Here is a 144,179-nt window from a genome sequence, read left to right on the forward strand (position 1 = left end):
TGCCAGCAACCAGCAAGAGACTGAAATCTCAAGTTCCACTATTAGCTCCAAGGATGGAAATCTGCCAACAACCTGAGTAAGCTTAGAGCAGATCTTTCCTGAAATCAAGCCTTAGACAAGGTAACAGCAACAACTGCCACCATGATCATAGCCTTGTGAGACACTAAGCCAAGGACCCAGGGTCTAGGCCCTGCCCAGACTCCTGACTCACAGAAATGGTGAGATAATACAGGAGTGCTGTTTTAAGATGCTGTTTGTGGAATACTGTTAAGTAGCAATAGATAACAAGGACAGCCACATAACCCACCAGTGTCCACAAATATCTTCTTTCTGTTTGTTCTGTTATTGTTCATTGGTTTTATAGGCATTCATAGAAGGAAACATCACTGGGACATGGTAACTAACCCCAAAGATTTAAATGAAAGAACATTCCATTCATTTTTACAGTTGGAAGCAACTGTAAAGATGCGGGTAATAGTACAGTAGTGGGCAAAGTAATCTACCCAGCATGCGATTCTTTTCCCAAATCGCTTCTTCATTTCCTCTTCAGGAATTTCATTTTCCACACTGGATACAGCAAAGTAGACTGTAACTGAGGGCCCAACCAGTGCCTTGCAAGAATGATCTTTGTGTTCCGCTCAAACCAATCTCCCTGGAATTGGATGCTCCATTTCATGGTGGTCTTGCATTCTATTTCTGTAGCTGGGATTCCTACTTTACAGCTTTCACAAAGGCATCTGCCCATATTCACACCTGAGTTTTTGCTATTTTCTAATTCTCTGAACCTTTGCTATCCTTCCAGTAAATATCTTTTGCTTAAAGCAGCCAGTCATTTCTGTGACCAATAATTAAAAGACTTAACCAGATCACAGAGGAAAATCCAGGACCGGGCTGGGGATTTGGCTCAAGTGGTAGCACGCTCGCCTGGCATGCGTGTGGCCCCGGGTTCGATCCTCAGCACCACATACAAACAAAGATGTTGTGTCCGCCAAGAACTGAAAAATAAATATTGAAAAATTCTCTCTCTCTCTCTCTCTCTCTAAAAAAAAAAAAAAGAAAAGAAAAGAAAATCCAGGACCTACACTTCCCAGTTTTCAAATCAGTTAGCTCCCTGCACCCTGGGCCCAATAAAGGAGTAAACAGAGGAGGACTTCAGAAATTCTTATCTCTCCAGAAAATGCAAGTAACTCACCTATGTTCCAGTGATGTAAAACACCATTTCCAATACCTGAAGGGGAAATAGTTGAAATAAGAGAAGAAACTCAGGAAATGAGAGCAACAGAATTGATGCAAAAAAAAAAAAAATTCTAAACCTACTTTAAAGCAAATTCCTTCATCCTTGTCCTTTTCAAGTGATTAGTGATCCTGCAGATAAAGGATAAAGAGATTTTCAGAACTTAAAGCAGATAAGCTGTCTGAGCGATCCTATTAATTATATAAGAGCATGTGGGTTGACTGCTGATTCTTTACAGTATTTATCAATGACAGGTAGTTTTCAAATCTTACATATAAGAGGAAAGGAGGGGTAAGAGAAGAATAATACAAGTGGAAGAAATGATTTACAGTAGAGGGGGTAGAGAGAGGGGAGGGGAGGGGAGGGGAGGGGGGATAGTAGAGAATAGGATAGACAGCAGAATACATCAGACACTAAAATGGCAATATGTAAATCAATGGAAGTGTAACTGATGTGATACAGTAATCTGTATACGGGGTAAAATTGGGAGTTCATAACCCACTTGAATCAAACTGTGAAATATGATATATTAAGAACTATGTAATGTTTTGAATGACCAACAATAAAAAAAATCAAATCTTGAGGGTCTAAAATAAAAGACAAGCTCAAAGAAAACCATGTCATTACTTTGGGTTGAAAAAAAACATCAATCAATCTCATAATTGACTTTTAAAGGAGTGGTTTTACATCTCAATATCCCACTTGAGTGAACTCAGTCAATGATTTTCTCAATTCCATCAGTAGCTAAATGAGGACTTGTCATGATTGTCAACATTTTGTAGAAAAATATAGGTAGGGAATATATTATCAGTTTCCTCCAGTAGATCAACAACATTTTTGAAAGACACTTTATACAGATAATCCTCAATTTACAATGCTATGGCTTAATGACTTTTTCACTTTCTTACGGTATGAAAGCATTACACATTCAGTAGAAACCATACTTGAGTCTTGATTTTTTTTCCTGGGTTAGTGACAAGCTGTATGATACTTTCTTGAGATGGTGTGCAATGCAGCAAGCCACAGTTCCACTCAGTGATGAGATTCCAAGGGTAAACAACTGGCGCCCTTCACTGTACTGTGTTGCTAAGCTATAGTATTTGGCAGGGATTAGGAAAATTAAGTGCATTTTCAATTTACAGTATTTTCAATTTATGATAGATTTATAGGGATATAATCCCCTAATAAGCAGAAGAGAACCTGTATATTGAATTCTATTTATAAAGTATTTATTTTGTTTTTACACCCAAGGAACATTGTGTTGTACAAAACAATGTCTATCATCCTACTTTGTTTAAAAAAATCCTCCATAAGTGACTCTCCTAAAAGCTTATCCTGAATGAAAAACATTCATTTCAGTTACTATGGGTTACAATCTTTCTAAAATTATACATTTCCCCAATTCCTGAACAAAATACATTGAATATAACCTTTTTGTTCAAGTTTCAGAAATTCATGAACATAATTGTTTTGTTCAAATTCAACCAACACTTAAACCATCCAGCCTCCAGGGGCTACTAAATGTATAAGTCTATATTCTCCTACAATTAATGGCTCAGAATGTTATTCTTTTTAATGTCATTTGTTATGGCTCTTGGTTTCCAACTTTGATAACAGCTTCTAGTTGCCTTGTTTCTCTACCCTCGTGATAAATATCTATCTTCTGACATTGGAAAACTGAAGGGTTCCAGAGGAACTCAGGTCACCAAACTCACTTTTATAAACCATTCCAAACCAGTTGGTATTTCAAGGAGAGCTCCCTTCCTCTCCCATGGGGGAAAGGGCCATAAATTCATGTCAGGTGTTTCCCTTGGCAATCAGTGGCTCTATCTCTGTACACACAAAACAAAGCTTCTTAATGCAGGGTATCTGTGACCATGATGGAATATCAGGAATGTGAATATAAATTATATACCTTAGTTTTTTAATCAAAATTCAACACTTGGACAATAAGAGCATTTCTGCACAAAGGTATTTGAAAAACAGGATGTGTTCTAGGGGAAGAGAAGGACTTGGGAGACATAAGGAATCATTTTTATTGAGAATCTACTATTATACCAACTGCAAAACAAAATTATGAGGTATTTATCATCAGCCCCACTTTGAGGACACTAATTTCAGAAAGTGAGAGGATTATATCTCAATCCCACAGGAAAGCACAGGGCCAGCATGGGAGTGCAAACATGCCTGGTGACAAAGTCTATGCTGATTCCACCACTTCACACTCCAGAGCCGGGTCATCTGGGAGCTACTACTCATTTAGAGACTGAAGAAACAGGCTGATTCCAGGTTGTGCATGACAAATGGGAACGGCACTTAGTAGCACTAATCCCAAGGCGTGACAGCTATTGCTATTTCGGGCTCTCTACCTGTGTTGATTTATTCTGGATCAAGTTGCTTAAGTTTGAACAACATTTTAAAAAACTCTTTATGCTATGCTTGTGATTCTAAATTGGTCCAAAGAGGAATTGCAGTAGGTGTCGAAAGAAAAGTGAAGCAACTACTATTACTCTCTGGGGTTATTACAATTTGATGCAGTGACATACACATACCCATGGGCTCCAGCTTGACATTGCTGTCTTCCTCTTCTTGTCCACCTCCTCTTCCTGAACACGGGCTCTGCTGCTCTATCACCAGAAAATTTGTTATTTCTCTACTACCAGCCCCTCTTGGATGGCTGGGCATACTTCTCAGATTGGCTGGTTCATGACTCCTCTGGTCCTTCAACTTGCCTTTCAAACCTTCCCTTCTCTAGCCCCTCCCACAATTGTGTAAAGTCTAATTCCTATTTAAAAAAAAAAAAGCCTTCTCTTACTTCATAACTCATGGTGGTTCTGCTTTCCTAATTAAAACCTGACTATACAATTTCATGTGGTACTTTTGAGAGGAAATGGAGGACGGGGATTCCAGAGATACCCAGAAACCACCCACTTTCCAGAGCCCAGAGAAAAGGATGAGCCAGCAAGTTGGCACTTTGCAAGCCGTGGGTCATTTTAGTTGCCTGTACTTTCAAAGCTGCAAATCCAGGGGCTGAATCATCTTAGGTCAAAGTGCCCTTTACAAATGCACATATGGAGCTCAGCCACTACACACTGCACCTCTCTGCCCCAGCCCATTTACAATGCCAGGATATTCTGCATCCAAGATCTCACTTGACTTAGCTCAGTGCATGGTCTATGAGCTGAAATCTGGCTTCTAATCCCAGCTCTCCCTAAATAAGGCACTTAACCTCTCAGAACTAGATTCCTCCTCTATTGTTACAAGGTGATCTCAAGGAGATGATTTCTGAGGTGTCTCAGAAATAATGTTTCATGAAAAGTAAGTTCAAATGCACTAGTGATTCAGAGCACATAAGCAGAAATTGCACTTAACAAAAAGAATTTTATCAAATACATGGGAAAAGGCTGATCCCAGGGGAAAAGGAGACTCTAATGATTAAATCACTAATCCTCAGACTTCAATGCACAATATTCCTCTCAGCTAATATAACATAAAACAGATTTAGATTTTATTGCTGCTATTGTTGCAAGAAGTTGTTACTTCTATGAAATTTAATCTCACAGATCAGGAGTCTGTCCACCCTCCTGTTGGTTTTAATATCTTGACTTTGCTTACCAGCTATATTTTTTTGTCCTCTAGAACATTTTTTTTTTTCGAGATGACCTATATGATCTTGAGCTTCAGCTGTAAATCTGAGGAAAGTGAATAGACTGGCACCTTCTTGACAAGAAGCTTTGTGAATGAGATATTCTGAATGACGTAGAGCCTTGGGGGATCACCTCATCTAGGGGCTCCTAAATTTCCAAATTCAATCCTAACTTAGGGCTCCTGAGCCAGTGCCATGTTAATAGTATCAGAAACACCAAGAAAGCATCTTCTACAGATTCGTGGGCTCCCATTCTCAGAAATGAGTCTAGGACAGAGTTCTTGAATCTCTATTTTTAAAAGATTCCTAGGCAATTCTGATATGTTGCTAGGTTTGAAGAACAATGATCTAAGAGAATCTTCATCCAGCATTTAAATTATTAAAGAACTTCTGGTGCTAGTTAAGACAGAGTAAGTCCATTGTAAGCTATCTGTTCACTGATGACAATAATACCTCTTGACGGAACACAAATGCTACAACCAAAAGAACAATTGGTAGGACAGTGAACTTACAGGGGTTTTCTTTCCTTTTTTAACTCTTGGCTTTGATGTTGGAACCACCAGCCTTCAGATGGTAAAGATACAACTCCCGGTATGAACCTAATCAGGCTGATTGCCTGTTAAAATAACAAATCCTCAGACTACAACTCACTAACCCAACATAAATTAACATTATTCAGAGGATTTTAATGGAACCTAGAATTCTCATAGCATATTATTCAAAATTCTAGGAAGTTACTTGACTTGTAAGAAAAAAAAAGAAGAAAAAGAATAAGAAAGAAAGAAAATATGCCCAATTCTCAAAGGAAAGGACAATTAACAGATACCAAAGTAAAACAAATTGAAGATGATTCAGGTGTAAGGGTGAACACTATCGAAATGATTGGAAATAGAGAAGTTCTCATCAGAATAACAGAAACTATAAAAAAGAACCCCATGGGAAAGAAAAACTCATTGAACAGGCTCAATAGCACACAAAAAAATTTAGCATTCTCCAGAAGTTTTTAGTAGGACCAAGAGTCAACAGAATGGAACAGAGAGTCCAGAAATAGACTTATGCAAATATGGTCAATTGATTTTTGTACAACAGTACAAAGGCAACTCAGTGGAGAAAAGCTAGTCAAGTAGTGCTAGAATAGTTGAGTATCCATGCACACAACAAACATGAACCTCAACCTACACCTCACATCACACACAAAAATGAAATCAATAGCAATAATATCCCTAAATATAAAATGTAAACCTATCAAACATTTAGAAAAAGACAAGAGAAAATTTTGCTACTTTGAGTTATGCAAAAAAGTTCTACATACTACACCCAAGGCATGATCCATGAAATAAAACACTGTTAAACCAGAATTCATCCTAATGAAAAAATTGTCCTCATAAGAGGCACTCTAAAAAATGAAAACACCAGTCACAGATTGGGAAAAAAAATACACACAAATCACAATCTGATGTAGAACTTATAATTCAACTACTTAGAAACTCTCAAAAACTCAACAACATCCCAATTTTCTAAATGGGCAAAATATCTGATTGTTTTACTCAAGAAGATATACATGATGTTAAATTAATACATAAAGATGTTCAACATCATAATTCACTAGAGAAATACAAATTAAAATCACACTAAAAACACCATTACACATCTATTAGGATGGATAAAATTGAAAACAAAAACAAAAACAAAATTGACCATACCAAGTGCTAGTGAGGATGCAAAGCAACTGGAACTCACGCATAACTTGTGGGAATGCAGACACTAGAAAATGAATTGGTAGTTTCTTATAAAGCTGAAAATGAACTTATCATATTATATAGGCATTTAACTCAGGCATTTACTTTTGAAAAATGAAAGTCATGTTTAAAAAAATTCTATGTACAAACATTTGTGCCATATTTATTCATAATTGCCCTCAAGTCAGAAACAAACCAAGTAACAATCCATTTATCCTGCTTGATGTTCTCTGAGTTCTTGTATCTATGCTTTTGTGTCTAATTTTGGGAAATTTTGTCATTAGTACTTCAAATATTTCTTATTTCCTTTCTCTCTCTTTGTCCTGGCATTCTCATTTTGTGTAATTGAATAATTTTGTCATTGTCACATAGTTCTAGCATATTCTGTTCCATTTACTTCCAGTCATTTTTCTCTCTGCTTTTCAGTTTGGGAAGTTTCTATTGACAGGTCCTCAAGTTCATTGACTGCTTCCCCAGCTGTATATAGTCTACTAAGGGACCTATCAAAGATATTCTTCATTTCTATTACAATGGGTTATTTTTTTTTCAATTTTTAACATTTCTTTTTGATTCTTTCCTAGAATTTCCATCTTTCTGCTTACATTATTGCCAGGTTGCTCGAGACTAAAATACTCAGGGATCACTCCAAGGGAACTGGGCTAATTGGGTTGTGCGAAATAACCACACAAGAGACAGAAATACCTTTTTCTTTGGGGGGTGCTGTGATGGCTCCTCTGACCTTAAGGGTCTGCAGAAGAGAGAGAGAGAGAGAGAGAGAGAGAGAGAGAGAGAGAGAGAGAGAACACATACACACACGATGACCCCTTTTATTGAGGAGAAGCTATTCAAATGAGGCAAAGGATCAGGTTTCAGGGGGCTGAGTCTAGCTTCATGATGTCTGCTGTCAGCAGGTTGACTGACATCTAAGTAGGCCACACCCAAGGGCAGTGTAAGAGAAGGGGACACACAAAGGGTATTTCCATGGAACATTCTATCCCAAACAGGGCAAGGGGTAATTTTACAAAGGAACAGGTGAGCACAGTTCCACCCATGGGGATGTAGGAAGGCACACCTATGCATGAAGACACAGTCGCTTGTATTCTAAAAATTGGGGTTATCATCTGGATTGACCTACAATGCTGCACCAATCAGAAGAGAAGACAGACATAGTCACATGCTAGTCAGCCTCCTATACATTACCAATCTGTTCTTACATATTGACATATTGTCTACCTTTTCCACTAGTGCCCTTGGCATATGAATCATAGTTATTTTAAATCTCTAGTCTGATAAGTCCAACATCTCTGCTGTAACTGATCCTGGTTCTGATGTTTATTCAGTTTCCTCAAACTCTGTTTTTTATGCCTATTAGTATGCCTTATAATTTGTTGTTGAAAGTCGAATAGGATGTACTCTAGTTAAATTAACTCATTACTGGTTCCCAGAGTTTACTCTCATTAGTTTCTGCTCCAGTAAAGCGTGTTTTTTTTAATCCACCTTCCTGTCTTTACAATTGGAGTGCAGCAGCTTTTCCTGTGATATCATTCTCAGATGGAACAAGAAGGAGTTATTGATTTTAGTTTGTTCAGCTTTTTACTTATTGTTGGATGAAATGATAACTTCCAAACTCTTTAAATCCCTCGCTAGAAGCCACGAGTCCCCTAAATATTCTGCAAACTGGTGAATGAATGGATACTGTGGTAGATGCATAAATCAAATACTGCTCAGCAACAAAAGTAAATACACAATGGATGAGTCAACAACATGGATAAATCTGGAATATTCTATGTTAAGTGAAAGAAAACTGATTCAAAAAGCTGAATACTATGTTTCTATTGATATGAGATTCTGGAAAAGGCAAAGCAGTTGGGATGGAGGACAGATCAATGGTTGCTCGAGGTTACAAATGGGAGTGGATGTGACTTCAACAGACAGCACAACAGAATTTTGAGTTGTGGTGGAGCTTGCTCTGTACCTTGAATGTGCTGGTAGTTATGCAAGTCCATGCATTTGTTAAGTTGCATTAACTGTACAATGAGAGAGAGAGAGAGAGAGAGAGAGAGAAAATATATGTGTGTATATATATATGCATATATATATATATATATATAATTATATGTATATATTAAAGAGTTTTTTTTCCATTACAATGCCTCACCAGGTTATCTACAGATTATATTTAAAAGTTTCCTGTGGTGGGGGCTTTACTTTTTTTTGGAGATCACTGACCCCAATCACTGTACTGGGAATGGGATATAGGTTGCCAAGATATTAATCATCTCAGCCTTCAGGCAGGTGGGAGCCATTAGATTTCCTTTATCTATAGCAGACTGTAAAAATTATTTCATTTTCTATCATCTCCATAAAATGAAAAATGATATACCTTATTAATACAGCTCAAAGATTTTCTTTTACATCGATACAATATCAGCCTGTCTGCCATTCTACCCTCATTAATCTTAGTTCCTCTTTATCTTGGAACAAATTTACTCCCTCTTTATGTAAGACAGTTCATCAGATATTTTGAGATTTTCTATAATTTTTCACTTTTCAACCATCATTAATTCTTCTCTGAGTTCCTATGTTTGGTTCCTTGAGCTGTGTCTCACATAGCATATATTTAAGATTATCTCTCTGTAGAATATGATGTTCATTTTCAATATTTCTTCTCAATTACCACAATAGAGCATGACATTTAATTTTAGCTTAGAATCTACAAGGAAAGTTCTTTAAAAGAAACTCGAACTCACGCTTATTCCTGTCTTTACACACTCAGCAAAATATATACATAATGTAGACTTTCTCTGCAAACTAAAAATATTACAAGGTCTCATGGCCACAAAATTTTGTGGTCTACCTCTACTGGTTCCATAATGTCTGAGAGTTCTTTGACTATTGTTCAAATTCTAGCACTGGGGGGATTATTCACTAGAAGGAATTAATAGACTTGAAACTTCACCAAATAAGTCAACAATAACCATACCACAACTCTTAGCATCCTATCTCAGCATCTATAAAAGGATCTACATCTATAAAAAGATCCACAGCTGTCACACACACTTGGCCCCTTTACAGCACTATGTTATCCTGTGACCAGAGCTCCTTATTACCCTGACCACTTTCCTCTCAAACAGTCATGAGGTAAAGTCTTCCCATATTTAGGAAACAGGAGATCTTTCTTATGTTCCAGTTAATCATCATAAAAAACTGTTCCTCACTGACACAGTGTCTCATCATCTATGTAGTCCACATTCCATTTGATAGACACTGCCAGTGGATATACTCAGTAAACAATGAATTTTGTCTTCTGAGGGTTTATGGGACATTAGTTGAAATCTTTTAGTCTATGACAATACAAAAGTAGGATTCAGAAATAGGGCTGAAATTTGCTAACCCCAACATACTCCCTCAATGAATACTTGAAACATGTTCCAAATTATAACAAATTTGATTTCTTAAATTCTATTCCTACTAATTCCTATGGGAATGAAATATCTATAAATCAAAGCCTATTACTGGATGGAAAGAAATTTCTGGATAAGTGAGATTTCCACAAAAGCAACAGAAAAGTAGAATTTTATTTGAGCAGGTCAAATAAAAGTTGGAAGAACTACTATATAGTGTTCTGAAAAAGAAACTGTAAAATTTCTTCAAAAGAAACTGTCAAAAATAGATATCAGAGTCAATATATAGATGAATCTAACTACAATAATAGTCAAATAAAGGAGAATCACATCTGAAGTAAGCATTGAAAATATGCCAAAATTACAGGAAACAAAAATCATATCTATAACAACATGAAATGTAAATGGTTCAAACTCTTTAATCAAAAAAACAAAAAAGATTGGAAAATGGACTAAAAAACAGGGCCCAACCTGATATGCTGATTACGAGACTCTCCTTACAGGTATAGACATCCCCAGACTGAAGGTGAAAAAATTAAAAAAAAAATAACATGCAAATGGAGGCTGAAAACAAGTAAGAGTAGCCATTCTAATATCTGACAAAGTAGAGTAAAACCAAAATTAATCAGAAGAGACAATACTGGTTAAAGGAATTATCCAACAAGATATAATAATTGTAGATAGTAAATATTTATGACCCTAATCTTGGTGTGTCTAGGTACATAAAACAAACTCTGCTAAATATAAAGAATCAAATAGACACCAATACAGTAACACAGGGTGATTTTAACACATCTCTCTCACCAATAGATAGGTCATCCAGACATAAACTAAGTAAAAAACTAAAAAGATACTCTTAATCATATGGACCTAACAAATACCTATAGGATATCTCATTCATTAACAACAGAATTCACTCTCAGCTGCACATGGAACCTTCTCTAAAATAGACCATATTTTAGGACACAAAAAAAGTCTTAGCAAATTAAAAACATAGAGATAATTCCTTGTATTCTCTTAGATCATAATAGAATGAAATTAGAAATCAATAATAAGATAAAAACAGAAATAATATTAAACCTGGAGATTAAAATACATTTTTTAATGAGGAATGGGTTAGAGATAAAATTGGAGAAAAATAAAATTCTTAGAAACAAATGAGAACAGAGATACAACATACCAAAATCTCTAGGACAGTATAAAGGCAGTTGTAGGAGGAAAGTTTATAGCATTGAATAACATTTAAAAAAATAGAAAGGCCAGCAACCAGCAGAGTCACAGAACAGCTACAGGCGCCTGCAGGGAACGCAGGCAGGACCCACCAGTAGGACAGGGCTGGCGGCCCGCTGAGGGAAAGGCCCGTCCCCTCCCCCAGTGTCTGCAAGGTAGGAGGGACTGCGACCACCGGCAGATCGGGCCGAGTGGCCTGCTGAGGGGCAGAACCGGCCCCTCCCCCAGTGCCTGCAAGCTAGGCGAAACTGCAACCCACGGGCGGGTCAGGTCCAGCAACCAGTGGAGTCACAGAACAGCTACAGGCGCCTGCAGGGAACGCGGGCAGGATCCACCAGTAGGACAGGGCTGGCGGCCCGCTGAGGGGCAGGCCCGTCCCCTCCCCCAGTATATGCAAGGCAGGAGGAATGTGACCACCGGCAGATCAGGCCGAGTGGCCTGCTGAGGGGCGGAACCGGCCCCTCCCCCAGTGCCTGCAAGCTAGGCGAACCTGCCACCCATTGGGAGGTTAGGCCCAGCAACCTGCGGAGTGACAGAGGTGCCCCTCGCGCCTGCTGGGTAGGTGGACCTTTGACCGACCAGCAGAGCAGACCTAGGGCCTGCCAGCGTGGTAGACGGATCACACCAATTGGAGGAGGATCACAGCCACTTCCTGCCCTGCAAGGGTGATTTTTCAACTATATAAGAGCAATATAAATAAATAGAGGGAAAATTTCAAAAACACAACAGTTTCACCAAGCAGAAAGAAACGCCAGCAGTATGAAAAGCCAAGGAAAGAAAGGACCACAGGCAATGCAGGTCAACTCAACTTTAGAAGAGGTAATAGGTGCAACAGATGGAATGTCAGATAGAGAGGTTAGGATATACATGCTTCAGATGATCTTGAGTCTCAAGGAAGACATGAGACAGCAAAATCAGACAATGAAAGATCACATTGACAAACAAATTCAGGAAGTAAAAAATCAATTTCACAGGGAGATAGAGGTAATAAAAAACAAACAAATAGAAATCCTAGAAATGCAGGAAACAATAAACCAACTTAAAAACTCAATTGAGAATACTACCAGCAGAGTAGATCACCTAGAAGAGAGAACATCAGACAATGAAGACAAAGTATTTCAACTGGAAAAGAACATAGACAGCTCAGCAAGTCTGCTAAGAAACCATGAGCAGAACATCCAAGAATTATGGGACAACATCAAAAGACCAAATTTAAGAGTCATTGGGATACAGGAAGGCACAGAGCTCCATACCAAAGGAATAAACAGTCTATTCAGTGAAATAATACGAGAAAACTTCCCAGAATTGAAGAATGAGACAGAATCCCAAATCCTAGAAGCCTACAGGACGCCGAATGTGCAAAATCATAAGAGATCCACACCTAGACACATTATAATGAAGATGTCCAACATACAGAATAAGGAGAGAATTTTAAAAGCTGCAAGAGAAAGAAAGCAGATACATTTAGGGGTAAACCAATCAGGATAACACCTGATCTCTCAACACAGACTCTGAAAGCTAGAAGATCCTGGAATAACATATTTCAAACACTGAAAGAAAATGGGTTCCAACCAAGAATCGTGTATCCGGCGAAATTAAGCTTCAGGATAGAAGATGAAATTAAAACCTTCCACGATAAACAAAAGTTAAAAGAATTCGCAGCTAGAAAACCATCTCTTCAAAAAATCCTTGGCAAAACATTACAGGAAGAGGAAATGGAAAATAACATTGAAAACCAACAATGGGAGGTAGGACAGTAAAGGGGGGAAAGTAGTCAAAGAGGATAACAAATCAGGGTTAGTAACATCAATAAACAAATATGGCTTGAAGAACAAACCATATCTCAATAATAACCCTAAATGTTAATGGCTTAAACTCACCAATTAAGAGACACAGGCTAGTAGAATGGATCACAAAACAAGACCCAACAATATGCTGCCTACAGGAGACACATCTGATAGGAAAAGATATTCATAGACTGAAGGTGAAAGGTTGGGAAAAATCATACCACACATATGGACTGCGGAAACAAGCAGGAGTGTCCATACTCATATCTAATAAAATAGATTTCAAGCCAAAGTTAATCAAAAGGGATAAAGAAGGACACTTCATACTGCTCAAGGGAACCATACACCAACAAGACATAACAATCATAAATATATATGCCCCAAATAATGGTGCAGCTGTGTTCATCAAGCAAACTCTTCTCAAGTTCAAGAGTCTAATAGACCACCATACAATAATCATGGGAGACTTCAACACACCTCTCTCACCACTGGACAGATCTACCAAACAAAAGTTAAATAAGGAAACTATAGAACTCAATAACACAATTAACAACCTAGACTTAATTGACATATATAGACTATACCACCCAACATCAAGTAGTTACACTTTTTTCTCAGCAGCACATGGAACCTTCTCAAAAATAGACCATATATTATGTCACAGGGCAACTCTTAAACAATATAAAGGGGTAGAGATAATACCATGCATCTTATCTGATCATAATGGAATGAAACTGAAAATCAATGATAAAAGAAGGAAGGAAAAATCAAGCATCACTTGGAGAATGAACAATAGGTTGCTGAATGATCAATGGGTTTTAGAAGACATCAAGGAGGAAATTAAAAACTTCCTAGAGTTAAATGAAAACACAGACACAACATATCGGAATCTATGGGACACATTGAAAGCAGTTCTAAGAGGAAAACTCATTGCTTGGAGTTCATTCCTCAAAAAAAGAAAAAACCAACAAATAAATGATCTCATACTTCATCTCAAATTCCTAGAAAAAGAAGAGCAAAACAACAGCAAAAGAAGTAGAAGGCAAGAAATAATTAAAATCAGAGCTGAAATTAATGAAATCGAAACAAAAGAAACAATTGAAAAAATTGACAAAACTAAAAGTTGGTTCTTTGAAAAAATAAATAAAATTGACAGACCCTTAGCCATGCTAACGAAGAGAAGAAGAGAGAGAACCCAAATTACTAGCATACGAGATGAAAAAGGCAATATCACAACAGACACTTCAGAAATACAGAAGATAATCAGAAATTATTTTGAATCCTTATACTCCAATAAAATAGAAGATAGTGAAGGCATAGATAAATTCCTTAAGTCTTATGATCTGCCCAGATTGAGTCAGGAGGATATAGACCACCTAAACAGACCAATAACAATAGAGGAAATAGAAGAAACCATCAAAAGATTACCAACTAAGAAAAGCCCAGGACCGGATGGGTATACAGCAGAGTTTTACAAAACCTTTAAAGAGGAACTAACACCAATACTTTTCAAGCTATTTCAGGAAATAGAAAAAGAGGGAGAACTTCCAAATTCATTCTACGAGGCCAACATCACCCTGATACCGAAACCAGACAAAGACACTTCAAAGAAAGAAAACTACAGACCAATATCTCTAATGAACCTTGACGCAAAAATCCTCAATAAAATTCTGGCGAATCGGATTCAAATACATATCAAAAAAATTATACACCATGATCAAGTAGGATTCATCCCTGGGATGCAAGGCTGGTTCAATATCCGGAAATCAATAAATGTTATTCACCACATCAATAGACTTAAAAATAAGAACCATATGATCATCTCGATAGATGCAGAAAAAGCATTCGACAAAGTACAGCATCCCTTTATGTTCAAAACTCTAGAAAAATTAGGGATAACTGGATCATACCTCAACATTGTAAAAGCAATCTATGATAAGCCACAGGCCAGCATCATTCTGAATGGAGAAAAATTGAAGGCATTCCCTCTAAGATCTGGTACAAGACAGGGATGCCCTCTCTCACCACTTCTGTTCAACATAGTCCTCGAAACACTGGCCAGAGCAATTAGACAGACGAAAGAAATTAAAGGCATAAAAATAGGAAAAGAAGAACTTAAATTATCACTATTTGCAGATGATATGATTCTATACCTAGCAGTCCCAAAAGGGTCTACAAAGAAGCTATTAGAGCTAATAAATGAATTCAGCAAAGTGGCAGGATATAAGATCAACACGCATAAATCAAAGGCATTCCTGTATATCAGCGACAAACCCTCTGAAATGGAAATGAGGACAACTACTCCATTCACAATATCCCCCCAAAAAATAAAATACTTGGGAATCAACCTAACAAAAGAGGTGAAAGATTTATACAATGAAAATTACAGAACCCTAAAGAAAGATATAGAAGAAGACCTTAGAAGATGGAAAAATATACCCTGCTCATGGATAGGCAGAACTAACATCATCAAAATGGCGATATTACCAAAAGTTCTCTATAAGTTCAATGCAATGCCAATCAAAATCCCAACAGCATTTCTTGTAGAAATAGATAAAAGAATCATGAAATTCATATGGAATAATAAAAGACCCAGAATAGCAAAAACAATACTAAGCAGGAAGTGTGAATCAGGCGGTATAGCGATACCAGACTTCAAACTATACTACAGAGCAATAGTAACTAAAACAGCATGGTACTGGTACCAAAACAGGCGGGTGGACCAATGGTACAGAATAGAGGACACAGTAACCAATCCACAAAACTACAACTATCTTATATTTGATAAAGGGGCTAAAAGCATGCAATGGAGGAAGGATAGCATCTTTAACAAATGGTGCTGGGAAAACTGGAAATCCATTTGCATCAAAATGAATCTGAATCCCTATCTCTCGCCATGCAAAAGTTAACTCAAAATGGATCAAGGAGCTTGATATTAAATCAGAGACACGGCATCTGATAGAAGAAAAAGTTGGTTATGATCTACATACTGTGGGATCAGGCTCCAAATTCCTCAATAGGACACCCATAGCGCAAGAGTTAACAACTAGAATCAACAAATGGGACTTACTCAAACTAAAAAGTTTTTTCTCAGCAAAAGAAACAATAAGAGAGATAAACAGGGAGCCTACATCCTGGGAACAAATCTTTACTCCACACACTTCAGATAGAGCCCTAATAACCAGAATATATAAAGAACTCAAAAAATTAGACAATAAGATAACAAATAACCCAATCAATAAATGGGCCAAGGACCTGAACAGACACTTCTCAGAGGAGGACATACAATCAATCAATAAGTACATGAAAAAATGCTCACCATCGCTAGCAGTCAGAGAAATGCAAATCAAAACTACCCTAAGATACCATCTCACTCCAGTAAGATTGGCAGCCATTAGGAAGTCAAACAACAATAAGTGCTGGAGAGGATGCGGGGAAAAGGGCACTCTTGTTCATTGCTGGTGGGACTGCAAACTGGTGCAGCCAATTTGGAAAGCAGTATGGAGATTTCTTGGAAAGCTGGGAATGGAACCACCATTTGACCCAGCTATCCCCCTTCTCGGTCTATTCCCTAAAGACCTAAGAAGAGCATGCTACAGGGACACTGCTACATCGATGTTCATAGCAGCACAATTCACAATAGCAAGATTGTGGAATCAGCCTAGATGCCCTTCAATAAATGAATGGATAAAAAAAAATGTGGCATTTATACACAATGGAGTATTACTCTGCACTAAAAAATGACAAAATCATAGAATTTGGAGGGAAATGGATGGCATTAGAGCAGATTATGCTAAGTGAAGCTAGTCAATCTTTAAAAAACAAATACCAAATGACTCCTTTGATATAAGGGGAGGAAACAAGGACAGGGTAGGGACAAAGAGCTTGAGAAGAAGATTTACATTAACAGGGTTGAGAGGTGGGAGGGAAAGGAAGTGAGAAGGGAAATCACATGGAAATGGAAGGCGATCCTCAGGGTTATACAAAATGACATATAAGAGGAAAGGAGGGGTAAGACAAGACAATACAAATGGAAGAAATGATTTACGGTAGAAGGGGTAGAGATAGAAAAGAGGAGGGGAGGGGAGGGGAGGGGGATAGTAGAGAATAAGACAGACAGCAGAATACATCAGACACTAGAAAGGCATTATGTCAATAAATGGAAGGGTAACTGATGTGATACAGCAATCTGTATACGGGGTAAAATTGGGAGTTCATAACACACTTGAATCAAACTGTGAAATACGATGTATTAAGAACTATGTAATGTTTTGAACGAACAACAATAAAAAAAATGGAAAGATCCTAAATAAATAATATAATTACATTTCAAGGTCCTAGAAAAGAACAACCCAATTCCAAAATTAGTAGAAGACAGGAAATAATTATGATCAAAGCTAAAATTAATGAAATTTAGAAGAAAAAAAATACAAAGGATCGATATAACAAAGATTTGGTTCTTTGGAAAGATAAAAACAAGATTGATAACCACATAGTCAAACTAACCAAAAGAGAGAAAAGACCCAAATTAACAAAATTAGACATGAAAAGGAATATATCACCACCAATACTTCTGAAATCCAAGGTGGAAACTGAAAGAACTAACAAGGCTTGTCTTTGTTGGAGAAAATGGCCATTTATTGAGGAACAGCTCTGTATATTTATAGAGCCAGGGGTGGTTTGACAGTTATGACAGTTTAATGGTTGAAGGGTTTGACAGTTGGCATGGGGTGCTTTCTGATTGGTGGGTAAGGATCATATGAGTCAGCAGAACTAGTCTGATTGGTGGGTAAGGACCATATGAACCAGCAAGGATAGTCTGATTGGTGGGTAAGGATCATGTGAGCCAGCAGGGCTAGTCTGATTGGTGGGTAAGGATCATGTGAGCCAGCAGGGCTCACCATTAGACAGCTCTTCTGGGGAGGATGGGGAAGGTAGTCTTTGGAACCGGGGTGACTCCCAACATTCCCCGCTCTTTGTTATTAAATGAGAGTGGTGACTCATTCTGGTTGCTTCCTGTTGAGATGGGTCATCGTGGGAGAATAGGAGGGAAGTAGGGACCCCCTCCACAGGAGGGCAGAGAGGACTAGTGTAACTTCAGGAACCAGATCAAGGAAGGTTCTTTGCCAACACACATCCATGATGATGTCAGTCCATTCAGCATAGGTCTCAACAGAGGTATCATCAGTAGCCAATAGTTGGTAATTTCTGAGGAGAAGCTGGTTAAAAGCTTTATTAGAAATTTTTTACCCACCTGAGTCTGAATGAACTTTATGATAAAGGGAAGTAACAGGCACAGGAAGTTTTTATAGTCCAAATCTAATGGGGTCTCTGGGTCTGCAAGCTGCCTTGTTGGCACAAGGGGGGTTAAGTGTTCAGCCTTGAGTGGGGGCTTGGGCATTTGGGCTTGAAGCAAACAAGAACCAGACAGAGGGTTTGAGAAGCCAGGTCATCCAGCAGCTAACTTTGTTTGGCATGCTCTGCAGACCAGCCTGTCTCGCACCTAACATCCTCAATTCCACTCTTTATTCCTAGTCCAATCTAGCTCCCTCCCCTCTCTATTAAGGCTGCTCTTCAAACTCTCTTCTACCTGGGTGTCTCAGAAACCAGCTTGCATCTCTCTTTACCTTTCTCGAAATATCCCAGCTTTCCAAACCAGCTTGCTTCTCTCACTTATCACTGTTCCCAGCTTTCCCTAGTCACACTAAGAAAGCACAGGCTTTGTAATAAAGAAGGCAGCTTCTCCCACGGAAGATGGCCAAGGGAGGACGGTGGCTCATTGTTACCAGATTTCCCTTTGAAAGCAGTCAGATCTCTCCAGGTTTTATGTGAAACACCTCAACCTTAAATACTGATACTTGAAATTCTTACAAAACTGGGAGGGCCAACAAAACACACATGTTCCTCCTTAGGCCCAGAAGACAACTGGTAAAGTGCTCTCTTATGATAGAGGTAGTTCACACTTATTCAGGGGTCACCATGCTCCAGACACCTAAGTGGTTTGTCAGAAGGACAACACACAACGGTTCCACTACCAGCCAGATCCAAGCAAGTAGGGGGTCTGTAAGGAGGAGAAGGGGGTCTGGCTGGAGGGGGCCCTTAGGGTCACTTTCTTTGAATCTCCAGGTATAAGGCAAAGAGAGGACCCTAGAGGGGCCAGAAATGAGGGGGAGCATTAGGAGAACCCATTTATGGAACAGCCTCAGGTATTGGGCTAAGAACGGAGACATGAGAGAGGTGGAGCTTGAGGGGATCTTGTAGGGAGGGATGACAAGAGTACTTAATGACAGTACTCTGATCATTGGCTCTTCTGATGAAGATGTAGGAGCGCCAGGCTTAAGCCTGGAAATATGCATCCATGGGTTAAGTTGGTTATTAGGTAGTTTGAGTTTGGCCGCTGAGGGTGTGCACATAATTACTTGAACAGGGCCCTTCCATTTTGGTTTTAAAGAGGCCTTTTCCCCTGGTGGGTAATAGTAAACAAGTTGACCAGATGTTAAGGAGGTAGGGTTTTGAAAGGGACTGTGGTCAGGAAGGAGCCAGTCTTGATAGCGCCAGAGTTCAGAGCATAGATGGAAGAGGAGGGGCAGGGCATAGGTTTCAGAGATGGATAGAGGTTCTGTAGGCAATCCAGGAGGAACAAGAGGATGGCCATAAATGACTTCGAAAGGTGAGAGATTAGAAGGCTTCTTTGGTAAGGCCCTAATGCGCAATAAAACCAAGGGGAGCACCTTTACCCAGTCCAGGCTTAATTCCATGGTGAGCTTGGTGAGGGTCTCTTTAAGGGACTGATTGGTCCTTTCAACCTTTCCAGAAGCCTGGGGGCAGGCGGTAAGGGCAATGGAAATGCCAAGGGAGTGAGCACGTGTGAGCCAGTCCCTGAGTTATCTGTGAGGTGAATTCTGGGCCATTGTAAGCAACAAATCAATTACCCTAGAGGCCCGCTTGTTAGAAGTGGGAAAGGCATTTTATGTTTTTTACTTGGGGCATGTTAGTGAAATCAATCTGCCAGTCTGCAGCTGGGTATGACCTTGGGCCTGATGAGAAGGGAAAGGTTTAGGTTTTAATGGAGTATTGGTATTGGTTCTCTGGCAGATCTGACAAGCGGAAGTGATCTGTTGTAGGAGGGTCTTATTGCATGGGGAAAGGGTGAAAAAGGAGTGAAGGCAAGCAGTGAAGAAACTTGAAGAGTTTTGGGGAATCTTTGGGTCGATCCGCAGTGGTAATGAAGAGTAGCAGAGAGGAGGTAAAGCTCTGTAGAGTATTTGATTGAGCCACTTGATTGGCCTTGGAATTCCCCATAGTAGTAAGGGAGGAGTCAGTTTGGTGGGCCTTGCAATGGATTATTTCCAGTTGGGAAGGCAGCCTGGAGGCTCATAGTAGGCCAGAAATAAGTAATGACTGCCGTCCCTCTAGTGGTCAATAGCCCCCTTTGTTTCCAAATGGCTGCATGGATCAGGATATGGAAGATGTATTATATAGGGAGAGGGATTTTTCCTCCACTAGTTCACATGCCCTTGTGGCAGCTATGAGTTCAGCTTGTTGGTTGGTGGTATTGGGTGGGAGAGGTTTTGCCTCTATGATGGATGAGAGGGAAACGACAGCATACCCCGCCACTTTAACCCCTTCAAGTATAAGAGGGCAAGAGTCCCTCAGAAATGGTGGTAGGGCAGGGTAAAATCATCTCTAATACCTCCAGGCATTTGTGAATGGGATCTTGTGAGGGAGAAGATGGGAGGAGAGAGGCAGGGTTTAATGGAGAGCAGGGCTGAAAAGATATGGAGGGATTTTCAAGGAGAGACAAGGAGGGATAGAACCCTGGAAGGAGGAAGTGACTGTAGCCCCTTATAAGTAAGGAAATCCTTTAGATGGTGAGGAGATGAGATGGTTAGCGGGGAGCCAAAGGTAAGCTTGCATGCTTCTTTCTGGAGGTCATGGGATGCTGCTAGGGCTCTGAGGCATGGGGGCCAGCCCCTGAAGGTGGGGTTGGATAGGTAGGCCACTGGTGCAAATGTGGGACCATCCTGACCCAGAACATCCAGACTTTGTCCCTGTTTTTACATAGAAGGTGAAGGGTCAGGAGAGGTCAGGGAGATGCAGGGTGGGTACCCGGAGGAGGGCCTTTTTAAGATTTGTAAAGAGCTTCCCTGCTGCTGAGAGTAGGGGTTCATCTTGGGGGCCCTTGGCCAGATTATATAGTGGCCTGGCGAGGAGGGAGAAATTCCAGGCCCTGAAGTACCAAACCCAAGAAGGATAAGCTGTTTTCTGTCTACTGTAATGGCCTTTTTCCCTTGAGAGATAGAGAACCCTAGATATGTGACCTCTTTACATGCTATTTGGGCCTTTTGTGGAGAAGCCCAATATCCCTTTAAGGCCAAGGAATTAAGTAGGAGAACTGTGCCATCTGTTGAGCACCCTTTGACGGGCTAGAAGAATTTGTAGAGGTTTGCAAGAGGTGCAGAGAGCAGGATTGGATCGGAGCAAGAAGAAAGCCTGGAAGAGATCCCTTAGCAGGAGGGATCCAGGGACCTGCTTTGGTTATCTAAGGGATAAGTGGGCCAGGCCTGGATGCTATATTTGATCCAAGAGACATTATAGGGAGAGTCGACCAGCAGAGAGGACACATTACCCATGTAAGGAGGAGGGAAGAGGACTCAAATGTGGTAAGAGAGAAGGAGGAAAATGATTTATTGGCAAAAGGGGTGTCCCCGCTAGAACCAAAAAATCAGGAGTGCCTAAGTGGCAGGTTCGAGCTGCAGAGATTGGTCATCACCGAATCCTGAATCCTGACAGTCGAAGCTCTCGTCCTGGACGGAGCCTGAGCCATGGGAGACCTTGGCCAAGGTTTTTCGGGATCCCTCCTGGAGAGGCTGGATACTCCCAGGGCCGGAAAGAGGGGAGGGGCAGGGCAAGAGAGAGGAAGGGGAGGGTAAGCGTCTCTCTCTAGCGGCTGAGTCTTAAAGGTGAGAGGACTAGGACTTTCGAATCTGACCAAGGAAGGAGTCCCTGAGGGCCACCGTAGCCTTAAAGGCTGTGGTGGGGTGTTTTCCTCCCTGCAGGTGGGCAAAGATATTTGCCAGACGATAATCAACATATTGCAAGAGGGTGGATTCGGGGCAGTGGGGGTGAAAAGATTGGAGATTGAAGGCCAAGGTTTGTCCAAAGAGGTGTGGACTATCTCAAGATCCCTGAGGAAGGACAGTCCAGGTTAAAGGCAAAAAGATATCCTTTAAATCTATGACCGAGAAGTGGGTGGCAGTGTGGGGGATCTGAGACAGCAGGGTGTATGGGTTGGGAACCAAAGGATGTATGGGCCTAATGGAGGTGTTGATGGGTTGTAGGTCCTGAACTAGGTGATAGGACTCATTGGGCTTTTTTACCGCTAGTATGGGAGTAAGGGGAATGAGCAGAAAGGAGATACCCCTTGCTAAGAAGGTCCTGAATAATAGGTTGTAGGCTCAGAAGAGCTTTTGTGGACAAGGAGTATTGAGCCTGATTGGGGAAGGTGTTAGGATCTTTGAGATGAATGTTAACTGGTGGGCAGGAAACAGTGGAGGGGGTGTGGGTATCCCATACAATTGGGTCAACCAGGTTCGTAGGTAAGGGGTCCTTTTTAGTATGGTGTTTCATGTCAGCCTCACAAGTAGAGCAGAATGGCCAGTCTTCTGCCAAAAGGGCCAGAAAAGATGAACAGGCCGATTCTGGGGCCTGACTGATGCCAGGAGCCCAGATGTTGATTGTCATATTGAATTTAGAAAGAATATCTCGGGGGAGCAAAGGAACTGGACATTGGGGCATAACTAGGAATGTCTGAAAGAATGGGAAGTTGTCTATGGAACAGAGTAATAGGGAAGTCTTTCTTGGATAGATGGTCTTTTCTCCTACCCCAACAATAGGAGAGGTGGATGGCACTGTTTGCCTTCAGAATTCTGTCAGGACTGAGAAGGTAGCCCCAGTGTCAAGGAGAAAATCAACCTTGCGCCTATCCACCTGAATCTGCACCCTGGGTTCCTGTCTCATTATGGCCAGGGACAAAGACCCAAGGCTCCATCAATTGATTACCATGCCCAGAAGGTCAGAAAGTCATAGGCCTCCTACAGGATCTAGGACAGTCAGAGCCCCAATGACCTTGTTGTTGACATTTAGGCATAGGGTACGCAGAGTGCGTGGTGCAGGGAATGCCCTGGCCCAATGTCCCTCCTTGCCACACTTGAAGCAGGCACCCAGGGGGGTTTTGACCTGCGGTCATGGGTGGCAACCCAAGGAAGCATCCTGCAGAGCCTGGGCGAGCATAAAAACCTTAATGGCTACTGCCAAGATCTCAGTCTGGGGGGGTGGCAGGGCCTTGTTTGAGCTTTTTTAGTTTGGCCCAGATGTCAGGGTAGCTCTGCGAGAGGAAATATGTCATAAGGACATGATGGCCATCCGGGGTTTCGGGATCTAGATTACTGCTGAAGGGCTTTCATAAGCCGATCCAGAAATTCTGATGGGATCTCTTGTAATTTTTGGAAATTGATGGCCTTATGTGCTGCTTTTTTGAGCCCAGCAATAATACATGTGGAGAATTGGTCCCTACTCTGTATGCCAGCTTGTGTATAATCCCAGTTGGGAGTTTGGTCTGGGACAGCATGTGGCCCCAGAGGGTGATTGGGATTACCTCAGTGAGTTTTATCTGCATGGGCTCTGGCAAGTTCCCAGACTCTGGTACATTCCTCAAGAAGGAGAGTGTTTGGGGCTGGGGATGTGGCTCAAGCGGTAGCGCACTTGCCTGGCATGCGTGCGGCCCAGGTTCAATCCTCAGCACCACATACAAACAAAGATGTTGTGTCCACCGATAACTAAAAAAAATAAGGTAGCAGAATACAACAGTTACTAATAGGGCATTATGTAAAATTGTGGATGTGTAACCTATGTGATTCTGCAATCTGTATTTGGGGTAAAAATGGGAGTTCATAACCCACTTGAATCTAATGTATGAAATATGATATGTCAAAAGCTTTGTAATGTTTTGAACAACCAATAAAAAGAAGGAAAAAAAAAACAAAAAATAAAATAAATAAATAAATATTAAAAAATTCTCTCTCTCTCTTTCTCTCTCTCTCAAAAAAAAAAAAAGGGAGAGTGTTAGCCAATAACATATAAGTGAGGCTATAAGCCTGGAGGACCCATTTAAACTCTCAGGACCTAGTTTGGGGGGGACCAAAGGTGTTGGCTGAGTCAGAGGGAGCACCTGAGGGGCTAGACGGAGCTGATGGGGGAGGTGGGTAGAGAGGGGATTCATCTTCCGGATAGGTCGGGGTGAGAACAAAGAAGAGAAAAAGCCTCAACATAGGGGATCTCCTTCCACTTTTTTGAGCACTCGCAGAAGTTAAACAGATCTCTGAGAATTGCAGGATCTAAGAGACCCAAATAGCTAAAGCAATCCTTAGCAAGAAGAGTGAAGCAGGTGACATCACTGTACCTGAAAGAACTAACAAGGATCCTCGTCATCAGAGAAAATGCCCGTTTATTGAGGAACAGCTCTGCATATTTATAGAGCCAGGGGTGATTTGACAGTTATGACAGTTTAATAGTTGAAGGGTTTGACAGTTGGCACGGGGTTCTTTCTGATTGGTGGGTAAGGATCATGTGAGTCAGCAGGGCTAGTCTGATTGGTAGGTAAGGATCATGGAGCCAGAAGAGCTCACCATTAGATGGCTCTTCTGGGGGGGATGGGGAACTTAGTCTTTGGAGCCGGGGCAACTCCCAATAGAAACTGTTTTTAAATTTATACTTCAAAAAGCAGAAACATCTAGAATATACTGATAGACAGTATATTCTTATAGAATATAAGACAAACACAGGACCTACCCTAATTGAACTATGAGTATACAGAAAATCTAAAAAGACCAGTTTCAAGCAATGAAGGATTGAAACAGCAATTAAAAGCCTTCCAACAAAGAAAAGTCCAGGATCAGAAGGATTCTCAGCTGAGTTCTACCAAACTTTTAAAAAATAATTAATGCCAATCTTTCTTAAATTATTTAATAAAATAGAGAAGGAGCATTCCCAAATTCATTTTATGAAGCTAGTATCACTCTGATACATGAACCAGACAAAGACACATCAAGGAAAAAGACCAATATCCCTGATGAATGTAGGTGCAAAAATCCTTAATAAAATATTATCAAACTACACTCAAAACACATTAAAAAGATGGTATACCATGATCAAGTGGTTTTCATCCCATGGATGAAAGGTTGATTCAACATATGCAAATCAATAAATGTAATTTAAAAAATAAATAAATAAATGTAATTTACCACATAGATAGAAATAAGGATAAGAATCTTTTGATGGCCCCTTAGTAGACTGGATACATCTGAGAAAACAATCAGTGAACTTGAGGACCTATCAGCAGACACTTTCCAAATTATCAGAAAAATCCTTTGAAAAACTTCAGCACCTATGCATGATAAAAATGCTGGAGAAGGGCCGGGGATATAGCTCAGTTGATAAAGTGCTTCCCTTGCATGCACAAGGCCCTGTGTTTAATTCCCAGCTATCTATATCTATATCTATATCTATCTATCTATCTATCTATCTATATATATATATATATATATATATATATATTTATGATGGAGAAACTAGGTATAGCAGAAACTTAAGTCAACATTACAAAGCTGTATACCAAAAAACCCTAGAGCCAACTTCATACTGAATTAGGGAGAAAACCTGAAAGCATTTCCTTTTTCAAAATCAGGAACTAGACAAAGATGTCTACTCTTACCACTCGTGAAACTAGCCAGAGTTAATTAGACAAGAGAAGAAAATTAAAAGAACATAAACAGGAAAAGAGTTAAACTAGTCTGTTTGTTAATGACATGATCCTATATCTAGATCCAAAACCACCACAAGAAGACTTTAAGCACTGATAAAAGATTTCAGTAAAGTAACAGAATATAGGATCAACATACAATGATCAATAGCTTTTCTATATACCAATAATGAACCTGCTGACAAAGAAATCAGGAAAACTTCATTGTAATCTCAAAGAAAAAAATATTTGGGAGTCACTAACTAAAGGAGTAAATGAAAACTATAGAACACTTCAAGGAAGAAAATGAAGAGGACTTTAAAAGATAAAAAGACCTCCCATGTTCTTGAATAGGCAGAATCAATACTGTCAAAATGATCATTTTATCAAAAGTATTGCACATATTCAATTAAAATACCAATGACATTCTATACAAAACTAAAACAGTCCTAAAATTTATTTAGAACAACAAAAAAAAATCAGAATAGCCAAAGCAATATTGAGCAAGAAGATCAATGCTGAAAGCATCACAATATAGGACCCCAAATTGTACTACAGAGCTATAGTAGAGAAACCAGCATGATCCTGGCATATAAACAAACAAACAAACAAAAAATAAATAAATAACATATAAACCAATGGAATAGAAGATAGAGAGAAAAACACACATAGTTAACAGTAATCTGATACTCAACAAAAATGTCAAAAATATGTTGAAGAAAAGATAGCCTTTTAAATAAATGAAGCAGGAAAACTGGATGTCCATATGCAGAAGAATGAAAAGAGAGCCTTATCTTTCATCTTGTGCAAAAGTCAACTTCAAATCCATCAAAGACCTAGGAATTAGACAAGAAACTTTGTAACTTCTAGAAAAAAACACAGAGCTGATACTCCAACATATTGGCTTTCTTAACAAGGCTCCTTAATAGGCACATTAATGTTTATAGAAATGCAATTCACAAGAATCAAGTTATGAAACAAGTCCAGGGTCCCATCAACAAATGAATGGAAAAAGAAAATATGATATATATATATACACAATGGAATTTTTTTCTCAGCCATAAAGAAGAATGAAATTATGGTTGCTGGTAAATAGAAGGAACTGGAGAACTTCATGCTAAGTAAAATAAGCCAGACTCAGAAAGTCAAGGATTGAATGTTTTCTCTCATATGCAGAAGCTAGAACAAAATAAGAGAACAAAAGGTGGTGTGGGGGTAACCCCATGAAAATAGAAGGGATATCAGTGGTGTAGAGGAAGGGAATTGAGGGAAAAGGAGGAGGGATGAAAAAAGGGAGGAATTGAGGAATGAAACTGACCAAATTATGCTATGTACACATATGAATATACCATGGTGAATTCTGCCTCTATGTATCTTTATAAAGCACCACTTTAAAAAGAATAAATATCCCACGATTTGGGAGGCTGATGCAGAAAGTTCACAAGTTTGAGGCCACCCTTGGCGACTTAATGAAGCCCTAAACAACTTAGCAAGATCCTGTTGAGGATGTAGCTCAATGGTAAAGTGCTTCTGGGTTCAATCTTCAGTACAAAATAAAAAAAGGCAAGGAATACATAGAAAGAAGAATAGCAGATTAGAGGTAGGGGTTCAGGAGCTGGGAGAAGGGGAGGAAAAGAGGAAGTACTAGGGACTCAAGTGGAACAAATTATATTCCATGCATGTATGATTATGTCAAAATGAATCCCACAATTATATATAACTATAATTTACTAATAAATACATAATAAAGAGAAAAACAACGGTCAAGAGAATGCTAAGTCAACCCAGAAATTGGATAAAATGTTTGTAGAACACCTATCTGGTAAACATCTGTGATTCAAAATACACAACCCTTCAAACTTAACAATCATAAAACAAAAAAACCCAGTTAAAAAAGTGGACAAAAGACACCTGACTGGGGGCTGGGGTTGTTGCCCAGTGGTAGAGTGCTTGCCTAGTGCAGGTGAGGCACTGGGTTTGATTCTCAGCACCACATAAAAATAAAATAAATAAAAATAAAGGCAATGTGTCTATGTACAACTAAACAATATTTTAAAAAAGACATCTGACCAAATAGTTCACCAAAGATATACAGATAACAAGTTAGAATATGAAAAGATGCTCAATATTATATGTCATTAAGAAACTGCAAATTCAAATAGCAAGGAGATACCACTACAAATGCATTAAAATGGACAAAATCTAAAACACTGACAACATCAAAAGCTGATGAGGATATAGTGCAACAAGAAGTTTCATTTACTGATGACAGAAATACAAAATGGTATTGCCAACAGGAAGACAGTTTCTTGCAAAATTAGTCTACTCTTACCATACGATCCCATATTTGAGCTATTTTGTATTTACACAAGTGAGTTATGTGCAAATAAAATGTGTACATAAATATTTATAGCAGTTTTATTTCTAATTTCCCAAGCCTGAAAGCAACTAAGATGTCTTTCAATAGTGGAATGGATAAATGATTTATGGCACATCCAGACAATGGAAAAATTTTAAGCACTAAAAAGAAATGAACTATCAAGCCAGGAGAAGACCTACTAAGTAGGGGAAGGCAATCTGGAATGGCTACATACTATATGACTCCAACTACAAGACATTCTGGAAAAGGAACAATATTTTTGAAGAAGGTAAAAAGATGAATGTTTGCCAGGGGTTAGTGGGGAGGAAGAAATGAATAGATAGAGCACAAAGGATTTTTTAAGTCAAAGAAACTAGTCTGTATGATATTGCAGTGGTGGATACATGTTCTTATATGCTTGTCCAAACCCACAGAATAAACAACAGAAAGAGTGAACTCTAAACCAGGTGCAGAAGCACATGTCTGCAATCTCAGTTACTTGGGAAGCTGAGACAGGAGAACCACAAGTCAAGCCCAATCTTAGCAACTTAGCAAGACTCTTGTTTTAAAAATAAAACAAAAAGGGCTGAGGATATACCTCAGTGGTAGATGCTTGCTTAGCATGTATGAGGCCCTGGTTCCATCCTCCATACAAGGGTGGGAAGAGAAAATGAGTGGAGTCTAATATAAACTATGAACTTTGGGTAGTGATGATGTATCACTGTGGGTTCACTGACTGTAACAAATGGACCCCTCTGGCACTGAATGCTGATACTGAGGGAAGATATGTGTGTGTGTGGGAGAGGGTAAGGGATACATGAGAATTCTATATCTTCCACTCAATTTTGCTGTGAATCTAAAATTTTCCTGAAAAAAAAGAGACTATCTTTAAGAAAAGAGAACATCATTTTGGAATGTTGGAGAGATTTCCGTTTTCTTCTTATATGAAGGGGATTGTCATGGTATCTGGTAGGAGTCAGTGACACAGTGGCACACATCACTTTGAAGATTCTAATACTCTTTGGACCCATGTCAGTTTGGATTCTGCTTTTCCTAAAGACCTGGCATTTATTCATTCATTCAGTGCTGGGAACTCAATTACTACTGAGTCACATATCCAGGCCCTTTGATTTTATTTTTGAAACAGAATCTCACAAAGTTGCTTAGGGCCTCACTAAGTTGCTGAAGCTGGCCTCAAACTTGTGATCCTCCTGCCTCAGTCTCCCCATTTGTGAGATTACAGGCATGCACCACTGTACCAGACAAGACCTAACTTGTAAATTCAACATCCAAGCATCATATTCTTACTATTGAAACTATCTTCAGGTGTGACCTGACCATTTTACTCTCTTTTCCATCTTCATGAACCCAGTAGATCAACTAATCTTTCTGAAACCTTTTCTCCTGGTCTGTGGCTTTCCAACTTCAAAGGAGCAGAGCCCTGAGGTTTTATCATTAAGGAGAGTTTTGTTGGTTGGCTGTTTTGTTTGTTTTTGTTTTCCATGTGTCAAGAGCTCTTATTTCCTAATGTATCTTGTACCCTTCCTATGCCCAAATTTTATGTAATAGGGCCATAATGGGCCACAAGTATTTTTGTAATAGACTATCTGCTCTTGTTGAAAAAGGGCTATTCACACTCAAAGGGTAATAAAAATTTAGTATTCCTAATTGGAAAATAAGAATCATGAAATTATGAAATTAGGAGACACCTTAGAAGTCATTTCACACAGCATGACTATTCCATAAGAAACTAGAAAAGACACACAGGTAGTTAATAGCAAAGCTAAGACCAGATACCTCTCACTGTCCATTCTAATCCAGTATTATTTCTACTATCAGCACAGAATGGACTTCTTGATAAAGTTAATAAAAGACTTCCAACCATAATAAAAAGGCATCTATCTTTATTTTAAAAATGAAATGACTATAGTTTTAAATCAATAATGTTATTTTTTTACTGAGGTTGTGCTTTATCTCCTGATACTCTATCTTATATATAAAAGGAATTTTGCTCTCCCCAAATTACTCACATACGAAAATAAGTTCAAACAAAAAATTTCAAATGCCATCAGGTGTCAAACCAGAGGACTCACACATAAATAAGATTTTCATTGTCTCTAGGTAATTTATCATTTAATGAGCCCAAGATACCTGTGAACAACCAGCTGAAGTTCCCTATATAATAAGTGTAAAGAGAATGTTTTGGGAACCCAGGCAGAGAGTGGCGCATCCTACCTGGAAAGAGCAGGGGTGGAGGCCCTCACTGAAGAGGCAGCATGTGAGCTGCTTATTGAAGGATGAGGAAGATTTCACTAGAGGGAGGAGGTCAAGGAGGTGGAGAACATTCCAGGCAGAGGACGGAACATGAGCAAAGCAGAGAGGCATGAAAGTGCTGGCTATTTTTGGAGAAGAGAGATTAGACTGAAGAGCTTGGAAGATAGGATAAAGGAAAGGAGAGGGGGAGAAGAAGTTGGAAAGTTAATTTGGAGTAAGATGAAGAAACTTGAATGCCATGTCAAAATTTGAGCACAATATCAATCTAATGGGTACCAACAAAGGTCGTCAGCTGTTTCAAAAGATTCTGGTAGTGGTGCCAGATTAGAGAGAAGTAGGGAAACTGGGTAGGGGGCTTCTGGAAAAGTCTAGCAAGACATTTGAACCAAGGCAAGAGGAGGAGCAGGAATAAAAAGGGCTGAACTCAAAAGATGTTTAACATCTGTTGTTGACACAGGTGACCAGTATAAAGTCTCTACTCGACCATGGAAGTATCTCCTAAGTTGGTCCTGCTGGTTCACCTCCAAGCCTCTGTGAGTTGATTTGCATTTATTACTTGGCTGGCCTGTGATAGCCACCTCAGGAGCTTGTTCTGCTCTGGGCTTCTAAATGTTTGTACTGATTTGAGTAGCAAAAGAACAGCCTCTCCTGAACCCAAGGGACTATTTCTGTAAAGCCCTTGCTAATCTCTCAGAGCAAGATGAAGTTGAGTTGGTGCTTTGGCTGTGCAGATGCTCAGACCAAAGCATTCTCTTTGCCATTTACATAATAACACCAGATGAGCTAAAATTTCCATCAAAGCATGGGCTCTGGAGTACAGAACCTGGGTTCACGTCCTGGCTTTATCATTTACTAGTTGTGTGACCAACCCTCTTGAGCCAGGTTCTTTATCTTTCTCCTCTCTCTGGTCAGGAGAGAGAGAAAAACTGAGATAAAGGGACTAAAAGAGAAGTGAGATCTCAAACCCAAGAGAGAATTAAACCTGGGACAGTTAAGCTGAGAAGCATTATGTAAGGAATGCTGTTATCCTAGAAAGTGACAAATGGCCACAGAAACAAGAACACCAATTTAAAAAATCTGGCTGATGTGAATAGGTAAGATATTTGGTTCATTAAGCCTCACTTTATTTCAGTAAAGATGATGATATTTGTTTTTATTTCTTGTGAATAAATAAATAAATAAAAGAAGTATCTTGATGGGCTTAGGAGTAGCTTTGCCATTTCTGTGCCTTTCCCAGATGAGACACATAGCCAGGAGCAACCTTTGAATGGTAGGGCAGAGTTAGTTCTCTTTTTGAAATAAGAACCAATGACAAATGTCAGACCACTGGTGCATAGAAACAGTGAAAGGCCCTAGTAACTCTGAGAATGTGGCCGGCATTGAATATATTATAGTCCAATTATGTTTCTTTTAAGAGTGGTTTGGATGAGCAGATGGAAGCTGAGCTTCCTCAGCCTGCAAGTTCTTCTATAAAATATTCCTTCTTTTATTCAGCATGTCTTAGAGCAGTGGTTTCCAAAGTTGGGGAGAGGGTGGGCAGCATCTTAGGGAATATGCAAGATAATAAAGCATAAGGGAAAAAAATCAGGACTTTTATTACATTTATTTTTAACCTTTTTAGTGCACAGTTTAGAATGTTTCATAATGTACATAAAACTACAGAAATATCCTTATAATTTATAAGTACATATATAAATATATACATGCAAACATGTGTGTGTATTGCCCAAAAATCTTTACCATGAGGACTGTGATCAAATTTACAACCAATGTTGTAGAAGTGCTTTGGAGTTAAATCTGGGTTTACATTTCTTTCTCACCTTTGTGATGTGTACTTCCCAAAGACTTTCTAATTATTAGTTATTCTAGGGGAATGAAGAAGAGGAGGAGTGGATTCTAATCTAACATTGCCACTGACTTGCTGTGGACTCAACTATGTGGCCTTGTGGCATTTACTTGGTTTTCATGAGTTCCACTTATTTCATTACTCACTGATGCAATGAGTGCAAAATGGGGGGAAGGATAATAATGTTTTCTTGACAAAGTTATTGTGAGGAGTAAATAAACATGGTTTTTAGTTTAGGTGCCACTTCTTTCTGATTTTGGATATAAAGGCAATGTTTCAAGGCATGTATGTTTCGATTTCCCTCACTGTGCCCCCTTACTCTCTTGCCTGGTCTCCTTTGTGACCTGTTCCTCAATGCTTTACTCATTTCTGGCTTTCCTAGGGGAGTGAGGCAGGAGCAGTCAGTTGAATCTTAGCATACATTCACTTACTGTAGGATGAATGATCAGCTAGTATCAAGTGAGACCCCTGCTATGTGTTCAAAGCATGCTTAGTATACGCTATTCTTTTATCATTCCAAAATGAATTTGGGGACTTCTTCCCATTTTTTCAGAGGAAGAAACTCAAGAGCAGTGCTGTCCAATAGAACTTTCTGTATGACACACTTTTCTCTGTCTGTGCTGTCCACTGTGCAGGCACTAGCCACATATGGTCATGAAGCACTTGGAATGGGGTGACTGAGACAAGTTTTATCTAATTTTATTCAATTTCAATTTGAATAGCCTCATGTGGCTATTGGCTACTGTGTTGAATAACGTAACCTAGAAATTGCCAGCAGACCACAGGAATCCAGAAATAACTTTAATACAAAATAAACTGGAAATAACACTAAAGAACAAAAGAAGAGTGGCCATCAACAAGTGAGAAGCTTTGAAGGATTCCAGAGAGAAAGCAGAAAGACACAGATTACCAGAAAGAGCTCTGATCACATGCAGCAGAGCACTGTGGTGAGCTTAGAGCTGTTTCTGTGACATTCCAAACTTGAAATTGGAGGACATACGTGGGAGAGGGCTCTGGGCAATCACCAAATGATGCATAAAAAAAAATGGATCCTGGGCTATTAGCCTCCCTCTCTTCCCAGTGTGGCCCAGGCTAAGGCACTGAAAAGCCTGTGACGCTTTTGGGAGAACCAGTGACCTCCAGAGGGACTGAAAGATTCCACTGGAGATGACAATCCACCACAGCAGAACACTTGACAGCATTCTCTATCCACCCCACAATCACTGTGGGAAAGCTCCTGTAACCCACCAAGAGATGAACAGGAATTCTCAAATAAAATGATAATCATACAACTAAGAATCTGAAATATATTTGACAAGCAAGCACCCCAAAAGAGAAACACCAAATTCAATGAAAGAACCAACTCCAAGAAAACATAATTAATATAGCAAACAAGACTTTTCCTGAATTCATATAATTAATATCCTCAAAGAGACTCAAGATAATATATCATTCATAAAACAAGGATCACCTTATGAAAAAAAACTTTGAAATTATAAGTGGAATTATTTAAAAATTAAAAGGTGAATTTGAGTAGAAGAATACAGTTGGATGAAATGCAAATTAGTTCTTTGTAAGATTGATCTAAAGAATTATGTTTTTGATACTGGAGATTGAACCCAAAGTTTCTTCACCACTGAGCTACATTCCAGTTCTTTTTATTTTTTTTATTTTTGAGGCAGTGTCTTGCAAAACTGTTGAGGCTGGCCTTGCACTTGCGATCCCTGTGCCTCAGCCTCCCAAGTTACTGGGATTACAGGCATGTACCACAGCACCCAGTAGAAATTCTTGAATACACATAAAAGGAAAAAGAAATTCTAACTTTTAATAGGAATTAAATACAGGAATGACTGAAAGAATTAACCAAAAAGGTTTTCCAAACTCAAAAAAATACAAGTTTTCAAGTTGAAATGACCCACTAAATTTTAAGCAAAATAAATCTCAAAGACCCTGAGAAAAATTTCATGAAATTTAAGAAAAAAACCCTAAGACAGAAGATTGTAAAATGGAATAGGAACATGAACAAGACTGGAACTAGAACCATTATCTACATTACTAGAAGAAATAAAAACAGTTCTTCCAGGTTCTTAACCAAAATTATTTTGAATCTACACTCCTCAATTTGTGTATGTGTGTGTGTGTGTGTGTGTGTGTGTGTGATATTCTTAATTTTTCTTTTTGCTATCACTGGTGCATTATAGTTGCACATAATAGTTGGGTTCATTTTGACCAAATCATTCATGCATGTAATTTAATTTACTCCATTTCAGTCCCAGGTGCCCTCCCTCTCCCTTTCTCTCCCCTCCTTCCTCCCCTATCCTCCTTTTCCTACTCTACTGTTCTACCTTTCACTCATTTGTTTATTTTAAACTGTGCTTTATACATACACATAAAAGTGGAACTCACTGTTGTACATGTACACAGTGTAATTTTGTCAATTTATTCTGTATTTCCTCCCTTTTCCCTCCCCATCAATCTCCTCTACTCTGCTGGTCTTCCTCTGTCTTTATAATATCTGACCCCCACCCTTACCCCCTTATTTGTTCTAGCTTGCTCATATGAAACAGAACATTTGATTCTTGATTTTCTGATTCTGGCTTATTTCACTTAACAATGTTCTCTGGTTCTATCCATTTACCAGCAAATACCATGATTTCATTCCTTATGAATGAGTAAAACTCCATTGTGTCTGTATACCACATTTTCTTAATTCATTCAACTACTGATGGGCACCTAGGATGGTTCCATATCCTGGCTATTGTGAATTGCACTGCTATAAATATTAACGTGGCTGTATCAATATAGTATGCTGATTTGAGTTCTTTGGATAAATATCAAGGACAACTTCTAAATTTAACCATACTAGCATTCAAATGGAAGACAAAATTAAAACCGAATTGAGTCTCCTTCAAATTCACGTTAGGTCAGAACCCCAAGTACCTCAAAATATGATACTGTATTTGGAGAAATGGCTTTCAAAGAAGTAATTAAGATTAAATGAAATCATGTGGGTGGGTCCTGAACCTGTATGAATGGTGTCTTCATAAGAAGAGATTAGGAGCTAGTTGCAGTGACCCATACCTGCAATCCCAGCTGTTCAAGAGGCTGAGGCAGGGGATTGAAAATTTGAGGCCAGCCTCAGCAGTTTAGCAAGAACCTAAATTTTATTCTATTTCAAAATAAAAGGGTGACTCAGTGGTGGAGTGTTCCTGGGTCATTCCCCAGTGATAGAGACAGATTGATTAGGACATAGACACATAGAGTGAAGACCACATAAAGACACAAGGAGAATATCTATAAGCCAAGCAGAAGAAAATAACACCAATAGCCCCTTGATCTTAGACTTTTAGCCTTCAGAATTGTGACAAAATAAATCTTTATTTAAAAATGCTTTAAATTTTTGGTACCAGGGAAAAAATTCTGGGCCTCACACATGCTAGGCAAGTGCTCTACTACTGAGCTGCATGACTAGCCCTTTTTATTTTGAGACTTGGTCTCGGTTTGTCTCAAACTTGCAAACCTCTTGCTTGGTTTCCCAAAGAGCTGAGATTACAGAGATGTACCACCCTGTCTAGAATAAATTTCTGTATTTAAGCCACCCAGTCTGTGATATTAGTTTCAGCAACTTTAGAAAACCAATACTAAGACCTTTTTAATTATGAGAGACGTTAGTAAGTTTCTAACAGACTCAACGAGTTCATCAATAATGCATTCTATCATACATAGAGAATTTAAAATGTAAGATACAAAAAATATACAAGAAGCACTTGAATGAAGAAAATAGTAAAATTTATTATATTTAAATAGCTACTAATGTATGATGACCACAGCTAATTACAATCTGAAACTGAAACCCAGATGATCTACACTTCTTGCTGTGGGCAGGGATATAAAGGCAAGTCAGGGTGTGGGAAGGGGACATGGCAATGATGGTGCCAACTACGGGCTCCTCTGTCTTTTAACTTTTTAAACATCGATGTTTATTTACCTATGGATAAAATGTTGATAACATAAACATACACATGCACAATTTTGAAAGCCACTATTCGAGAAGACTTTTGAAGTCCTTTTTAGCCTTAACTTTACAAGGCAATTATCATTGCCTCATTTTTAAGATGGACACATGCTGTTCTATGAGAACACTGACCAAGGATGGCTCATGTGAAGAGTGCCATGGATGCTATCTTTGTGAAATCACAACCCTCCTGACAGTGAAATCTCCCATCCCTCAACCAATTGCTTTGTGGAGAGGTAACTGAAGAGCTAAGATGATTAAAGGGCTACATTTCAGAAACCTCCTGTTTGAGTCCAGCTATACCCAACCTTGACATCCAAGTCAACATGAGTAAAAAGTGATAAGGAACAAATGACCTGAATTCCAATCTAGACCCTGCCATGCTCTGGGTTAGGTGCCTCAGTTTCCCCATCCATAACATAAAAAATTGGTCTTTAAGTCTCTGATCTTCTTGCCAGCTGTTAAATTCTATGATTCATGTGGATCCATGATGCTTGGCCAAAACCAAACTGTGTATTCCAGACAAAGAGAAATTCAACCTCCAAGGAAAATGTGGGTCTATCTCTAACTTGTCATAAATGCAATGTTTTGATGATAAAAATGATGAACTGCTGGATCAAATTCTTAAACAGAAAAAGATGATGAACAAAGTAGCTCAAAACTTGAGAGAGAACTTTTCTTTGTAAGACACAGTGACAGGCCTCTGATGATCTGCTGGCTTTCCCCACTATGCTTCCTTGAAGTGATTAGCTCAGTGTCGCTTCAGACCCCCATCACTCTTATTTTTAGCTCTGAGTTCTCCTCACGAGCACAGTGACCTGTATCTCAGAATTCCAGAGGATTCCCAGACATGGCTCATGAGTCATTGCAGGTACTTTGTGTCCATTTCCAGGACATTCAGTGGTGTGGGGCCTGGCGAAATGACTTTAGATATAAATTCTTAGCTCTTTCCATTCTAACCAATTGATCAGAAGATAAACATTCCACAAATTGATCTCTTGGTACCATAGGCAACTGACAATTGAAACAGACCCCAAGTGATATTGTTCTCCAAGAGCCTCCCAGCTGGCGTGAGGGGAACAAAACTCAGGGCTGTGGTCACAGGCTATTTTCAGCCTCTGATAGCAGTTGTGTTACTCATGTCTCATTCATCCTCTCCCCTCGGCCTCCCTCCTACTCTTCCCTCCACAGGCCAAGCTGGTGACAGCCTCCATATATTTAAAGAGGACGAGAGCCCCCCTCACTCAGTTGAACTGACAGAGACCACACGGGCAGGTAAGTGGAGTGAAGCCGGCATTTGATCTGGGGGTGGGCTGGCTGGGTGGCGGTTGGGACTCTGATTGTGTACAGGGACATTCAGATTGTACAGTTGTTAAAAATTCAAGAAGCAAGATTAATATTCGGTTCAGGCACTGAAGAGGTACTTCAGTGATAGAGCATTTGCCTAGCATGCAGAAGGCCCTGGGTTCAATCCTCAGCACTACCACACATGCACTAAAACACAAAGGGTATTTAAGACAAAGGAATGTTTAACACAAAGAAATGAGTAAGGAATTATTTTTTCTAAAACCACTTTCATGGAGGAATTTTTCCTATTGTCTTAGTTGGGGTGGCAGGAAGCAGAAGAAAATAGATCTGCATTCTAGTCCCAAACCCACCACATAACTAGTGGATGAACTCTAAGGAAGTTCCCACTCATGGTCTTGGTCTCCTCTTCTTCAAAGATCCATAGAAATGTGGTGACATTTTTCTAAACTATGAAGTACTCTAGAGTTCCAAGGCAGTTTTAATAGCTGCAGCATCATTGAAGACAGATTTTCCATGCTCAAAGTAGGTTGAATTATGCTACTCAAAAGGTGGGAGTGAATGACTGAGATTTCAGGTTTGTTAGTTTAAAAATAGCTTTTATATCTCAAGGATGTTCAGCTTACTTTTAATCATTTAAAATTAATCAAAACTGATCCCAAAAAAGAAACTGCCAAGTTGAAAATCCATTAAAAGCTCTTATTTAATCAGATGATAATTCCCAGCTAGGGGCAAGGGGTGATTCCCAGTGTTTCCTCTAGGTTTTGTCAAGAATTTCTTTTTAATATGTGAGTGACAGGCATAGCTGTGATTGAGAAGTGGTTTTAACTAATGGCCTGAGTGGAAATGCTGCCAAAAGATCAAAGCTGCTGCTTCTAATTTCTGCTCCTTCCCTGAGCCAGGGCAATGACTCCTCCAAGAAGGAGGAATTTGTGACCAGCAAGAAAGCTTTGTCTAAATGCAACTGAAAGCAATTGAATGAGCAGGTTTTGACCACCTCCTGTTTCAAGGTTGGGACAGGTAGAGGCAGCACTAGTCACGGAAGGAAGGCAAGAACAGCAAGGAGGAAGGGAAATGGAGACAGCTGGTACCCTCAGCTTACTTTTTGGATTGGGTATATCCAATGTATGTGAAACTGCTTTATGACCCAGAAAATGTGGGAGATTTTTCTGATGTGGCTTTGGTTCCTTTCTGAACAACCTAGTCATCTGTGGTCTGTGGAAATAAGCCCTGGCTGTTAGGCAGGAGGTACAGCAACCCAGGGTTTGGTGAGTGCTCCCCAGGGCCTGGAAAGACAAATATTCTATAACCCCATGTACAAGCCATCCATCAGAGATGGGGAGGCAGGACACAGAGTGAGAGAAAGGGTGGGGAAGACGGAGAGCTGGTGATCAGCAGCCTTCAACAGGCAATTAACGAAAATCCTCTCAAAAGAGGTAGAAAACAAATTCAGAAATCCTAGAAACTTTGAGAAGGGAAGAGAACAAAAGCACCATCAAAGAGTTAGTTTGAATTCTAACTCTGAATATCATTTAGCTTCTCAGTTTCCATTCTCATGAACAGTAAAATTAAGGTAAGGCCACCTATCTTTCCAGAATTTGTCAGAATTGAACGAGATAAAGTATAGACAGTACTTTGGAACATTTAATTAAATTATACACATACCCAAGGCCTTTTAGAAATGGCCCAGGGCCACGACTGATGGGGTGCGGAAGGTTTCCTGCTTAGCACAAGAGAGAAGATAAAAGTGCAGGGGTCAGAGTGGGTAAGACACTGATTAGGCATCGGAAGATGATTAATTTGTTTACAAGAGGAAGGACACAGGTCTAGGGATATAACACAGGAAGCACAACTAGGCGTGCAGCCTTCTAATTACAAGTTTGCTGCTCAGATATCTGAGAATAGGATTTGTCTGTTAGGCTTCACAATCAGAGGGAGATGTGATGCCTGCAAATGTGAAAAAATGTGCATATGTTTTTCAGGGAAGGAAAGCAGAAAGGGAAACAGCAATATTCTGAAGGGTCAGGAAGGATGGAAGCTATTTCTGAGCCTCCATGAGCAACGTCTTCCTGGGCAAGGGCTAATCGTACTTTGGCGCTTGGTTAATTGCACTAGGAAGTCTCAGAACAAGTATTAACTTATTTAACTATCATGCAAAGTCCTGAAAATGTCATCCTCTCAAGGAAGAAACTAAAGTTCAAAGCATAGTAATGGAACAGGGTCACATGTCCACAAAGCAACAGAGCCAGGATATAAAATAGGATACAATGTTATCTTTAAAAATAAAGCATCAAGGTCAACTTAGAACAAAGAGGGAGTTTCTGACAGTAACAGTGGGTCATGACTTGGAGATAATTTCAGAAAAGGTGTAACATGACCATGTGTTGCCACCTTAGTCTGAGGGTGTGACTACCTTGCCTGCATTTTAATTGAGCAAGAGCCTGTGTTTTGGGTTATTTCCATGCTGGGAAATAATGCAATTCATGCTTCTTAGGCTTTGTGAAAGGGCCAATGCTGGGAGAATTTGTATATGTATCTGGATTCAGCAGCTTAGGAGGAAGCCACTGACCTTGAATGTCCTACTTCAGAGCAGATGAGTGTATTTCCCCTGGGCCACAGAGCCACTGTGTGGGACAGGCACATTGCTTCCCTTCAAATTGCAGATCACCAGCAAGGTGAGCTCAACCAGAGCTGCCAAAGAGGCAGGGGCTGTCTGGGGCAGAGACTCAGGACCTTGTCTGACTTGTAGCCAATGGTATCAGGCAACCTGCTGTACCTGAGGGGACTGCCTCACTTCTGGTCTGGCCACATGTGTGTGACACACTCCGGAGGCTGAGAAACAGTTGGTTCATGATCTGCACCAGAAGGAGAAAAAGCAGAGAGAGATTTGCTTGCTTTATGAAAATAGGTTTGAAAGCTGGAGATCAAATAATAATACCACCATCAACAGTAGAAATAATGAAAGTGACTAAAATGATCAAATACCTGTTGGGTATTAAGAATTTATATATAGCATCTTAGATAATGTTATCTTATTCAACCTGAAAACAGTCTTCTCATACACGCTCTCTCATCCTGCCTTTACGTGCATGAGGACAGGGCTCAAGAATTTGAGTAAGTTGCTAAGGTCCACCATGACACTATGTCATCTTTGTTACCTGAACTAAGAGGGAGTGTTTGAGAGGGGACACCACTAGGAAGGATTTCTACAGGGAAAGGCTTCATTCACTGTTCAGATCCTTAAATCTGTCTCAGAGCTGTCAAGAACCTTTGAAAGGGCCTCACGGCATCACGGCCACTTGGACATCTATTACCTAAAGAGCTGAAAATCAATAGCTAGAAAGACCTCTCCAGTCCCAAAGGAGCCCTTTCCATGTTTGAATAGCACTGACTCTTAGAAAGTCCTTTATTGAGTCAAACTCTCTGCTACTTCTCCCATGAGTGCTGTGTCCCATAGGGAGAGGATGGTCTGTCAGGACTCAATTCCAATCAACTAGAAGTTTGGTTAATGGAGATGCCAGCTCTTTCCCCTCTCCAGTTTGTTGGATACTGAACCAGCCTAACTAGTGTTTGAATAGAAGCTCAGTGTTCAGTTGCAAAATGGGAATAACAAAATTGGCTGTGTGGAGCTGTTTTAAGTACTAAAGATAATATATGTGAAGCAACTTATGAGTAGTAAACAAATAGTAGCTAATGTTAATGTGGGAATACAGCCTTGGAGTCAAGAGATCTGAGCTCCAATCTAGTCTTGAAATACATCCCAGTCATGTGATCTAATTTCCCTAAGACCCCATTTACTTTCTCTGAGAAGTCTATGTTTCAACAGTACGTGGCAGCTCATGAGATGTGCTTAGTGTCTGGCCCAAGGGCTGTGATCCAGACCTGTCAGCTTCAGTAATGTGAGCACATTAGTAATGATATGAGTATCTCCTAAATTCCAGATATGCATTCCTATGATCCAAGATCTTTATCTCAGCCAGTGTAAACAAACAAAACACACTGTGTAGAGTCAATAGGGTGACCAAGAGAGCCAATCCTGAGCTGAAAACATCGTGGCACTGTCATTTGAGATCTCTGCTCAAAATCTTAGTCTAAGGTTCCCTCCAAAATTCTTCAATTAATCCTTAGAAGAAGAAACTGAATCACCAAGTGGCCATTTTATGTACCATTTCCACTTTTGACTTAAGATATCTTTCAGTTCCTAGTTGGAGAAGGGAAGGAAGAAGTTGGATTAGGAAGAATGTGCTCAAGATTGGCTATTCTTTCAAAAATTCAGATGGAGCTGAGTACAGTGGTGCATACCTATGATTCCAGAGACTTGGGAGACTGAGGCAGGAAGATCTGAAGCTCAAAACCAGCCTCAGCAACTTAATGAGGCCCTAAACAATTTAGCAAGACCCTGTCTCAAAATAAAAACTAAAAAGGGATTGGGGAGTGGCTCAGGGGTTAAATACCCCTGAGTTTAAACCCTAGCATAAAATATTTTTTTTCAGATCAATACATGTCAATTTCACATTGTAGCAGAACTCATTAGCCCTTACATTTTATAATACAGTTTACAAAGTGATTTGACAGAACCAAAGCAATTCTCCAAATAATAGTGATGGCAAGGACTATTGTCCTGTCTTTGAACTACTGTTCCAGTTCAGAGAGGTTGAACGGTTTTCCCAGATCATACAGCTTTGAAGCAGCAAGAAGGCACAGAACTCTGGCCTACGCCTGTCCCTCACCCCCACTACTGCACATTTCCAGGCACCCTCTTCCACCTCATTACCGGTTAAGAAGTCTACACAAGGCTGTCTCTCACTGAGCCCTGGCTATCCAAGACTGTACTCCAGCCTGTCCCAAGCTGACACAGGGACCCTGCCTTGTCATCCTCATAAAAATACAACTGCCTCATTTCAGTTCTGACCCATGGCTTGTCTGTGACCAAACAGCTATCTCAGGGTGGGCCCCAAGGGTAGTGCCAGGTGGTGTGATGGAGATTGTGACACAGGTGACAAATGGGGCTGAGTGACGGCAAACCTATATTTGGTATCCCACCTTCAATGACCCTCACCAGTTCCAGGCAACACTGGTAAACAAATGGCCCATCTCTTGGCACCTTGCCAAGATACATTTACATTCCAAGCCTGGCTAGGAGAGTGTTGAGACACAGGAATTCCGAAGCAATGTGGAAGATGAAAAGGTTATGTTTATGAGCCAGGACCTAAATGGACTTTCAAATCATTGGGACTTAATTAGCACATTGGTGCTGTTTGAATAACCTGAAATAAAGTGGGTAATGGTGCCTTGCTGTTTTGGCTTCTCAATACTGATTTTGATTTCATCCTTTTCCATGATCTTCACAACAATCCTGTGCAAGAGATAATATTATCCACATTTTACACTCAAGTTCAAGGTCATAAGGTCATGGTTAGAATCCACATCTTTGGATTTAGGATTCTTTAAAACAGCCTCTGACTTTTGCCCTGTGAACACTGGGAGAAGAAATGTGACATTTTCTGTGTTTAGCCTGCATTGCTACGCTCCCATCTTTAGAAATGGAACCACTAATAGCATCTGTTAATAGAATACTCACAGATTTCTATTTTGGGTTTCCAGTTCTGATGTGTATATGTCAGATATTTATGATCACTTAAAAACAAGCTTGCAAAGACACATTAGCTTGTGAAGAAGGTATTATCTGTAATCTTACCTTCATTTTGAAAAGTATGCCTAGGCAATTACTGAAAAAATTATATATCCCAAAAGGCAAATATGTCTCCCATTAACTTGTAGGACATACCAATGAAATTTCTGAAGATATGGAATGAGAAATTTGACCTAGAATTGTTTTCACTGAAAATTTCTACATCCTTAATTTTATAAGTGTCACTGTCATGTTCCTGGATGACATATATTAACTTTATCCTCTATTTGATTCTGTTCTTTTTAGAACATGTATTATCTTTCTTGAGAGGAGGCATCTGGGAAAATAAATTAGTTAAGAAAATACCTCCAAATGTTTACTTTTTTGTCTTTACTTTTTTGTCACACCTTGGTTATAGGGGGCATGAGATTAGAAATGATGGTGGAATGTGACGGACATTATTATCCAAAGTACATGTATGAAGACACGAATTGGTGTGAATGCACTTTGCATACAACCAGAAATATGAAAAGTTGTGCTCTATATGTGTAATAAGAATTGTAATGCATTCTGCTGTCATATATAAATTAAAAAATTAATTAAAAATGAGGAGATGAGACAATCTTAAAAATCTATTCCAACTCTGAAAGTCTATGGTTAAAATGGAATCTAAAGTAAACTATTTAGGCTCTTTTAAATATATCAAGATTTTTTTCTTTCCCTGAAATTTCCTTCCCCCTTTCTCTATCTGCTGAATTCCTATTCAACCTTCAAACCCCTAATTAAATGTAATCTCCTCTATGATCTCAAAAGACTCTTCTCTGGTCCGGAGTAAAATGGCTCCTGCCTATGTTTGTCACTAGAACATGAGCTTCTCAATGCCAAAGGACACAAATTACTTCTTGTTCCTCCTTTTCTCCCTCCTTCCTCCCTCCTTTCCTCCCTTCCTTCCTCTCTATACTTGGAATTAAAGCCAGGTTATTGCACATACAAAACAAGTGCTCTACCATTGAGATATACTCAGCCCTTTTTAAAGACTTATTTTGAGACAGGGTCTCACTAAGTTGCCAAGGAAAGTCTTGAAATTGTGATCCTCTGGCCTCAGTCTCCTGAGTAGCTGGGTTTATAGGCATGTGCTAGTATGCCTGGTAAAATACTCATTTTTACAAGTTCTTCACCGCCTTGATCTGCTACTCAAGACCTAGTACAATGCTTGACACGTGATAGGCAGGTAGCAAATGTATGGAGAAGGGAGGGAGGGAGGGAAGGACTATAGGCTTGATTCCAAGCTTTTCCATTCAAAATCCATTACTCTTTCTCTTATACTAAACAAACTGCTCTACCACATTTCCTGTTTTTATTTTTTTAATAATTTAATACCACATTTCCTGTTTTTATTTTTTTAATAATTTAACCTTTATTTTATTTATTTGTTTGTTGTCATTTACTTGTTTTTATGTGGCACTAAGGATTGAACCCAGGGCCTCACCTGTTCTAGGCAAGAACTCTACCACTGAGCTACAACCCCAGCCCCCATTTCCTGTTTTTAACATTATTTTCTAAAATTTTACTAACTAAACAGAAGATTTTGCTTGTATCAGAGGAAAGATAGGATGTTCCCAGCTAACCTCAGTTATTCTGAGCAGGAAAAGCTCTTCAGAAGGATATTTAGACAGGAACATTCCCTTCAGTCCTAGTGTCAGGCTCAGTAGTCTGTTTTCTATTTACTTTCTGTTTCTTAGCAAAAACTGTCTTTATTGGGAGACTGTGAGATACAATCCCAAGCAGTTGACCCAGGAGGGCTTAGCATTAATCGCCAACTATTATAAGAAGGTGACTAGATTCCCAGAATGGAAAGTGAAGGTCAGAGAAGCCACTTGGAATGACCTGATAGTGCTTAGTGACAATGACAAGATGACACACCTGCCTTCTTAGAAACCAAAGGATCCCAGTAAAAATTCAGCCCTCTGGGTGACTGGCAGGATTTCAGAAATTTCATTAAATATCGACAGTTTATTTCAGTTCTGCTTTTGGAGAACTGAAAATTTGGAGTCATACTTAAAGATATGATATATGAAAATTATTTTTTAAAATCCTCTTCTTTGGTTAATGTCTCATAAACATAATCCTCTGGAGAGAAGACAAGGACAGCCTTGGCTGTGCATATAAGCAGCTTCTCGCAACATAATGAGCTTCAAGGGTGCAGGGGGCAAGTCAGTATCGTTGTCAGGCTCCTGTCAAGTGCTATGAACTCTGTCACATCCCTTCTCATGTATGGTGTCATTTGTTCCTTAAAACAACACTGGGAAGCAGTAGGGAAAAGCATGGCTATCTTTACTATGCAGGTAGGAGGAGGTAAAGAGAAGCTTTATAGTTCTTCCATATACACACAGCTAGTTAAGGGGACCTGAAAACATAAGGTAGATTCCAGACCACTGACATCATTTCCTTGTCTGGGAAATGATATTCTTAAAAAGGGATGTGTGTGTGTGTGTATGGAATAAATATAGTGTATATGTAATATATGGAATAAATCTGAATAAAACATGTATTTTTATCAGCAAAATAAGCTAAGTAAGGCCTGGTTATCCAAAGGGTAGTTCACTATTAGCAGCATCAACTTTGCCTGTTACTAGATTCACCAAATTAGAATCTGCATTTTAGCAAGATTCGTGGTAATTAAAGGAACCCTGAGCTAAACTCAGTGTGATGGTGCATGCCTATAATCCTAGTCCCTTGGGAAACTGAAGCAGGAGGATTGGCAGTTGAGGCCAGCCTGGACAAGTTAGTGAGAGACTGTCTCAAAATTTTTAAAAAATAATTTTAAAAAGGACTGGGGATATAGCTCAGTGGTAGAGTGTTCCTGGGTTTAATCCCCAGTATGGGGAGCTTGACAGGGGAAAAGCTGAGCTAGACAAGAAAATAATACTATTTTCATAGGTAACTCTCTTTCCTGATGGAATAACTTTTTTAAAAAAAACATTTTATATGGAAAATAGTATTTACATTAGTACATATTTTATATAATCAAAATTAGCATCCATCCCTTCTAGGAACACTGTGAGACAAATAGGGAAAGATGCTATTGAAATTTAAAAGAAGAGGAAACTGTGTCCCAAAGTGATAAAATGACCACTCAAAGCCTCCTGGGTATCTGAGCTTATTCAAAGACTCGAACATACTAGCTATTTGCTTAATGAATGAATGAATCACCAAACAAATGGGGCTGGATCCTGGTTCTCAGATCGCTGCATTACTTGGGATTGATTCACTTTTGGGGCCTCCTAAATTAATAGTATTTGCTTTATAATCTCTTTAGACTTGACCTTGATCAGAGAGTCTTCAAGATGCCAAACTGGGGTGGAGGAGCAAAATGCGGAGCCTGTGAAAAGACTGTCTACCATGCGGAAGAAATCCAGTGCAATGGAAGGAGTTTCCATAAGACCTGTTTCCACTGCAGTGAGTTGGGTGGATACCTCGGGAGGGCCTTCCACATCCAGAGGGCATTTCAAAGTTCTCCCTAAACCACTGGTACTGTAGGTTGACATCAGTATGTAGGAGCCTGGCCCAGGAACATGTGAGGAATATAACCCATGGGTCCCACCTAGAGGGAACAGTGCTCTCGTGAGTACCCAGCACCCTCTCTCCAACCACGCTCCCAACTCAGAGGTCGTTTTCCTACAGCTCTCAGTCAGGACAAGCTGGCCTGCCTCTGCTCTCTGTGGCAAAACCCTTGACCCAGTGGTGGCATTTACAAAATGTGACTTGGCAGAGATAGAAAGCCAGCACTTATCTAAAGCCAGGGTGGATTTGGCTTTCTGTTTTGTTACCCCTGCTCCCCTCCCCCCACACCCCCGCCACTCCCCTCCTCCCACACCCCCACCACCTCCAGCCAGCTGTCACTGAAGCCAACTGTGACTAGTTTTTCCTAAGAGAGAACCTATGTAAGGTAGGAGGCAACACATGCTATTTCTGTAAATTCAGGGCCTGGGAACCAGTGACTTCATGAAGGGAATCCGGCATAGATACACAATGTCAAAACCAGGGGTAGCTTCGAGCCCCTGAGGTCCACGGCCAGACTCTTGTGACTTCATTTCCCATCTGTAACACATATTTGGTCACACACATTTGCCACAGAGTCAGTGCTCTCTGACACCATTGCATTCTACAGTTTCCTAGTAGGTAGTCCTGTTCTGGGAGAAAACAACCAAGGCTTTGAAATGGCCACTTATCTTCTCTGCTTTCCTCCTGTAGGTCTGGCTTAAGAGGTGGCTTTGCTACATATTTGGCAGACTCCCTCCCTACATCATCCCCCATCCCCATCTCACCCCCATACCTCAGCCCAGTGGCTGCAAATTGTCCATACAGTTTGAAACAGAACTTCAAGGGCTCGGCAGCATCTGTTAGGGGGGAGATACTCCAATCTCAAATTGCTAGAAATAGTAACATTTTATCAGATATAGGAGTTTCATGATCACTTAGCTCCCACAGCAAATATAATTACCATGGAAGCAAAAGGGGAAGCACTTCTCTGAGTGTTTGGGTTGGAGGAATTACTGATTGATACTTTGGGTTTTAATGATGGTTAATTATTTTTAATTCATCTTACACATTCCTCAGATTCATCATTATTATTCATTATTATTATTACAATTATCCAGGATCCATTCATTATCAAGAGAGTTCATTCCAGAACCCTCTGCTTAAAAATGGCTATTGTTATTAAAAAGAGTGGAAGTGAGAAATTTTAGAAAGAACACTGAATTGGAGTAAGAAAGGAATGTGAGTGTGTGTGTGTGTGTGTGTGTGTGTGTGTGTATCTATCTATATATAGATGTATATAGATATAGATATTTAAGAAATACTTATATATGTTTGAGCCTGGGCTTCATTATGTATTACTTGGGCAAGTCATTTCACCATTGTGAGCCTGCATTCCCCCCATCTAGAGGAGGTTGTTCATCTCTACTGCATAGTTTATTATGAACAGGAAACTGGGGTTCTTGATCTGGAAATATAAGTTTTCCAACCTTTCATTATATCTGGGTGAGAATAGGAAATAATTGGGAAGCTATCTGTGGTAGGGGTATCTTATCTTAACCAGGTAGCAGGAAGGTACCCTGTTCAATAGAGCCATGGAAGGATGGACTTGAGCATTTGCTGTATATCCCTTTTTAACCCTTTGTGGCTTCTTTGGAATTAATAGGGGGGAATGGGGGTCTGAGAAGTGTAAGTTTCAGTAGTGGTGAACAGAAGGACTCCAGAGAGGGGCATACTTTTCTATCTTCATAAGACTTACCTGTCCACAGGCAAACCTCCAGTTGCTGAAAATAGAATTGAAAGAGGCAGAGTCTACTGTATCTTGCACCTTGGCCAGTGTTCTCCTGACTTCTAGATAAATCTTCATAATTAGTTTCCAGACTAATCTTCTATACCAGTGCTGTCCAAAAGAGTTATAATGTAACTAATATATAAATGTTCTAGTAACCATTATTTTGAAAGTATACAAAAAAGGTAAAATTAATTTTGAAACATTTAATTTCACATAATATATTGAAAATACTATAATTCTAATCATATGAGCTATTAATGGGGTGTTTTACATTCTTTCTGTATTTGTACTAAGTGTTTGAAATCAGGTATGCATCTTTTGCTTACAGCATACCATGTGGCTATGGTACTGGACAGTACAGCTCTCCTCTATCTGTGTACAAAAGCTAGTTGGATACTAAGAAGTCACTACAGAAGATGCCAGGTCACATAGGGTATAGACTGGGAAAAAGCACAGCACTAGGAATCCAAGAATTTGAGGTCAGCTACGGTTCTGCAATTTACTCTTGTATAGTTGTAGATAAGTGGCTGATCTTCACTGACACATTCATTCATTCATTCATTCAAAATACATACACAGGATTAACTCTGGCCCAGGCCCTCAGCCATGTTCTGGAGATATTAAGGTAAAACAGCTTTGCCCTCCAAGACCTCAGTAGCTAGAATTTCAGCAAACATGTGAGCAGTTTTTGCCATGGAGGGTGGTAACTGACAGCAAGAAAGGCAGAGACAGGTCTTCTATGCCCCAATATACAGCATTTTCTCCCCCCAAAATTATTCTTTATAAAAAGATTTGCCTTATTTTCAAAGCCTTATATATTTAAAACCTTTTTATTTTAACTGAGAAAATTTACCCTACACAATATTGACAGACTAGTTGGATGAACTCCCTCCCATCAACTGCCTGTCTTACTAGACCCTCAATCAACTCCCGGCCAATCCTACCTCACTTCTTCTATGTCTGCATTCAATTACTTCATCTTTTTTAAACAACAAAATGGCATTTGAAGGCATATTAGCCTGAAACAACCTCATTCCTACTGGATTGATTACAGATATTACTCAATGGAAAAAGGTTAAAAAAAAACAAATTTAATGCACGTTTTATCGTTACTGGGGATATGACCTTCTTATTATAAGCACTTTAAGGATCATTGTTGCAGAGCAATACAGAAAATTGTTAAGCTGAGAAATCCTTCATTTATTTTAAAATTGCCAGAATGTTATGCTAATAGGCCTTTGTAAGATACAATTTCCAGGTGACAGCTCCTAGTTAGGTACAAAATAGGACTGCCTTGCAAAGGAAGCAGACAGAAGTGAAGGGGAGCTGCTTAGGGACACTAGGGCAGCTGCCCCCAAAGTGACTCTGGCTGTAAGTAGGATGCAGAGAAAGAACTGGATGCAATTGTTTCCTGAATTTGTGTGAGACAAGAAAAAAAGTAACATTTCCAAATCAATGTATTATTGATGAACAATGTAAATTAAATAAGATATTTGACATTTTAATTTAAATCTTTAGAAGTTTTTGCCTTCAGATTTGTTTAAAAAAAGATCTATAAATCTCCTTGGAAAAAAAGGGGACTGGTGACCTTGTAATTTGGGGACACTTCATAGGAGGTAATATATAGTGACCAGTAGACTTGAGCCAATGTAAAACTAAGGAGTCTGTGGACCAGATCTGTTCTTTCTGCCCCTCCCCGGCTTCTAGAATTGGACCTAAAGTGATCTCAATGTTGACTATCTCCTTGAATCTCACAGTGCCTTTCATAGGCCAGGGTAAGTACAGAAACTGCTCAGTCCTGATTCCTACATGTTTAGGGAAAAATAAGTTCTTCTTCTGCCCCAAACTTCTCCCATCCCCACAAGCTCACTCACTTCTTGGTATCATCTAACATGATTTCTTGTCCTGGGACATTTTCTTAGCCAGTTTAAGACCACACATCTGCCTCCACTGCTGGCCTCTGCCTATTTCTACCTAGTAGATTAAGCACATGTCACTTCCCTTTTCTGTGTACCAATAATTTCCTCATCTGTGAAACTGGGACCCTCTTGAAGTCTACAGTTTAGGACAGATGCTCTGGTCAGGAATCAAAGTTGTGTTCTTGGACTGTGGGTACAGGAAAGGGAGAAGGATCTCAACTCTAGATCCTTCTCTGATCCTCCCTTTCTTTGGCAGTGGCCTGCAGGAAGGCTCTGGACAGCACCACAGTAGCAGCTCATGAGTCGGAGATCTATTGTAAGGTCTGCTATGGGCGCAGGTATGGCCCCAAAGGAATCGGTTATGGACAAGGCGCCGGCTGTCTCAGCACTGACACGGGCGAGCACCTCGGCCTGCAGTTCCAACAGTGAGTTACTGCCCAGTTTCCTCCCGCCCCTTAGAGTCTCCAATTACCAGGACAGTTCATTCCGTTCCCATGGCAACGTTTTCTGGAAGTGGGAGAATGGACTCTATTGTTGACTTGCCAACAATAGGAATACTCAGTCTGACCAAGTTCTAACAATGTGTCATCTCTCCAAAGACTTTCTTTAAATTATCTGCCTTTCGAAAGGGCAATTAGTTTTACACCATGGCTCTTGGTTTGCATGTCAAGAGAAGAAACAGAATGTACAGATGTTCGATTGTTTGACCTTTGCAAAACTGCATGGAGTCTCTTTTCTTTCCCTTTGAGAGTTTCTGTGTAAATCACATAAATATGGCAAGGAAGCCAATGGCCATTCTCTGTGTGCTTGTCACTAAAAAGATTTCTTTCCTTTGGGTGTAAGATGACTAATGTCAACCGTAGGAGGAGGGGTCAACAGAGATGGGATGAGCCTTTCAGAAATAAATAACCTATTACGACTTTTTGTGGGTCTGCCTGGCTGCTGATTGTCCATATACTGCCTGATTTTCTCCCAAGTCAGTCTAACAAGGGCCATCTTCATCTACGAGTCTACTCCTCTGGGTCCACATTCTTAATGATCACACTGATCCCCTGGCCCAGAACTGTTGCTCTCCAGTCAGCTGGTGTCCCTGCTCAGTTCTGTGGTGGTAGCGTGGGGTGGTGGGTGGTCCCAAAAGACCCAGAACATCCAAAGAGGAAATGTTCTCTGGAAGGCTCCCCCAGAAAGCAGGTAAGCCATCTGAGGAGTTGTTGGTCCCTTTAGAAGAAAGTAACCACCCATAGAGCCAGGAAAAGTGTGGGAATGTGTGATTACTCATTCTAACGTTATTACTCTATCCTAGCTAGAGATTGTTCTTAAAGAAGATGAAACTAAGGGCATTCTCTGCCATGGGTTATCTACAGCTCACTTTTTGGCATTAGGGCTTTCTTGCAATACTGCCCAAAGAATGACAAGAATCTAAAGACCAGGGATCATCCCAGCCCCACCAGTTGGGCAGTTTCCCTCTGATCCTTGCTCTCCTGCAGATAGCTTTATCTTTTTAGAGGGCTGTGGTGAGGCTCAAGTGACATAATATACAAGGGAACACTAAAATATTAAAACAATAACAACAACAATTACTACAACAACAACAAAAACAGAAGCAAAACACAAGGGGCTTTTATTGTGCCTCTAATTTGGACATTGTCCTCATGGGGACAGGTACCCTTTGGATGCAGGCCTACAGCTTGAATGGTAATAAGGAATGCCTCAACAGTCCATGGAATGTGTTTGTATGAATCAGCACCTACAGTCAAGACCCCATTTGACTTTCTCTTTCTCTTTTTCTTTTGCGATGCTGAGGATTGACCCAAGGCTTTGTCATACCAGGCAAGCACTCTGCCACTGAGCTACACCTGAGTCCTTGACCTAGAATTGTCACAACTCAGGTAGAGAGCAGATTGGTGGATTTCTGGAATGTACAGAAAAACTTAAACAAGCACAGTTAATAATCTGTTACACATAATCACAGTAATAATAACAACAATTATAATAGCATACACAAACATACACGGAACACTTGCTAAGTGCTTTACAACAGAAAGGATGGATTTAAACCCAGTATAGCTAATATTTATTAGTCCATACGCTCCAGGTAGGTACTGTTATCAGTAATTTTACAGGTCATTTAACTCTCATAACAACTCTATGAGTAAGGTGCCACTTTCTAGATGAGGAGACAGAGGCTCAGAGAGGAGGCAATTCACTCAAGATCACATGGCATATGCTGTGTGCCAAGGGATGTTTATATTTCATTCATTTTGTTATTTCTACTAGATCCCCAAAGCCAGCACGCTCAGCTACCACCAGCAATCCTTCCAAGTTCACTGCAAAGTTTGGGGAGTCCGAGAAGTGCCCTCGCTGTGGAAAGTCAGTCTATGCTGCTGAGAAGGTCATGGGAGGTGGCAAGGTAAGGCCTTCTGTGTGAGGCACATGGGTTTTGTTCATCTCCATCAGATCAGTTGTGGGGAATGAGAGACAGAGTGGGAACTTTGGGAAGGTGGGGGCCAGACGCTTCATTCCTTAGATCCCACAACCTCTTTAGATGCTACACATCCTTGCCCACTGTATGGGGCTGTGACTGTCACCTGACAGTTGCCTTGGAAAGCTAGAACTGGTGCAGTTTGCTACGACAAGAATTACCCTACTAAGGAGAAGGCACCCAGTTAAAAGATCTGGGGAATACAAAGGCACACAAGCCCCTGCCCATCAGTGTTCACAATCCTTCCAGAAAGTTGTGAGCCCTGAGAACCTGTAACCACCATGTAACTCAACCTGCTGCTGCCATCACACAACCACTGCCTCACATGGGTTTGAAAAGCATCCTCACTTACAAATGTCCTGGCTCTCAGGAAAGTCATTAAATATACAAGACAGTAATGAACACTGTTCTATAAGCTCTAGTTTCAGGCCCAAATCCAAGTTATTCACCAAAGGAGGTGGACCTAAGAAAAAAATCCTGTTAATACTAAATGCAGAGAAGAAGGGTTATGGAGAGAATCTGGCTTCAAACATAGGTGCTGTCTCCACAAAAAGACCAGCCCTTTACAGAGACATATGAGGACCAATGGGTGATACCTGGTAGACAAGCAATGTACAGACTGCTGCTCTCTGCCATCAGATTTATAGAGTTAAAAAAAAAAAAGGCGGAGGGCTTGGGATGTGGCTCAAATAGTAGCGCACTCACCTGGCATGCGTGAGGCACTGGGTTCGATACTTAGCACCGCATAAAAGAAAATAAAGATATTGTGTCTACCTAAATCTAAAAAAAAAAAAAAAAAAAGGTTGAATGAGGGCTGGGGTTGTGGCTCAGTGGTAGAGCACTTGCCTAACAGGCATGAGACACTGTGTTTGATCTTCAGCACCGCATATAAATAAACAAATAAAATATTCTGTCCATCTGCAACAAAACAAAACAAACAAACAAACAAAAGGAAAAGGATTGAATGGCCTGGATAATTGCCAATTTCTTCACCCATTTTCTTCTCTAATTTTATATTAAATATAAACATTACCTACTGCCCCAAGCCCGAGTCCTTTCTTGTCCAGTTTGTTCCCTGGATTTTTTTTTTTACCCTAGAGCAACACTCTATTCTTAAGGAATACATGCAAATCCTCATGATAAATCCATTTAAAGGATTATGAGAACTGCTAGCTATGTCCATTGCATCTCATTTTTTTCAAACCTCTGGAAAGATTATTCTGGGGCTTCATTCAGGAAGGGAAAGGGCATTCCTCTGTATGTTGCTGGCCAGGGGACTCAAAATGGAATAAACTGCATTGCTCACTTTCCTCATATTCAATTCTTCTGTGCCCCTCAGCCTTGGCACAAGACCTGTTTCCGCTGTGCCATTTGTGGGAAGAGTCTAGAGTCTACAAATGTCACTGACAAAGATGGGGAACTTTATTGCAAAGGTGAGTGGTCCTGGAGACTTACTTACTTTAGACTTGTCTTCCTAAGGGCCCTTGGGAGGGAACTGTGCTCATGAGTAGAGGCCTGCCTGTGTCTGTCAGGAGCAGAGAAGCTCAGGCTTGTCAGGTTTTGGGCTTTCAGAATGGAGAGTAAAATGTATTCATCTCTGGTCCTCTCCATTGAAGCACAGGCTTGTAGATGCTCAGTGATTCAGGACAGCTGGTACCTGTGAGGAGAGAGAAAGAAGAGGAAACTGTGTCCTGTGTCTAGTCTTGGAAGAGGCCTCAGGCCTGGACAGTTTCAGTCTCTTCTAAAAACACTGTCTACCTGAGTGGCACATAGGGGTGACTGGGGAAGAAGAAACTCAGTCTGGTCTCACTTGAATTTATCAAGACATCTCTCTCTCCTTCCTATAAGCCTCCCTCCTTCCTTTCTTCCATCATTACCTTCTGTCCTTTTTCTTCCTCTCTCCCACCTCCCTTCTGACATTTCTGATGCTGCATGTCACTTAGTGATTACAGGGACAAAACTGGCTTTCCTCCTGGTCCTTGCAGCTCTGCCTTTAGCTTCCTCCACAACCTTTGGTCTTCTGTAGGGGACAGAGAGGCTCAGCCCTTCCTGACACTATAAGGAGATGCCCTAGGGCCAGGACAATGTGTTTTCAACCTCAGAGCCTCTCCAAGGTCTCTTGTGTTGCTCAGTGGTACATCATCACTTAACAATGTCTTAATAATCTCCACATGTTTTGGGAGTGGGAGGAGTGATGGGTAGGGGGTCAAGGGGGCATTGTTAACCAAGACCTTAGGTTACCCAAGCTTTTCCCACAATGAGACAGGTTGGGAAATATAGGCAGTTGCTTTCTCTGGGTTGTAGGAGACAGAGGGTCTTCAACATTTATAGGCCATAGCCCCCTAAATCTTAGCCCCCTAAAATCTTCATAGTGTAGTAGCCTATATAGAGAAAAGCAATCAGTTTAGGGTAATGGGAAAGTCTTCTTGAAAGACATGTTTCTCTGGGGCCTGAAGGGTGAATGTGGGTTTGGGAAGGGGCATTCCAGGAATAGGGAATATTGAGACTTAAGCCTGGACATCATGGTATAACCCAGGGATTGCAAGTAGTGCTATGCACCTGGAGTTTAGGGAAGAAGGCAGAGGCAAGAAGTGGCAGGGCTCAAGGCTGGGCAGGCAATCAGAGACAGATCATGCCAATTCCAATAAGAATATATCCATGAATACAATGTGCAAAAAGGTCTAAGCAAGTTTTTTTTTTATTAGCAGATAGAAGTGTAGTGTATTTACAAGTTAACTCATGCACAAATTTATCAAAAGGTTGTCTCAAGTAAAAACACTGCCCATACAGCAGGACCTGGAATAATGTTGGTAACTAATGCACTCTCTTCCCTCATCCCTTTCTCATTCACAGTTTGCTATGCCAAAAATTTTGGCCCCACAGGCATTGGGTTTGGAGGCCTTACACAACAAGTGGAAAAGAAAGAATGAAAAGATGCACTCTTTCTCAGATCTTTCATCGGCAGAAAGCATTGCCAAGCAATCCTGCAGGGTTAGAAAGCTTTTCCTGGACAGCCTCATTTGAAGCTGGACAGTGTGTCTCTTCTGAAATAAACATAGGCTTTACCCAAAGTGAGAAAGGACCTCTGGAAAAAAATTATGTAAAATTTAATTTGCAATAAATGCTTTATAATTTACGATTCTTGGGATGGGGAAAAAACAATAAATAAACATTTTAGTGGTACCTTGTATGTCTTTGGATTTATTTATTTTTTTGGATAGAGGGGAATTTTCAAAAAGACAGAGCTAAGTGCTAGTTCAAAAAGCTAGCTGCAGCAAATGAATCTGGATGTCAACTGGGAAAAGACTGAGAAAGAAGAAACAAAGGGCCAAGGAAGACAGTCTTCCAGAACCTGTCAGCTGAGTGTTTTCTAGTTACTGCTAGTGAAGAAGAAATAGGTGGTTGGGGAGAAAATAGAGAACAGGATAACATATTCTAAAAGGAAAATCAAAACTAATGAAATTGCTGAAGAGTTGATCCTTTTGTCCTATCCTGGGCTTTGCAATATTACACACTTGTGAAAACTAAAAAGTGACAACAAAGCATGGCATTTGCTTCTGTATTATAAACAACATGAAGATGATTTTCTTTTATTCTAGGACAATTCCCTGGGGTTTAGCAATTTTCTTAAAACTTCTCCTTCATCAAATTGCCAGCCTCACAAATGAAGCACAGCCAATTAGAGATGTCTATCTCTGCCTCTTCAGCAAATTTCAGCAGCTCTGGCATTTGTATCTCTTGGGCCCCTTCTTTTAATAGTCACACTATTTCACCTGCTTCCATGTAATTCTGAATTATTTGGAGTAAATAAAAATTCATTTATGGGCTGGGGGTGTAGTTCAGTGGTAAAGCACTTGCCTAGCATGCACAAGACCATGGGTTGGATCCCTAGAACCACAAAGAAAAGAAAAAAAATCTAGGCTAAACCTTGGGTTTTTCTATGCTCCAAATCCTAAGAAAGCCTGTTTTCAAAATAAGCATTTATTCAGTTTTGCTTATGTGGTATCTTGGACAATGCCCTGTGTGGATTTTAAAAGCCATATACTACCTTGATTCTATGCTAGGGATTTCCAGCTTGCTGAGGGGGTAAGACACATGTGAAGCTAAAACTTTCAGTTGTCCTTAACTTTGCCCTCCCCTTGGCTTCACTCCCCAAGCCTCCTTGATTCTGACTCCAAATTACCTCTAGAATGCATCCTCTCAATTTCCACTCTTTGGTATGTATATTAGTTTGTCAGGGGTGATATAACAAAGAACCTCATATTGGGTAGCTTAGATAAAAGAAGTTTTCTCACAATGCTGTGGGCCAGAAGTCCATGATTAAGAGGTCGGCAGGATCTTTCTTCTGAAGCTTCTCTTCTTGGCTTGTAGATGTCCGTCTTCTTTGTTCACATGGTCTTCCCTTTGTGGGTCTGTGTACTAAATTCCTCTTTTAATAAGGACAATAGTCATTTTGAATTAAGGCCCTTCCATAACCTCCTTTAACTTTAAATTGCCTCTTTAAAGGCCCTACCTCCAAATAGTCACATTCTGAGGTGTGTGTGTGTGTGGGGGGGCGGTGGTTAGGACTTCACATTGTGTATTATGTGGAGACACCAATTCAGTCTGTAACAGTAAGTACCAGGACTTTCATAAATTTACTTAAGCCTCACCCCTTCAACTTAGTTTCAGACAAATCTCTTCTCTATAAGCTCCAGCTACACTCAAAAGACTTGAAGCTTTCTTAATACTCCTAGTACCCTTATGACATCATGCTTTTGCTAATGTTGTTTTTTTTTTTTTTGCTTGGAATTCCTGAAAGACGGATGAATACCTCCATCTTCATATGTAACTCAACTCCTTAGCTTGATAAACTACTGTTAAGCAAGTTACAGATCAAATATCATCTCTTTCGCCAAATCATTTCTGTAGTACCTGAGAAAGAGTTCACTGTGTACTTCCACAGCTGGTATATAACAGCCTGTCTCATAGCACTTAATTTTTAATTCCATCTGTTTTCTTACTAGAATGTGACAGAGGTGCATTCACAGTGCTCAACAAATAGTGGGCACTTAATAAACATTTGTTGAGTGAATGAAGTGGGAGAACATAAGCCACACTAAACAAAAATTCTGCCAAAATTTTAAAGAAAAAATTATATACTACAATGAAGGAACTTCAAAAGTAAACAATAGCAAGGAAAAACCTGTGTCCAGAGGGCTGGGGATGTGGCTCAAGCGGTAGCGCGCTCGCCTGGCATGCGTGCGGCCCGGGTTCGATCCTCAGCACCACATACCAACAAAGATGTTGTGTCCGCCGAGAACTACTGATCTATTACTTTTCTTAGTCTTGGCCATGCAACTAGGTTTGGCCAAAATCTCTGGAAGTCTACATTCTCTCTATTGGTCTCAAGAGAGGGTTCAGTAGACCCTGAGGCCCTAGGAAATGGTGGAGCCAGTAGCTGGGAAGAAGCTTGGGTCTCTGCATGGAAGGACACCTGCTAACAGCTAAATAGATTGTGACACAAAGAAAAAAAAATAGCTTTGTTTTGTGTGTAGCCACTGAGATAGAGAATTGTTTAGTCACTAAGGGGAGTTTTTTGTTTTTGGGGTTTTTTTGGTGCTGAGGATTAAACTCAGGGCCTCAAACATGCTAGGCAACAACTCTGCCACTGAGCTATATCCCCATCCTGAGGGGATACTTATTAATAATAATTAATACTTGATTAATATAAATCTAAAATATCCAATGTGCCACAACCAAATTATTCCAATTTCCACTGATTTTAGGGCTACCTTATTCTAAACAGGTGTGTATGTGTGTGTGCATGTGTGGTGGCGGGATTGAATCCAGTTTTGAGTGTGCTAGGAGAGCACTCTACCACTGAGCTATATCCCCAGCCCTCCATCCTTTCCTTTTAAAAATCTTTCACAAACACTTTCTTGATTACATCTACTGAGGCTCTTCTAAACCTCTAAATTCCAACAATATTTTATTTGCACCCTCTTAATGGCTTTTAATATTTTCTACCTTATTCTATAGTTTTCATTTATATTAGTTTTCCCTCTAGACTGCAAGCTCCACGATTAATATACCTGATTAAGTGTTTAATGGCCTGAAAGACTTACCATGTGCTCAATAAATATTTGTAGAATAACCAAAAATTAAATCCATCTTTTCTGGCTGATATCAGTTAGAAGCAGTGGAATATACATAGTGTTTTGAACTAATTTAGAAGGTCTGAGGTGGGGAATTTGAAGTTTTAAAAAAGAAAGATCTGGATTCCCACCTAGTCCCTGTGATTCTGATCTAAATGGTCAATAGACCACAACTTGAAAATACTTAAGAAGAGAATAACTCCCTGAGAAAAATCCTTCCATCCATCAGATGAGAATCAGATTCTTAAAATACAATTTTGATTATACCATGTGTTCCTTAAAAAAAACAAAAAACACCTTTATTTCATTCAACAAATTAATTCAAATATTTATTGAATGAACGCTATGGGCCATATTCTAGGTGACTGGTACTGTAGAGTGGCAATCCCACTAAGTATCTATGGGACCTTGGAAAAGACAAATTTCTTTTGGCTTAGTTTCTGCAAAGATTCTGTAGAAGACAGGTGAATGGATTCTTGAAGAACTGAAAGTTCAAATGGATTAAGGTACAAAATGTGGTGCAGAGTAACACTAGTTAAACAAAACATGGTTGTATCACTTGGGGCCTTGCTGGTCATGATGAGAATTTAACTTTTACCAAGAGCAATGGGAACATATGAAAGGATTTATAGCAAGAAAGTGCTATGCCCAGGAGAGCATATACTATACCAAGAATTGAAGTTGAACCAGCATTTCCTCCAGAACAAAGAAAAAATAGTAGTAACAATCACACTAGTCTAATATTTTGATGGTAGCTAGTAAAAGCAGTAATATCTTTAAGATTTCCTATATTTGATTTTCTAAATCAGATGGGAAACTCAATTAATTCTTGCTTATTGGTGTTAACAGTAATCTCATTCCTGGGACTGTGAATTACTTTCTTTATATCATATAAACATCTTTTCTCAACTTAAGATTCTAAAAGTGTTTAGTGTCAGAAACTATGTCTCAAATTACAAAAAAAAAATTTATTATACATGAAAGCAAAACAGGTATATTTAAATATTCTTTACACATTAATAGATAGAACAAAGACAATAACTTATCAAAAATTACAAGTTTAAATAATAGTACTATTTTGAAACAGCCAATACAGTATCTGAAAATACTCTATTTTATCCATAATTAGTGAATATTATCTCCAAAAAAGTTAACTTTAATTTTCTTGTGAAAAATATGTTTTTTAAAGATGTCTTCCAAAATTGTTCTGGAACAGTCCATTTTTCTAAGTTTGAAAGACTATATGCATTTATTGGGAACTGTTTTGCCAAATGGCTTTAAAACTACTTGTTATTTTCCTTGGGCTTAGGTGAATTCTAAATTCCACTTCACTTTCAGACCACAGGGCACTGACGTAAACAGAAACAAATCTGAGTCCGAGTTTTGAGTTGCTTTTCTTCATACGGAGCGAAGAACTTTCTCTTTAGCTGGGTGAAAGACCATGGTGTACTGGGATGTCCAATCTACTACGCAGGGCTTCACCAAGCCAAAGCAGCCACACTGAAAGAAATCTGCCAGGTTCTGTGTGAATCCAAGGCTGCCAATAAGAGAAGAGAACACATCTCACTATACTTCCTGTGTAGTTCTTGAAAAACATTCATTCAAAGCATACATTCACTGAGTATCAAAGGTAATCAGACTGTTCTTGGACTTACAAAACCTTAAAACTGAAACCTAGTTCCATTTCTGGACCTGAATCCCTACTTTGAAACTCCCTGATTCTGTCCAGCAATTCAACTGAATTTTTCTTCATTGTTTCATTTTGGGTTCCCCCTCACTGTATTGGTCACTGTCATCATAAAGTATCTTTCAATTCCCACTGCCCTAATTCAGACTTTTGAGTATCTCAAAGGCCTATAGGTCAGAAGAACTATAATCAACAAGATGGGTTTTTCTCCCCTAAGCCTTCTCACAGCTCTAATGATGTCTTTCTCAGTTCCTTCCAGTTCATTTTACATAATAGAGACTTCTAGTCCTCCAAAACCCCTGATACTAACCTCTCAATTACAACCCTTTCAAGATACACATTTGCCCAGAGGCTCAAATCCAAAATCCTCAACTTTGTATTCAAGGCCTTATACAATGAACTCAAGTTTTAGCTGCCCAGCTGTCTCCACAGACCTCCCAGTCCTACCTGGCTCGATTTTCCCCATGATTATAACTGTGTGGGCCTGGAAATCACATTCCCCCAATTTATCTCAGGTAATACCTCCATCCTTTTAAGTCTTACCAGCTCTCAAGGACCCATTCAAGGCTCACATTCCCACTAGAGCTTTACTGACTACAACTATCTCAGCATCCCATTTTTTCCCATAAATTCCTGATTTACTGCCTTATTTATGATTACTACTGCCTTATTCCAGTATAAGAAATGCTTATTTTAAAGCATATGCCCAATCTTTTCAGTGCCTAACTCAATCCTCATGTATGCACAATCATGACTGTGCTACTGTGAGTAAAAAGACCATCATTACTCAAAAAGTAGCTTCCTAGAAAGAGGACTGACTATATGGGATTGATTAAGTGGCAGCAGGGAGACATGTCTGAGAAGTACAGGATCTGGCTCATGACCTATGTAAGCATAAGTAACTTAGAGGAGGGTAAGAAAACAGAATGTTTCATATGGGCAGGATTTGGAAGTAAGATTCAAAGCTATTGCAAGGTTTTACCTTAGTTCTCAAGGAATGTTCGAGTTTATGCTGCCATTATTCAGCAAAAGTGCACCAGCTCTCATCTCCCTCTCTCCTTCCAGATTCTTCTACAGGACTTGGAATAACCTTCCTCCCATCCCCATCACGCCTTGCTTCAGATCTCTCAAGGTTCAGCTTAAAATTCCACCTCTATTATAAGGTTTCTATACTTTAGTGGAGTAAATATTTATTCCTCTGGTTAAATCACTGTGACTTTATTATCACTGCTGGACTGAAATAATCACAAGATTTGCACAGTTCTCCATTATCATTGCTGTAGCCATCTCTTCCCAATTAAGTCAACTTCTCTCCTCCCTAAATACACATTGTAGTCACATCCCAGTCTCTGATTTCCTTGTCTAACAACCTAACAGTTTCATCTTGTACCAAGAGTAGGCTTTAAAATAGACTGCTCATGAGATATGCAGTGAGTGCTCAAATCCCTTGAGGGCTCTGGGTCACCTCTGCAGCACTCTGAGTCTCCAAGACCCTGATGATGTAGGTGGTAGGAAGATAAGATTCAAAGCCTGATCTTTCCTATCACAAGATGACAGCCTTCCTATAAACACATTTTCTACTGAGGACAGGTTTTATACAACCACTTCTCTAAAGAAAACACCTCAAATATGAAAAAATACCCAAAAAAACAAAAAACCAGATTCTCCCTAACACAGATGGGCACATTAAACAGAGGGCTAAAAAAAAAAAAAAAATGACTGGTGATAGAAAGGTTAAAATTCCTGGCAAAGCACACAACCTAATACTTTCTACAGACAACATTGTGGCTGGGCCAGCCACATGGTTAATTATCTCACACCAATTCCTCGCCAGCAACATACAACCTTGTGACCATGTGGCTTGATTGGAGAGATTCCCCAACTTGGCAAAACTTCAAAGTTACTTACTATTTGTGCTAAGTCCAGCAGACTAAATTCCTTGCCACCTCAGGGCTCATGACCTTACCACCTACCCCTTGTCACTGAGGTTTCCAATAAAGAAGGGCTCAAGTTAAAGAATAGCAGAGTGGCCATGGGTAGTGGCACTAAGTTAAGAAATCAGTGGCTAGGGATCTTCAAATGGTGAGAAGAGAACTCACTTACTTGTAAGGTGTCTTCCTAAGGGACAAGGTCTGTTTCATATGCCTGCTCTGCTTTAGCAGGCTGATTCTCTCATGGGAGGTCAGGCCCAGAAAAGCAATCTGAAAAAGAAGGTTGGAAGATACATGAAAAATACCACATTGTGGTTCCACTGCTCCTAGCAGTACATTACAGGACACTGGTAAATATTTAGCACTCCCTCTCTAACCTTCTAACCAAGATCATGATGAAGGCAAAGATTCAGCACCCTAAACCATTCTCTCATTGTCTGATTTTTATTAATCTTCAAAAAAACACTGGGCAGTGACTCAGAGTCATGAAGTAACTGCTTCATTAATCAAAGCATGGCTATGGTCATGTTTAGATTTTCAACACATCCAGGATACAACTTTTGGGTGAATAAAACAATAAAAGGTCAATTTCGATGCAGTTATTGCAATTTGTGTGTTATTCTTGAAACTTCTTTGAAAAGGTGCCAAAGGAAAAAGTTAATAAAAAACATTAAAGCCTATACATTTGAAGAATGAAGATGACTCAAAAATTCCCAAATTAGTAAAACCATTAAGAGGGTTATTTAACTGTTGTTTAATCCTCAAAAAAACTCAATGGCAATTTTCTCATCTGTAATATGGACCTTATCATACCACCATATCAAACAGCTTATCACACAGTTTTATGAATTTGAGATAAAAGATTTAAAATACCTAGTGCTTAGAGAGGGAAAATAACTGACCCAAGGCCATACAACTGAGAGAGTGGTAGAGTTGGGACTGACACGATTCAGAGCAAGGGTACAGCTGCCCCTGCTCCTAACCAGCAGTTTGGAGACTCAGTCAAAATCCTGTTTAACCAGTACACTCAGGAAACTAACATTTTCAAAGAACTAGACTATTTTGCTCATTAAGAAGATAAATTTTTTCAAAATTCTTATTCAAATATATAAGCCTTCCTTTTAAAAAATAAGAATATCATAACCTCAAGTACTAAGAGTTGAGAAAAGAAGCAAGAAAATAAAAATTGATGTCTGAATCCTTACGTTCTGCTTTTAATTCCATCTCTTACCATGGCTGTAAGCAAGGCAGTCAATATACCTTAGGGTTGGTTTTCTTGTCCATAAAATACATAAACTACTTTGGCATGGTCTCAAATGCTTATGAGGACATAAATGGGTAAGTGCTTTGGAAAATGTAAAGCATATATAAATATTATAAATATTATAATTATTATAAATATTATAAATGACAGTAATTAATATTAGTAATCACCCATTCTTACTACCTGAACTGTTAATATCAAAGGGATAGAGTGAGTACTCAGAAACCTCAGTTTAATAAGTTTGAATTCCTTCCTTAGTATTTTTTTTTCCTTCCTTCCTCTCTCCTTTCCCCTTGTCTTTTTTTTCTATTATCTTTATTATTTTGGAATTGGTTACTTCTGCATAAAGTGGAATTCATTCTGCTTTTGTTGAATAATGTTCTAATTATCTGAGGTCTTGCAGTAATTGGTTTGGACTGATTACTGCTGCCCATTCCATGTGGGCAGGTCATGGCAACAATGATAATTAGGTTAGGCTCATGGGAGAGGAAGGCGGCAGGGAAGGGATAGATATATCATATAAAGTTGAAGATGACTACTGCCCTGGAGCTTGAACTTTTTAATAGCCATGACCTTCTCTGAAAATATAATTAACACGTCTGTTGGTCAGTGGTATATCTTCCATTTCTTCCCATTCTTATCCACCTAAGCACTACATATGGCAAGGGTTGAAAAACTGTAGGAAAATAATCATCGCACATTTGTACAATGCTGTAGAGTTTATGTCTTCTTTTCACACATCATATGGTTTAACTGTATGATGGAAAGAGCCCTGGAATGAGGGTGGTCAGAAGAACTAAGTTTACATTCTAATTTTTGCCAGTCATTGAGTGATCTTGAACAACTTGATTCATCTCTCTGAACCTCTACTATTTGTAAAATCAGGAGATAAAATTAGATTACCCTTAGGTCCAGTTCCAATAAATTATTTATTATTCTAACCCTTAAACCATCTTGTGAAAGTAGATAGGCATTATAACCCTCATTTTACAGATAAGGAAACTGAAATTCAAGAGAGGTCAAATGACATGCCTAGATCCACAGAGGGAGCAACAGATTTAGATCTAAATTTGCTGATTTTAAATTCAAGCATTTTTATTTCACTTTAGGCTACTAGAAATTTTACTCAAAGGATTTATGAGAAATAAATACCTGAAAGAGTTGATTTATTAATAAAAATGTTGACCATGAGAAATGGAAAATTGCTACCCCAAAGATATATAAAACCCAAGGGGAACAGGCCACTATCTGATTGAGGTAGGTCCATAGGCCATCTTCCTTGAATGTTGTAGCACAATGATTTGACCAATCTGTGAATTCACAAAAAAGAACTCATTATTAAAAATGGCAAGAAACTAGTGACTATTTTTCAAAGACACAAACTAATGTTCTATTTAGGGAGCAAAGAAAGCAAAACATGGTGGCAGAGATCAGAATTCACCTTTAGGGGCTGGAGGTATAGCTTAGGGGCAGAGCACATGCTTAGCATGTTTGCGAGGAATGGGGTTCAATTTCCAGCATTAAATAGACAAAACCCTAGGAATTCAACTTCAGGAGTTTACTTTTCAAATGCTAGCTCAACCACCAAAGGTGAGAACATGGTACCTCGGTGTTGGTGAAGGTTTAGATAACACCATGTTAGTAGTTGATAGTGAAGGTATGAAAGTGGTTCATAAAACCTTCATTCAAATCAGCTTATTCAGCATAAAACACACTGGCCAGACTGCTTAAGGACTTGACAATGGAGAATGATTATATTTAATAAAATACTAGTCCAGGAAAATTACCTCTATTATGCATGTTACACCAAGTTATGGGTTTCTCTTACTTATGGTTCAGATGAACAAGTGATTGCTGTGAGCATAAGAGGTTCTATAAGTGCCTAGATTAAAGTAGAACACATATAGCATACAGGGGAACGGGTATGGGTGCACCTTGGCAATGGCACTGTAACTCATTCTGCAGAGGAAGAAAGGCCAGGTGAAGTGACTTCACAAAACAGACACATCCAGGAAAAGAGCACAGAGCATGATTCAGAGGTCATAACTCAGTTTCTCCCCCAGGGCATCTATATGCCAATTAAAAGAGGATTTCACTATGGCCTTCATGTTATTGACAACCTAATCTATGCAACTAAAAAGCAGCAGTAAGGAACAATACAGGTAGGAAGTGGTAGAAACAAGGGAAATAGATCTTCAAGGTTATGACTTTTACAGGCACCATAACTACACATAAAGTGTGAATTATTTCTAAAATGAGAATTCTCTAAGCTTGCCCCCTGAGGTTTCATAAAGGCCTCTGACAAATTTGATAAGTAGTTTCTAGCATTTCCCCATACGTACAGAAGAACTCCCGAGGCAGGAAGAAAATGAATCTATGACTTTACTGTCAACTGTTTTAGTCGTAACATCTTTTTTCTCCCAGTTTTTTGAGACTCACTCATTTGATTCTCAACCATCTTTCATAAATATATGCCAAAAGCTTTCTAAGAGCAATCATTATAGAGTAAAAATCAGGGTTAAGGCAAGTTATACTCTGTTTAGAAGTACACATTAGGACTGCAAGAAAAGATGCATCCTATGTCCCTAATACTACAAAAAGAAATTTGAATAAATCAATAAATAATTTCCAACAGCAGAGGGAGAAAGAATGGGAAAGATTATCTACTTTCTTTTAGTTAATGGATTTCTACTGCTCCCTTGTGGGAACTTTCTGATAACACAACATGATCTTATATTGAAGTTCTCACACTGAAGCACTGATTTAAGATTTAATGTCCAAGATACAAATGACCACCAACATTATTTTATGCAATATAACACTTTAATTTGTGCTAGTACATTCTTATCAGGCAGTCACTGGTTAATAATAGGGAATTCACATTATTTCAAGTCTATCATTTCATCATTAGATAGCTCTGACTGTTACATAGTTCTTCCTGATATTGATCTAATACCCTTTTCCCTGTCATTTTTATGATGCTGACACTTTCTGATTCACTTACTGTCCGCTCTGAAAATAGACCTCCAAGAAAGATGGAATTGATCAAGGTGTGCAGAGGCAAAAGTATCTGCTACTGGATCACATGACAAGTGTATAGGAGGAGAGTATATAGCAGAACTCTACTGGCAAGAGCATTAACGGTAAACAAAGGAGGCTGAATGACAGTGACACCTCATTAGAGAGATGGAACATAGGTTCATGTTTCCTGTTTGTGAAATAATGATAAATGATAAAATTCCCTCATTCAGTGTGAAGAGATATCGTCAGAATATGAATGCAATAAAGTAACCAAGTATGCTCGGGTAGTACACAGAGTTTTAAGTCAGCAAAAGGTGGGATTGTTCATTACCAACAAAATATAATATAAACAACAGTTCAGAGCCAGAGAAAAAAGACAAAAAGGAGGGAAGACTCAATTTATGTAATAAAAAAAAAACCACCAAGGAAAGAATGAATGTGATAGAAAATCACTTCTCTCCTTATCAATAGTCTTATGCTGGGGACACACACACACACACACACACACACACACACACACACACACACACACGACTATTTTTAGTGAGGAGAGGGAAGAGAGAAGAGACAAGAGTGGCGTAAAATCTGGTTCCTCTCCCCTAGAATCAAGTCTAAGACAGAAACTGGTCTGTCTGCAGGCCAACCTAGAAAGGTTTTCCAAGAATATGCTTTATTGGCAAGCCTTAATAGGGCAACCCTCTCTAAGGCACCGACAAGAAATCTTTTATTTCTTATGTCACAAGACATAATCTAGTAGGGTTTTAAAATTTCAGTGTTCAGGGTTACTGGGAACCTTTAACAAGAAGTTGTACTAGAGCATGAACCCATGGCATCACACAAGCTAGGCAAGTGCTCTACCATTAAGGTGCATCCCTGGGCCTTTCCAATTTTTTATTTTGAAATAGGGCCTCACTAAATTGCCCAAGCTGGCATCAAATTGTGAACCTACTGTCTCAGCCTTCCAAGCAGCCTGAATTATAGTCGTGTGCCACTATGTCTGGCTCCGAGTGAAGGAATTTTAAACTTCTATTAGTCCTATTTGGGAAGGTGACAGTTATATTTAGCTACAAAGCATTCCCTGGAGATCAGACACTGAAGATGTCAATGAGAAATGGTCTGACAAGGTAATTGAAGCCCTTGTCATGCCTATGTCAGGGAAAAAAAAAAAAAAAACCATTTCACGTAGATACTAACAATCTCTAAACATGAAACCCCAAACTAAAGAAAAGTTGCAATACTAGATAATCCTAAGGAAGGGGACTGGGAGGCTGGGGGGCAAGCATAAAAGAAATTCTCTTTTGAGGAAAGTGTGGGGCAGGGGACAAGGAGAGAAAACATGAGCCCACAAGAGTACTATGGCTTGGCATGCTCAGAGAAAAAGAAAACAATGTAGGGAAAATCATTCCTAATGTTTTCCGGTAGATTTCAGCTCAAGCAATAACAACATAAAAGAAAGGTTTATGGGCACAGATTAGATGTGGAGACTGTTTTCCCAAAGCCTTTGAATAAATAAAAACCAAACAGTAAAGTCCAAATAAATAAAAATAAATTACTGACACTATATTGTTTTTTCCAGTTTGATAACCTATTCCAATGTGTGAAAAGTTCAGTCATGTATTTTGTTTTTTTTGGTGGTACTAGAGTTGGAATCCAGGTTCCTGCACATGCTAGATGAGTCCTCTATCACTGAGCTACATTCCCAGCTGTGCTCCTTTTTTCAAGATTTAGATAGGGTCTTCTTGAGTTGCTCAAGCTGGCTCTGAACTTGCAATCCTCCTGCTTTAAACTTTAAACTGAATAGCTGGGATTACAAGGTACTTGCAATTCTTAAGAGTTAACCAAAATTCTTCTTGCTTCAATTTAAACCCTGTTCTTCATCAATCACTTCAGAACAGCTGGCTATTATTCCACATATGATACACCTAGAATACCTTATTAAACTGCTACTAAAAGCCATTTTCCTTTCTCAGAGCTGCAGAATAAGCAATAATGTCTTTTTCCTAGTTAGTATTTCCAATCTTTCAATTGTTCATTTTTGAGAACTTCCATTTCTCAATTTCAACTTGATACTACATGGCATGTGCTTTCAAAGCTCTGTTCCTCAATTTACTGTGACCACCACCCCCAAACCTCTAAACTTGACTGCATGAACTTCTATTTTTGAGCACTTTTGAAACATATGAAGGTTCTCTTCCAAAGTACTGAGAACTAACCTAACATTTCTTTCAGCTTACCACTGTTAAAGAGTCTTAGAGGCATCTACTTTGATTTTATTAGGGCTAAGGTACAATCATCCGAACACTTGTGATATATGAGAATTCATAGGAAAAAGTACATTTTGGTATGGGTGCATTATAAGAAAAAGTTATACTTACAGGTGAAAGATCCATATATAATCCAGTCACATACCACAGAAAGGAAAAATAAGAAGAACAGGTAATAGTGATGGTTGCCAAAACCTAAATCAAAAAAGTAAAACACTCAGTTTCCAGATAAGACCTTTTAAATTTCCAGTCAAAAGGCTTTATCAAAATTTAACAGAAATAAAGTTGTTGCTTTATTTTTTAAATACTATTATATCAAATCCAAATAGTCTGATATGTCATGGTCAACTTATGTATTTATTCCCTACTTACCTAAAAGAAAATAATGTGTTTGAATAAAATTAACTAAGCCAAAACAGCTCTGGGCTGGCCTATACTCTGTTGAGGGAGGAAAGTAGGCAGATTTGGGGCAAATCATATTATCTTTTTTTTTTTTTTTACTTTCTTCCATGAAACATGTTTATATAATTATATCCTCTGAATATCAAAGACTGATTTGATCAGGGGGATGGAAAAAAATAAATCTGAGGAGCAGCAATACATACATATATTGCAGGAGATTAGCCATAGCACAGAGGGGAAACCCACAGTGTACTAATAAATGCAGGGAGAAGAAAATGTGAGGGGTGCCAGGCAGCCTGTGTATGTATGTATGTGCTGTATCCCTGCCTTCTTGATCATAGAGATGGGAGCATTTCAGAGGTAATGACATAAATGCTTTTCAGGTACGTCATTGTACCATTTTCTCCTGAAGCAGCAAAGCTCAAAAAAAGCATTATCCACTGGAATCAGGATACCTAGATTTATTGATTATTAGTTGTGTCACTGTAAGTTAAGCTGTTTAATTTCTTTGATCCAGCATTCTTACTTACAATACGCAGGTAACAATATCTCTTTTACTTCTCAGGCCTATGACACATAAACAGGATGATGCATTTGATAAAAACTTCTAAATGCAGTGTGATAAGTATGCATGAGCTCATTGCTATTGTTTTTCAGTTGCCATTAAATGCTGCCTGGCATAATGCCAATCATCTAATCTCTATGGTGGGATGAAGTCCATGAGGGTTGGAACCCTAAGAATAATCTAGCCACCTTTCTTTAGGAAAAGATGGTCGGAATGCACCAAGGAAACCTGACTAAACTAAGTCAAAGTCAGCCTTCTATTCATCAGGATTATAAAAATATATCCTGTACTGAAGACATACAATCATAGTTCCTCATAATAAACTCCTGCCTTTACTGTGTTGGCTCAGAGAAAACTCAGAGCTGCAGGTCAGGAAAATTAATATTTCCTGGGTGGAAGGCAATCCCTAGATTTCTGCCATTCCTGGTTTTACCTAATACCGAAGGAGACAAATGGAGAATACGAATAAAACAAGTCTCAACATATTAAAACATCATGATATTTGGAGCAGAAGGTGGATAGTACTAAAATGACCTTAAGCAAATAATTTCATCTTTTTATACTTTTACAGCTCCAAAACAGAAATGATAATATGAAGTCACATGTGTGTTCTGATGATCAAATTGGATACCATATTTTAAATTCCAAAATACTGTATGAATGACAATAATTATCATTATCAACTTCAAAAATTTCCCCAAAACTTCATACCATAAAGAGGATTCACAGACAAGGAAGAGCTACAAAATGGGAGCCTTTTTTTTTATGAATCACATACACAACTAAACATGTTTAACTTCATAGTAGTAATCGAAAAATAAAATCTCTCACCTACGCACCGTCCAGTCCACAGGCAGTGTTGATCATATCGAGCCACACAAGAGTTGCACACATGGCAATGGAGTGACCTTAATGGCTTCCTTATCTAAGTGAATAATTAAGAAAGGCCTAAGCAAAAAACCATGTTTCAAAGTGATAACAAATCATAAGCAAATAGGTTGTAAAGAGATAGGCACATATAATCTTTAAATTCGCACAGGATCTTCAGAATGCCTTATTAACATTTACTGTTATGTCAACTCTGATTAAGCCACTACTAAAATGGATTTGAATTCTAGAGCTTATTCACTCTAGCTAAGGGGAACTGAGGCAGTAAGTACAACATAACAGAATAAGCAGTGGACTAAAAGAAAGGGAAGCTGAGTTCCCTTTCTGGCTCTTCTCATAATCATGAGAAATTACTTCCTCCTCTATGTCTTAAGTCTTCAATTGCAATATAAGAAGTTTCTAGGTCATTATGAGTCTCTGACTTGAAGGTGGTTCTAATATACACTTTCTGACAGGAAAAGTAAACAAAACACACTGTGGATAATTCACAAAGAGATTCAACCGGAGGCAACTTTCATGGGATTATAAATATTCTTCCATATGTTTAAGGCATAAAATTGTTCTGGCAGTTAATATAAAATTTGAACTGGTAAAGGTAGGTAAATATACCATGAAGATATGACAAATGCTTATTTGAATAATGTTACCAAGAATTTGCTTTTACTAGAGAAAATAAAAAATTATACAGAAAAGACTCACAAGACATGATGTACAAAATGTTCTGAAATCCAGGCAGCCAGTTTCTGCAAGAGTGATGATATTCTGCAAGACATGAAGTTTGACCTTATGATTGCTTTTTATTGGAGAAAGTATTATGCATGGTTATGTACTATTCTTACAACTCACTCCCAACTGAAATAGTTAGAAAAGCAATTTGAAATATAGCCACCAAATCATTCTGTGCTTGAAATAATGTGACTTTTCAAGGCTATGTTTTTAGCCAGTAGCCAAGAAATTAGATTGTACAAAATTGCACCCTCTGCGATCTCCCTCACCATCTTCTCCCAGTTATAACATGCTAAAGAAAAATAAAAATTCATACATACACATCTATTAAAAAAGAAACAAAAATCAGTATACATCAAAATCAATGGTTACAAGCACCAAGGACTGAGTCTTTCAGGTACTTTAGCTTTAGGTAACAATGAACAACATTCTCCCTAACTTTGTTCCAAACAGTAGTACATGGAAAACATGCCATGTCATGTGATAACTTCATATGTGAGAAGAGAAGGGATATCTCCTCAGTCATCATAGAGAAGGAATCCCCTTGGCCCTTGCCTTTATATAGTAAGTGAGGAAATTTAAGCTAAATGACCCTTACCTAAATATTATTAAAAGGAAGTAGGTAATCATTTCTGCTAACAAAAATCACACCTAAAAAAGTTTTGGTGGGGTATTATTGTCACAGAAAATAAAAGTATTTTTTAAAATTTTCATATACATAGTTGAAAAAAAGTGTAATTGTGAAGATATCTCACTTTGCTGAATTAATTACCTTACATATGTTTTATTTATTTGTGTTATCTATGGCAAGCTCTAAGACACACTCATGGCAAAAACCAATATGACTATGAAATACTCAAGTTTACATGTCCTCTGATTTAAAACAAAAACACAAAACATTACAAAGAGAGCTCACCGCTTTTCTTTCTTCTTCAGAAGCTTTAGTGAAGCCTGGATCAGTTGCCCAAGTCTTATAATAAAAGTACAGAAAGGCTATTACGCTGAAAATGAAAGCAAAATAGAAAGGAGTACCTGCTATATGTTAAAGCAAAGTTAAGGAATATATCAAACTTCCATTAAGAATAGCATAATTATGGGGCTGGGGATATAGCTCAGTTGGTAGAATGCTTGCCTTGCATGCACAAAGCCCTGGGTTCAATCCGCAGCACCACACACACACACACACACACACACACAAAGGCCTAATTATGATGTAAGCAAAGTTTATCTTTTGTACCTAGGAACTTCTCTTCTCTGCACTGCATCTTACTTCTCTATGTATATACAGTGTTATTCCCAAACATGGCTCAATCTTATGTTCCAATCCAATAGGAATTTGCTCCTAGTTGGCTAATAGTTAATGCTCCATCATTAGTTGATACCTATATTAATTGATAAAAATAGTCACATTTATGAACACCCTGAAGATTAAAAAACATTTAGACCCAAATAAATTAACATCTAATGGTGTAACTATGACTTTCCTGAGAGAGAAAATATATATATATATATATATATATATATATATATAAAATTCTCTGATCATTTTAACAAAAGCATTTAAGGCAACAATGCAGCTTGGTTCAGGGATTCCAACTATAATATTGCCCTATAGGGTAGACAAATGCTTACAAAAATTTCCTACTGGAGAATTTAGTAACTGATTCTTGTAATTGTTTTAATCTGAGTTAATTAAATAAATTGCTCTCCTTGCAAAATAATTACAAATCACATACTATTTGGGAAAGACTGATATTATTGACAAATTAAGGAAAAAAGCATTTCAAGAATAATCACATTCCTCTTTGAAATATTTTTAAGGTTGTAAAATTTCTTTATATAAAAAGTCAAATTTTACTCCAAAGAAAGACAAATAAATGTACAGTAATAACTCAATAAGCCTCTAGTAAATCCAGTGTCCTCATCCAATTTAAAATATTATAGACAGTAACTACATCTACCTTACAAGATATTGCCAAGCTTTCTTATGCCATACTTAAGAGTGGAAAAAGAAGCCGTAAAATAAACTCTTGGTATTCAAAATGTGGTCCAAAGACCTGCAACAACAGCTTCTTGGAAAAGCAGAACTTCAGGCCTCACCCCAAACCTATAGAACCAGACTCAATCTCTGGGGCTTCAACCACACATTGAAGTTTGAGAAGCACTGCTCCAACCCTCAATGACCAGCACAACCACATCTAGTTCAGATAGGCAGGAACAAATCTTGGTGGCTTAGTTTGATACAGTTTATTTGCAGGTGGGTATAGTTTTAAGAAAGAGGAGCCAGAGAAGTCATGATAAGATGAATTTTTAACAAAGTTTAGTTAGAATGAATTAAGATGGACACTATTAAAAGATACACTGGTCATGATCTTTTGTTAAAAAATTGCATCTAGGGCTGGGGTTGTGGCTCAGTGGCAGAGTGCTTGCCTCACATGTGTGAGGCACTGGGTTTGATCCTCAGCACCACATAAAAATAAATAAATAAAAAATAAAGATATAGTGTCCATCAACAATTAAAATTAAAACATTGCATCTAATTTTTTTCAAAGTTCTGATCAACACACACAACATATTCTCAAAAATTCATTCAGTTGAATCATGTGGTGATCATGCACAGTGAACTGATTGAATTTGAAGCTCCTATTCTGAATTAACTTACAAATCACAGAAAAATCAGTGGATCCCCTTTCTCCAAACATAAAAGGCAAACACGTTCCTTGCTTTATGTTCACAAACATTTTCTACTTCCTCTCACTGACTTCTGCACCACAATTTTAGGATGTCCAAGTCCTAACTGCCTTTAATACTTAATATACCATTTCCTTCCCTTTGTTTTTTCTACTTCCATGGAAAGAAGGATTCTCTCCCATCCCGAAACCTAGGAGAACTTTTTCTATGGCACTTGGACTATAATTATTTATAGATGCCTCAGCCTCCCCTATAAACTGGCATCTCTTGCAGTTAAAAAAAATCTCTCAATATAGAACTAAAATTTGCCCTTCTATAACTTGACCAATCGGTTTCCATTCATTGGATCTTTTAGATCTACCCTACATAGATTTATTCCTTCCTTTGTTCAATGATCCTTTTTATTGAGTACCCATTCCATACAGTACACACTGGCTTCCAAATAATGTATTTCCATGTGAAACTGGGAGGCAGTGATCATACAGGACTTTACATGTGTTGAGTTCTCTTAAACTTAACTCACGTTATAACCAGTATCACATATATTCAGTGGTATACCATTTCTTTCCCAAGTCTTAGCTGTAACTCCAAACTTGTCAATAAGGTTCCTGTCTGTTTCATTTAAACTCCCTCACAGAAGACAAAAAATGCATTACTTCTCTGACGTATAACAGACATCAAAAGAAACTGATAATCTGAGGAGCAAAACTAGAATTGTTCTTAAAATTAGTTTCAACCTGAGCCTTCCACAGATTTTCTTCCTAACAGTAATTAATAATAAAATATTAAGTATATTTATACAATGCCAATTACTAAATGGGAATCTTTTAGCATAGTGATCCTTGAAGCCACCTCATAAGCTTGGTACCACTGTCTCCAATTTACAGAAAAACAAAAAATGGGGTAAAATGAACTAGTCAGATGTATATAACTAGTGAGAAAAACAAGTTAAATCTAGAATCATTCTGTTTGTTTTCAAAGACTTTATGTTTTCCTCAGTGTCCCAGACTGTCTTCCCAATGCAGACCAGAGGCTATGGGAGCAGAAGCCCCCACTCAGTTGTTGTGGCAACCTGAGCCAAGATTAGTCAAAATACTTAGGATAGGTCTATATACGACAACACCTCATTTCATCCACAGGGCAGTTCCAATCACTTTTAACATTTAGCTTGAAAAACACTGCTCTCATAGTGAAGTATTCTCATGCCCTCAACACTAGCAACTTCAAGTAGTACCTGGATCAAATAGTTTTATGTTGTACGAGTAAGTAAAACATTCCATCCTATCAATTCCAACATCTTAACATTCTTCCAACTATGGTAATCAGTTCTTCTAAGGTAATAATAGCTCCTTCACAAATAAGTTTCTAGTTACATTCAACTAAATATTAACTTCTGTAACTAAGGTTTTGAACTATAGTTGTTACATTTTTAATGTCTGATTCTGTAAAATTGAATTAAAAATGATCTGTGAAAATTTTGAAATATTCTAAGTTGCTCAAATTATTAAAATTCATCAAAAAATGCCATAATTTTAAAAATGGCTTATTACATTGCTACACTGGTTGGTAAACAAAATATCAGTCATCCCTTCTCAGTATCAGGTCCATTACCCAAGGATTTATGAGCTTTGGGTCTTCTGCGAGTGCTGTTGGTTTAAACTGTGCTGTTATTAAATGTACGTGTTGTTTATAAATGTACTCCTAGTTGCTTACTAAGTAATTTTTAATCTTGTATCTTCCAAGCTTTCATTAAGTGCTGGCAAAAAGGTCAGTGCTTACAAAGGTGCTACCAAATCAATAATTATGAGACAAAGGGTAGGGGTAATTAAATCTTTTGAAAAAAGCCTAATCATTTCCATGGTATGCTGTGTCATTCATTTAGATTAAAGAAATGAAAAACATTAGATAGTGCTCAGAAATAAAAGTAGCATTAAAGCAAAAAACATGCTGCAATAGAGGTAGATTCATGCACTCTGAAAACTCATATACCTATCTCATTTCATATTTATACCTGGGAAAAATATAAATTAAAGGAATACGCTAAAAGGTATTATCTCTAGCCACTACATTCCTTTTTTCCTTATCCTATAAGAAGAACAAGGTTATAATGGATTCTCAAGCAATGTCCTTAGGAGAGGAAAAAGAAGTCTAGAAAGAGGTGGGAAGATGAAAAATGTGCCTCATCTAATTGGTATTATAAACAGCTCTAACACCAAGAAGTAGCCACTCTCTGCACTGCTACATGACTGGACCTGACCAATCTAAAAGGAGTACTTACCCTTAAGCTGGACTTAGACCTGGGCCCTGATCCTCAAGTTATAAACCCACATTGAGTGTTTCTTTTTCCCCTTTTAAAACTGCAGGCTATCCATTTATCAGTAGGTCATGAAAGAATTAAGTGGGCTATGACTAGAATTAAAACAACAACAACGACACAGGATAAAGTAAAACAAGGTGAATTACACATTAGGCATTTTTTTTCAAAGTTCATTTTACATTAATTTTGGAGGCAAAAATATCATTTTTTCTGTGAACTAAGAATCAATGCCTTAGACAATAGCTAGAACTGATGCTTACCATTAATGAGGAAGCCACATTTTCCTAAATATCCCTCTCATATAGGTCATCTTGGTACCCTGAAGATTAAATCATCAACTGTTACTGCTGACTAAATTAAAAGAACCATGTGACCTTGAAGAACTCTAAAAACAATCCAATTTACTATTATAGGATCAAGTAAAACAATAATTCACTCTATTGCTCCCCTCCTATATGTAATTAATATGGGAAACCTATTATTTTCATAGTATGTTGAGATAAATTTCAGAATCAAGGACATTCTTAACATTAAACATTCAAGCAGAATCAATAAATGAATGCAAATGTTAGCTACATTCCCTAAATATTTCCCAATATCTAAGTTTATAAAAATAGGCATTCTTTTTGAAAGGTAAAATTAAATATGCATTTAAATTTAAGCTTGAAGGATATCAGGAAAGAATAAGACGAACCAAGTCATAAATGTCCAGAAAATGGAACTTAGCAGAAAAACTGCTGGTACATATACAAGGTTCTTATACCCAACCAAGAACCTAAAAGAAAAAGGACAAACATAAGGTATTAGTGAAATCAAGTATTAGTATTATTCATGTCAATTTTAGTCCTAAACCCCTCAAATAATGATAGTAGTAATAACAGCAGCAACAGCAATACCTTTTACTTTCTGAGTGTTTACTAGTGTCATCTGGCACTTTCCATGTGCTCACAGAGATATACACTACCATCACCCCATTTCATTGTGAGAAAACTGAAATATAATGATCCTGAAGAAGTATATATTCTAGTTCTTCTAATTTATACATCCTTTCATTCACAACCTTCTGTAACCACCTCAAGAAACAGTCACTATATGAGAAGATACAAAGGTTAAAAATGATACTAACAATCATAACATTAAAAATTTCAGGCAACAAGCAACTTGAAGTCCACATATAATCTACTCAAAATGTTTAACATTGCAGTTTCAAAAGAAAAAAATCTGTCTTTCACCAAATACTCAATATAGTCTTTTTATGCATGAATAGAGTTTAACTGGATATATATTAAAATTCTACTAGAAATAAACAGTAGTTGTTGGTGGATATAAAGGGTTAAAAAAGTCATCAGGTTCATAACCATAATTAGGATAAAATTATATTTGAGAAGACCTAAAGAGCCCAACCTCAGGCACCCAATATTCTGGCAGAAGAAGACAAATGGAATCCACACAAACTCCATGATATGGCCTATGTGTGGCAAACATCACATTTGATTTAATTAGGTAGTAAATTACCTAATTTGTAAAAAGCTGCTACTTCTACCTGTCTATTTCTGACATGTATCACATAGCAACATGGATGAATAGGCAACTGCTCCTGGAATCCAATAATAATAAAAGTTTGCAGCTACTTATTTCCATAAAATTGGAACTCTACTGATGAGGATGAGAAAAATAAGGCAGTAAAGATAAAATTGCTATATAAATATGACTTAAATTTGAACTGCATACATATACCAAGAATAGCACATGAAAGCCCTTAACTCGCAGTCACCCAAAACAAGTTTTCACATAAAATTTTTTATTTGTGAGGTTTCAGCTAAAACAAATAGCCACCAAGATCACAAAGGCTCCAATTCTGGGTGAGTAGATATTCCCAGCCCTTAAATTCTCTCTGAAAAAAAAAAAAAAAAAAAAAAAAGTCTGGGAACCTTGATGATTTGGCCTAAAATTAACTTAGAGATCAAGTCAAATCAATTAGTGGAAAAGGAAGTTACAAGTTTTCTGAACATCGGACTAAGCATTTGAGCTTTCATGTCACATTTAAATTTAAATTCATTTCCAGCCAACTATCTTGTTCTTGGGTGACCAAGTAATAAGATTCCTCTAATATTCTGTTTTCTTTTAAGACAAAAGCAGTACATGCTTATTCCAGAATATGCTGGCAAGCAAAAGAATTCAGGAATACTTATAATCATGCCCTGAAGAGAGCCAACACCGCTTATTCCCTTTTAGATTATTTTTTATGGATCATTGTGATTACATCTTTCTTTTATTCACTGAATGAAAAAGTTCAACAGTGAAGACAAGCTTTTTGCTTTTATGGACCTTATATTACAGGAAAGTGATTAAATACTATATGAAGAAAGTAAAACAGGTAATCCAGCAGAATTAATCAGGGATGGCCTTGATAAGAAGGTGATGTTTGAAGCTTACAATGAATTTAGATTTTAAAAAGGAAAACCACCATCCCCTAAAAATTCTGAAAAATGGGCAAAAATACTTCTAGATAAAAAATAGTTACCAAAATCTCTCCAGTTTTTACTAAAACTAACAATTCAAGCAATTCCCCAGGATATTTATTTTCCAATGATTGTCAATACAAACAAATTACTGTGTTGAGCCATTTGCTTTCAGCCAGAAAATATGTCACCAAAGTCTTTTCCTCCCACCACCCCAAGAATGTTGTTATGTAGTTATGTAATAGTTATAGCTCAGTATAAATCTGGGATTCCAGCTAATCCACAACAGAAATAAGCAATCACATTGCAAAGGCAATAACCAGCCTTGCAAAGACTAATATACACACCTTGGAAACAAAGATGTCAGAAAAAATAGTGTTACCAGAAGACATCCTTTTAAAAGCCAAGAATCTGAATTGAAGTCCAATATGTATCCAACAGCCCACATGGTACTCACAGAAAGCATCAGCAGCAAGAAAATCTATTAAGAGATTAAGAATTTTAGAGCATTATGCATTTTTATCTCCTATAATGTCATTTTAATTAGTTCAGTATAAGAGCTATGTCCTAAGTGTATAATAACAATCAATACAACAGCAAAACTAACAGTTTTTCTTAAAAATTGGCTAACTGATAAACTTGAAATTTGAGCAGTTTATATATATATGCTGGAAATATTCTTTTAAAAAGCCTTACATTTCATTCAATGTAGCTTTAACATGCTGCCCCTTTCCTCCAATAAATTGTGTTTTTTTACATAAGTAGTGACAAGCTGATATTTTTTAAAATAACTTCTTCCAAATCACATTCTTTATTAGAAAGCATAAAGACTAAATAAGGGGAACAGAAGAGCTTCAAATTGGGCACCAGGTGGTGCCATCCTCTAATCAAGAAGGTTAGAAGAAACAACTCTGCAAAAAAGATGAGCTGAGTTTTGGACATGTGAAATTTAAAAATACCTGGATATATCCAGGAGACAGTTAAAAAAGCAAGTATATGGATTGTAAAGCCATGAATGCACAACATACCAAAGAAAGGTAGAAAGGGGCAGTATCTTGGTCAACACAAACAGTGAAGGCAAGGAACAAAGCTAAGATCCTAAAGGTTACCAAGAAAGTCTGACCAGAAAGACAGTCTGAAAAGAAATTTTTTTCCTTTCTTTGCTGAAAGATAGCAAAGAAAATTTCAAGGGAGTGATTCTTAGTGCCAAAGGGCATATGGAGACCAAAGACTGAAATATATCTTCAGGATGCTAATGATTAAGGCTAATTTTGATAAAGTCAAAAGAATGAAACTTCCATGATACAATAGTTTGACTGTCTGCACTGAAGTTAGGCTCCACATTTGTGCAAAGCAGTCCCTTAATGAAGATCTTGAAAGCAAGCATGGCTTTTGCAACAGCAAAGAGGAAAAGTGTATTTTGTCTTATCTTCTTTATTCTGACTTCTCTAAGCCATACCTAGGGATCGGTAATTTCAAATGACATCAAATCTTTAAAACAATCCCAATTTGTTTGGTGACATAAAGTAAGCAAGTTCAGATTTTTTAAAAACAGTTAAATTCAGAATCTACAAGCAGAACAAAAATAAGAAGTAAAGATTTTACAATTCTAAATCTCTATAATGCTCAAGAGTCACATAATTCATTAATTTAATAAATATTTGAATGTAAGTGTCTGTCTGAGGCATTTGAGACAACCAAAAGGATTTAAGGTTTTTCCTCTTATAAAGCTTCAGCTCTAGTTGGGAAGACAAATCTATTAACTTTATAGTACATAAAAAACTATATCCCCAAGTCTTGGAAGCCATTAAATGACTTTCTTTTTACTCTGGGTGAAACGGGAAGACATCATAGTTATATGAGTAGATGAATGATAGGATCTTAAACTTTACAACAGTCATCTGTTATACTAACATGGCATCACTGAAGTGGTAAGAAGGGATCAGATTCTAGATATAGACTGAAGGAAGAATTAGACACATCTTTCTAATGGAGTGGGTATGTGGTATGAGAGCACAAACTAAGACATGATTGGAAAACTATAGAGTTGCGACTGAGATGTAGAATATGCGACTGAGATGCAGAAGGCTTAGTCACGAATCAGGAAGAGATCAGGAGTTCAGTTTGTTTGTTTGAAATTGAGGATTGAACCTGGAGACACTCTACCACTGAACCACATCCATAGCCTTTTTAATTTTTTATTTGGAGATAGGGTCTTGCCAAGTTCACTAAGTTGCTACAGCTGGCCTTGAACTTGGTAATCCTTCTGCCTAAGCCACCCAAGTTGCTGGAGTTACAGGCATGTATCACGGCACCCAGATTGGAATTCAGTTTAAATTAGTGCATTTTCATTAAAAAGAACAATGGGCTTCATTGTGCATATGACATAGTTTGGTCATATTCTCCCTTACTATAACCCTTCCTTATCTTCTCCTCCCCCTCCCCTGGCCCACTTTTTCTTTTCTAATAGTCTTTCTCTCTCCTGCTTTCAGGTCATATTTTTTCACTTTTGTTTGTGTCTAGATTCCATGTATGGGAGAAAACAAGATGTATGACTTTTTGAGTCTGGCTTATTTTACTTTAACATAATAATCTCCAGTTGTATCCATTTTCTTGCAAATGACATGATTTCATTATTTATGGCTGAATAATACTGTATTGTGTGTGTATGTGTGTGTCTGTCTGTATACGTCACTTCTTCTTTACCTATTTGTCCACTGATGGACATCTAGGATGATTCTATAATTTGCCTACTGTAAATGTGACCAAGGCAAAAGTGGGTACACAGGTTAGCTCTATGGTATGCTGACTTCAATTACTTCAGGTATATACTATGGAGTGATATAGCTGGATCATATGGTAGTTCTATTTTTAGTTTTTTTAGGAACTTACTGGTTTCCATAGTGGTTATAGTGATTTACATTCCCACCAATAATGTATAAGGTTCATTTTTCCTCTGCATTCTTGCCAGCACTGTTTGCTATATTCTTTTTAAAAAATATATTTATTTATTATTTTTAGGTGGACACAATATCTTTATTTCACATTTATGTGGTGCTGAGGATTGAATCCAGTGCCTCATGCATGGTAAGCAAGCACTGTACCACTGAGCCACAATCCCCGTCCCGTGTTTTCTGTATTCTTGATGATAGCCATTCTGATTGGGGTGAGATAGAATCTCAGTGTAGTTTGGATTTATATTTCTCTGTTGGCTAAAGCTGTTGAACGATTTTTTCATATAATTTGTACTTCTTTTTAGAAGTATTTGTACAGTTCATTTGCCCATTTACTGATTGTGTTCTGGGTTCTGTTTTTATTTTTTTTTTTCTGCTGTTAAGTTTTTTTGAGTTCTTTATATATTAACCCACTGTTGGAAGAGTAGCTGACAAAGCTTTTCTCCCATTCTGTAGTTGATTCTTACCATTATTTCCTTTTTAAAACATTTATTTTTAAATTTTTGGTACCAGGGATTGAACCCAGGGGCACTTAACCACTGAGCCAGATTCTCAGCCCTTTCTTTATTTTATTTTTTAGTCAGGATCTTGCTAAGTTGCTTAGGGCCTTGCTAAATTGCTAAGGCAGACTCCAGTCACTAGGATTACATGCATGCATCACTGTACCTGGCTTGGACTATTATTTCCTGAGCTTTTGGAATCCTTTTCAGGAAGTTGTTGCCTATAACTTGAAGTGTTTCCTCTATGTTTTCTTCTAGTAGTATTTTTTTTTTATAGTTTCAGGGTCACATTTTATCTATTTTGAGTTGATTTTTATGCAAAAAGACAGATAAGGATCTAGTTTTAATCTATATATGGATATCCAGTTTTCCCAGAAACATGTTAAAGGTGTCTTTTCTTCGATGTACATTTTTGGCACCCTTGACAAGGATCAGATGGCTGTAGCTGCATGAGTTTACCTGTGTCCTCTATCCTATTCCATTGGTCTATGTATTTGTTTTTATACCAGTAATATGCCGTCTTTGTTTATGCAACTTTATAGTATAATTCAAACTGGGTATTGTGATGCCTCCAGCATCACCCCTTTTGCTCAGGATTTTTTTTTGTTATTCGATGTCTTCTGAGCTTTCATATGAATTTTAGGATTTTTTTTTCAGTTCTGTGAATTATGTCATTGGTACTTTGATGGGGACTGTGGTGGCTGCACTTTTTGTACTATGGCCATTTTAACAATATTAATTCTGCCAATCTATGAATATGGAAGGTCTTTCCATCTTCTAGTGTCTTCTTCAATTTCTCTCTTCGGTGTTCTGCAATTTTCATTGTAGATGTCTTCATCCCTTTGGTTCAGTTTATTCTTAGTTTTTATGTTGGTTTTTGGTTGGTAAAACTATTTTCCTGATTTTTTTTCAGCAGATTTATTATTCATGTATAGAAAAGCTATTGATTTTTTTATGTTGATTTTGTATTCTGCTACTTTGCTGAATTTGTTTATCAGATCTAAAAGTCTTCTGGTGGAGTCTTCGGGGTCTTCTAATTTTAGCTTTGTATTACCTACAAATAGAGACAATTTGATTTCATCCTTTTTCATTTATATCCCATTTATTTCTTTCTGTTGCCTAACTGCTCTGGCTAAAATAACAAGTGTTATATTAAAAAGGAAGGTGAAAGTAGACATCCTTGTCTCATTTCTGATTTCAGAGGAGATGCTTCCATGTTCTCCCCATTCAGTATAGTGTTGGCCACAAGCTTTTTGTATACAGTCTTTATTTTATATCGAGGCTAAGATTCTTCTATACCTAGTTCCTTTAGAGCTTTTTATCATGAAGGGATTTTGAATTCTGTTGAAGATTTTCTCCATCTAGTGAAATGACCAAGAGATCTTTATACTTGATTCTATTTATGTGACAGATCACATTTACCGATTTACATATGCTGAACCATCCTTGCATCCCTGGAATAAAACTAACATGGTCGATCATGGTATGTGATCTTTTAGTGTGCTGTTGAATTTGGTTTGCAAGCTTTTACTGAGGATTTTTTGAGTCTATGTTCATCAAGGATATTTTTTTGTTGAAACCTTATCTGTTTTGGTATCAGGATTACTAGCTTGGTAGAATTAGTTTGGAAACATCCCTTCCCTTTCTGTCTCATGGAATAGTTTGAGCAACTAATGTTAGTTCCTGTTTAAAGATTTGGTAAAATTCAGAGGTAAATTCATCAGATCCTATGCTTTTCCTTGTTTCAGGGTTTTTTATTAATGTTTCAATTTCACTGTTTGTTATCCGTCTGTTTAGGTTTTTTTTAATCCTCTTGTTCAGTTTTGGAAGGCCAAAAAATATTTATTTTATATAGATTTTCGAGTTTATTGGAATATAAGCCTTCAAAATAGTCCTTAATGATTATCTAGATTTCAGGGGTATCTGATATAATAATTCTTTTACTTTCTAATTTTATTAATTTGAATCATCTCTTTCTTTTGGTTAATTTGGCTAAGGGTTTATCAATTCTCTTTATCTTTTCAAAGAACTCTTTGTTTCATTAATCTTTGTATTATTCTTGTAGCCTCTAGTTCATTACTGTCAGCTCTGATCTTTATTATTTCTTTACTTCTACTGATTTTGTGTTTGTTTTGTTTCTCTAAGACCTTGAGACACACCTTAACATTATTTATCTGAGATCTGATTTTTTAATGTAAGCACCCATAGCAATAAATTTCCCTTTTAGAACTGCTTTTGTTGTAATCTTGGGAGCTCAGTTTTTGATATGTTATTGTGAGATGTCTATTAGACACTAAACTGAATAAGTAGATAACTGGACTTATAAATCTGGAAAGTTCTAGATTAGAGAGATGAGCCTGGCAGTTGTCAACATACAGATGCCTCGTACAGAATGAATAGATAAAAAAGAGGTTCAAGGACAAGATCTTGGAGCATCCTACCAATAAAAAGTGAGGGGAAAAAAGTAGCAAAGGAGAATGAGTAGTAGCCTTTCTGTCCTCTTTCACATACCTAAATGCAAAATAGGTGTAGCATTCATAATGATCCTCTACATAGAAATCTGGTATTTGTTAATTCTCAGTCACTCTGAAAGTATAATTACTAATTTTTATCTGATAATGTTATCATATTTGAAAACAACAAACTATGGAATCATCCAATATCCCATTTTGAAAATTTGAATTGAATGTTATTATTTTCCTTTAAAAAATTAATAAGGAACAATCTCATTAAAAAAAGCTTCTATAAAATTCTTTACAACAATTTGTTGTTCTTATTTTGCTTCATTTTCATCTTAATTCACTCATTAAGTAAATGTGGAATACCACAGAATATCCATAAGATAGCCAACTCTCTGGTTTTCCTTATTGCCCTAAAAATCAAAAACAAATTAACAAAAAAAAATTCTTATATCCCAGGAACAGAGCCACATGAAAATACCTCGCTTTTCTGTAGCCATCTCCAAAGTCGGAACTTTTGGTTAGTTCTCATTTTGGCTTCTGTTTTTAGCATATGAATGATGAGCTGGTTTTTGTTTTGAAGAGCCATATCAAGAGGAGTTTGTCCCTTAAAAAAAATAAAATCTATTATATTTTTGACATGGGTGTTAAAGATTTTTTCATCAGAATCATAGACTTAACATATTAACTCTAAGGGCAATTAGCTATTATTATTTATATTTATCTTCATAGTAACTGAAAATAAACATATAGCTTATCTTTTTCTAAAATGACTAATCCTCAAACTGAAAATATAATAAATGAAAGGAGATAAGTACCTGGTCATACCTTAACATTCCGGACATCCAGACTAGAACCAGCTTCCAAAAGTTTATCAACTGCATTAATATTTCCGGCTGTAACTGCCCAGTGAAGTGGAGTGTTTTGGTGTATTTTATCAACAACATTGAGAGAAGGATTAAACTTTAAAAGAAATCCAGTTGGTTCTGGCCTGTCTCAAAATAATAAAATACCAAGAGGCATTAATAGGGATGGTGATTTGAGGAATCATTAAGTATTCTGAACAAGTGAGGAACTGCTTTGTTCAGAGTTCTATTCTAACACTAACAGGAGAGATTAAAAAAAAAGACATTTTAAATAATAATCTGCTATACACATATTTTAAACATCAATATAGTAGAATAAGAAAAACTTTACTTTCATACTGCTGCTCTATTGGTTAACACTTTTTAAAATTGTGGATTTAACTTTAGCCAATATTAAGTGTTATGTTACTTATCCAATTTAAGAACTAAATGTAAAATTAAAAACAATTTTTTTTAGTTGGAAAAGGTCACAATATCTTTATTTTATTTATTTTCCTTTATGTGGTGCTGAGGATCAAACCCATTGCCTCACATGTGCTAGGCAAGTGCTCTACCACTGAGCTACAACGCTAGTCCTGTAAAATGTTTTATCTGAGCAGATAAACCAAAAGTTAACTTTATACTCTTCCTTTAATCAATTATTAAATAAAGCATGTATAAATATAGGTTGGGTACCCCTTATCCAAAATGCTTGGGATGTTTCTAATTTTTTTTTTTAATTTTGGAATGTTTATACATATATAATAGAGATTTTCAGGATGGGACCCACATCTAAAGAAGAAATTCATTGATATTTCATATATACCTTATACTCATAGCCTGAAGTTCTATTTTTAATAATTTTGTACATGAAACCAAGTTTCATGATATGGAATTTTCCACTTGTGGCAACATGTTTAGGCTCAAAAAAATTTTTCAGATTTTTGCACCCTATTGAAGATTTTTACATTAGGGATGCAAAACTGAAGTGCCCTAAAATATCTGTACAGGTTAGAAAGGTATAAACTAGAAAGATAAAATTCAATAAAATATTTTCATGTTAAACATCAATGCCTTTCTTTCCTTTATACTCAAGAGTATAAAGAAGTATATGAAATATGTTAGAGTATGAAGAATATACTTTTTTCCCAAGAAAAATAATATTCTACTATGACTATTCAATGAAGATCTTTAGATATTATACCTGACTTCAGAGCTCAGTAAAGAGAAAATGCTTTCTATTTTTTTTTGACACTGAGGATTGACCCAACAGCAATCTACCTCTGAGCTACTTCCCAAGCCTTTTTTTACTTTTAGTGTGAAACAGGATCTTGCTAAATTGCCCAGAGTAGCCTCAAACTTGCAATCCTACCTCAGTTTCCAGAGTAGTTGGGATTAAAAGTGTGTGCCACCACAGAGAGAAAATGCTTTCTAACAAAATTTCACCCTCAATCCCATCATTCCATGAAAAAAAGGAAACATAATTAAAAGAAACTCAGATCCTACAAGAGAAGTCCTAAGGAAAAGCAGAACTGGCAATTCATTTCAAGGACATAAACAAACTGAAAAAGTGAAAACTATAGTATGCATTTGCACAGATAAATACCAGAAGCTGGACTACAATCTAGTCATTAATTATGTATGTTTATAAATTATACAGAAAAAGTTAAATGTGTCTAATGGGAAATGTAAATAGACTCTTTTCCTAGGTCAGTTATAATTAATATTTTCAGAGACTCAACAATAATGTCAGAGAACTTCAAATTATTGTTCTCTGGAAAGCAAATTGATCATCTAGATTTCAAATTATGAGAACATTTAAACTTGTAAACATTTAAACTTGTTAAATATCAGTCATGTCAACAAGCCTATGCTATGGAATCTCTATTATTGTATAAGGAAACTTTTTTCTTAGTAGTTTTCAAATTTTTCACCAAAGCTTTCAGAAAAGAGAAAATGTACTTCAGTGGTGCATTTCTAACTACAAATACCTCAAAAATCCATATCATAACCCCAGGATAGGCAAGTATCTTTATCAGCTTGTACTATCATCTCATAGTTTCACAGAAAAGAAATTGTAGGAACCAAGAATCAGACTGAGGCAATTCAATTAAACTCACCCAATTACTTTGTGAGCTGATAACATGAGAGGTGTTTGCCCATTTACATCTGTCAAATTCACACTCTATTCAAAAAGAAGAAACTATTAACAAAACTGTAAACATAGTCAAAAGCCTCTTTTCTCTCTTGATAGAAATACTTCCTTTATACATTCAGAAACTACCATTGTTTCTATAAAAAGAGTTCAAGTCTTATCAAATAAAAAATGTTCTTCTTCACTTCCATAGGGTAAAATCCATGAATTTCTACAAAATATTTAAAAGTAAAATCTAAATATGTGATATAGAGCATTATATGATATGAATAAAAGTAAAATTTAAATATGTGATGTAGAGCATTATACAATAGCTAGGGAAAAAAGCAAAATGTTGATAACCATCATCAAATATAATAAATGTACATGCCCTGGAAGTCAACGAATTTAGATCTTAATTGACATATGAATACATGCTATCATTTCTTAAGCAAAGTTATCCAGTCTCTATTTAAATGCTCCCAGAAATAGTGCATAACCTATCTTCTAAGGCCATTTGTATTATTTGACTTATTTTAAGTTTCAAACAGTATAACAGGAAAAATTCTTTTTATTATTTTAAAGAGAGAAGAAAGAAATCATATCCCCATGAGAATAATTTCTTTTTGTAAAACAGGTCCATGTATGAGGTGTACAATAATGGTTCCAACTAAACCAAAAAAAGAATTTGAGTTACTGAAGTTTCTTAGAGGTTTTCGGGAACAGAACTTGGGAAGGAGCTGGAAGAGAAGCAGTAAAGACTCCTCCTCATATGTCTTTTCAAAATGAAACTCAGACGGTTATAATTATTCTACTTCAGTTGGCTAAGTCTGAAAGAAAGTACTTATTTAAAGGGAACACAATTGCTCCAACAGCATTTGTGCAAACATGTTTTCCTGCCTATTTCAGGCAAGAATGCTAATACATAAACTACTTTGCTTCCAGAAAGGCACATTCTAGGCAAGTACAGCTGACAGTGAAACTCTCCACTGCCAATAACCTATAATTTAACCTCTGTCTCTTAAGGTGAATCATTTTTCATGGAATTACTTTAGAGAACAATAAGAGGCATACAATCAAATTGGCTACCGTTTGGGCTCAAATAATGAAAGCAAATGATGGGTTAATTTAGTGATCCATTTCCACATTCAACCAGAAACAAAATATAGGCTTTAAAGCCATGTTGAAAAACTCTGTAAATTACTGGGCTCATAAGAAAAACTATTACAGGTTTACAAGTTTCAGAATTATCTATTATATGATCTTTACCCTCCAATGAAGCTGAAAACTCAGTACACGATAGTTAGACTTACCAAGGCAAATCTTTGAATATCAGTATATCTAATAACTTCTGCTTTAAAAATGAGAACAGACTATGACTAATAATCTCTTCAGATTATAATAGCTGTAGTATGAGATCCATTTCAAAACATACCTGTCCCTTTGAGATGAGATATGCTATAATAGGCATGTGCTGAAATAATACTGCTAAGTGAATGCTGCTGAATCCCTCTCCATCAATGAGACTAGGATCTGCACCATGCTGGAGTAATAATATGACCATGGGTAAATGCCCTTGTCTATAAATATAAGATAAAAAAAATTATGTTTTATTCTTTTGAAAAAGAATTCAGTCACAACAAAAATTCAGGAAGAAACTAATATCACTTAGACATAATGGTTAGATATAAAGAACATTTCCTAAGAGATTTTTAAAACACTCTAGATTGTACAAATGTCTTTTATTTGGATACCCCAAACTTAAAACCATAAGGATATTCCTTCCTAAGGGCAAGTGATAAACCTGACAGCCTCCCAATCTAACTTAAGCCTTAAGTTACAATTATGTGTAAATAATAATTTTACATGACTAATACTAATAAAGAAAACCTTAAAAGCCCTTACACTTCACTGTTGCTGTTTTAAAAGCAAAAAATCATGTGCCAGATATATGGAAGTATAATATTCAGAGACTGTGGATACACTGTGATAATATTACCATCAGGTTCTTCAGTACTCAGTCTATGGAGAAAAGATTCAACTCCTTGCCTTACAAAAACAATTACTCACTTTAGTTTCAGGTTCTTGTCAACTTCCCAGCAGAGAAGAAATAAAATAAAAGTGGAAACTGTCAAGTATTCAGATTTATTCCTTCAGTTTCAGAAGGCCAATATATACCAGAGAAAAAAGGAATTTTGACAGGTCAATAGAAATGTTCTAATAAGTTGACCCACTCAAAATTTCTTGTCCTGAATCGACACATTTGATACTAAAAGAGAGAATTCCCTCTCTTTATATTGAGAGGGAATTTATCTTTTTAAAATAAAATTACAACTATAAGTTACCAAATGGACATCTGTTATAAAACTGAATACTGAAATGACTGTGTTTGCAGTTCACTGAACTATTGCTTTTATTCAGGGTGACTAAAATATAAAAGATGTTTGTTCTATTTTAAAAAAATAAAGTATAACACTCATATTTGTGTTTGATAATCATAATCGAGCCCTGAATTAAACACCAAAATTATCCTTTCTGGAAACCCCCTGTAATTTCTTTTTAAGCAAAGGGGAAAAAGAAAATCCTTTGAATTGCCTGTATCTGTGATTTACAGAATGGTGGCTACCAGTCACAGATGACTATTTAGTTTCAGGATTAAAAAAAAAAAAAAAAAAAACTCACCGAATGGCCCAGTGAAGAGGAGTTGAATTTAAATCTCCACCCAACTGATCTACAACAGCACCTTTTGAAATATAAAACCTGTTAAAAACAGACACAAATGAAAATATGTTTTGAAACTTAAAATTCATATTGGGACAGAAAACATAATTTTTTTCCTTAGCGAAAATGTATTAGTAAACAGAAATTATAATAACAACCCTCTCTAAAGAACTCAAATCTACAGAAGTCTCAAAAATTTAAAAGACAGCATCATACAAATCCATGGTGAAATATTCTCAGCTTCACGTCAGTAATCATTGCTGTTGTAACTAGTATTCTTTTATAACTCACATACCAAACACATGATAACTATTCTTTGCAGATTAAAACTACCACAGTACTCTTCAGTTCACATTTAAAAGTTTTGGGAACAGTATATACTCTATTTAACTCAGAGAAAGGTAAAAGTAGGTCAATTTTAACAGTTCAAAATTAGAATTACCAGGTGGAAATATTCTAAACGTAGTAAAAAAAATTAATTTAAAATCCTTTCAGAAAAATTAGACATTTTATATGTTTTGCACTCTATTTGGGGAATGTAGATATGATGCACTGTATAAAGCAAACAAACCTCTAATGCAATGAGAGTGATTTTCTTCTATGGTTTAAAACAATTAAGTCATTACTTCAAAGTTGTGCTTTGTACTTTTACCATGTCTTTTGTTTTTTCAAACCATCTTTCTGACAACACAGAAATATAGTACAATTGCTCTCTTTATGTTATCTAAACAATATACCAGGAGTATGCCTGTGAGTATGTGTTAAGAAAACTGTAAAGTTGAAACAACAAAAAACAAAGGGTAGGTAGTAGGGCTTTATGAAGGGGATAAATTTTATACAATCTGATACATGCTCACCTAAAATTATCCCATATTTAAATTTTAAAAAGGTTTAATTTCCTCTCTATCTATTCCTCCTGACATTACAATATAAAATAAGTCAATGTGTCTTCTAAACTAGATGAAACTTTCTTTTATCCTTATGTTATACTTTTCCGTTTTCAAAAATGTTTGCTTTTACTTCCTAAGCTTTCTCTCTCTCTCTCTTTTTTTTTTTACTTTTAACTTTTGGTACCAGGGATTGAATTCCAGAGCACTCCACCACTGAGCAACATCCCCAGCCCTGTTTTGTTGTTTTATTTAGAGACAGGGTCTCGTTGAGTTGCTTAGTGCCTTGCTTTTGCTGAGGCTGGCTTTAAACTTCTGATTCAACCTCCCCAGCCACTGGAACCTTTAGCTTTTTGATGAGCCTCCTTAGCTTTCTCTACTTTCCTTTCTGGACCCATGAGAGTACTGGATTGGATGATCTCTAAGTTCCACTTCAACCCTATAATGAACTGAAGTGTGTGGCACAAAGTTTCAGGTGTTTATTTATAATTGAAGATTACAGATGGCTCAACACTCATACTTGGTCTTAAAAAAAAAGACAAATGAAGAAAAGGTCTAGAATTACAAGTACACAAAAACCACACATATCTTGCATCTTACTTTACAAGATCCAGCCTGTTGTTAATAGCAGCCCAATGAAGAAGTGATACATTTTCTTTGTCTGGTTGCCTGACATCATATCCTGCTTCTACCAACTCTTTACAGCGTTCAAAAATCCCGTATCTCAAATAAGAAAAAGAAAGGCATAATTGATTATAATTAAAATTATCAACAAATATCAAAATTTCTTTTTTTTAGCATGTCTTTTTTTTATTCAAACCATTTTTATGACAACACAGAAATACAATACAGTTGCTCTCTGGATCCATGGAGGATTGATTCCAGGATCCCTTTCAGACCAAAATCCATTGATGTTTAAGTCCTTTATATAAAATAACAGTTTTTATATGTAAGTATGCATATCTTGCCATGTTTTTTCATCTCTAGATTAATTATAATACCTAATATAATGTAAATGCTACATAAATAGGTGTTTATTGAAAAAATAAACACCATATATGTGTGAGGTATTTTCCATCCCATCTATATTCAATGAAGATTAAAAATACATAAATATAGGCGTTGGAGAAGATAATGCTAAGTGATGTTAGCTAATCCCAGAAAAACAAATGCTAAATGTTTTCTCTGATATAAGGAGGCTGACTCATAGTGGGATAGGGAGTGGGGCATGGGAGGAATAGATGAATTCTAGATGGGGTGGAGGAGTGAGAGGGAAAGGGAAAAATATAAATATTAAAAAGTTAAAAATATATATATGAGCTGATATTTTCCATCCCATCTATATTTAGGCTATAGTACATTTTAAAATTATATTCTCTTCAGTTTTAGTGTCATTCTAAATCATTCATTCAACAAACATTTATTAGTCATGTAACAGGAGACAGAACCATGCAAAAGCCCTGGGGCTACAAAGACAAGATATATTCTGCTAGTGACCTAAGGGGACAGTCTGGTACATAAACAGCTAAGGTACTATGGGTCCTGAAGCTGGTATGACAAACATTTATCTTCGAGCTGTACCAGTGACCTACCCAGTAGGAAGTGAAGAAGGTAAACCCATAAAGTGCACATACATTATTAAAATTCAACACAATATAAGAATAAAAGAAAGGATTTGGAAGACTTACTGAGTAGCTTTGACAATGTCACAGTTACTAGAGTCCTCTATAAGAGGAAGAACATCTCTTGCTTTGGCAAGGTCTTTGTTTTCATGAGCAGAGATTCCATGTCGACCAAATCCTGGAGGGTGGGGGCCATGGCTGTGATTCCTGCACTGAAGAGTAAGAACAATGTGACAAAGCATATAAAAGAATTAATGTCATATTCAATTACATAATGAAGGATTTGCCATCAACAATATCTATACTAATAAATTGGAAATTTTTTGAATCATAGATGTATCCTAGGGAATATTTTCTTTATCTTAATTTCGTTCACTAAAAAAGATACTTATAATAGAAAAATCTAAATGACATATTTTCTCATAAAACAAAAGTCAGATGAAAATGAACAAATGGGCCTGTTACTTGTGAGTAAAGGATCATGGCTAATGTCATCATAAGAATGTTGGCAGGCCCCTACTTTGGGAGGTTGCAGTAGACAAACTCATAATGATACTCACCAAAGAATCAAGCTCCTGCATTATCCCTTCCTGTGTACAACGTGTGACTTGTTTCTAGCCAATGAAATATGGCAAAGGTGATGGGACAATTAATCCCACAGTGTTATCTAAGACTGTCTTAGAAAATCCTTCTGTTGGTTTTAGAAAAGTACACTGCTGTGATATGAGGGAACCTGAGAGGGTTGCATGGCAAGGAACTACAGGTAGCCTATAGGAACGAAGGTATTCCTAGCTGACACCCAACAAGAAAATAAGAGACCTTGATCATACATCTATAAAGAGTTGAATTCTGCCAATAACCCACATGACCTTGGATGAGGATCCTGAACTCCAAAATGGGACACAGCCTTGACTGTGGCTTTGTGAGACCATGAGCACAGGACCCAAATATTCTGACAAATAGAAACTAAAAGATAATATATAGATGTTGTCTTAAATCACTAAAATGTAGTAATTTATTATGCTTCAATAGATATCTAACATAGAAGTGATTAGAGTTCTGTGAGGGTAAAAAGGGTCATTGTTAAAAGATAGTCCCATCAACTAAATCAGCAAATGTTACATTCAGATAACATATTAGAAGCAGGAGCAAACAGCAACCTTATTTATCAAAAAGCTTGAGTGTATCAAAAACTGAGCTTAGATCTTAGCAGAAACCCAAAAGAGCTCTAATATTACTTTAAAAAGCCCACAAAATCCTAATTTAAGAACAATTATTCTGTAGATTGTTAATGTCTTGTTTTTCCTTTTTATTACCATTGCCTTTAGAGTTCATTATTACCTCTGGGGCAAACAATCAATTTAGATCAGCAATTTTGACATTAGTGAACAATTCTGTTAAACTATTTGGGGGGGACAAGCAGACAGGAGAGGTGAAAATTATTATCACAAATAAGGCTCACTGAATCACTTTCACCCCCTGAAACAGACCTAGTTTTACTTGAGAGTGGGATACTTCCAGATGAAGAGATATTTAAGGTTTTCTTTCTTTTTTTTTTAATTGGTTTTTATTGGTTGTTCACAACATTACAAAGCTCTTGACATATCATATTTCATACATTAGATTGAAGTGGGTTATGAACCCAGGTTTTCTAAAAGTACAAATATATCAAACGTACTTATCATTTACAATTCAGACTATAAAGTGTGACTCCATCATAGTACTTCATACCATTTATTGATTGCAATCAATCTAATTAATTTAACAAAATATGGAAATTCCCAAAAAGAACAGATTTAAGTTATTCAATGTCAATAAATATATTGCTTTTTCTAAAGAAACGACAATTTGAGGTATGGCACAACTTTCTTGAATTATTATTAAGCAAATTAACAGGTACCTGGTCTAAAATATTAAAAGCCAATTAAAAGAACAAAACAAAATAAAACAACAAAATTGATATCTTCAAAACAGTTTCCTTGGGAAATTATTAGTTATTCCAATGACACTGCCTAGATATGTTTTCAGACTTTCCTTAAGGAAACTGTCCTCAGAGGAAAAAAAAAAACTCACTATGTTTTTAAACTTAAAATATTGATATATCAATATAAAAGAGTACATGAAACATATATGTATACAAACGGACTTCTTCTTTCCTACAGCATAAAGAATAAAATATAAAATGGACCCTATGAAATTATCACTAAGGTTCAAGAAAAATGGTGCTAGCACCTGGAAGACTGCCCCCAACAAGTGCTATGCTCAAATTCTTACACTAAAGGAACTACTTTTTGTTTTGTTTTTCTTTATAGTTTTATCCTTTAAATATGCAACCCTAGAAAGTATGGTTTTAATTTTTATATAATGGTATCATATATGTATTCTTTATAATATTTTACTTAATATTAGACTTACAAACTTCATCCATGTTGTTGTGAAAAGCTACAATTAGTTCATTTTCATTACTGTATAATGTTCCAAAAATGTTAGCATACCATAATCAATTAATTTGTATTTTAATAGATAAAAATAGCTAGATACCTGGATTATTCTCAATTTTTTGTTATTATAAACAATACTGCTATGAGCCATCTTGTATGTATCTCTGGACACACACACACACACACACACACACACACATATATATATAATTTAAATATATAAAAACACACATATAAATTATATATAAATACATATGTGTGTATAAATACAATATATGAGTGTATACACACACACACACACACACACACACACACCATATACAATTCTCAAAGAGTCCAGGATATGGGAATTTTTGTGACTCTAATCCTTACCAATACTTGGTGTCATCAAATGTGGTAATTTTTGCCAATCTGATAAATATAGACACACTGTACTAGTTCTAATCTGTATAGCCAGAATAGCAAAATGAACCTTTTGCTGCTTGCTGGGGAGGAAAAGAAAAAAAAAAACAACCTAGAAAACTTAGCAAAATATATGAAATAAACTGTTCAGATTTTGGATAATAGGAAAAGTAGGACTTTGATCCCCTAAGAAAAAAGAAAAAAAAAACAAGGTGAGATTTACCATTGATTGTCCTAGCAATTTCAGAACTGTGGGCACTCCAAGGAAAATGCTTTTAGAGCTCAGCAGGCTCATTAAATTGAGACAGAAATTAGAAATTCGAAAGTATAGAAGTGATTTCAAGGGAAATGAGCTAAGTGGAAAAAAATGGGCTTCAAAAATATGACAGTAGGGCTGGGGTTGTGGCTCAGTGGTGGAGTGCCTTGCCTCAGCACCACATAAAATAAATAAATAAAAATAAGTAAAGGTATTGTGTCATCTACAACTAAAAAATGTATTAAAATATGACAGTAATATACAGAGTAAAAAATCTACAAAGTGAGGCAAAAAATTGGGGATTTGTAAATTAAAAGAACTACCAGAATGTATACATGGCAGGAAGATGGTACAACTCTGACCAGCCAAAATGGAAAGTCTTTAATGATCTGGGTTATTCTATGGAGGCCTCAGAGGACTACACCTTACTAGTAGGTTTGAACTGTACTTGAAGTAAGGTTATCCTAGGAGTATTCTAGTAAGACTTAAGATTAAGCTTCAAAGAACTCAAACTGAGGAGCAGGAGCAGCAGTAATATAATGCTCTTTAAAGAAAGGTAACAAAGCCCAAGATTCAACAACATATATTCACAATGTCCATCATCCAGTCAAAACTCATTAAACATGCCGGGAAACAAATAGGGATTCATAACCAGAAGAATCAGACCTTGAAATTATAACCATGAGAGAATTAGTGAAGAAAAAAAAGAAGAACATTAAACAGCTATTATAACTATGCACAAATATTTAAGGGAGAATAGCAAATGAAGAGAGAAAATTAAGATATAAGAAAAGATCTGGTTGGAACATCTAAGATATAAAATAACTTCTGAAATGAAAATTATACCAGATAATATTAGCAGATTGTACAGAAGATGACTAAAATTTGAAAACATTGTGATAAAAAATATCCAAAATGAAGCATAGAAAGAAAAAAACAGGGTAGCCCAAAAATCCTATACCAAAGCACATTAAAACCAAATCACTAAAAACCAATGATAAGGGATAATCTTTTTTTTTTTTTTTTTTTTTTTTAGTTCTCAGCGGACACAACATCTTTGTTGGTATGTGGTGCTGAGGATCGAACCCGGGTCGCACGCATGCCAGGCAAGCACGCTACCGCTTGAGCCACATCCCCAGCCCCGATAAGGGATAATCTTAAAAGTGATCTGAAGAAAAAAGTTATATTATATTCAAAGAAATAAAAAAATGAACTCAGATTTATCATTAGAAACGACAAAGCCAGAAGAAAATGGCACAACTAAAGAGCTGGGGGGAAAAATGTAAACCTAGAAAATTTAACCAAAATATTCTTTGAAGCGAGGCATGGTGACACACACTTGTATCTCAGTTACTTAGCAAGCTGAGGCAAGAGGATCAAAAATTCAAGGCTGGTATGTGCAACTTAAAGAGACCCTGTCTCAAAATAAAAGGGCTGGGATGTAGCTCAGTGGTAGAGCATTGCCTGACATGTGCAAGGCCATGTACTGAAAATCAACACAAACAAACAAACAAACAAACAAACCAAAACAAAACAAAACAAAACAAAAACCTTTTAAGATGGAGGTAAAATAACTTTTTCAGACGAACAAAGGTGAGAAAAATGTCAGCAGATACTATTCCACAAGAAATGATGAAGGAAGTTCTTTTGATTAAAGGAAAAATACCAGATGGAAATCAGGATTGAAACAAAGGAATAGTATTCCAGAACTATGTGAAGATATATTTTGAATGTAAACTGATATTTTCTCATTTTTAAAATGCCTGATAGGAATATGGAGGCACATTGTTGTTAAAGATGCTATAATAGTATTTGAAGATAGACTACGATAAATTAAAGCAACTTTCAAATAAAGAAGTGTAATAAGCAGATTGTAAAGATAAAATATTTGATTAATTTAAAAAGTAAAAACCAATGAACAAAGTACAGACAAGAAAACCAGCAAAAATTACAAAGTGATGATCTCAATATTAACCACACAGACAAATATGTGAAATGCAAATAGTCTTAAAACTCCAGTTATATGCTGTATAGAGAAACTCAATTTAAATATAAAAATATTCATGATTGGTAAGAATAGAAAAACATAGGCTATGGAAACCTACTAACCTAAGCCCTGCAAAAATACTAAACATAAAGAACACAGTAGCTATATGAAGAAAGTCCGTATCACAATAAGAAATATTGCCTGAGTTAAAGGACATTTCATAATATTAAAGCACTTGATTCATTAAGAAGACATAACATTAAATGTATGTACACTCAAAGGAACTTTAAAATTCATGAAGCAAACACTGATGGAACTGAAAAGATAAACAGAAAGATTGACAATCATATTTGGGGATTTCAACCTTTTCTCAGAAACTAAAAGTATGAATAAACAGAAAACCACATAGGATATAAAACTAAGAGTACTATTTACAAATGTGGCCAACTACTGAGCCACAACCCCAGCCTGTCTTTGCCCATTTTCAAACAAAGTTGTTTGATTTCTTAAATTAGGTTCTGAGTTCCTTATGTTTTACATTCTAGATATAAGTCTTTTGCAAGATATGTGACCTGCAAATACTTCCCCCTAGTCTATAGTTTTCCTTTTTTAAAAAAAAAAAAAAAAGTCTCTTTGGGCTGGGGTTGTGGCTCAGTGGTAGAGTGCTTGCATAGCATGTGTGATGCACTAGGTTCGATCCTCAGCACCACATAAAAATAAATAAACAGAATAAAGTTTAAAAAAAGTTTGTTAAAAAAAAAGTCTTTCACAGAGAAGTTTTAAATGTTGATGAAATTCAATGTACCAATTTGTTCAATTGTGCTTCTGGTGTCACTTCTAAGAACTACTTTCCTTGGGATCTCAATTCCTCTATTCAGCCAGGAAAGTTCTCCCCCAGAGTTTCCAGTGCCTGTACTGCCTGGACACTTTCCTGCTCCTTAAGCAGAGTTAGATGACTTTTCATGGAGTTCTGTCTGCACTGATGCTCACTTCAAGGGCTCAAGTCCATACTACTAGGGGCAAACAAGAGAAAAAGGTGAATTAGTTCTGTGGTTTTTGAATTCTGATCTTCCTCTTCAATCTAAAAGCTACTATTTACTTTTCAGAATCCTTAAAGAGCATCTCTCTGCATTCTGTCCAGGCTTCATAGCAGCTTTCAGTAGGTGAGACAGGGTGGAGTGTGCTTACTCCATCTTACCCAGAAGCAGAACTACAATGCTCTCTTGAATAGGTAAATTCTGATTTATCTGATAAATAATCAAACACACAGCTACAAATAAACATGTAGCTAATTTAAAGGTAATTAAGAACATTTCTTTGGGGTTCTTTTCATATCCCAATTATTATAATCATATTCAAATGGAAGAAGGTAAGGGTTTAAGGTTGAATTATAGTCAGCATTTCTAGTGTAGTGAGTAAGAAAGGAACAAAAATAGCCAAGGATAGAAAAATCAATTTTTTTATATTAAACTTAATTGTTTTACTGGAATTCTAAAATTATGAAATGATATATATTAATTTTAGACTCTAATAATATAAAAGTGAATAAAGGGTCAAAACCCTGAACTCTTTCCCTTCTGATGCTATGCCACCAGAGATAAGCATTATTAAATCTGATGTATACTTCCTCATTTTCTTTATATCTTTATATTTGCTCTTTCACAGATGAATTGTGGACTGTATGTAGATATAACTCCCACACACATGCACACCTGACATTACATTGCATTTGCACATTTTTAAATAATTTCCTTTTTATATTTATTTTGAAAAGGATAGGATACACATTATTCTTCAACTTACTGTTCTCACTTACAGTACATCATATACAGCCTTGCTGATGGGTAATAGTTAAATTATTACATTGTACATATCTAGCATAATTTATTCAACCATTTTCCTAGTAAGAGATGCAATTTGATTTCAGTTCCACAAATAATCCTACAATTTACACCCAGCATATTCTACTTCTGCAGGACTGACTACTAAGTTAAAAAAAAAATGCACTTAAACTAGATATTGACCAAATGCCCTCCCCAATATATACCACTAATAGTAAGACATGTTAAATGGTCTTTTCCCTACAAACCTTTCCAATCATCAATCATTTTACAATCTTGTCAATCTGATGGATAAAAAATGGCATCCTGTTTTTCATGTGCACACTTCTAGTTGCTATTTGAGTGCTTTGTTTTGTTGTTATGTATATGGCTCTTCATATTTGGACTGTCTTTTCATAGTTTACTTGTTTTCCTAGTAGATCGTGAATATCTGTTTCTATTTGTAGTCAGGAAGATAAATCCTTTTTTTATATACGGATTGAAATCATAGAAAACTGACTCCTTTCATAGGTACAAATATGTTGATTCTATAATCCCTTGAGGTGTTAAAGATATCAGTTTCATTTCTCATGCATAAAGTTGAGGAGGACTACATGTTTCAATGTATAGATAATTTATAATTAAGAGCAATTAATTATTGTGTATTAATGATGTTCAAAGCATTGTGCTAGGAGCACAGAAGACAATGTTTATCCTTTAGGAGCTCAGGTCCAATGGGGAAAATATAGAGTAAAGTTAAAACATAGAAGGCAATCTATAATTTAAATGCCAAAAATGGGTGATAAGAAAGTATGGAGCAGGCTGGGCCCTGTGGAGCATGCCTGTAATCCCAGCAGCTAGGGAGGCTGAGGTAGGAGGATTGTGATTTCAAAGCCAATTTCAAGCAAAAGCAAGGAACTAAGCAACTCACTGAGACGCTGTCTCTAAATAAAATACAAAATAGGGGTGGGGATGTGGCCCAGTGGTCGAGCGCCCCTGAGTTCAATCCCCAATACATCCCCCCCAAAGAAAGTATGGAACAGTCTATATTTTCTGTTCATGGTGTATTTTCTTTCTTTCTTTTTTTTATTTTTTGAATTTTAACATGAATATTTTATACATCTTCTTTTTTAAATTTTATTTATTTTTAAGTACATAACAATAGTGGAATGCATTACACTCATTATTACCCATATACAGCACGATTTTTCGTAACTGTATATAAAGTATCTTAATGCCAAATTATGCCATTATACATTTTCTTTTCTTTGCATTACAATTCTTCATACATATATATACAATTTTTCATATCTCTGTTTGTATATAAGATATGTTGACCCCAAATTCAAATCTTCATACATGTATTTTGTATAATGATGACCATCACATTCCACCATCCTTGCTAGTCCCCTCCCCCCTCCCTTTCCCACCCATCCCTCTTCCCTATCTAGAAATAATCTTTCTCCCATGCTCTCTCTCCCTATCCCACTTTGAGTCATCCCCCCCTTATATCAGAGATCATGGTGTATTTTCTAAATTCAATTAAGATCAAAGTAAAACCTAGAAATGACTATATAAAATCAAAGCCTGTTCTATTTGAAGTCAATGGTCTCCAAAGTAGACAAGTGTATTCAAGGTAATATATGCAGTGATCCATTAGGTAAAGGGTGAAAATGCTAAAATTTCTGTCATAATGACCTTTATTTTGGGCTGGGAATGTAGCTTAGTTGGTAGAGTGCTTGCCTAGCATGCACAAAGCTCTGGATTTAATCACCAGCACTACCAAAAAAAGAAAAAAAAAAGTGTTAAAATGACTTTTATCTTAAAAACAAAAGGGAAAACAATAAAAACAATGAGTTTTCTAAGCTTTATTAGTTTTTAACACTGGCTGGAAGTCTCACTGATCTGTGTGAAGCAGGTCGCTCATTATATTCTGTTTATAAGGTAATCTAGGACAGAGTAAAATTAAAGGGGCTGACAGTGGGACATTCAGCATATCACAAGTAGTATCTATAATGAGAATTTCATGTGTCTAGATTATCTAATCCAACCTAACAAATAAGTACCCTTCCAAAACAATCTCAAATTATCAAAAAAGGCTAATTTGAAGCAGATTTATATTTATTAACTTTAATTCAAAGTTTCAATGAGCATATGATAAGCATATAACTTATTAATAAGTTATTTAATTAAAATTAATGAACATAATTTAGAAATATATTGTCCAATCTTATTGTAAGTTCAATTCAGATCGAAGTAAAATCTTATTTGGACTGCCTTTGTAAGATTGTAACACGACCCAGGACAATATGATTTTGGCAACTGGCTTCTGTTTGCATGTTCAAAAGGAGGGGAGTAGAAATTTTTGTTTTCTGTGAAGTCGAAGGCAAGTTAGGAAAAAGGAGGATAAGGCCATGCAGAGAAAGAGAAAATCCATAGTCTCAAAAGGCAGGGATGAGACTGAATCCCTGCTTCTACAGTATTCTCAGCCTCATCTGTCCTCACTGTGCTGATGAGACAGGTATCAACTAACTAAAGCCTCCTAATACTCTCATGTTGGCTATAGTAGTGGATAATCCTCTATGGTATTTTTGGTTCCAGTTTCTACATTTGCAAAATGGAAGGGGCAAATCAATATACCTATAAAGTATAAGAGAAGCTGTTATAATTGTCACTACTGACTTGTGCACTGATGAAGAATTTGCTGCATGCAAACTGCCCTTATGGATACGGAAGCTTAACTGTTACATGGACACCTACAATGTTAAGGTAACACAAAGAGTCTAAGCAAATGCTCATGATGGCAAGAAGGTTCACAAGAGTTTTCATTAATCTTCATTCAGGGAAATATAAAAACACCGAGTGCCAATTGCACAAGACGAGTAAGACATAATTTCTGCCACACTTCCTTCATTCACTGGATAATTGCTGAATGCCTACTATTTGTTAGGCACTATTCTAGCCACAGGCAATGATCACAAATGACGAGAACCCTGGATTTCAAGGAGCCCATATTCTCTTCTTTAGCCTCAGAACACAGTCAAATAGACTACTTTTAGCCCTTGGATTGAAGAATGACTGGACTCCAGGTGACAGCAACCAAACAAACAAGATCACTATCATGACTGGATCACCTGAATAGTGATGAAAAAAAGTACTGAATCAGAAGTCCTGATATCTAGATTCTGCTACTATTCTGCTGTGGATCTTTGAGAAATAAACTAATATTTTGGAGTCTCAACTTTACAGAAAAGTTACAAGGATAGGACTAGGTCAATGGTTCCTAAATCTTCCTAATGTCATAGTCCTTTTGAAAAGGTTATTATAACTAAGGTCTCTCTAATCAGAGAAATACTCAGAAATACAAACTAATATAATTTAGGGACAGCTACACATGGCCTGAGCCTCAGTACAGCATGGTGGCTGGTTATAACTTCAAGATATCCACTGACACCCTAAAACTTCTCCTAAACATATTTAAGAACCTCTGAACTACCTAATATACTGAAAAGCCATCTAGTTCCAAGTATTCTATGACTCTGTTTCCTTTTACCTCCTTTGGTCCACTGACGATTTCAGTTCATAAATGCCTCAAGATACAAAATAATACAAGTATTTTGTTTTGTTTTGTTTCTCCGGTTGCTTTAATTAAAATATATAGACAAAAAGTAAGAGAGTGAGAACAAGCGAAAAAGAGGCCTCTTCTACAGGACGGGATGGGAATAAAACAAGAGAATATGAAAATTATGTAAGAGACATTTGGCTATATCCATGGTGATTTTTTTTTTTAATATGGTATCAGGAATTGAACCCAGTGGCATTTAACCACTGAGCCACATCCCCAGTCCTGTTTTGTATTTTATTTAGAGACAGAGTCTCACTGGGTTGCTTAGTGCCTCACTTTGCTGAGGCTGGCTTTGAACTTGCGATCCTCCTGCCTCAGCCTCCCTAGTTGTTGGGAATCACAGGAGTGCACCACTGTGTGCAGCTTTCATGGTGATTTTTACGACACAATCCCCAAATTCCTTCAAACTCTCCTTCAAGAGGTAGGGGACTAGGTTCCTTTCTCTTGAGTGTAAGCTCTGTGACTGCTTCAGTAATGAAATATTGCAGAAGTGATGCTATGCCAATTAGCAAGTCTTGGAAACTGGCAGCTTCCTCTTCCTGTCTCTTGAGATGCTTTTTTTTTTAGAACCAGCTACCATGCTGTACTGAGGCTCAGGCCACATGTAGCTGTCCCTGCTAAAAGTCAGCATCAATTGCCAGACCTGTGAGTGCAGACACCCCTAGAAGATACCAGCCCCACCTCCAGTTTAAGAGTGTTTCCAGGTGAGGCTTTTGACACAGTGGAAAAGAAACACACCAACCCTGTACCAGCTTGTCTGAATCCCTGAAGCACAGAGTTCATGACCATGACAATGGCTGTTTTACACCACTGTTTTGAAGTGGTTGATTATACAATGGGTAACTACATCTTTAAGCTATAAGGTATCATGTAATATCTTCTGCACAAAAATATCATAATCAAATTATGTTTTTAAAGAGTAAATAAGTACTGCTGGAGTTAATAGTTGACATTAAGAGAAAACCAAGATCTAGGCTGCGAGAGTGACAGTGAGAATGGGACAGCAAGAGAGAAAAAAGGATACTTTCTCATGTGTAAACCACACTCAAAACTCGGATGAGGGTCACTATCTGCCTGGTTATCAAATAAATCAGAGGGGGCAAGATATTGAGATCTGACAGATATTCATTAAAATTTCTCATGACATTTCTTAACAAAAGTACCAGAATTAAGTTTCCAAGTGCACAAGATCATTCATTAAATACTGGTACTAGATCCTGTTCTAGATGCAGGGAGCATATAAATCACTGCCCTTGTAGCATTTATATCTAGTGGAGGGCAAATAGACCACTGGAAAGGACCAATTAATATGCCAAATATTATATGCCAAGGAGAAATATAAAGCAATGAAGGAGGCCAGGGAGTGCTGCTTGTAGTTGTGAAGATGGGAAGGGCTTGGGATTTTAAACATGATGATTAAAAGTCACATTGAGGTGACATTTGTATCAAGACCTGAAAGAAGTGGAGCAATAACCCTTGTGAATACACAAGGAAAGAGCATACCAGGGCAGAGCAAATAGTAAGTACAAAGGCCCTAAGGCAGTGTGGCTGGGGTTCATTAATTGAGCAAGAAAATAGGAAAAGAGGAGGTCAAAAAGGAAACTGGTGACCAGACTATATACACAAATTTTGGCAAAATCCCAGCAGCAATGAACTTGGATTCAAGAGAACCAAATTCAATCACAGTAGGAATGATTTTATTTGTCTTGTTCACCTAGAATGGTGCTTAAGTCTTAGCAGAAATTCAAAACACATTTATAGAATGAATGAATGAACAAAGTCTTAACTCTCACTTAGCTGCTTTTTGACTTGTAGCAAGTGATTTCAATTTTTTGAGCCTCCATTCTTAACTCTAAAATTAGGATAATCATCCCTTCCCACCTCACAGAATGGTAGTGAGGTTTAAAAATGGGGAAGTAGTTTGCAAACTGTAAAGCACCATTTATGGGTAAGGTCTTTACATTATAATTGAAAAAACTGACAACAGCAATTATTATTAACAACCAACCAATGTCACTATCTTTCCTCACTAATTCCCACCTCCAAATCATTCTTTCCCTCCATGTCCCAGAAATGAGGCAGGGTGATCTTCCCTTCAGGAGAAGGGAGTGAACTTTAAGCACTTGAAGACTTTTATAAATAAGTGGCAGTATTTAAGACCTAATAGTTACTCCTTACCAACTTTTCTTTGAAGCTGTATGAGAAAAAGAATGAGACAGTTTCCATGTGCAGATTCTACATGCTTTTGGAAAATTTAGATGGATTGAAAAGCATTTTTTCTTCTTTCAAAATGCAAGAATCTTAACATTTTTTCTACACATGTTCTTCACTTAAACATACACCAGACTGTTAAAAGAAAGGAGAGCATGAAGAACACTCTCAGGATTGGACGAGGTTTTTTACCAACCAACTAATCCAATAATCTCAAACTGCTTGAAAAATCTACCACCTAACTCTCATTAGGGGCAGCTTTGTTTTTTCCATCTGTAAATGGGATAACTTCCTAAGGATATTTCCATTCTGGAATGAAAAATGCATATAAAATATCTGTTATATAAGTACTGTCTGGCAGAATCTAGGAATCTTCGTTTATTCAACAAACATTAAGTGAGCATCTACGATATGCCAGTCAGGAATCTAATGGGTGGGGAAGGCTCAAAGCAAGCAAGTCGAAATTCTAGTTCTCCTGGAGCTAACTACCTCCTGTAACTTCCTCTACTGGCCCTTCCGTTTTCTGGAACTACATCTGGCTTTTGGTAATATGAACCTCATGCAAAGAAGGGAGTCGTCTGGAATTTTGCAGACAGCCATCACATATCTCCCTTCCTCCAGCCTAAACAGTCTTACTGCTTTCAAGGTGTAAGCAAGCACACGGGCGAAGGCGGGTGCCGGGGCGCCAGGGCGCCAGGGCTGAAGAACAGAAACTACCTTCAGACTCCAGGCCAAGGTCAAGACAGGTAGATCCAACTCAGGTGTTGTCACCTGACACCTCTCCCGGGACGACACCCCCCACCCCCACCCCCGTCCCAGGCCTCACAGGTCTGCCAGGCAAGGGGAACCCGTCCCAGGGGGCGCCACGGCCCGGGGATGGAGGTGGGGAGGGCCGGCTAGGGCCCCCACCTTTCCCCTGTCGTCTCTGAGAGAAGTCCCAGCATCATTCTCATTCTCGGCGTTTCCAAGCTCCCGCCTCCCCCGCCCAGGCCCGGCCACCCCCGGGAGGCCCCTCACCAAGCTGCCTCACATCCACGCCTCCCTCTCCTCTCAGCCGCAGCCGGACCGCCACCGGACCGCCAAGTAGGGCCACACTCACCTGCGAGCCCAGCCCCGGCCCCTCCATCTCTTCAGGCACCCGCAGTGTGGTGACTCCCCGGCAAAGTGGCGGCCGTAGCCCGCCGGCTAGTTCGCCCCAGGCCGCCTCTACTCCCACTTCCTGCTCGCGCCCCCGCCTCCGCCACCTCGGTCCAGGCTCCTGCCTGGCGCTGTCAATCAGCCTCGGAGAGCCAATCCCAGCCCTCACCCGGCTGGAGCCCGGGAGTCTAGCCCTGAACCGCCAGTCGAAGGCCCCGCCCCCGGCCCGCCCCTCCGCTCTCTTCCTGGCTCCTTTTGCTCGCTCCGGACTGCGCCACCTGCCCCAGGAGTCGGTGAGTTACTCCAGTGTCAACTACCGTCTGTGGAGAGCAAACCTGGACTGGGCTACTTAACGCCAGATGTCCTTGTGAAAGTCTCCATGTCTGTAAAATGGGGAAGACGAGAGTACCTACTTCAGGCAATTGTCTGGAGAATTAAATGAGAAAAAGCATGTAAAGCTCCCAGCCAAAGTTTATAAAGTGATTATGGATGGAATAGGTGTTGGCTGCGAACATATTTGTCACTGTCCGTTTGTGTGTTCTTGGGCAAGTCATTTCTATCGCATTCTGTGAGGACTCTGTTTCCTCATAGAAAACAGAAAATATCCTTGAGTTCCTCCGCGACTGCTAGACGGGAATTGGACTGCAGGAGCTGGCATTTAAACTCTGTCCTGATTAATGTCCCCATTCCTATTCCCTTTCATAGTCTGGAAGAGTTGGCATTTAAGCCCTCTCCTGCTTAATGGTCCACGACGAAGTAAGAATAAGTTCGTTCCTGTCTTCTGGGAGCACCAATGGGGGCGTGAAGCTCTTCTACATGGGCACCCAGAATAGGTTGGGGGTATTTTTCCGCTTAGCACAGTTTTTTGAATTATTCCTTAATGTGTCTGATGCCAAACCAAACCGGATTGAGACATTTAGAAGCTAAAGAACTGAAAATCTGATGAACTGAAAGTATTTTGACTCTCTTATTCTATAAAAATAAGGTTAAACCGTAAAATAAGTGTCTAGAAATCCAACAAAGTACGGAATTTCCCCATGAAAAATACTCCTATGATACAATTAAATTATAAAACTCTTATGATTATTTTAGTGTACCTGCCTACTGGTTACACAAGCCCTGGGTTACCCTCAAAGCCCAAGTTTACTGAAAATGGGAACCATATTTTTTCATCTGTGAACTCCCAGTTCCCTCATGGCATTGAAAACTACTCAGCACAATTGTATTGAGTGGATGGGTGGATGTACAGATGTGTCATCAACTTTTAATAATACAAGGAAGGACAAATTGAGTGACAAATAGAAGTTCAACACCTTCCTTTAAGAGCCAGAAGAAAGAGCAAGTAATTAGACTGAGTAGGATCAAGCATTGGGCAAGGTTTCACAGAAAACAGAAGCTTTGGGTGTGGTCATTTCCTTTACCTAATCAAAGCTGTTTATTGATCACTTAGTATGTGTGCTGGAGTTTTCCATGAATTATGTCTTATCCAGGAGATGGATGTTATTTTTCTCTTCTCTCAGAAGAGGAAAGAGATTTAGACTGATTCCATAAACCCAAAGTCACTCAGCAGATAGGTGGAGGAGAGAGAGGATTCAACCCAGTTCTCTTACTGTGCCTTAGTCAAAGTAGTTTAGTTCTTTCATTTTCAAGGATTTATGTTGAAGGTATTATTGAACTTAGGGAAGCTTGAAAGCTGCTACTTCAATGCTTTTATATTGATATTCTAACATATTGGAAGATTCTAGTGCAAATAAATTCTAATATTCCACTTCCTAGTCAGATTCCTTATTCCCTTCTGCCTTTGTTTTTATGCCTCCAATGAGCTATTTTAGATTAGAATAAGGACACCCTTTTCTAATGTTATATGAAAATAAACACAGTGATGCCTTTATGTGTCCCCATTAACTCTCATCTGCCTTACAGACCCACCCCAGTAAAATAGCGTGATTGTAGGAGCACATTCCTGAAGCTGCCTGCCATGCCTGGAATCCCAGCTTCAGGCCTTAGTAGCTCTGTGTGCTTAGGAGAGTTGCTAAATATCTTTGGTCTTCAATTTCATCATCTGTAAGAATGGGACAATAACGGAACTTACTTAACAGTGCTATCTTGAGAATTAAGTGAGCTAATAAATGAAGAGTAGAGGACAACCTGGTTCATTCTAGGCTCTGTATATGGGTTAACTATTTTCCTTTTCATTGTCATTGCCTTCCTTGGGAATGGGTATGGAGGAGAGAACTAAATCTCCTAGCTGAGTGCTGTCATGGGAAGGGCCAAAGATTCAGCAGACCTGGCTTCTAGACCAACTTTGCTATCGCTTTCTGTGTATATAAGTTTCCTAGGGCAACCTGCCAAAGTACCACAGTGGCCTAAACAACAGAAAGTTATTGTCTTGTAGTTCTGAAGCCAGAAAATCTGAGATCAAAATGTTGGCAAGGTTGGTTTCTTCTGAGGCCTCCCTCCTTGGCTTGTAACTGGTTGTCTTCCCGCTGTTTCTTCACATGGTCTCACCTTTTGCACATATGAATCCTAACTTTCTCTTCTTATAAGGACACCACTTAAATTAGATTAAAGTCCATCCAATGACTTCATTTTTAAAGTGTTTTTTTTAAGGACCCTAACTCCAAACATAGTCACATTATGAAGTAGTGGGGGTTTGGGCTTTCAATGTATGAATTTCAGGGTCATGGGGGAGAATTCAGCCCATAACTGTGTGACCCTGGGCAAATCACTTCCCCTCTCTGTGAACGTTTTCTTATTATTATTAGGCTGGAAGCACTAATCTCTATGGTCCCTTTTGGCTTTGATCATGGAATTTTCCCAGCTGAGACTAAGCTCTGCTTCTCTGGTACCCCCAATACTTTTTGATTTCCTATAAGCAACACTATCCTCATTCTACAAGAAATATATTAAATTCCTGATATGTACCAGGCACTGTTCGGTATTGGGATCTTGAGCAACACAGAGAAACTGGCTTTCTGGGGCTTAGACTTTTTAATCAAATGGTCTCCTATGTACCTTCCTCTCATAGCCAGCTTTGTAGTTCTTGGGTAGATTCTCTTTCTTCTTCTTGGCCATGGACAACTAGTGTACATTGGTCTTTTATCTCCATCATGCACAATGTCTGACACATGGTGAAGTTTAGAAAGAAATGTCCAAATAAAATGATTACAAATGAAAAAATGGCCCGTAAGGTGATGTTAAAGGTGGCTCAATTCCACAAATTATTCTAAGAAGTGATTCTACAATGTCTAACAATTATTTGATTTAAAAAATTCCATATTAGGGTCTGATAATCCCAGCTGTCATAATATGTGTGACCACTGATTTGTTTTGACTAAACTTCTAATTCTGGTCTCATTTCTTCCACATGCCTGGAAAGGACAGTGGCATTTATTTGAACTGAAGTTTGTGGATATAATTATTTTGACAGTGTACCAAAATGATCCTTTTGAATGTCAAATATATAAGTAAATACATAACAAGTTAAAAAAAATCTGTCTACATAGAGCTACTCAGAAACACCACTTAGGAAATCACCCTATTCTGTGGCACCAAGCTGGAGGGCTGGATGGGATATGTGTTTGCTGTCCTATAGGCAAAAAATGTTTGTTGAGGTCCTGATATGTATTAGCTACAATTAAGACATGGGAGTAAAGTGGAGGACAACACAGCCCCTGCTCTTTGGGAGTTCAATTTGAAGAAGATGGAGGCAGAGAAATAGATGAAAAGAAGAAGTGCTGAATTAGGACACAGGGCAGGAATTCTTAAGTTTTGTGCAATCTCTTGTCTTCTACTCATAAAAAAGAAGCACTGAGAAATGTTAAAAATCCTGTACAAAATATCAAGATCTAGTCATGAGATACTCTAAGAACTACCATTAATATGGGTTGCATTAGTAGGACCAGATTAGGATGCCCTGTTAATGGATTCCTTAGCACCCTCTAATTCTATTACAGGTCCTATGGAACATTTTTACATTCACATTTAGAGCATCTATTTAAAAATTTTTTTTAGTTACACATGGACACAATATCTTTATTTTGTTTATTTATTTTTATGTGGTGCTGAGGATCAAACCCAGGGTCTCATACATGCGAGATGAGCGTTCTACTGCTGAGCCACAACCCCAGCCCCTAGAGCATCTATTTTCTCCATATTCCATAAGCTGTTCTGTGAGCACAGAACCTGTGCCTCTCTCAGACCTAAATGTATTCCCAATGCATATCACAGTACGGGGCCCATGGGAGCCCCCTCAGTATTCAGTTGCTGAGTGAATTAACAATTGTCACTCATTTTTATTTATATTCCTAACATTAGCACATCTCCTAATATGGCCTATCCACAAATACATTAAAGGATCCCATTTATGGCTCTGCATAGTTTGCAAAACACTTTAGCTTCCACTTTGAGATTCATAACTGTTGAGACTCATAACTTCTTGGTGATCTAGGTAGAGCAGGGATGAGTGTCACACTTCATTGACTGTGGCTTAGGGAGCATAAGCAGTTCTTTGAGTATATCAGGCCAGTGAATGTTAAAAAGCAGAGGCCACGAACATCCAATAATAAAGTCAGTGCTGCCTCCTTGTTGTGATCTTGTCAATACAGTCACTGGCAAGAACTAAGTTCAGAGCCCAGGAACTAGCTGTAGGTTCAGGGTCTTTAAAACTTGAACTTATGTAAATATATGAAAGAGAAAACCAAACCAAACCAACAAAACTCAAAAAAACAAAATCTTCATAATGGTGCTTTTTCAAAGCTGTTTTCAATCTCACACCTTTTTGGGGAATCAAGGTGGGATATGTGTTGTAGAGCTCACTTTCTTCATCCTCCTAGGAAGACATCACTTTGAGCCTCCATCCTCATCTGTAAAATGAGGATTAAATGAAAGAATGTATCTAATGTGCATACAGTAAGTTCTGTATAAATTTGGCTGTTGCTAGGTACAAAGTCAGCCGAGAAAAACTAAAATCTTAGGGAAAACTTGAACTTAACAGTGATCATGAACTGAGCTCTAGAATATTCATCACTTCACAGGAAATACAATGACCAAGGTTTTATTGGCTAAAAGACTAGGTTCCTAGTCTTCCTCAGTGTTATTACAATTTGTCCTTAAAGCTTGTAACATGACATCACTATTGCCAGATTTTAGAATTTTCTGCAGAAACACAATCAGATAGATTCCTAAATTTTACAGGTGACCTCTGATAAGAATAATTGTTCTTCTTTTTCCATCACCACCCTACCTACACATTGCATATTTTGAGGCTGAGAAAAGCTGCATTCCTCTCAGCTCTGTGTTTACTGGAGGACAAGGCACAGGCTAAATGTCTTGTTAGCTGCTGCTCCAAATATAGAGTTGTGTCCATAGTAATTGCCACAGGGCTGCCTATGGTATGAGTTGTTCAGGAATATAGAAGTCAGCATCATCTGAGTCCCAGTTGGTTAACTGTCACTTCAGTTTCTAAATACAATACTTCTATATTGGACAGATGGTGGAACATGACAAAATCTGGATTTCCTAAATTGAAGGCATTAGAGTCATTCCCAAGGTCACTGACTCCCAGATGAATCTGACTTCTGGATACATGGGTTGTGAGCAAGGGAAATAGATGGGATGGTAGGACAGGCAGAACACTAAGTAAAATAATAGAGTGAAATCATGCCATTCCCCCAAATCTTCTGTGACTTCCTGTTGCCTGTCATAGTCTCAACTCCTTTGTGGGACTGAGACATGATCAGGAACCAGGCAGCCACACTGGTTCTTCTTCTCATTCTTTGTCTTCCCCTATCTCTCAACCTCTGTTGCCTCTGAACATCTGTTCTTTCTGTAGAGAAGGGCCCATGGCCTCATGGCTCTTGCTTTTCTACAACTTCTGCTTGTATATGATGCCAGCAGTAGCTCTGACTCTATAGGAGTTTGCAGCCCCAGGACCACTACATGCTTGTTACTATTGCTGTGTACTTTCATTTGGATTCTTCCTTTTTTTTTTTTTTTTGTAGTGTGGTGCTGGAATGGAACCTGGGCCTACCTAGGCAAACATTATACCACTGAACTATATCTTTGTTCATATTGTTAAAAGAGAAAGTCCATTTAGTAGTTCCTTATTCAATGATTTAGATGGTCCCCACTCGTTCACTCAGCTGTGATGGAATATCTTGGTTTTGTCACAATCTCCAAAGCTTTAGTGAGGTTTTGTAGGTGGACAGTTTTAGGAGAAGGGAGCCTACACTATCTGAAATTCCATGGATTAGAGATTCATTTGATTTTACAGTAGACATATTCAGGAAGGTGTGTTAGTTTCCTAGGGCTGCCCAAGTAAAATGCCAAAATTAATGGCTTGAAACAACATGAATTTATGTCCTCATAGTTATAGAGACTAAGGATCTTAAATCAAGGTGTCACAGGGCACGATCACTCTGAGACTGTAGGAGAGAATGCTTCCTTGCCTCTTAGTTTCTGGTGACTATTGGCAATCCTTGTATGCTGGGCTTTTTAGGCATATTATTCAGTCTCTGCCCCTTTCATGAGATTCTTCTTGTCTGTCTCCATACCCACATTTCCCTCTTCTTGTCTGGATAGAAGTAATTGAATGAAGTTCTGTATTAATCCAGCCTGAAATAATTTTAACTTGATATTTCTGCAAAACCTTATTTCCAAGTAAGTTTCCAGGGGTTAGGATTTCAACATATATTTTTGGAGGACAGGATTCAACCCACATTAGAGGGTAAAGGTTAGAAGAAAGGAGAAGTCACTTAATTCCAGTGTATCTCTCCAGGAGGTCTGAAGAAAATATCAGTTTTGATTTGGGAGTAGGGAGACAGGGGCTAGAAGTCATTCTGAGACTAGAGGTACTTTCTAGAGGGAAAGGACAGAGTATGGTATAACAATGAGGAATTTTGAATAACCAGGAGAAGTGAAGGGTACTGGATTCCTGGATTGGGAAACAAAAAGATCAGGAAATGGGAGAAGACAGATTTTACTTATTTTGAAGCTTGTCAAGAATTCAGTGAGTGGAGTTACAGGAATCCAGAGCGAACACCTCATATCACCTAAGACAGTGTTTGGTAGATAATAAATACTCAGAGCAGGTGAGGGAGAGAGGCAAGAGATAGAGAGAGGGAGGGAGGGAGAGAAAGAAAGAAAGAAGGAAGAGGAGAAGAAGAGGAGGAGGAGTATTTGGATGTCATCTGTCAATACTTGGGGCTGAGGTAACTTCTGTCCTCTGCACCCTATAGCACTCTGGCATAGTGCTTGTCTCACTCCATTGTACTTCCTGTTCTTTTTTATGTCTCTTCCTCTAATCTGTGACTTGTGAGTCAAGAGTCCTTTCTGTTCAGAATACAGAACCTACACATAATAGGCAAGCAAGAAATGTTTGTTGAGTGAGGGGGTAAAATGATAAGGAATCCTATTCTAAAGACATGGTTGAAGAACAGGGAAGAAAAATGGTGATTAACCCAGGCCTACTAGCTCCCAACTACTCATGACTCATTTTCAAATTTCACATGTGTCCTGCCTGTCTCCAGTTTGGGTCAAGGGAAGAATAACCCACCAGTCACTTTGCTTTAGGGAACGAGGGGAACAAGGTGGAGCCCAACGCCAGCCATATCAGGAACTCAAACATCTTGAGGCTGTGGAGTGTACATATAACCTAACCACAAAGATCTCACAGGGCTGGCATGTCCCCAGGGTGGGGCTGATTAGAAAGAAGAACCAAAATATGGTATTGCTGGTTGGGGTTGTGGTAGAGATCGCCTTGCACGTGCGAGACCTGGGTTTGATTCTCAGCACCACATAAAAATAAGTGAGATAAGGTTATTGTGTTCAACTACAACTAAAAAAGAGTAAAATATTTTTTAAAAAACATGGTATTGCTGGGTGACCTGAATATAAGACACCAGAGGCCAAGCTTCCAAATGTGATTAGAAGCAGACCCACAGAGGGCCTGAGGCAACAATCCTGGGTCAGCTTCCTCCTCCATCCTCCTCCATTAGCTGGATACAGCAGCTGTTGCCTGGTCTAGGGAGCTGTGGAAAGAGTGAAAAGGGCGCTGGGCTGGTGCTTCAGGAGCCTTCAAAACTTTACACAGCCTATTAACAGCTTCATAGCCTCTCGCAAACAGTACATCTCTCTGGGTCTTAGTTTCCTCACCTGCAAAATGGAACTTGAAACACAGCACACCTGAGTAGCACTTTGGACTGTGGTGCCACAGAAAAACCATCTGTATAGTTCTTCATGTGATGTGCTGCAGATGAGACAGAGAGAATCCTCAGTTCCAAAACCAAGTTGGTCTGCTCAGTCCTAAACATCTATGGAGACCTATAGGAGATTGTTTTTATAGTATAGGACAAACTGGGCTGCTGTCTCTGGAAGGAAGAAGCAGTTCCACATTGTTTCATTAGAGCAGAGCCTTGAGTAATGGACCAGTAAGTAGGGCAGAGAGAGACAGAAGGAAGCATCTATGAGATATGTTCTCAGAGCTGTGACACTCTGCCTTCATGCCCCCTTGGGTCCTTTCTTTCAGGTAATTCACTTAAATTCTGAGGCAGAATATAATAATAAGTGAAAATATTTTCAAACAAGCAGGAGTCATCTTAACTGAATAGAAATGGAGTATTTAGATGATAAACATGAAACTAAGAACTTGAATGTCTATGTTAGATTAAAACACTTAAAGGTGCATAAAAGTCTGCAAAACATCCTTAAGGCATATCCACATTGTCAATACATGGTTGCTTGTTCTGTTTTGTTTTGAAATAATGTATCATTTCTCCTCCTCCTCCTCCCCACCCCCTCCTTCTTCAGTCAATTTGCCATTTCGAGTTAGTTGACCCAGAACTGTGGGCCAGACGTACAAGGATTGTAACTTCAGGAAGTGGGTGGGAAGAAAGAGAAAGTAGTCATTTCATAGTCATGGATCTTTAAAAATCCTCTATCCAACCTGTTTCTTATGTCAGGGTTCCTTCACTCTCCCATATCCCTTAACAGCTATTATCATTATCTCCTTGAATACCCTAAGTGATGGGATACTCAGTACTTTCTATCATTTCCATTATATTGAACAGAACTCTACCTTATAATTGATCCTGTTTCTGCCTCACAGGGCTGCAGTAATTCCATTGAATTCTCTTTTCCATATCATAGTCCATTATGTACTTGAGTGAATGATGACACCTCTAAGTGTGTTGTCCTCCTGGTTAAACATCCCTGGTTCTTTTATATGTTTCCATTAGTACCTTTTCTGGCAAAGCCTCTCTTAAAACCAGTTAACAAGAAAGTCTGGGGAATGTAGTTCCAGGGTCCAAGCCTCCCCGAAATTGAAGAGCAATCAAGCGGTCCAATGTGCAATGTGCTAGGTTTTGTTCTACATCTAGCAATAAGCAGACAAATAAAAAAAAAAATACCACTCTCTGGCAACTTATTTCTGGGGGAAGGGAGGAGGATAGACAATAAAAAAGCAAGTGTATGAAAAAAGAAGGTAATGCAGCAGGACACAAATTATCAATTGGTCTCAGTTTTCTAGAGGCTGAATATGAATTACAGATTAATAAGTGATTTAAGAGAGTGATCTCAGAAATACATGTTAGGAAGTGAGGGAAACAAGGGTTAATTTTATATCACCTTGGTTAAACTATGGTAACCAGTTGCTTGGCCAAACATGGTGTAGATGTTTTTAGAAGGTATTTTTAAAGATGTGATTAACATTTGATTAAAGCATTTTACCCTAAATGGTATGGATAGGTCTCACCCAATTAGTTGAAGGCCTTAAGAAAAAGACTGAAGTATCTAACAGATTCTGTTTCCAGATAGCACACAGAAATTACAACCTTCTGATTCAAGACTGCAACATCACTTCTTACCCAGATCTCTAGTCCCCGGTTCACTGACTTGTTTTCTGGCTTTCAAACTTGCTAGCCCCAACAGTTGCATGAGTCAGTTTCTTAAAATCAATCTCAATCTCTCTCTCTCTCTCTCTCTCTCTCTCTCTCTCTCTCTCTCCCACACACACACACTCCTTCTCCCTCTCCCTCTGCCTTTCTCTTTCTGTCTCTCTCTTTCTGTCTCTCCCTTTCCCTCTCCCCCTCTCTCCCCCCTTCTTTCCCCCCCTTCCTCCCTCTTTTCTTCTGGCTGTTTCTCTGGAGAACCTTGATTAATACAGGCAGGAGAAGGAGGATGTGATTTCAGTCAAGGTCTAATCTCAGCTTTATGCCTCTGGCAACTCTGGATATAAACTCACCTTTGAACTGGGCTTTATAGATGTGTATCAGTTAGTCCCCAGGCAATCCTCCAGAGAAGGTCATGGGTGTACACACTTACTATCATGATTGACATATTTTTCTTTGTGTGTTTTAAGGCCATTATATTTTAATTCCAGAAGGTCACATATACTCCAGGGAGGAATAATAGGAATAGTGTATAATACCTTCAACATCCATTGACAAATTAGGAAGTATTTCTTTAGTTAGAAAACTAGCTATAGGCCTCAAGGGATATGGAGCTTGGCTTAAGGATATAGGAGATCTGGTTTTAGGATCCAGCTTGACTAACTCACCATGTGACCTTTAAAAAAGTGCTTACCTTCTTTGAACTTGACTTCCTGGGTATACCAGAGGGCTAGCCAGGGCAGTAACTAGTTCCTTTCAAACCAGTTCTCCCACTAACACCCCCATATCCCTGACCTTCACGATCAGGTAAGTGGTGCTTCCTCTGGAAGCTTCCCTGATCTCTGGGAAGTGATACACTTCCTTCTATATGCTCCTTTAGAGTTCTTAGTGACTCTTTTTTATTAAGTAATCCAATAAAAACTCTTCACTTTTAGGAAAAACACCCCAGTTTTCCTTGGACCCTACTTCTCTTTGACTTTTACTAACCATGGATCCTTGGAGATATGGGATTTCATCCTACTCAGCAAGATAATTGTTGATGAGCAGTTCTTATACAAAGTAGACACTCCAATGTTTTTAGTATTGTGGAGGTCAAGAGATAATATCCTCTTTTTTTTTTTTTCAGAACGCATTAGGATGGACACACAGAAAATCCAGATGCACAGAGAGAAAAGTGCTGACTTTACTAGTGATGAAGACTGTTGTTGAATAAGGGGCTTAGGTCTTTTAGCAAGTGGTCCTAAAGCTCCACTCCCTTAATTAGGTGCTTGCCCAATCATAATTCTCAGTAGTTCTGGATGACTGTGGGAATCTGAGTATCTGAACATATGGAATGGAGCAAAAGCAGTGCTCCCTGTGGGCAGGCAGTTCCCGGAGAGAAAGAGGCTGCTGAGTGCTCAAAGCATGTCTCTCGAATTCTCTATTCACTCTTTCTCTGAAATAAGGGTAGTAAACGGAGGAGGGAGAAGTAGATAGGAGAGAAAAGTGTTACTTCAACTTCTTTCTACAAGAAAACCCAGAGTCAGGGGAAAGGAGAACTTCCAGAAATGACTGAGTGAATGAATGAATCAATCAATAGTGTTAGTGCTGCTCATTCTTTATCATTTGATCATTCATTGTGGAGGCTGGAGCTGTTCGTAGAGTAGAGGGTGTCCACTATCACCATCATCATCAGGCCTGGCCAGAGAGGACAATGGACGACAGCATCAGCATTGAGTTTATATGCTAAGATCCCCCTCAGTTGCCAACCTGACTACCTGAGAACCTTCCTAAGCAATTGCTTTGCACCTACCTGACTTGGACTTCATTAGCTGCTCTTCCCCAGAATTCGCCATAACCACATTGACAAAGTAGTTGTTGATGTTTTCAGAAATTCATCCAGTCTCAAAAACAGAACGCTCACTAGTTTGTTCAATAAAATATTTTATTTGCTTGGGATGGAGAAGTTTGATCTTGTTGGGATGGTAATGAAGTTGTGTGATGCTCAAGTAAGGTTCCCTAGGGGTCCTTTACATAAAGACAATAGTTATTTGAAGTTATGCTGGAAAAGGTATGGCTCAACTAAAGGACTGTGGAAGTCCTGCTTATTCTCCAGCATTCTGGTGCTCTAACTCGAACCTTGTTTCCCAAGGGTAATCAACAAGGCCTAATAGACCAGATAAATCCACCCTGAATAGTACTTTTATCTTCCTAGCCAAATGGAAAGTGCCAAGTTCTCAGTTTCACCCAGTTAATACCTGTAATAGATGAACTTAATTCAGCAGTGCAGTAGATGAGGCCCATGCTGGCTCTGATAAGGAACCTAGTGCATCTGTGTGTGTGTATATGTGGGTGGGGTGTGAATGGGATAGGCACAGGCCTAGGAGTAGGGTTTCTATCACACATTAATTCACTATAGACCACCAAACTTAAGTCGGAGCTTGTAGTCTGTGAATGGGATGAGGAGGCATTGGGTTAAATACCTTCTGGAATCTCTTCCATACCAAATGCTGCACTAAGAACAACCAGCCATCCAGAATGTCTAGCCTGTTGGAAATCTTCACTGAGGCTGTTTTGACATGTTTTTTTTAGAAGGCTCCATGTTCTCTGTGTCAACTTGCAGCAGGCATTGCAGGAAGCATGGCATGTGTGGAATATTAATAAAAACATTGTGGCACATCAACTCACGGTTTAATATCTGCATTGTAAATATCTATGACAGCCATCTTCTGAATCCTCAGATATTAACATTCCAAACCTCTCTGAGTCATATTTCATAGCCTCCCTAACACACATCCATCCATGGAGATGATTTCATTATTAAGAATTTCATTTCTTATAATGGATTTTCTTTTCTAACTTAGGCTCCACGGGCAAGAGCTGAGATTACATGATTTATTGCTTTTAGTTTTCTGGCCTTGAATTGTTCTTCCTGTGTGCTAATTTTATGGCACTCCAAACTTCTGCTTCTTTACCAGCTTCTTCCAGAGGAGAAATTTGCAGCCCTAACACCTTCAAAACAAAAAACAACAAAAAACCTTTCTGTTAAAAAGAAAAGCTCATGTTTGCTCAAAATGCTATTATCCTATTTCGAGGCTGTTGAAATGGGCTGAAGGAAATATCAGACAAATAACTTACAGATAGGAAATGCAGGAGACTGGTTAATTCTCAATTAGTATCCATTTAGAATAAATATCTTTATGTAGTAAGCATCAAAGCACAGCTTTAATAAACTTTAGATTCTGCTTAAAGCATATCTGTTCCCAATAGAAATCTTTCCTGTTGGCAATGGAATATATATATGTATGTATGTATGTATGTGTGTGTGTATATATATATACACACACACACATATATATGTGTATATAATATGAAGTACATATTGTTATATTGTGTGTGTGTTTACAGAGCTCTGAGATATTGTGAAAAGAGGTAAAAGTAATGAGTATATTAGTTTCCTGTGACTGCTATAACCAATTTATTACCACAAAACAACAGAAATTTATTTTTTATATTATTGGAGGGCAAATGTCTGGAATCAGTCATTGTTGGGACAAAATCAAGGCATCAGCTGGGCTGCAGGTCCTCCAAAGAATCTAGGGGATAATTCATTCCTTGCTCTTCCAACTTATGGTGGCTATCAGCATTCCTCAGCTTATGGATACATCTCTCTCTATTCCATCGTCATGTCACCTTTAGGTCATTAAGGAAATAACTTGCACCAAGTGGGGAGCCAAGGAGCAGGCATGTGTAAAGTCTGGACAGTTGTCCCAGGAAACAGAGATTTTGCAGTCTGAAGCTCAAGATCAGGCAGGCTGTGTTAGAATAATCATAATGATTATAATGGACATGCATGATGGGACTGTTCTAGCATTTTCATATACAAACTTATTTAACCCCTCAGCAACCTTATTGGTTAAGTAGTATTATATTCATTTATAGGTGAGAAAAAAGAGGCTCAAAGAAGTCAAGTGACTTGAACAAGGTAACAGAAGATATCAGGGCTTTGAACCCAAGTCTGTCTGCTCTCATTGTCCTTGCTCTTACCTATGAGGTAAAAATGCATGTATAAGGTTCCTAGCACTGTATTGGCCAGAGAACAGGTGTCCATCACTTGTTACTTCCTGTCCCTGATGGAAAAGCAAGAGCGCCACTGGTATAACCTTGGAGATAGGAATGTTCCACAGAATGGCAGATGGTGAGCATGCTGAAAGTATGATGGTTTGGTCATCTTTCATCAAAAGATGAAACAAAAAGTGAAGCCGTGCCAGTTATTGGTAATTAGCTAGTAAACCCTTATTGAGAGTAAGAAACTCCAGCTGTCCCATATTCGAAGTTCAAAGTCAACCACTTCCCACTTCCATTCCAGAGTTGGTTGAAAGGGTCTAGGCAACAGAACTGGCATCATCCCCTATCCTGCCATCATCACCCCCACACATGGACAATAGGAGCCCTGAGAATGAGGACAAGATGACCTATGGAGATTGCAGGGCTTGAAAAGAGAGGTTATCTCTTCTGCTTCTTATGTTTCATTGGCCAGTATTGGGCCACTTCTTGCTCATAGACCAATCAGTGGCCAAGAGGCATGAGAGTACTGTAACTGACTTTGACCAGTCAAGATTCATCCCCAAGATTCATTCCCTTGGAGTAAGTGTCCACCTTCCAGATAATGGTCACTAGCCACTACTCATGTGAATTGAAGGCAGGGAATGGAAAGGCTATTAGGCAGATAATGGATAATATCTGTTCCACCTCAAATGAACCAATAGAAATATTTGATGGCATCCCATTCCCTTAGTGAACACTTGCTTTGTTCCAGTCTTGTTTGTCTGCCCCAGTGTTATGAGATTTGGAAAAAGGATGTTAGGGAGATCTGGGAAAGCCCTGGAAAAGGGGTCAGGGACCACTCCCTCAAATTTTATGAGAGATAGGGAAAATGGTTCCCACTCATGGATACACACCAAGAAGGACAGATAAGATTGGGGTTTGTGAAATAATTGAGTACCAGCACTTGATACAGGGAAGAACTATCTAGCACCTAGAAGGGCATGCAAATTGAATCTGCATAGTCAATGAAGTTTAATTCTTAGAGGAAGATGCAATTTTAAAGTGCTCCTGTTTTTATCTGGTTTCCTTGGATGTCTTTCCATCATGGTGTTTACCACCCTCACATCAACATTATGCCTTCACATTCAAGGAAGAATTTTCTCCCCACTCTTCCCTCACTTTATCCTGGTCTCCAGCTCTATTTCTGGTAGTATGGACAATGTGATTGGTAGTATGGACAATGTGATTATCAAGTATAAAGTGGAGACTCCAACTATGAAAGCAAGCCAGCACTTGTTCTTAGAAGCTCAACAGGTCCTGGGTTATAGACACAGGTTTAGCTCCTTCTGGACACTGAGGTAGTGATTCCCTGGGAATCAGCTGGAAGTCAGGCTAGAACATGTCTAGCTGTGATACAAAACAGAATGCTCTAATAGAGGATAATGCTATTTTATAGCTGAAGAAACTGAGGCTCAGAGAGGCTAAATAACTTGCCTGTAGGCTGTACAACCTGTAAGTGACAGCTATCCATTGTGTTCAGGTCTTTTGGGGCCTCGTCCAAGTAGTATCTACCACATCATGCTGCACTGATATCCCAGAAAAGGAAGTAGTCTCACTCCAACCCCTACCCCTGGCCACCAGCATTCTGTCTATAATGGATTAACCACTTTGGTACCACTGTTCATCTCATTTGCAATCTCTACTGGGGAGCCTTACCTTACCTTCAAACTTTTTCCTCTTAAGAGTCTTTATTGCTCACACAAAGGCAGGGCTAGGAGGGAAGAAGATATGGGGCAAATAGGAAATATGTAAATTGGGACATATTTTCTGGAGAGTTGCTAGCAATGTATATAAAAAGTCTTAATAACATGGATATGCTTTAATGCAGCAATTACACTACTAGAATTTATTTGGAGGAAATAATCAAACAAGCATTATAAATATTCGAACAAGTACAAAACAAAACAAAAAGATTTGAGAGATGTTAATAAGGGACTAGGTAAAGATGGTGTATTCTTACAATATGAAATATTAAACAATCATTAAAAATGGTGTCATTGTGCCTTCACATTCAGGGAAGAATTTTCTCCCCACTCTTCCCTCACTTTATCCTGGTCTCCAGCTCTGTTTCTGGGTCCACCCTGATTGGTAGTATGGACAATGTGATTGTCAAGTATAAAGTGGAGACCCCAACTATGAAAGCAAGTAAGCACTTGTTCTTAGAAGCTCAACAGGTCCTGGGTTACAGACACGGGTTTAGCCCCTTCTGGACCTGTATTCATTATATATAAGTAAGTTATACGATAAACCAAAAAAAAATAGTATGATCCTGTCTTTTGTAAGTGAATTATATTTGGGTGTGTGTGTATTTGTATACAGTGTGAAATTTCCTAATCAACTACCAACCACTTAGTTGACTCACCAAGTGAGTCAATCCTTCCCTTTCCGTCTGGAAAGCCTTTAGGACTGATGCTTAGGCTACTAAAGGCTCTGGATGAAGGGCTGAGTTTTGGACCCATCTATTCTCACTCCACTAGACTTAGCTATAATCACTATTGTAGTTGTCTGTGTACTTCTCTTTATATCAATTTATTTTTATTGTAATTTCATAGCTAGATATTGCACAAATTGAAAAATACTGAAAACAAAAAAGTTGTTAAGAAAATGAAATTGAATGATTTAAAGAACTCAACAGTTATTTTATTACAGATAGGTAGGTAAAACAGCTCTAAAGAGGGTTGGGGGGAGTCATTAAAATTCAAGATTAACTTCTCAGAATTCTTCAAAATATTTTTAAACTCTCTTTTTTTTCTCCAAAGAAGCTGAAAAAAAGCTGAATTTTGAAAGCAAAATATTATGCCTTTATAAAGAAAGACAAAGGTGAATTCTTTGACAACCACAAAAATGGCTACATTAAACCATTGATATAAATTAAGTTAAAAGACTTAAAATATGCACACACATACATATATACATATATTATTATTTCATATTTCAGTCAATTTTTTTGCTTAACCCTCTAAATACTGGTTTCAATAATATTACATAGGTCTAGAAAAAGGATATTATGTAGGTCTAGAAAAAGGAATGATAGAGTGATTATCTAGTAGAATATAATAAAATTATGGTCGATTTTTATTCTTTTTTATACCTTTCTTTTTTTAAATTAGTTGCTCATGACAATACAATGATCTTGATATATCATACATTTGATCCAAATGGGGTATGAATTCTCATTTTTCCACATGTACAGATTGCAGGATCACATTGGTTATATGGCCATGTATATACATACAGCAATACTAGTGTCTATTGTATTCTGCTGCCCTTCCTATCCCCGCCTCCCCTCCCATCCCCTCCCATCACCTCTCTCTACCCTATCTACTGTGACACATTTCTCTCTCTCTTTTTTCCTTCCCCCTCACACCATCATATATGTATTTTGAATAACGATGAGGGTCTCCTTCCATCTTCCGTGCAATTCCCCTTCTCCCTCTCATTCCCTTCCACCTCTCTTCCCTGTTTAGTGGAAATCTTCTTCTCATGCTCTTCCTCCCTACTCTATTTTGAGTCACCCCCCTTATATCAGAGAAGACATTTGGCATTTGTTTTTTAGGGATTGGCTAACTTTACTTAGCATAATTTGCTTAATGACATCCATTTCCCTGCAAATGCCATTATTTTGTTATTTTTTAGTGCTGAGTAATATTTCATTGTGTATAAATGCCACATGTTTTTTATCCATTCATCTATTGAAGGGCATCTAGGTTGATTCCACAGTCTAGCTATTGTGAATTGTGCTGCTATGAACATTGGAAACCGGAGACTCTGCGTCTAATAGAAGAAAAAGTTGGCCCTAATCTCTATCCCGTGGGGTCGGGCTCCAAATTCCTTAATAGGACACCTATAGGACAAGAGTTAAAATCAAGAATCAACAAATGGGATGTATTCAAACTAAAAAGTTTCTTCTCAGCAAGAGAAATAATAAGTGAGGTAAATAGGGAGCCTGCAACCTGGGAACAAATTTTTACCTCTCACACTTCAGATAGAGCTCTAATCTCTAGAGTATACAAAGAACTCAAAAAGTTAAACAACAAAACAATAAATAACCCAATCAACAAGTGGGCCAAGGATCTGAACAGACACTTCTCAGAGGGGGACATACAATCAATCTACAAATACACGAAAAAATGCTCACCATCTCTAGCAATCTGAGAAATGCAAATTAAAACCACCCTAAGATACCATCTCACTCCAGTAAGAATGGCAGCCATTATGAAGTCAAACAATAACAAGTGCTGTGGAGGATGTGGGGGAAAAGGTGCACTCATACATTGCTGGTGGCACTGCGAATTGGTGGAGCCAATTTGGAAAGCAGTATGGAGATTCCTGGGAAAGCTGGGAATGGAACCACCATTTGACCCAGCTATTTCCCTTCTCAGACTATACCCAAAAGACCTAAAAAGAGCACACTACAGGGACACAGCCACATCTTTTTTCTTTTTTTAAAATAAGGTTGTCTATTACTTTAATAGTAAGAAAATATCACATCACCATTAAGGGAAGGGAAAACAGAAAGAGAAACTTCATGATTAGGGGAATGACATGCTGACACTTTCAGAGTGCTCTGGGGAGACCTGTCTGTCTTCCCCCATCAGGGTGCCATTTTTTTTTTTTTTTAACATTTGAATAGTGATAGTTTAGCTCCTTGGTTCCGCCTCATCCTGAGATCAGGTGACGCTAGTGTGCAGACATTTCAATACACTTAATTTCTATGGGAAGAGAGTGCAGGGACTCCAGCAGGTTAAGACTCCAGGGAAGAGAGATGGACATTCCAGGGTGACAATGCAAGTTAAGGGATAAGTCACAATCAGGATGGACAACTGCGGGGAACAATTCTGAATACATCAAATTACTGTCATTGTGTGTGGATTGGAGAGGTCTTTATTTTTCATAAATATAATTTTCTGTCCATAAAAATTTAAAATAATCATTAATTTTTGACTTAATAATTGAAATATTTGTTGACAACCAATTTTTAACTATAATCAGTAAATCTAAAATTTTGATAAAATTGTTGAAAGTTTTGCATAAAAAATGAATGTAGGCTGGGGTTGTGGCTTAGCGGTAGAACACTTGCCTCACATATGTGAGGCACTGGGTTCTATTCTTAGCACCACAAATAAATAAATGAATAAAATAAAGGTCAATCAACAACTACAAAAAATAAAATAAAATAAAAAAACAAATGGCAACAAAAATCAGTTCTTATTCCAGTCCCTTTCTATGATACCCTCTGCTTCAGCTCTGGGAAGTTTGGGACAATCTTGCAGAAAAACAAATCAAAACAAAACTACTGAGAGGGCTGAAATCCTGCTCTTAGAAATAGGATTACTAATTGTTTGAGGTCATTCTCAGGAGTTGGAGTTAGCAGCAGCTCAAAGGGGAAGAGAGCTGTGGGACCACATGATGCTTAAAATATCCTTGAGGCAGCATTAGCTTTGTGAGGGTAGGGGACCACAGGTTTGAATCTAATTTTGTTACTTACTAGTGTGTGATCTTGGGCATTTTACTTAAACTTTCTGAAGTAGGATTTTAATATTAAAAAGGCAGTAACCATTTGTTTCCTTAGGCAGAGTATTTGGTATTCAGAAGACATTCAATAAATGCATTGAATAAAGGAATGAACTTAAGGCACTTAGTACAAAATAGATGTTTAATAAGTATGAGGTTCACTACACTAGCCTTTTTTTCCCCCAAAATCTCCTTTTTAAAATTTTATTTTGAAATAAGTATATACTCACAAGAAATTACAAAAATAGTATGGAAAATTCAAAATTTATCAATTATGTACCCATCACCCAGCTACCTGCAATGCTGATATCCTACGTATCTGTAGTGCATCACCAACTGATCAGTACAATATAGTTTCATCAGCTTCTGTATGTGTATGTCTTTACATATGTATAAGTTGGTCTCACACTCCACAATCAAGACACCACCACAAAAGAGATCTCTAGTGTTGCCCCTTTATATTTACATCCACCCCCTTCCCTTACCCTTGATAACCACTTATTTCTTTTCTACATTTATAACTTGTCATTTCAAGAATGTTTCATAATTGAATTCACTCAGTATCTAGCTTTTTGACATTCTCTTTGTTAATACTCATCACAAAACTCTTAAAACGCATCCAAGTTGTTTCATGTACCAAAAATTGGTTCCTTTTTATTGCTGGGTGGGGGTGGTATTCTATGGTGTGCGTGTACCACAGTTTGTTTTAACTGTACTCATCAAGGGACATACAGGTTGTTTCAATGTTTGGCTATTTCAAAGAAAGTGGCTATGAACACCTGTGTACAGGTTCTTGTGTGAACATCAGTTTTCTTTTCTCTGAGGTTAATGCCCAGGATTGTGATTGATAGGTCATATGGTAAATATATCCTTGATACCAGGGATTTGACCCAGGGGGGTTCAACCATGAAACCACATCCCAAGCCCATGTTTGTTTGTTTGTTTGTTTGTTTGTTTCTTTCTTTCTTTCTTTCTTGTGTTTATTTTTTAGCTTTAGGTGGACAAAATCTCTTTATTTTACATTTACATGGTACGGAGGATCGAACCCAGTGCCCCGTGCATGCTAGGTGGGCGCTCTACCCACTGAGCCACAACCCTAGCCCCAATATTTTATATTGAAACAGTCTTGCTAAGTTGCTTAGGACCTGCCTAAGTTGCTAAGGCTTTGAACTTAGGAACTTCCTTCCTGCACTGAGATCCTTCTGCCTCAAGCTTCCCAAGGCACTGGGATTACAAGCTAGCACCACTATGCCCAGTTACCTTAAAGTTTTTAAAGAAATTGCCAGATAGATTTCCATAGTGATTCTACCATATTACATGCCCACCAAGAGTGTATATAAGATCCAGTTTCTCTGCATCTTTGCTTTGTTGGTAATTTTAAATTGGCATTTAATAGGTGTGTGGTGGTGCCTTTTTAATTTGCATTTCCCTAATAATTAGCATTGTTGAACATTTTCACATGTTTATTTGCTATGCACATATTTTCTCTGGTCAAGTGTACAAATCTTTTGCTCATTTTTAAATTGCAGTGTTTGTTGAGGCTAGGGAGTTTTTAATTCTGAAAACAAGTCCTTTGTCAGGTATGTCATTTGCAAATATTTTCTCTCTGTTGGCAGTTTTCATTTCATCTTCTTAATTTAGTATCTTTCACAGAATAAACAAAAGGTTCTAATTTTAATGAAATCCAATTAATTTATTTTTTTCTTTTTGGATTGTGTCTTGCTGCCATATCTAAAAACTCTTCTCTTAAATTTAGATCACAAACATTGTGTCCTATGTTTTCATCTAAGTATTTTAAAGTTTACCTTTTACATTTAGATATATGATCTATTTGGAGTCCATGTGCAAGATTCGAGGAGCAGGTTAATATTCATTCCATTGATTTGATCCTTTTGTTTCTGCAAGAGAGATAATAGCATCAGTTTTACAGGAGTCACAGGAGCTAGGATGTCTGTACAGTCCCTTATAGGGAATTAATTGTCCTTACATGTACACCTTGATGCTATAGAAACCAAACAGACCAGTGAGTCTTTCTTCTGGAATCATATTGTGGCAACCAAATACTGTGTGTACTGGGTTCTAAGGAAACTCCTGCTGCTCCTTGCATCACAGCTTGAGGGGATTTCTGTTTGAAGCAGAAATGGAACATTGGAAATTCCTGTTATACACGATAACATATCATTTAAAGGTAGGAAAGAGCATGCTTGTATAATTATGGCCCTTGAGGTAGAAAGCAACCAATAGTCTCTCTGCAAAGGACAATCTTTGATTCAACTAATACATGCTGAATAGTTTCTTCACATCAGGAATTAGGCTACGTAGATGAAAGTGAACAGAACAGTGGGGGAGGGAGGTGGAGTACAAGTCATTACATAAACACATGCAGTACTATCTGCCCATAAGCCTGTAATAGGATGTGGAGGGAATACATGATAGGGATGCCTAGCCCAGACTTGGGGAATCCAGGAAATCTTCCTAGAAGAAGTGACACTGCACAGGAAACCTCATAGATAAATAATAGAGAGCTAAGTAGAGGAGAAGGCTGGGCGGGAGTTCTAGGGGAAAACAACATATGAAAAGGCCCAGGGGTGAGAGCAAGCAGGATAGAACATGGAAACCTAAACATCTGGTATTGCTGGTGTGTAAGGGACGAGGGGTGAGATCCGGTGGGTCAGGCCATAAAGGACCTCCATTCATGAGGACACCAAGAATCCACTGGAAAACTTTGAGTAGGAATCTAGCAGATCCAGATTTGTATTTTAGAAAGCCTACTTTGGCAACACAGAGGCAGAATGGTGGGGATCCAGACATCAGGCTGAGAGTTGCCAGAGATGATGAAATCAGATGGGCCATAGGGATGGAGAACAGTTGATGCATTTACTGGGGCTGCACCTGAGGTTTAAAGAGGGAGGGTGGGGATTTCAAGATTGTTTTGAGAAACTGGGGTAGGGGGAGAGTCATACAGAGGAACTGAAAGACTGTGTAGGAGGAGCAGTTGAGGTTGGAATGCTTGCTTGGACATTCCTGTTGAGAAACTCTGCCTCTGTAACTTTACTACTTTGGTCCAACTTTGTTCTGAAGAGACCACACAGAACGGGAACACCTCTGCTAGTCCATAGTGTCCCTTCCACAGTCTTGAAGACATGGGGCACATTCTCTCTTGCTTCCTTTTCTCCAGCTTAACTCACCCTCAGTTCCTACAGCCACTTTCCTTTTGGCATGGCTTCCTGATCCTGGTTCTTCCCAGTAGCCTTTCCACGTATCACTTTTAATTTAATCATGTGGTACCCAAACTTTGGATAATGTCTGATTAGTCAGACAACAGAAGGACCCTCCATATGGAGCCTGGAATTCTCTTTCTAGCATCCACACACATTTCTTCCCTTGACAGGGAAACTACTTCCATTCTGCGGATATTTGGGCCAGCCATCATCCCCCCAGTGAGATCAGTGGCCACATTGGGCTGGAGACCAGCCTGAGCCCAGAATCTCAGCTGAGGAAATAGGTTTGACGAAGCTCTCACTGACTCAGTCCCCAATAGCAGGGAAGATGGATCTGGAAATATGTGGCCCAGCCTCACTAGGAAGTGGATTTCCAGAATTTCCCCTTCCAGTTAGAATCAAGGCATCATTAATTATTCATTGACCACTGTTGGGTATGTGACTTGGGGTGGAGGTGGGGAGCAGAGCACAAAGTGGGAACACTGGATGTCTTCTAGAAGCATGCATCCTAATTGGTAGAGAGAATACAGAAGGGGTATTCAGAGAAGGCCCTTTACATAGAAGATAGGGCCACAACTTGACCTTGAAGAACAGGGGAATCATCAGCTGACGAGAAAAATAAAAACAGAGCACAAGGATGGGAAAAGGAAGGTGAAGAGATCAGAGCATCTAAGGAAGACCTAGGAAAGGAAAAGAAGACACTGTGGTCACAGCAGAGACTCTATGTAGGTGAATATTAAAGGAGAATGCTGCAAAGATAGACTGGAACCATATTAAGGCAGCAATTATAGAGGCTGAACTCTCCTACAGGATGGGAGAGCCACTAAGTGCTCACAAACCTGAGAAGGAGATGATTATAATGGTGGATGGTGTGATATCTGAGTCTGGTGAACCTGGAGAAATCAATCCTATACTCTGATGGTCCCAGGAGAACAGAGCTTTGTAATTTCCAGGGAGGATAAAACCCTTCTAGGAAGTGGTTCAGGGAATGCAGAGAGGCATCTGTGGGGTATAGCCGTAGCCAGCCACTCTTAGGGTACACTGACAGAGAGAAGAGCAAGTCTTTCAAATAAGTAACCTGAAAGGAGTTTTGAGAAGCAACAATAAGACCTGAAATCTGGAAGCAAACTGACTACATAATTTTCAGGGCCTCTTATTCACAAATTATTAAAAATTTCAAGATGGCAACATTAAGCCAAACACAGTAGCCTTCAAGTATAGGGCCCATGCAATATGACTGGTTGCATGCTCCTGATGCTCGCCATCTGGGAGTAAAGATGAGGGCAGGTTCTTAACCAAATATATGCAATGGAGCTGAAGGAGGCTCTCATACCCTGAAGACTTATAGCCTGTCATTTCTCTCTCTCTGACTTGGGCAGGTGGAAACTCAGAATTCCAGCTCATATAGTTAGTGTAGAGATCCTGAAAAGAACAATAGACAAGGGGCAGGGACTCTGAATTTTAATCCTGGAATTGCTTCAAAAGTTATATAAATCATTTAACTTTTGGTCTTAGCTTTCTGGTTCATATTAAGTGTTTAGAAGATTTTTTTTCCCTCCTTTTCCATAAAGAAGGCCAGTTCTAGGATCTCTACAGCATGGTTTCTTGCTGGAATATCTGAAGGAAGACTTGGATTCCCGCTGATGACTTTTTGTCTGAGAAGAAGATACATTTGCATCTCAGAGCAACCCCCCTCATACTTTTTGCATCACAACACCTTCTTGTTTCACTAGAAAAGTCATCTTTGGCCATTCTTCGAAGAAGAATGGGGGTTGAAGAGACTTCAGGTCTATTAGCTATTCTGTCAGCTCTCTGTAGGCCCTAGGCAACTGACTTCCTTTCTCTGTGTTTCAATTTCCTCTTCTGTAAAATGTGAGTATTGGACCAGTAAATCTGTAAGGTTTTTTCAGCTCCCTATTCTGCATTTTTTTGAAACTATGAAATAACTTGTCAGGCACTTAATATCACATGGTGCTAGAATGAACCTGGTGGTGTCTGTCAAGCCCTCTAAGAATGAAGTGTGATCCATCTCTGAATCTCCACTTCCTAGCACAGTAACTCTCATCAATTAAGAGTTCAATGATCAGAGTTATTACCGCATGGATGAGGTATTGGGGGAGAAACTTTTAAAAAGTAGGCCAAAACAGAGACATAATCAGATGCACCAAGGGAGATCGAGTACCAGATGACCAACATCTCAAACAAAGCAAAGGCAACAGAAAATGTAAGACCAAAGAAAGACCAGATTTTCTAATTAATTGACTAGTGACTGCTGAGAATTTGGGTGCATCATGGAGACGTGTGGACAGTAGGCATAAATGAGTTTTCAAGAAACTTGGTTCCACTGAAGTTGGTTCCAGAAAATTGGAGGCCTCTAGTCACATGACAAAAAAAGTCATTTGTTAACCAAGAGGAAAGAGAGAGGGAGAAAAAGTGTGAAAAGGCTGAAGATTTTGTAGACATAGAGAGGAAGCAATTGATAAATTAATGTTCTGAAGGAGTAAAGAGAGAAAGGGGGTCAAGAACAGAGCTTCCCCCCACCCCAAGTCCTGCCACCTGCAAATATGACAAGTATATTGCAGAACATGTAGAGGAAATATACATCAGAGAAGATTCGTTGGGAAAGGTTGACTTTTCAGGTTCTTTCCCACCACTCCAGCATGTCTGTGAATTCTTATTGTGCCACATGGTTCACCAGCAGATGATGATGGCAGAAAATGTGAAGAACATCTTTTTTTTTTTAATTGTCAATGGATGTTTATTTATTTTATTTATTTATATGTGGTGCTGAAAATTGAACTCAGTGGTGCCTCATACATGCTAGGCAAGTATTCTACCACTGAGCTACAACCCCAGCCCTGAAGAATATCTTTTAAACAGTCTAGAGCCTTCAGCGTATCTTATTAACACTTAAAGTTGATAAAAGAGGAAATAGGCCTTTTGAGAAAAAAAATACACCTATTTTGAAATATGACCCAAGGTGGGAAAGAGACCTTGCAGGAAAAGCACCAGCTTGGGAGACAGGAGTTCAGATCTTGGCCTTTCTTTATAATTCTTATTGTGCCTGTGGACATATGTTTTCTTCTCTATGAGTTACAGTTTTTCTTGGACAAATAAGAGTTTGAAATAAGTTACTGGTTTCTTCTACATGTTCTCATTCTTGAACATTACAGAGTCATCTGAAAGAGTCAGCATTCATTTTCGGTTTGGGACAGCTCTGTATTAATGTGGTCACTGAGGTACAAGGGGCAAAACAGGTCTCATAAAGGTTAAGCAAGGAAGTCCTCCTGGGAGGACTTCATTCATGCCACTGGAGAGCTCACAGTACTAGTATCAGGTCCAACAGGAAATCTCACATGCTTTCCAGTGACATTCTGGACCCTCCCACTTGGGCTGTGGCATTACTATGTCTGAATCACGTTTCACAAGGTAAGGCTTAAGTGCGAATTTGTTCTGATGACATTGATGAAACTTAGTATTGCCTTGAAGGACTGAATTCCTGACTGAGTTCCAAGTTCTGAATTCATAACTTGGTTTTCCCTTTGTCAAGCAATCTCCATATAGGATTAATGGAAGGTGACTGTATCTTTGTCATTGAATGTTTTCTGACAAATTAGCCATTCATTCATTTATCAAAAATGTGCATGGAGCAACTTTTACATTCATTAAAGGTATATGTTGGGTAGGTGAGTGGATAAATGCATGAGTGGATGGATGATGGATGGATAGAGAGATGACAGACAAGGAAAATCAAGGAGGAAGCCTGACGATATCAGGAGATTCAGGATCTGTTCCACCACATCACTCATCAGACTTTTTTCAATAATGAGTGGCAGAAACTTAAAGTGACTTATGAGAGAAAAGTAATCATCTTGAATAATAGAGTGGAAAAATTATGGAAAGTTTTCAAAAGACTCCCTTTCCTACCGCTCTAGTTTCTTCCATGTTAGCTTCATCCTTAGACAGACTTTCTCCACCCAATGGCCAAGTTCACTACCAGCAGCTCAAGTCTTATGTCCTTCTAGTTTTGCCACCCCAAAGGACAATGTCCTTTCCCTAAGGAGTTCTAGAGAAAAGTCCTTAAGAGAGCTTGGGCCTCATGCTCATCCCTAAACAAATCCCATGGCCAGGAGGATGCTGGGCACTTACCGGCTGGGTGCTGGGCCCGGCCCACAAAATCCAGAGGTGATGTCATCTTTAGTGAAGCAGGGTGTCATTCCCAGAAGAGAAAGGAGATGCTGGGAAGAAAACATCAGATGTCCTCTCATTTAATGTCCAGAAGGCAGTCCCTTTGCCATTGGAATCTCTTGATTCCTCCCCTGAATGCCTTCATGCTTAGCCTTCTTTAGATATGAAAACTCTTTGATAGAGCTTTTTTTTTTTTCTTTTCACTTATCCTTCACTCAGTACCCACCATGTCTCCTCCCCATCATCTGGCCTCCAGGTTCTTCCCTTTTTTTGACCTAAGCTACTTAGCCTTTAATACCATCCAACCTAACAGCTAGTCATCAAGTGCCCAGACTTTGTCAGAACCAACAAGAAATATTGCAGTAAACAAGACGTTCTCTCTCTATACAAGGAACTCACAATTAGTGACAAATATATTTCTTACATTATTCTCTAATTGCTCTCAGAGTAAGTGTAATCTCTAAAACAAAACTACAGACTCCTCAACAGCAAGGCCATGTCTCATCCTTCTTTCATGTCACCCATATATCTCCAGGCTGTTTCATCCTGCAAACACTGATCAAGAGAACCAGGGCCCTGGGAACCCCTATTAGTAAAATTGGTGGAAGCCCTACTCCATAGGTCCCACCTTGCTAAAAGACCCAGAAGTCAGGATGGAGTAATTTTCTTTGCTAGCTTACAGCACCTGTCTTGCTTTTCCATGCTACCCCACTCCGGGACCCTTAGTCACCCCATCATTGGTACCCTCAGTCACAACTTAGCAAAGACTTCTGTTTTTGGCTATTGTTATCAGTGATGCATGGTCCTGGCATCCTTTGGATCTAGCTGTCTCCAGGATGAGGAAGAGTCTGCTTCAGATCATCTTACAAGTCTAGAAATAGGGTGTGATTTGCTTTGTTAGTCTACAAATATGGTCTGAGCATCCAACAGCCTATGTCCAGCAAATATGCTGGGTAAAGAATGGTCACTAGGCAGGTCACTTCTAGGAGTTCACACACCAGCAGGAAAGACTGTTGGCCCCAATCCTGAGGGAGTGAAACTTCTCAGGCTCCACTGTGATCCCCTCTCTCCATCCATTGAAACAAGGGATGATAGGGTTACTTAGTATCAGTAACCTAGGTGCTTTTGGGAGAAAAGTCAAGAGGGAAAGAGAAAGATGGTCTTAATAATGAGCTTCTCAAAATGGTCTATGCCATTTGTCAGTTAGTTCCCTGTACTTAAGAGTATGCATCAGACACACTCTCCCTACACCTACTACCACTGGTCACTTGCTGGAGCATCTTAGCCTTGGCTTCAGCTAGTGTTTAAGGCAGCCAATCTGGGCTCTCCTTGCTGCCTACATGAATGTGTCCACATCTGCAATGGTATGCTCCAAAATCTTTGCTTCACTTATAACCAAAACATTACCTACATCACCTACAATGAAGATTACCTCAAAGGACAGCTGATGATTAAGTCTACAGTGAAGTAAAGCTAAAGGAATTGAGCTGAGACAAACTGAATGTCTTTCTCCTAGACACAGAAAGCAGTTGATTTTCTAAAAAGTAGGAATATTTTCTGATTCATCTGAAAACCTCAGCATCCCATGAACTCCCTCCAAAGGTGAACATTTCCCTAGCATATTTCTGCTTTTCTCTCCTTTGAACTCAGAAGTGAAATTACTCCCAGGATCTCAACTCCTTTCTCTATCCCCTCCTTCCACCTCTTCTTTCTGGCATTAAAATCATCTCTGCCTTTCATATCCACACAGGGAGGGGGTGGGGCTCAGTTAATGAATGTTTGAGAATCCTTTGAGATCTTGGATGAAAGGCACCTTATAAAATACAATTAAAAGTAATAGGGGTAATTACTAGCCAGGCTAGTCCTTGTAGGATAATTAGAGAGTTTTCTTCTGTCAGATTCTGAATTCATGCATGGGTTCAAAAAGCAAAATGGATTTTAGATTTTGGGATCACTGTTATGCTTCCTCTGTTCCACTGTCATGGGTCTGCTCTTTTTTTTGCCACGCTGAGGATGGAACTCATGGCCTTGTGCATACTAGGTAGGTGTCCTACCCTGAGCTATCTCCCTGTTCCTGAGTTTTTCTTCTGAAAATTGAAGAACATTGCAGCAAGTTAGAGCTGGAAAGGACCTTTGAGATGATCTGTCCAAACTGTGTGGATGGCAGATGAAGCTACTGAGGCCCAGAGAGGTGATGTGCTATACAGCTCAAAGTTGCACAGTAAGTGTGGCAGAGCCACAGTTTTGAAGCTGTGGTCCCTGGCCACCCTTCCTAACCAATAATGCATGCTATCTAGTCTCTGCACACTGATGACCTTTAACCACAGAATAGAGTGCTGGTATGAGAGCACTCTATTAAATTCAATTCCCAGCTCTGACATGTATGAAAGACAGTAATTGGCAAGTAAAGTTCAGTTGTCTCACGTAGAAAATGGACATAATAATATTTGCTCACTTGGTTGTTGTGAGGAATCAGTGGGTAACGTACACATAAGCATTGGCATGGATCATGTGTTCAGCCTATGCTGCTTGAATGAAGAGTCTTGGCAGATCTAGAGTTTGCTCTCCAGTCCTTGCTTTGTATAGCTGTGGTCAGTCTATTTGTTAAGCACGTAGTATATGCCAAACTCTGTACTGGGGATTGAACCTAGGGGCGCTTTACCACTGAGTCATATCCTCAGTTCTTTTTATTTTTTTGAGACAGGGTCTTGTTCAGTTGCTGAGAAACTCTTATTCTATATGGCTGCACTGATGGAGGAAGTTAAATGACCTCCTCCCAGAAGGATGGTCGCTATGTATAACTGAATTTGGAATCAAGAATCTGGCTGGATTTTCAGGTCTTGGTTCTGTTTCTTAGAAACCATGTGCTTTGACCTCTGTCTCATGTGCATAATGCAGAAGATGGATGCTTTTCCCAAATATGTCCCTCACCTAGGGTTTTCCTAGGCTCAAAGGGAGTGATGCTGGAAGTATTCTGTCAATTGCAACTCTGTATAAGTGTAAATCATTACTGTCACCATTTGGAGTTGAGGTTTCCAGTATGAAAAGGGTGGTGGCTGGAAGCCCTAGGCAGGTGGACTTTAGGGAAACTTGCTCAACACGCTTAGCAGGTCAGAGACAAAACACATTATTTCTTTTCAAAGCACAGTCCAGAGCAGTCATAGCTCTGAGCTCAGATGGTTTAATTGGAAGAGGTAATTTTAGGAGACCAGCCCTTTGCAATTCATTTGAAAACAGGAATGGACTCCATTTGTTTCAGGTTTTGTTTTTTTTACCCCAGCTGAAACCAAAGGCCAGAACTTGCCATGTCACATTCTCTACTTCTCTGTGAGTGGAAGGTACCAGGCCCTTGGGAAAGGCCACTGGGTGAGGCTGGAAAAGGAGGAAGAAACTGATCGAGAGTCGTTTATCAATCCCTTACAATTTCCTCATCAACCAAGGCTTTCCCAAATACCTCCTAGAAACTGGAATAACCAGGTGTGTGTGCTTCTGAATCACTCTGCTCAGAATGGGTGGCTGAGTCACCCTTTAAGAGACAGCCAGGGCTGCCCAAGAGAATGACAGTGCCCAAGACTGTCAGAGCAAAGTTGACTAAGAGGTCATTCACTCTGCCAGCCATCCCAGGCAGGGATTTCTTTGGGCCTTCTGGAGAGATCAATATCTAACATTCCCAGTGATGGTGGACTCCCCCTCACATCATCAGACACTTTCTGGAAGTTGCTGTGTGAGTCCAGCCACCATCTATCTCCATGTAATTCTTATCCACTGCCCAGAGGTCTGTTCTCTGGAGTCACAGAGCCATGCAGAACCATTGGTGCCAACTCTAAGATAATTCTTTCTGAGACCGGAATACCCATGTAAAATGCCTGTCCTACTTCTGCTTCAGATCATGTGCGCTTGCCAACCTAAGTCGCCCAGTTGACTTACAAGAATCTGCTTATAAAAATGCAGATTCTGATTCAGTGGGTCTTGGGGGTGGGGGTGGAGACCAAGGTTCTACATTTTTAATAAGCTCCAGGTGATGCTGAGGCTGTCCTGAAACTCTCTGTGTACAGAACATAAGAAACATAAAAACAAAACAAAACAAAACAACAACAAACCCTTTTAAAGCACATTTTTTCAATCCATGGGAGACTTCAAGGAAAGGGGAAATTAAGAGCAGGAATGAAGGTAGACCCAAGCAAAAACAGTGTGAAGATCCACTCTGGGATTCTACACCATCTCATGACCTAGAACCTAACTGGGAATTGAGGCCAGATACTCTGAACTGATCCTCATATTGAGGCAGAGTAGAGAGTCAAATTAGAATCCTCTGAATAAAGCCAGGACCCAGGAGGAGTTATATCCTCATAAAAAGGGGGACCATAGGAAAACACCTGCACAACACTGGTAAGCAACAAGGAAAAGTATATGTGACATCCCTGATTTGGGGTAGACGAGGAAATAATTAATCCCCTGAGATTTCAGAGCTACTGACTGACCATTCATGATAAGAGAGTATGTCATAACTTCTGTTAAAGCATGGCCTAAAGATCCCAAAATGATCCATTGAATTTGCAGTGGTCTCTGAAAAAAAAATTACAGAGGTCTTTGATCTTTCATCAGTATGTCCTGATACCTGACAGGAGCAATCACAAACCCGCCCTGAAGGAACATACCTTTAAGCCAGACCATGTAGATCCCCTAAACTATATGCTCATAATGAAAACCCACAATACATATAAGGAAACAGACCACCATGAGTAAAGTGGCAACAGAAACAGCAAACCACAGAACCAGGCCAGCAAAGACTCAGATACTGAGATATATACCGACTGTAAAACAATTATGTTTAAAGAAATAAAATGGAGAATTAAGAATGAGTAAAGAGCAAAAGACTATAAAAAAGACCAGGAAGGGCTGGGGATGGGGCTCAAGCGGTAGCGCGCTCGCCTGGCATGCGTGTGGCCTGGGTTCTATTCTCAGCACCACATACAAACAAAGATGTTGTGTCCGCCGAAAACTAAAAATAAATATTAAAAAAATTCTCTCTCTTTCTTTTAAAAAAAAGAGACCAGGATGATTTGAAAAATAATCAAAGCACCTGCGAATGGTGAATAATTTTTTTAGCTTTCTATTAAATCTGATATACTTTCTATTAGGAAATTCAGAAAATGCTCACTTTACTCCTGGCCATTAAAATCAACCTGCCTGTGCCTGCATTGTTCGCACAACAGGAAATAGTCATTACAAATATTCTTCCAGAATCACTCCTCTGCCTGACCTAACCTCTCTTGTGCTACTTCTCCCAGATCCTGGATTCCCAGCTCCCTCACTGGCTTCGGGCTCTCTTCCTTCTTTGGGTGATCCATTCAGACACTCCTCAGCTCCCCTTTCACTTCCACATTTCAGGGGTCACTGGTCTCACACTACCTTGCTAGCAGCAGTTACAATCGTGCCCCATTCTACCACCACCGACTGACTGCGTGACCAGCACTACCGTACCCCCTGGAGTGTGGCCAGCCTCACAAGCAGGACCTGGGCTCACTTCACAGAGTTACTGTCATTTCAGCTAGAAATCCAGCTGCACTCCCAGGTGACTGAGCTGTCATGGATTCTTCATCCCAGCCCTGTTCTGACCCATAGAACAGAGGTAGAATGGAGAATGGCATTTACATCATCATGAACAATGTAGGGAACTAGGGAAAAATTTCACAAGAAAATGTATTTGGGAACCCGATGATTCACTCCTGGGTGTGCATAAACTCTATTTTTTAATTTTATTTTTTTACCTCAAAGTCCAGTGAGTGACAAGCCAGCCCTTCCCATGTGACCCTTTCCTCCTCTAGCATATTGCTGCAGTCACTCCTGACACAAGAAGCCAGTGGGCACCAGAGGAGGGTGAGTCAGCAGGGGTCTCACATCTAGCATTCTGGGAAGGTTCTTAGGTGTGTTGACATCTTTCATGCTCCAGTTCACTTTTTCACTTTGGCTACTGCTGGAGCAACCAGCTGTGCATAAGTGAAGCCTCACAGCTGCATAGAATATCTTGCTTTCTGATGGCTACTCAGCTGTGTGATCTTTGGCAAATTGCTTAACCTTTCTGTTTCAGTTTCATTGTCTTGAAAAGAGGAAGATAATGACACCCATTTCATGTGATTGTATTGAATATTATATGAGTTAATAAATGTAAAGTGCCTCTAACAGTGCCTAGCACAAAGCAATGATATAAAAAAGATCAATAGTGTTGATGATGATCACTATAGGAGTGGTTATTATTCTTCTTACTCTATCTAGGCCTGAGTGCTAGAGGAGGGAGACCAGGATTCCTAGATCAGAGTCTGTTATGTGAGAGGCTGACTTGCTTTGGATGGGAGTCCATGTTCATCCTCAGATCTGTGGAAAACAGCTGGGGCAGGGAAGACAGGAACTACTGCTCATTGATGGAACAGAATCTTAGAATTCTCCCAACACCTGAGGACAAAGATACTCTTGCTAACTCCCTTTAGAGACACGGAAGTCAAGCCTTAGAGCAGTTACAGGAGTTACCTAAATTTGTGTTGGTGGATGATTCAGGGCTACAACCTGGCCCAGTGAAGGCGGTCCTGGTCCCTGTAACCACCCTGGGAGACTACAGAGGTGGGAAAGGGGAGATGATGTCCCTGGTCATTATCTGATTCTTATTGTCCAGTGGGAAGAGACAGACAGCAGAGAGGTGCCTCCCAGCTCCCTGTACCCACTCCAAATGCTGCAGGTGGTCACCTGTCACAGCTCAGAGCAGGGCCCTGCACATTGCTCCCCTGACATGCAGTGGGGGTCTGGGTAAAGTGGGAGGGCAGGGGGTTCTGTTGGAAAGAGCACTGAGTAAGAGCCGGGAGCTAGATTCAGGCCTGGCTCTCTGTGCCAAAGCCAGCAACCAAAACAGGCCACCTGTAATGGGTCTTCAATAGAGATTTGTTGAACAGATGGATGAGTGAGCCAATGCAAGAGCACTGTCCCTGCTCCCAGGGAGTTTCCAGTCAAAGGAGGAGGTCGACAGCCCCATAGACATCAATGAAGAGCAGTACCTCCTGCCTCAGACGTGGCTGCAGAAGCTGAGGAGAGGGCTGGTATCTCCTCATGGATTGGGCCTAAGAGCAAGAGGATTCCAGGAGGAAAAGAAGAGAGAAGGACACAGAAGACAGAGGCATTCTGAGCAGGGGTGGAGAGGCAAGGCAGATTGGCATCTAAAAGGGGTGTGAGAAGATTGCCTAGATGGTAGAGATCCTTCTGTTCTGGCCATAGTCTGCTCAGTAAGTCCTTGCCCTCCATTGTTCCAAAGCATAACTTCAAACTAAACAGTTATCTGTAAGTGGATGGTCTTGCTTCCCAATACTAGTTTGCTAAGTTGGGCAGGACACAAGGAGCTGGCTTGCCACAGAGGCACCATAGGCTTCTCTACCCAACAAGCAGATCCTGGATCCACTCAGCCCTCAGGGAGTCGGTCCTTAGCCTCCTGAACGGCAGGCCTAAGTGGAGCCCAGGTCTACATCTGTACCTTTGCTCTCCTGATTAGTTGCCCCACCCTCTGCCATGGAGTTCAGACCCACTCCCTGGCAGCTAGTCCTTGACACTTATCCCTGTCCCACCCTGGCCAAACACTGGCAGAGGCAAAGGGCAGCTGGGTAAAACCAGATTGGCAGGCCTCACCTAGTTGCAGCCAGGTCTGCAGGAAATGGGGAAAAGAGGGTAACACAGAGGGATACTTGGACTCCCTGAAATTCAGAAGACAGGGAGAAGAGAGCTGCTGTCTGCTGAGATTTAAGGGGCAGAAAGTCTCCATTTTCTGCTCCCTAACAAAGGTCCCAGAAGAGTTGAGAAAATTAAACCAGCTGTAATGATCCTTTTCAACTCTGTAGGCCCTTGCTGCCTCCAGTCCACATCTACATGAGGTGTTTGCACTCAGAGAGAATAGAAGCAGGGGTGGAACCCGGGCTTCCCCCAGCCACTCAGAGGCAGGTGGAAGAGCCATGGCCCTTATCTTATTTACTGGTTCCAGTGTGCTGCTGTGCCTCCCATCCTATTGGTGGCAGACCTGTGCTGAGTGGCTTCAGCCTTGCTGGCCATGGAGATTTCTATTCCAGCTCCAGATGCCTTGCCTGGGAAAAGGATGCAAGAATTAAAATGATGAAGAGGAAAAGGGCAGCGTGGTCTTAACATCATGTGGCTTTTGCATGTGCTAAACCCTCCCCTGTGCAGCTCTACTTCCTTACAATATTTCTCAAGTGGGGAAGCTTGTGAAATAGGCAAGGTTAAGGTTAAGTAGCTCAACTGTAAGAATAAGTTAGTAATTCAAACTAGGACTTGTAGATTTAGTAGATCCAGGATTTGAGACTAGAACTTCAATAGTTAATTTCAGAGACACTGCCCTACACCGGAAGGAGCTGGTGTACTCACTGAGATCCATGCATGCAGAAATAATAGGGGTCTCCTTCACTCTTCTACTTCAAATTTAAGTGGGTAGGTGGGCAGTGGGTTACTTTTCCTTGACTTTACATACGTTCTTCTTACTTTGATTCATCCTCTTACACACACACACACACACACACACACTTGAAAACCAGATTTTTTTCCAGTGACATTTTTTTTCCAGCGACACATGGGTCCCCTGCTGGCCAGTGAAGGGTTACACAATTCTTGCAAGGGTCATTGACTGCCACCTAGTGGCATAATGTGTTCATGTCACATCTCTTTTCTGTACCTTAGTCAGATGTGATACTTCAAGAATTAGAAGTGTGCTCTAGTTCAAAGCATGTTAAAAGCATGCTCTTTGCTTCACCTGGCTTCAGTATCCCTCAAAAAATTCCTCACTCAAACAAGTCAGGCACAGGAACATAAATACTTCACAATCTCACTCATCTGTAGAATCTAAAAATGTTTGATGTCCCAGAAGTTGAGAGTAGAATGTTGGTTAGGAGGGGTCCAGGATAGTAGCAGGGAGGGTGGGATTGGGGAAATGCTGGCCAGTGAGTTCTAAATTACAGTCAGATAGAGGTGAGTTCTGGTGTGTTATTTATTGCACAGTAGGGTGACTACAGATATTGGTTGTATACTGTACATTTCAAAAAAGCTAGAAGAAGATATCTTGAATGTTTTTACCACAAAGAGATGATAATTGGGGAAATATACATACTTGCACTATTTTGAAGATGACACAGTCTTCAAATATTACATGGTATTCAGAAATATGTACTATTTTTATGTGTTAATTAAAAAAACCCAAATGATAAGAAGTCCATCACTCAGGTATATAACAGTAGCAAAATGTTAGTGAAATTTTCAGCATTGGCTCTAAATTTAGCTTGAAGGTTATCAGTGAAATTTGAGACAATAACAGCTACAACTTAGGAGCATTTATGAGTCAGCCATTGTTACCAGGTGCTTTACATTTTAATTCAACAACTCTATGAGGAATGTGTTACACATATTTAATAGATTTCAAAACTGGGGCTCTCAGAGGCTAAATGACTTACTTAGTGTCAAACAGTATGCAAGAGACTCATGGCTCACCAATTTCTTAATTTGAAACATGTATAATGTATCAATGATTCTTACTACATGCTTGGTGAACTAAATACAAGTTAGTCTTATTTTAGGAATGAGGGAAAGAGACCCAGGAAAGTTAAGCAACTTCTTAATGTTCACACAATGAGTATTACAAACAAGTCAAGAATTTATATTTGAATTCTGAGCATCATTTACTGAAAGTGTGACCTTGATTAAGTTATTTTATTATTTGGTGTTTGTGGATAGCTAAACACCTTTGCCACATTGACACTTTTATGTTGTTTTTGTTTAATAAAAATCCCTGCTTTATCCACCTATCTTTCATGCTAACTCTGTCACATGTCAAAGTTTGGTGTTTAGGTAATTCTGGAAACTTTTCTCATCTACTGATCAATGTGA

At 38.5% G+C, this 144,179-nt stretch overlaps 2 protein-coding genes across 2 annotated transcripts; one reads left to right on the forward strand and one right to left on the reverse strand.

Moving 5' to 3' along the window:
- Positions 1-37,505: 37,505 nt before the first annotated feature.
- Positions 37,506-56,193, forward strand: Csrp3 (cysteine and glycine rich protein 3). The gene is made up of 6 exons (XM_026405300.2): positions 37,506-37,608; positions 46,590-46,729; positions 50,778-50,946; positions 52,799-52,931; positions 54,343-54,436; positions 55,857-56,193. The coding sequence occupies exons 2-6, from the start codon at positions 46,618-46,620 to the stop codon at positions 55,931-55,933; spliced, it is 585 nt and encodes a 194-aa protein (XP_026261085.1). The 5' UTR covers positions 37,506-37,608; positions 46,590-46,617; the 3' UTR covers positions 55,934-56,193.
- Positions 56,194-60,230: 4,037 nt separating this feature from the next.
- On the reverse strand, positions 60,231-107,418 carry Zdhhc13 (zDHHC palmitoyltransferase 13). Its single transcript, XM_026405291.1, has 17 exons — positions 107,322-107,418; positions 93,547-93,692; positions 92,459-92,581; positions 90,933-91,010; positions 89,686-89,830; positions 88,237-88,301; positions 86,100-86,262; positions 85,753-85,878; positions 79,706-79,839; positions 77,571-77,671; positions 72,805-72,929; positions 71,862-71,924; positions 71,106-71,199; positions 69,419-69,502; positions 65,175-65,332; positions 62,931-63,028; positions 60,231-60,677 (listed from the first exon to the last, which is right to left on the reverse strand). Exons 1-17 carry the CDS (start codon positions 107,346-107,348, stop codon positions 60,539-60,541), a joined length of 1,869 nt encoding a protein of 622 aa, XP_026261076.1. The 5' UTR covers positions 107,349-107,418; the 3' UTR covers positions 60,231-60,538.
- Positions 107,419-144,179: the final 36,761 nt, after the last annotated feature.

The sequence above is a fragment of the Urocitellus parryii genome, chromosome 4 (genome assembly GCF_045843805.1).
Source record: "Urocitellus parryii isolate mUroPar1 chromosome 4, mUroPar1.hap1, whole genome shotgun sequence".
In the NCBI taxonomy this organism is placed as follows: Eukaryota; Metazoa; Chordata; class Mammalia; order Rodentia; family Sciuridae; genus Urocitellus; species Urocitellus parryii.

What these genes read in the sequence shown, in the direction of transcription:
- Csrp3 (XM_026405300.2), top strand. Translation starts at nt 46,618, where the DNA reads ATGCCAAACTGGGGTGGAGGAGCAAAATGCGGAGCCTGTGAAAAGACT. An exon ending in TAAGACCTGTTTCCACTGCA is followed by an intron (nt 46,730 to 50,777) that starts GTGAGTTGGGTG and finishes TTTCTTTGGCAG; the next exon opens with TGGCCTGCAGGAAGGCTCTG. An exon ending in TGGGGAACTTTATTGCAAAG is followed by an intron (nt 54,437 to 55,856) that starts GTGAGTGGTCCT and finishes TCTCATTCACAG; the next exon opens with TTTGCTATGCCAAAAATTTT.
- Zdhhc13 (XM_026405291.1), bottom strand. Translation starts at nt 107,348, where the DNA reads ATGGAGGGGCCGGGGCTGGGCTCGCAG. An exon ending in CTGACATCTTTGTTTCCAAG is followed by an intron (nt 77,672 to 79,705) that starts GTGTGTATATTA and finishes TTTTTCTTTTAG; the next exon opens with GTTCTTGGTTGGGTATAAGA. An exon ending in TAATAAATCAACTCTTTCAG is followed by an intron (nt 63,029 to 65,174) that starts GTATTTATTTCT and finishes CTTCTTTTTCAG; the next exon opens with ATTGCTTTTCTGGGCCTGAC.